Genomic DNA, 144179 nt, shown 5'->3' on the forward strand with positions numbered 1-144179 from the left:
AAAAAAAAAAAAAAAAAAAAAAAATACACACAAGTCCTAATCCCCAGAACCCAAAAATAGGGTCTTTGGGTCTTTGCAGATGTGATTAATCAAGGACCTGGGAACGGGGGTTATGCTGGATTATCTGGGTGGGCCTCGTGGGATCACCTGGGCCTTAAAAGCAAGAACTTTTCCATTGAGATGTGAGCTGTGACTACAGAAGAAGGGCACGGAGCTGCAGAGCTGCTGGCTTTGACCTTGGAGCCCGGAGGCCATGGAGCCCTGAGGCCATGGAGCCCGGGGCGGGAGGCAGCCTCTACACCCTGCCAGATTCTCCCGTGGGGCCTCACAAAGGAAAGGCAGCCCTGCAGACACCTGGGGTTTGGCTCAGTGAGGTCCAAGTTGGACCTTGGCCTGCAGAACTGCAGCGGGATACACCTGCGTGGACTTGATCCACCGAGTTGCTGAGGTCTCTCTCCACAGCCATAGAGAACCAAGGCCCGGAGGATGGCAGGTTGAAATCCGAGCCTCTTCTCTTCCCATGTCCCGTCAGACTCCACGCCCTGGTGATCCTACCACAGAATCCATACCTGTGACACCAGCCACTACCCTCTGAGGACTGGCTTCCTGCCAGGCACCTGCTAGACACTGGACAGGATCTCTACACTGCTTGCCAGGTGGGCACTATGTCCTTTTTATTGGAGGAAATTGGGACTCAGTGGTGAAGTGACCAGATAGAAATGAGAGCCAGGGCCAAGCCTCTGGTCCTCTCTGGGGGCAGCTCTGGGAAGAACGGCGCTGACCTTCTGAACTCTGGCTTTCCCACCCCATTCCCACAGCCATGGCCCGTGTAGGGTCCTGGGTCCCTCCTGTGTCCTCCATGTCCACTGCTTCCTAAGGTGTCCTCCGCCCAGCTCTCGTCCCCAACCACCCATCACACACAGGAGCCCAGCACCTCTCCCGCCCATGACGCTTCTCTGCACAAACTCTCAGGGTCCCTGTTCTAGGTGGCACGAAGCCTGTGGTTCCCAGTGTGGCAGCCAGAGCCTTCCTAACGTCCTGAGTTCCCTCCTCCAAGCTCTCCACGCTGTAGCTTTGCTCCAGCAGGTGCCTGGACTTGCCATCACCATGCGGATGAACCTCCCCCCCAGGACACGAGGAAGCTGTGGGTCAGCAGTGTGCACAGGACACACACGGCTTTTTAGGAGTAATCAACATTAGATCCCAACTCATCCATCAACCTCCCTGGAGCCTTAGAGATGTGATCTCTGATCCCTCCATTTCCCTCCTCTGGGGACAGCACTGAGTGAAAACAGCCATCTCCCTCCTGGGACAGTAGCTCCTGTCTGTTCTCTGTACAGAACTGGATTCTCTGTCTCCCCATGGCTGAAAATCCTTAAACAGCTACTCATCACCCTCCAGATAAAGACCCTCATCCCTAGGGGTGTGACCCCTATGGGACTTTCCAGGTCCATCTTGGGTCCTTCTGCCTCCCACTACACCCACTCTCCTTCAGAAGCCTCCTGTGCTTTGCTTCCTCCTGCCTCAGGGCCTTTGCATGTACTACCTTCCACCTCAAGCACTCTTCCTCTGCACCTTTCCTCTTCTTCATCCTCTGTCTACCGTCAGCCATGCTTCCCCAGGATGCCTCCCTGTTCCAGACTGGGATGGAAGCCCTCAGTGAGGTGTTCCTCTGCTTCCAGTGCATGGCCCGATTCAAGCCATCATTAATTATCTGTGTATGTGATTGATTTATGTCTTCTCTCCATCCAACCCAGGGTTGAGGATAATACCTGGAATGAGGAGGGAAGTCAGAAATTACCTGTTGAATGAATGACCCCAAATGTCCCCAGCTGTGAAGTGGGTCTGGTAAGCACCGCTTAGGTGTCTTGTCGGGGAAAGAGCAAGGGAGGTACCAAACAGTTCAACACTGGTGACACAGAGCTGGGTGTCCTGTCCTGTGGCTGGTTGTTGTTTTTGCCAGTATTAATTTTGTTTTATTTTTTTTGGGGGGGGGAGAATTCAAATGTTATAAAAATTATTTACATACATCCATTCTGAAACAAATTTAAGCTGTAGGAAAAACCCGTAAGTTGTCAAATGAATAGATTTAAATGAATCTTATTTAAGAACACAAATAAGGGCTCATGACAACTTGTTGAAAAGTGGGCTCTGTTTTTTTTTTTTTTTTCTCCCTACTGTAATATCTTTAAGGTCAGGCTGCACAGTCAGGCACAGAACATTATCTTATTTTAAGTGTGTTATACATGAGGACAGACCATATGCACAGCTATGTATAGAACACCAGGCAGAGCGGATTCCAAAACCGTCCTTGCTCACCGCTTCTCCTCACACGTTTCTTAGGAGGGCATCTGATCTAAAAGTGTTTCAAATGCTTCTACCTGAAGGGTTCTTAGTATTTTGACATCAAAGGGAAGTTGATGAGCTCTATTTAACTTGGGGTTCCCATCCTTGGCTTGCTTTTATTGTGAGTTTCGATGATGGACATGGTTTTAACTACCTTTCCGAATCCAGCAGAAAGTACAATACCTTACTTCCAAACTCATCCTAAAATAACACTGCTCTTTTCATCAACACCAGAGATGTGTTGCTGTTTCTTAAGTCTCATCCATGAGGCACGATTCTTACTTCTCTTGGATGGCCCGTGATCTCAAAATGAGACAATCTCATGGGAGCTGCAGAATTAAAGGCCCTGCACATCTTATTTCGTCTCCATCCCCACGGCCCAGGGCATAGGAGATACCCAATCAATACCCTGATAGGAACACGTCAACTTATATTTATTTATTAATTAAACTTTGTACATTAAAACCAATACATGTTTATCTTGGCAGTTTTAGGAGAAATGGAAAAACAAGAAGGAAAAGGAAAGATCATACTATTTGAAGATAGTCTCTATTAACACCTTGCCATATTTCTCCAGGCATTTTTTTCTATGTATGCACATATTTTTTTCTTTCTACAACGTGGCTATACATGCTGTTTGCTGACGCATATTTTATTTTATATACAAATGAATTCCAGGCATGTGTCCCACGTGCCACCACGTACTTCTGACCACGTCATTGGCAGCCATGCATCATTGCACAGTAAGCATGAGCCACAGGGCTGTAACTACCTCACATGAAAACATCACAGAGGCAGCACACATTCTGTTTCTCGGCATTTCAAGAAACAGGACACAATGGTTACCAGGGACGAGTTCAGTGAATGAGGCTTGAATCTAAAATTACACAGAACATGCTTTGGTCTTTCTCTGATGGACCAGGAACATTCTAGAATGACTTTCTATGTAGAAGTAAACACACTTGCCTTTACAAGTGTCACCTCTGTGCAAGCCGATCAAAAAAGAAAACGGTGGCCCTGGTGCTCTGGATGTCAAGAGAGGAAACTCAAACCAGTTTCTTCCATGCCACCCAAGATGGCCCTTTATAATAGAAGTCAATGATTGACATGTTGTTTGTATTTGAAGCTAAAAATTCTGTGAGTATTGAGGCAATACATCGCCATTCTGTTCTTTCCTCTTTATCTGAGAAAACCAGTCCCTCGCTTCAACTCCGTGCCTTTGGTAGGGCAGCTTGGACAAACTGCTGTGAAGATCAGAAGTTTACCTTCAACAACAACTGACCTTGACAAGTGCATGGGATCTTGTCCTAAGACTGGTTTTGAAATTAATTTGCACCTGAGACTCATAATGAAGCCTGCACATATGTCGGTCAGGCTAAGTGCTGGACAGTGCCAGGGATGGCCGTTCATATCATGGTCTATGGGGACACAGTACTTGGTGGCTGTGTACTCTGTGTACCTGGTAAATGATAATTCCTGCTGGTAGTGTGGGGCGCCCCCGACACTCACTCACACATGTGCACACACACACACACTCTCACAGAGTTATATTTCACATATCTTACAACAAATTGTAAAATTCCCCTTGGAAATTGTCAAAAAGCATAAATCAAAATGGATTTCTTCAGAATTCACGATGACTATTGAACATGGTCATTGTAATGGAAAAGACCCAGCAACATCTCCGTCTCCAGATGGGAAGGTCAATAATGAAGCATGTTGGATGATTTACGGCAGTTTTCTCCAAGCCCAGTTTCCCAGCCTGAATCGGCGACCGCATTCTGTAAACTGGTTAGGATATATAGGTCAGGGTAAATACCTGTTCACTTGCTAAAATATCTTTGTCTGTTTGCTGCAACATTTCAGTTAAAATACAGTACTTGTAAGAAAATCTCAGACCCAGAGTTCAGTCTCTGAATACAGCTAATGATATAAAGTAAACATTCATTCCGTCAACTGGAGGTCCCTGGGGATTGTCCAGAGGTGAAGGAGTCACTATTCCATGCCAAAAGCATGACTTAGGGCTACAGCCTGAAAGATGGTGGCAAGGGCTGGGGAGGGAGGGGACGTCTCTTTCCCCCTCCTTCAAGACGAGGGGATCTGTCCAGAGACACAGGGACAGTCCTTGGGTCCTTTGACCTCCCTCCTCTCGGTGCTCAGCACAGTGCCTCACCCAGGACTTTCTTAGGTGTTTGCAGATGAGGAGAGGAAAGGATTTACAAAAAGGGGGATCCGGTCCTGCATGACCCCTAGGAGCCTGAGCCCACGACGATCCTCCGGCTGATGGCTCCGGGCAAGGTGTAGATGAAGAGAACCAGGAAGACGATGAGGATGATGAGGATGAAGCCGATGATGATGTACTTCTTGTAGTTCTTCCAGATGAGGTGGTACAGGCACTTGAAGGGGCTCATGAACCAGGAGAAGGAGGTGTCTGGGCGGCTGGGGGAGGAGAGAGAAATCGGGGAAGGGGGTCGTGTGGGCAACACTCGGGACTCTCGGGCCCTCAGGAAATATCTCTGGCTCCAGATTTCTGGGGACCCCATTTCTGAGCCCTGAGAATGGGGGCAGAGACCACACGTTGCCTGAAGCAGGAACAATCTGACACGGGGTGACAAGGGCCCCCTGTCGCAGCCTAAAGGTCGGTCTGGAGTTACAGCCAGAGACCCCACTGCCCTCCGTCTGTCCCACCATGACCAGCTCTTGTCCCACTTTGGCCTGCAGCCTCCTCCGACCACCTCAGTCCATGATGAGCCCCTCACTCTGAATTCCTAACTCACCTATCGCCTGACGTATTTGTCTCCTGCACTCCAAGAGCCATTTTATGAATCTGTTATTTTTCCCTAAGTAAACAGAAATCTGCTGGAAGGTGTGGCTATGTCTTGCATCTCTTCTGAATTCTCCAAAGTGTTCTTTTACTAAATACTTCTAAATAATGGAGCTAATGAATAACTAAGCACCTGGCGTTCCTAGCACTGTGAGAGATGGAAGGTAGGCCCAAAGGCAAGGCCACTCACCTTGAGACACCTGAAATAGGACACATACAATTTCTGTATTTTATATGCAGATTTCATATCTATAGCTATTCATTTTTTATTAATATTTTCTTTTTTAGTTATAGTCGGACACAATACCTTTATTTTATCTATTTACTTTTATGTGGTGCTGAGGGTCGAACCTCGCGCCTGGCACACGCTAGGCCAGTGCTCTACTGCTGAGCCACAACCTCAGCCCCAGCTATTGACTTTTTAATTGATATGTTATTAAGAATTAAATTCAATAAAGCAACCCTTTTTTTTCATAGTAAATCTACTTCTGGGAATTTACTGATTTACAAAAGGAAAATATCTTCATCATATTATAATTATAGAAAAAAGAAGAAAATTGAATATCTGATGAGGAGGTGACCATCAGGTTAATGTGGGCATTAAGTCTGTGATATATTCCACAGACATTAAAAATCCTACTTAGGACAACTACAGCAATATAGGAAAACTTTTCAGTGAAGGATTAAAAAAACCAAGACAATTCTGTATGTTTGATTCAAGGTCAAGTAGAAAAACCTGTGGACTTCCTTGTGAAATTCATATTCACACGAAACACGGGTAGGAAGAGGATGTGAAAGCAATCTAGAAATGCTGTGTCACCACAGCACAAGGACCTCTCCATTTTCCAAAGTCTCCATTGCTGTCAGGATGGTGTTCAATCGTGGAAACACAGGGCTACACAGGTTTGGTGGCACCGACTGACCGCCTCCTGCTCCCTAGGGAAGCTCCCGAGGACCAGGTGTCCCCTGAGACCAGAGGGGCTGCGGTGGCCCTTCCCCACTCCCACTCCCCACAGCTCCACTCACTTGGGCTTGGCCAAGGGCTCCGGCTCTTTCCGGGCTTTTCCCACAGGATTCTTCTCGGCCTCTTCGGCTGTGACCAGGTGGAACTCAGCTTCCACCTTGCCCTGAATAAAGACAAGAGCTTCATTTCTAGTCAAGAAGACCCGCTAGGGCAATGCGAATCCTAGAGGAAGGGCTATGGTGTCAAAGACGGCCAGCAAGGACTGCGACTGTTCGGCTGATTTTGAGAAATACTGCTTTCTTCCCAGTCTTTGGAGAAAGAAACCATTTTACGAATAAGAAAAGCCCCAGAATGATTTTTTTCTTTTTTTTGTGGAAGGAAAAGCTGGGCACACAGCTACACACTTAATCAGTCAGTGCATTATGCTGCAGGTGAGGATTTAATGGGTGAAGAAATCGCGCTCATGATTAAAAGCAATGAGAAAGGGGACCGAGGACTTGAGTGGCAGGTCCTTTTGCATCTGCGACTCTCTTTCTGTCAGTTCTTAAGAGGAAGTTGGTGGGTGTGGCCCCACATCTACCCAGGGGCTCCTCTGTCATCCTTCATTCCTCTTGTGTCTACACTATTTGCTTTAGAATTACCCTCTTATCCTAGCACCCCTTCCCTCCTCCTGCCTGCTCTATAAGAAACAGCCCCTCTGACTTGAATATTGAGAGTAATGGGTTTTTTGAAAAAACTTTTTAAAATTTATACATATATTTTTAGTTGAAGGTGGACACAGTGTCTTTATTTTATATTTATGTGGTGCTGAGGATTGAACCCAGTGCCTCATGCATGCTAGGCAAGCGCTCTACCACTGAGTCCCAATCCCAGCCTGAGAGTAATGTGCTTTCTAAAAGTGCTTTTCCAAAGTTATTGACAGTGATGCATATCTTGAATCATCAAAATTTGAGACCGGATACCTGCAAAAATCAAGTCATTCTTTCTCGTTCATGCATTCACTCATTACTTTGGGGACCCTCTGTATGCCAGGCACTATTGTAGACACTGGAGATGTAATGACTAAGAAGAATAGAATCCCTAGTCTCCTGAAGCATCTGGTCTGGGTGGAGGAGAGAGACTCGTCCTCCTCCTGACTCCTTTGGCTTCGTCTGTTGAGATTTAAGGTGATACTAGGGAGGCAGATACTGGTAGGGGACTACAGTGTCCTAGAAGTATTTGAGGACATAAGACCACTGCTTGAACTCCTCTCTCTGGATCACACGTGGATCAGACATTATGTAATTTCAAGGCATGGTTGACTTCTCAGCCCAGTGAAAAGTTCTAAGAATCAGCTGGGTCAGTGGTCTTGCCTTAACTAACCCATTCACCCTGAAAAGACAAGGACTGCCCATCGAGCAGGATTGGTTGCTTGATGACAATGTAATTGTGGGAGAAATTAGAAAGAACTGGAGTGAGGTTGAGGAGCAAAAGAGGATCAAGTGGCCGGGTATCTGCATATTAAATAAATGCAGTGGGCTTTTGTTGCAGGTGAAGTTGTGAGTTCAAATCTAGATGTTCTTAACCACCCTTTGGATTAGAACATGACCAAACCCAAACTCAAATGTCCTAAATTCCAGAAAAGTTCCTCAGATGCATGAACATATGCAGTCTCATTCCTATTGAGAAATCTTGGCCTTACAGTCAATGGCTTGCACGTAGAAGCACTCAGGACGTATTTGAAAAGGTGAGAAAGAAAGAAAAGAAAGCTTCTGTTGATTATATTCACTCTTCCACACAGCTATTGAGATGGAGTGACTGCGACAGAACTCTAACTGCAAATACCAGACTTTATTGATTGCTCACTTTGTTCTGGTTCATTTATTCTATCATCTCCCTCGCTCTCCACCCCCCGCCCCCCGCCTTTTTCTCTGGTTCAGCAATGAGCAAGGCAAACGCTGAGCTCCTTCTCATGGGTGGAGAAATCAAGACACAGCAGTCAAATTTTCCAAGGTCACACACACAATAAGCCAACCCACTGGAACCGGAGCCCAGGTCGGTGATACCAAAGCTCATGGCTTCCCTTGTAGCCAGCCGCCTCCCGACTTCTTTATCCATTTGCCTGGCTTTCACTTCTAGGGTTTACGAAAGGCAGAATGAAGCCTGAGGAGCTCTTCCAAGCCTTGGTGACTGGAAGAAATCCAAGAAATGAGCCCAAAAAATCATGGCAGAGGCACTTCTATGGGCAAACAGGATGTATCTCCAGGAGTCCTTAAGAGGTGACCTAAGTGCCACCAAGCATTATTTCATACATGACATGCTTCATCCAGTAGCTCCAATTTGAAGGATAGTCAGTTTAAGAGGAGCTAACCAGTTGCTAGGTTCCAGAATTCTTGGAAGAGAGAATATGCGTAAATCAACAGAACATACATTGGGATCAGAGTCAAAGGATCCCAGCAGCCCCTCTGCCCTAGTGCTCCATGATAATAAGCTCAGTCACAGGCCTTTATAACAGTTGGTGCTGTGTGCCTGGGTCATTCCATCTAAACCATTTGACAACCTGGCAAAGCAGACAACGCTTCTGCCCCATTTTGCAGTCCATGAAACAAGGGTGTGGAAAGGTCTGCTAACTTGGATTTAAAACCAGGATTTGTATCCAGGACCTCTGATGCCAAATCACATTTATCTTCTACTTCATTTGTCTACGTGACCTCTTGTTAAGGAAGAAAAGAGCTAGGCTATTTAAATAGTATGGATTTGTGTACCTTTCCTGAGATGTTCAAGAGAAACTCCATAATCCCTACCATCGCTCTGACATTAGTATGTGCATTTGACCCCCATTATGGGCTGGCCCAGGAGAGCCTAGGGAATGTCACAGCCTAGCATAGCAAGCAGTTGAGTGCACAGGAGTTAGACAGGTCTGCACTGAAGACAGGTTTGCTGTGCAAACCTGAGTGAGCTACCGGTCTTCTTTAAGCCTCACTGTCCTAGGGGTATTATTCGTGTGTACCCTATTAGGTTTGAAATATAAGTGAAATAACACATTTACAATGCTTAGCCTGGTGCTTGGCAAATAGAAACATTTTAAAAAATGAAAGCTGCTACCTTCGGCACTGTTTCATCAACAGACATGTCTAATGGAAAATATCTCTGCTCATACAGAAAATGCCCAGAGAAGACCCACAGACCTGCTTCTTACAGGAAAACGTAAAGTAAAAGAAGGCAGACAGTATTCAATTAATTTTGCCTTTGGCACAGAAATCATCTGTGGTTATTCTGGAGAGCCCTGCTACAGCCTCTCTGCCCTGCCTGGGTGGTTGCAAAGAATTTACTGAGCATCAGGAAGGCAGAGAGGAGGGTATAACTGCCACATTCTGATAGATACCACGCCTGGCTGCAATCTCTCCACACAGAGCATTCTGTGTCCCGTGCCAATCATCAGTATTCAGCCTAGCAGCAAGTAGAGATCTAAAGCTAATAATAGCCTCCAAATGTAATTTAAAACCAGGGCTAGAAAAACGTGGGCAGTTTGAGATACTAGCCATTAACCTAAGGACATCTGCGGATGGACGAAAATGATAAGGCAAAATCATGGGTTTATTTTGTCACATTTGTTATCAATGAGCTTCAGACTTCACCGTGACTAGATAGTGGACACCCAGGGAAGCTGAGAGTGAGCTCTCTGATTGGAAACCCTTTCCTCAGCAGCAATTATCAAAATGTAGCCATCACTGGTATTACATGGGGTGTCCTCCAGCATCAATGGTGGGATGTGTGTGGTTCAAATTCCTTTAGGAAAAGGAATACGTGTGTGTGTGTGTGGTGTGTGTGTGTTTGTGTGTGTGTTTGTGTGTGTGTACACGTCTATACACACATCCATGCACATATAGATATGTGCATACATACATACACATATGCATGTATGTATGTGTGTATTGTATAGTCATACCCTGAACTTGGAATTCCATTCTGGATAGCTGAATTAAAGAAATGACTCAAAACTCAGAATAAAGCTTTGTGTACAAAGCACAGTCACTCTTGGGGACGTTCAAATTGTCTTATTTGCCCTAAATGAGGTGTCTCAGACTCCTCTTGGATTTATCTGCCCTGGTTCTGAAGTCAGGCCCTTTTCCAATGATCCCAGGCTTCCTTTAGTAGGAGCTAGTAATTAGAATCCAGGATCCATGGGCTGGGGGTGTGGCTCAAGCGGTAGCGCGCTCGCCTGGCATGCGTGTGGCCCAGGTTCGATCCTCAGCACCACATACAAACAAAGATATTGTGTTCGCCAAAAACTAAAAAATAAATACTAAAAAATTCTCTCTCTCTCTCTCTTAAAAAAAAATAAAATAAAAAATAAAAAAAGAAACCAGGATCCAGAGGTTTTAGGAGGTTTCTTGGTATTGGGTGATTTTGGTTCTAAGTTCTTTCAGTGGACAGAGCTGGACAATATATTTAAAAAAAAAAAATCAAAAAATCCATAGTGATAGAATAAAAAAGCAGGAGACAAAAATCCCATTTTCTATTATTGGAGGTGACTCTTATACCAACTCTATTTTTTTTTAGTTAGTGCATTATAATTTTACATAATATTGGGGTTCCTTTTGATGTAATTATACAAATATAAATGTAATTTGCTCCCATTCAGTCCCTAGTACTTCCCCGTTCCCTTCCCTCCTCCCTCCCCATTCCCTTTCCTTTGCTCTACTGGTCTTCCTTCTATTTATAGTTTTGTAAAAGTTAGTTCTTTATAGATATACATAAAAATAACATTCACTGTGGCGTATTTACACAATGGAGTTTTACTCAGCCATAAAGCAGAATGAAATTACTGCATTTCCTGGTAAAAATGGATAGAAGTAGAGAACATCATGCCAAGTGAAATAAGCCAGACCCAGAAAGTCAAGGATTGAATGTTTCTCTCAAATGTGGGAAGTTGCACCATGTCTTGATTCTAAAATTTGGGAATTAAGAGATATAATTAAACATTTTATCTTTTATGACTGTAGGGAAACTCTTTATAATAGATGATTGCCAACTAATTAATGGAGAAAGAATAATAGAATTAGATGATAGATATAGATGAATGGACAGATGAATGGAAGGAAAGAAGGAAGGACAAAAGTTAGGAAGACTTAGGGAAATCATTTTAGCTCACCAGTGGTTACTAAAACACTGGGTGAGAGGTGACAGCACAACAGGAATTCCCCACCATGCCAAAATGTTACCCGATCATTTACTTGCTTCATGCCAAGGGGAAATGCTTTACAACGAAGAGATCTGTGCTTACCATCACCACCAAGCAAGCACATAGCATCACATCAGTGAGACCACTGGAGGGTGTGTGACTCTGACCTGGTTCAACAGGAAGTGAACATATCACCTATTATGTGTTCTGGCCAAAGGTGTTTAACTGCAACCTGAAAAAGCTGTTGTATCTAACCTCCAGTTCACAGGAGATGTAGGGATAGGGAATAAGATAAGCAACAGCATAAGAAAACAGCCAGATAAACCAGGCCTAGCTCACCACAAAGTCAATGTCATAAAAAAAAAGTCAGAGGACTATTCTAAAATAAAATAGACCAAAGAAATATAATAACCAGAAGCAACATGTGAACTAGGAGTGAATCTTGTGTGGAAAGAGAAACAGCTATAAGAGACATTTAGGGGGCAACAGGATATTCTCCTTATAGCGGGAGAAGTGAACATGATGTGGATATATAATTGTATTAGGCAGTCATCACTAACTCTCAGATGTGATGGTGGCCCTGCAGGAGGTGGTCAGTCATGATCTACGTGGCTGATGGCTATGTCGGAGAATGTCTGTGCTACTAGGAGATGCCTGTGAGAGTATTTAGGGGTGAAGTAACATAATATCTACAACTTACTCTTACGTAGTTCACCAAAACAAACAAAAAACCCAAAAAACCCATACATAAACACATCCAAATATTCAAACCTACATAAAAATAAATAAATCAACATATTAGCAAGGGTTGAATCTTGGTGGTGGATCTATGGCTGCATATTGGCCTCCTATTCGTTCAACTTCTCTGTATAGTTCAATTATTTTAATTAAAAAAATCTCAGGGGGAAACCCAGTGATTCAATGAAGACATTTCTATCTTGAGAATATAAAGAGTTAATAATAATATAGATGGTATAACGACAGGGAGCGCTCATGAAAACACTGAATGAAACAAAATAACAAAGATACAATTTTTGAAAGTGGAATAATGATGCCTATCTAAAGGCAACCAAAATCTCAATGCAACCAAAATCTCAAAGTATGGAAATAGCCTAATCATGAGCCATGGTTTTCTTCAGATGGTGTGCAGATGAGTGCTTTACTTCCTTCCTCCCTTTTTGTGCTTTTAAAATTTCCTATCAATGCATAATACACAATCTTAAAAATCGTGTTCCTGTAAATCCCTCCCTCTCTGCCCCTGCGGAATCTGAGGTTGCCTCCTATTATTTGCCCATCTGCCTGTCACCAGCCTCCTCAGCTAAGCTGTGAATGTCTAGATGCCAGGAAGGAATTCGCCCCAGTCACTCTCCAACCCTGGTGCCAGCGTCTGCGCCTGGAGCCCCAGGAGATGCTGACAACTGGTTCCCACACAAACCAGAGGCACAGAAATCTCCTTTTCACTTTAGTTATTGATGTTCCTGTTGGTTTGTGAGATTCGCCTGTTCAAAACTATTAGTAAATAGCAGACTTAGTATGTTCTTGCCACACAGAATCTGCCATTTAAGTGTCACAACTGCTCTGTGAGATGCAGACTTTCATTTTGTGTTTGTACAGGTAAGGAGGCTCAGGGAGGTGCATTGCCTGTGGCCAGACAGCTGGTCAATGGAGCCAGGCTTTGCCCCTGATTGGCCTTGAACCTGCAGCCCACTCCCCTGGGGTCAGTGAGCAGTCACTCCCCTTCCCTTTCTCCCCGACTCTGGCAACCACTAAGGTATTTTCTATGGATTTCCCATTCTGGACATCACAGATGGAATCAGACATCACTTAGCCCTTGGTGACTGCTTTCACTGGGCAATGTTTTCAAAGTGTCAGCATTTCCTTCTTTGTTGTGGCTGAATGCTACTCTGTTGTATGGATAGACCTTTATTTATTTATCCATTCATCAGCTGATGGACATTTGGGTGTTGCGCTTTTAGTGGGTGTGAATGCTGCCGCTATGAATGTTGACAACGCTGGTTCTTTAAAAACTCTATACTGCTAAATCCACCAGGCACATCTCCGTTGCTTCTTACGTAACCACTCAGGAGCACTTGGCACAGTGACCCAGCTGCCCTTCTCAGAGACTGGCCTCGGCTCATTTTCTTCCCCTTCCTCCTCCATCTCTGCTTAGTCCTCTGCCTCTTTTCTCAGTTTTGACCCCTCCCGCCCACTGCCCACACAGCATTCCAAGGTTCTCATGTGAGCCTCTCCCCTCACCTTCCTGCTGGACACCACTCAACGGCTTCCCTTTAGGATGAAGTCCACACTCTCCACGTGGCCTGAGAGGCCGGCTCTGGTGTCCTTGCTGCACTCTGGTGGTAGGAGATTCTAGTCTGTTTGAAGTTTAGTTTTTCCCAAGCAACAAACTTTGCGTCTCCTGCCCGTCCGCCCGTTCCTTCTCAATGGCTCCCTTTCCATTCTTCAGGTCTCAGCCTGGTTCACAGTCACACAGAGTCCAACCCCCCATCCCCTCACCCCCGGCCGCCATATTGGATGAAGTCCCACCCTGGATAAGCTCCCATTCAGCACTTGGGGCCTGCCCAGCTTGTTTCTGTTTTCTCCTTGGTGTGGGTGGCTTTGCTTGTGTGTGTCATCGGCTTTAGACTATAAGCTTCATGACAGAAGAGACCTTGTCTGAATTCCTGTATTTTATTCCCAGGGCCTATCCTTTAATAGTTGCTCAGTAGATATTTTTGGATGAGTTAAAGAAACAAAGGCCTGGGAGATGAAGTCAGATGGAAGAGCAGAAGAGTCTGCGTATGTTAGACGAGCTCTAAAGGGTTAAGAAATGCCATGATGACGGCAGTTAAATAAGCATTCACATAGAATTGCTGCTTATTATTGTGCAGAAACCAGAATTATGTCAACAGGTCAGAATTTGGATTTCCGGACGTGGTGACCCCATTTTCCCACCTGGTTCGGTGTTCTGCCGATCCTGGCCCATGGGTGGCCAGCTTTCCAGATGGGCTACACGTGACCTCCTGGTCACGCTGGGCTCATCACTGTTCCTGCACCTGAAGTGCACGTCACTCTGTTTCATCTAGAAGGACCTATCATTGTCCTCTGTTCTTGAAAAAATCATGCTCAACTCGGCACGACCCCCCAGAGATAATCAGATCCCTCTCTCCTCTCCGTTCCTCCTTGGCATTTTGTACCCAGATCATTTCGAGTACAACTGCGTTGTGGACACATTTGTCCCTCTCATGGGACTCAGAGCTGTTTGAGAATGGAGCTCGAGACTAATTCATTTCTGAGTTTCTTCATTCATCTGACAAATACTGACTGCGCATCTATCAATGTGCTAAGCCCTGAAGCCCAGAACCAGCTCAGAGGCTCAGCCTGGTGGGCAGTAAACCCTCATGGAGTACTGGAGGATCCAGGAGGGTTGCACCTGGCTGGAGTCGCAGTCTCTTCACCCCTATCATCAGTCAGAGGGGATTAGATTGAGAGTGGAGGAAAGAGAAAAAAGTCCCAGAAAACATAGTACAACTAGACACCATAGACCTGGAGTTGCCACCACCCAGTGAGGTACAAAGAGAACCCTGTTTCCCAACTACTGACCCTGCAGCAGGGAGATCAGCTGGCAGCAGAGCCAAGAGCCCAACCTCCTGGTCACATGAGTCATCCCTCCATGGAGCAATGAGGGGGTTGGGGAAAAGGCAAGAAAGACGTCCTTCCTGATATTGGTGAAGGGTCCGGACCCCCTACAGTGCCTGCAGGACGGACCAAGTTGGCAATTCAGGGAAAGGATAAATGCCCTTCTGCTTACCCTCCTGGGGAGGTTTTAAAAGGATGGATCAATTTTTAAATCAAGTCTAGTGAGGGCTAAAAAGACAAGGTAGTTACACTGAAATGCTACATTACTCAGGACTTCATGCATAATTTTGAAAGATGTTGAACAAAAATTAATGCCAGCGCAGAAGTTCAGGCCCAAATGATAGAAAACCACCAACGCAGACAGGCATCCAGTCAAGCAGGCTGAGATGTGAAGGCTTAATGCAGCCAGAAAGCTCTAAGAGTTCTGCTTCTCAGCGGAGGTTGTGCTTAAGGGGCTCCACGTCAATTCAAAGCGCTTAACTTTTGAAGTTCACCAAATGACTCAATAAAAGCGTGATGTCCCCTGACTGCCCCCCACCCCACCTCCTACCGTCGTCACTTACCGTGAGCTCTTTGCTTTTAGCAAAAGGCCACCAGCCCCGCACACGCTTCTGCTGGAATATAGAGATCTTGTTCTCCTCCTTGGCGTTTTCAAACTTGGAGAGATCGCAGGCTTTGGCCGATTTGGCAGCTCGAGGGAAACTGTTGAGGTTCATTTCTAGGGAGCCTGTGAAGAGAGGCCCAGGACGGTTGTGGAAAACTGAAAAGTTCCGGAAGGACTTTTCTTTTCCTGTTTTTTTTTTTTTTTTTTTTTTTTGGTTCTGGGGTTGAACCCAGGGGCACTCTATAACCAAATATACCCCTAATCCTACTTATTTTATTTGAGATGGAGTCTCTGTAAATTGCTCAGGCTAGCCTTGAACTTGTGATCCTCCTGCCTCAGCCTCCCAATTAGCTGGGATTACAGGCGTGTGCCACTGTGCGCATCTGGAATGACTATTCAGTCACCATCTGCACTCGCCAGTTCACTCACCAGTCATGTGATGGGTATAATGAGGGAGGTCATAGGTGCCAGGTATCGGGAGAATAAACATGACCATGTCGGGTGCCATCGAGGAATCAATGACATGCTTGCAGATAGAAGACGAGGCAGAACTACAGTATGTGGCTTTCAAGCCTCAGCTTGGGTGTCTTGGCTACTGGGCACCTTCCCTGCTCTGCCAGTGGACGCCCTGGGGCTGGACGACATGCCTTAGCTTCCTCCTCTTCAGCACTGATGCCCTGAGAGAGGTCCCCCACCCACTGCCTCCCCTTCCTCTTGGAGCCCACTCCTCCTCCAGCTCAAGGCCAAGTTCTCTGCCTTTGTGTCTGCTCCCAGGACAGACACCAGACCTTAGTGGGGTCTCTATAATATTTCTTCAGAGTAAAATGAAGAGAATCCTAGATGTTGCTTTAACAATTTTTTTTCCTATTAGAAAGTAATATTTGTAAATTATGGAAATTTTAAAGCATGCAAAAATTTGAGAACAGAAAATGTTTCCATAGTTCCATTCCCCCAAATTGGCTACAGCTTTCTGTATGGTCAGTTATTACTACTAGCTCCCTCTCCCTCCTCTCCCTATGAATTTCTCTTTCATATATATATATATATGATAATAGAACATATTTTACAGAAATCGGATTTTTTTCACACTGTTACTTAATGCATCCTGTACAATTTTCCAACATATTAAATATTCCAGTATTTTTTAATGGTTGCAATGTTATTGAGTGCTTACTATATTCAAGCCACTGTGGTTTGTTCTTTTATTTATTTATTTTTTGGTAGTGCTGGGGAATGAACCCAGGGCCTTGTGTACTCGAGGCAAGCACTCTACCAACTGAGCTATACCCCCAGCCCGAGGTTTGTTCTTTAATTACATTGTCACATTACAGCTTCACCACCCTCTGACATATACAATAGTTCTATTCCCATTTTGTAAAGGAGGAAGATAGGCACAGAGTGGACCTAAGAATTCCAAGTTTAACCACCTTTTAGTGATAGAATAAAAATCAGCTTATGTCTATTTGAAGGTGTAGTGGTCCATCATACAGTTGCCCCACAATTTATTTAGCCAATTGTATCATCATAGCTGTTTAGGCTGTTTCCAATTTCTTCCTATCATAAATAGCACAGAAATTATTATCCTTGTAACTGAATTAGACACAGATCTCCAAAAACTGGAACAGAACCCTGAACATTAATATGTGCTTGATGAAGCCACTGGCTTACCCAGGAAGTCATCTGAGGACAGCCTTTCAAAATCCCAAACCTGCAGCACCAACACAGCTGGAGTCTTACACTCCATCTTCTCTAAGGAAAAGATATTCTCCCTCTTGGTAATGACCATTTGCTTCTCAGCTGGGAGATACTGAAACGGAAACAGGAAGCGCCAGTTGAAGTTCCCTTCTCCTGTGAGGGAGTTGTAGTGCACGTCTGTCTCCTGCTTGTCATCCTCCAAACCCTTTATCCACCTGAATGAAGAGTAAAGCAAAGTTCAAACACTCGGAGACATGATTCAGGCATCAGTATGATCAAGAGGTTCAATATGGCCACAGCTTTAAAATTATCTTGTGATTAGGCCAAATGGAAGTTTCCACTGAAATTTAAAAGAGGAAAAGAGGTATCAAAGGGCTTGGAACAGACCTAAGACTCACTTCACCCTCAGGCAGGGTGGGGAGTGTCTTCCATTTTTTGGGCACACCTGAAACCCCATGTGATCAAGATGGAAAATTCAGGAAATAGGAAGTGAAAGTATAGTCTGAACCCATTGCCCTGGGGACCCTCTTTGTAAGGGTCTCATCTCTGTACCAGAGTGTTAGAACAAGATTGCACACTACTCTGAGCCCTCTAGAATTGGGCTGGATGAGACCTGAGCTCAGGCCTGTTTTATCCCCCTCCTCTCTGGCCCTGGGAGTCCAGCGGCCCTGGATCCGTGTGGCATGGAGCATATGGGTGCTACCTGTGGCCACCTGGGTTCCAATCCTGGCTCTGCTGCCTACTAACTGTGCAGCCATGGATAAGTTTTCTAACTTCTCTGTGTTGTTTCATCTATAAAATGGAAGCAGTTACAGTATCTGGTTCACAGGGCTGTGAGCTAATATCTGTAATGCGCTCTGGGGTACTCCAAATTCTCTATCTTGTTCTTTCTTAGTATTATCTGGTTTCCTCCTCCATGCCCAGCGTTATATAAGCTCTGACTAACAAATGTTTCCCTAGGACTTTATCCGTGGTGAATTAGTTAATTCAGAAAAGTAAGTACTTTTTGCTCATGCTAAATGGCAATCCAAACCACTTGCTTTCAGAAAGCAGAGGACTCTCCTACCCAGGGTAGGGAAGGGGAGGCAAGACCCTTCCTTTCATAGAGCAGTGATACCACTTGGGTTATGGACCCAATTATTTAGCTAAATAAAGAAAAAAATGGCAGAAAGATACAGCAGCGTGAGACAGGAGGGTCTGGGACAATATCTTGCACTACTGAGCTACTAGTGGGAAAATATGCTTTTAAATCACTGAGAAGTGAACAGCAGGGTAGAAGGAAGACCAGAAGAGGGTGTTGCTACAAAGGCTAGGCTAAAAAAAACCAGTGTGTTTCAAAAGGATGTGGTCAGTTATGTCAAGTGCTCCATAGAGGACAATAAGGTAAAGGCATTAAACCCAAACGGGACCATTAGGGTCAGAAAAGTGGGGAGCCCGGCCCTTTAGTGAGGGCTGCTTTGGAGGAGTGTTGGGGAGGAAGCCAGACTGGCGTTGGGTGAGAAGCTGGTGGAGGCCAGGAAAGGAAGAGAACAGGTATAAACATCTGTTTCTGTTCACATTAGTGGGCCAGGGTTCTGGAAGCCTCAATCTGAACTCCCCCAGAACTGTCCATGTTGTGGGCCATGATAAAATACCTTTTTACAGGACCCTTGAGTCTTTCCTGAACTGGCGATCAGAAAGCAATTTCAGAGAATCCCAATTCTGCCTTTTAAACTATTGTTTGAGTCATGCTACTTCTATTGCTCCTTCTTGGTTAATATTCAACTCACTCTTGTATCCTTGTCCTGAAAAAATGAGAATTTTGAACCACTGATCATGTTTTGACTGCCGAATGCTTGGATAATACGCATTCTGAAGACGGGACATTCCCTACTTGGGAAAGGCCAGAGGATTAGCATGAGGCTAGGATGGGTTTACTACTTCCGAGATGAGTTTTATTAAAGTACAAATTTAAATTATTTTTAAAAAATTCTCTACCACCTCATCCCCTTCTCTGACTAGGGCTAAAAGGAAGCAGGGTAAAGATGTAAAAAAAGACCATCAGATGCTTCATTCCCTGGGTCAATAGGTTGGTATCTCATTTATCAGTAGCACTAGCAAATGGGCAGGTCTAGGTTTAATTTTTAATTTAATTTTACAATCTGCTAGACCGATTCATCTTTCAATGATCGCAGCTCAGATCTCTGCTGTTTTCTGTTTAAAGGTCCATAGACCTTGAATGTCACTTAAAAGGTTTAAGTATCCAACATCCAATCGAAACATGTTTATGTAATGAAATTGACTAAAATATTTTTGTAAGATAATAATTCTTAACAAAGTGACAAAATAAGACAAATGCTGCTGCCATGAGATGTGGGTGTAGCATCTTCCACAAGGTAGAGCCTTTGCTAGGGATTAAAGGGGTGAGGAGAGGGAGGAAGGAAGAACGGGGTTTGCTGAAACACTTACCCTTTAACATAAATATCACTGGATTTTTGGCCTGTGAAGATATTTTCATCCTCCAAAATGACGTCTTCAGTGTTCCAGATAGTCACCCTCAACTCGTACCTGGGGTGGGGGGAAGGCAGCATCAGGTAGATGACCTTGAAAACTGACTCAACTGGTGTCTGTGATTCTAGTGCCGCCTTTGGTCCCTGGGCATCTTTATATCTGCTAACTTCAGAAATATCAGACTCAAGGTCTCGGTTCCATCAGAACTGCGTATCCTGGCTGGAGAGCTCAGACTTGCCAAGGGCATGAATTGCTCTGAGCAGACCCTCCTTCTCTTAAGAGGCAATTTTCACATGAGGAACTGGAAGATCAGAAGCCGTCATTTCAACCACCATCACCTACTCCCTGCTGTAAAGGGGCAGGTGGAAATTGAGGTATGGGTGTAGGTAACCTATCAGACACCAGATCAAAGGCCACCACTGTTCAGTCTGCCACCTCGGCCTCTTCTCCTAAAGCTGGGGTGCCGCACGCTGGCTTACCCTTTGGGTTTCCTTGGTGAAATGTCAACGGGGGGTCCCGGCTGAGGCATATCCTTGGGAAACATGTCCACCCACATCTGCAGGCGGCCCTTGTTAGGAAAAGAAAATCATTAACTTTGGGAGAGGGTGGGGTCATAGCTAATTGACCACGAGCACTTTTAACAGATCCCTTTATTAGAAAACGAGTATTGGGCTTAGTGTGGTACCTTTGTACATGTGTAGCATATGTGTTAATAAAGACAGAACTGAAGTTTTTATTAGGAATTAGATCATATTTTAACAGGAGAAGGGTGGGCAGATCCTTACTGAGCAGGTTCTATGTAGTAGACACAGTGTTATGTGCTAATATACAGTGAGTTCTTGCAATACCCCAGAGAGCGCACCACTACTCCCACTTGGCGGATGAGAAGACTTCATGCCCACACTCACTCATGGCCAAGTAGTGGAGTCCTGATCCAGCCCTGTCTGTGACCTTAGAAACCCTGCTCTTTCCACACATTCCCAAAGATCAAGAAGGGGACAATACTATCTCCCAGAAAGACCATGCTTCATGTTTCCAATGTACCTCCGCATCCTTTATCTCTGTTAACATCCACCCCAGGCACGCTTCCACTTCACAGACAGAGGCTTAGAGAAGTCAATGGAACGAGCTGAAGTTCTATGGCTAATTAGGGTCAGTTTAGGGCCTTCTGTCCATTGCCTGGAACTCTCCCCTGTGGCCAGAGACTTCAGAGTACCTCAGGAGAAGCTCCGTGCCTTCCATGCTCAGCTCTTGTGTGTATTATATACACTCATCAGCTCAGGCAAGAGGACGAGAGTGTGACAAGGGCTGGGGACAACCAGGGGAAGTTTTATAAGGAGATGGAAATCCACTGGTGTGTGAAGGATGTGAAGGATTTGGGTAAGAGGGAGGATTTGGCTAGGAGAGAAAAAAAGCTTTCAGAAGATGAACAATGTAAGCAAAGGTTTCGCATTTGGGAAGAACACTCAATGGAGTCCTAAGGAAAATTGGTACAATTTCTTGTGTAAAGGTGCGTTAACTTTCAACCTAAATCAAAAAGCCACATCTGACAGGAAAAAAAAAAAAAGGATCCGTTACCAACACATCTCAAACATCTGGAGTTGAATTTCAAAAAGACAATCAGCTTCTACAGCTGATAATGGTTCACTCTTTCAAATGGACCAGCCCCCCATCCCCACTGTCCCTGGACACTGCTGGCCCTTTACCCTGGAGCTCACGTGCCTGGCCTGTTACACAGTGAGTGAATCCCAAGCTGGGACAGGAGCCACCTGGGCTGTGAACAGAGCACAGGGGAGGGACTCACATGGCCTGTGTGACATCCCAACTCTACACTTGCCAGCCAGGAATCATGGAGCAAGTTACAGCCTCTCTCAGTTTCAATCTCCTAATCTTAAAAGTGGGGATCACTTTATAGGAGCCCATATGGGGCTGAATTAAGTACAAAGTCAGGTGAACCACCAATCCTTGTTTGTTTAGGAAAATCCTGATGTGTGTCCCTTGTAGCAGTTTATTTACTAACGGTGCCCTCAGTCATTCAAGATAGCCCTAGTTTGGATAAACAACTCTATGGTCATCCCTGAACGGGCGAGAGGATTTGTATTAAAGATCCTGCTCATGGAAGGCTCTTCACCAAGTTGGTCTTGTCTTTCTTCTCACTCCTAACCTTGCTGTGTGGTTTGGTTTTTTCCACACAGTTTCTTCTTGCCAATTCTTCAAGATAAGCCATCCTCTGTTGCTTCTCCAGGAAAACTTCGTGTGTGTGTGTGTGTGTGTGTGTGTGTGTGTGTGTGTGTGTCCCTGTTCACATGCCCAGGGGAGAACCTAAATCAGATATTAGACAAGGTCTGAGGTGTGTCTGATGAGTTTCAAAGTGTCAAGATTTATCACAGAGTTTGAGAACTCAAATCATAAAATGGAAAAGTACTAACAAAGCCAACACTGGCTCCAACTTCTGCATAACCGGCATTTGGGGCTAGATGTTCTTTGTTTTTGCGGGGGTGGGCGGGGGCATCCTGTGCATGGTGGGATGTTTGATTTAGCAGCATCCCTGCCCTTCCACCCACGAGAGGCCAAACATTTTTGGTTGTTGGAGGTGGGTGCGAGCTTCTGGCATCTATCTTTAGATTCCCCCTACACACATTACTCTAGGACACTGGAGACTAGTTTTTAGGGACAACACCACACCCCTTGGGGACAAGCACTCCTACGGGGGCCAGGCCCGTCTTGCCAGTACCTGCTCCATTCCTGGCTTATCCTTGTGGTAGAGCGGCCGAGTTTCTATGTGCTCGGGAACCAGCCTGCACCCCACCTCTGGGATATCCTCCCAGGAGTGGAGAACCTTGAGGGCCAAGTGCTCATAGGACTCCACCATCTCCTCTGCAGGGAAGGACACAGAGAAAGAGACTCGTCAGATGGTGTTCCCAAAAGGAGGCAGCAAGGGACGTCCATGCCCCCTTAACGCTTCCTTTAAGGATCATTTATAAAAATACAGAGAAAAGACAGCAAAGAGAAAAGGAAAGGGGAAATGGAGAAAAAGAGGGGGAGGAGAAAGAGGAGAGAAATGGGAGGGTTGACAAGGAACTCAGAGAGCCACAGGGGTCCTGGCACAGGGGCTCCATCCACCCACTAAGGCAGAGTCCTCCAGGATGCATGGATCACAGCGTGGCTTCAGGCGACGGGAGAGGACGTGCCTTGGGAATGTGAAACTGTTGGTAACTCCACAGTGACAGGGCCTCCGGTCAGCGCAGCCCTAAGCAAAGTGGTGACCATATGTGCTCCTAGAGGTGTCTTGTTCTCATTACTGTTGGGCGCGCCCTCACACCAACACCCACTGTTATGGTTTAGATATCAGGTGTTCCCCAAAAGCTCACGTGTGAGACAATGCAAGAAGGTTTAGAGGAGAAACGATTGGGCTATGAGGGTCTTAATCCAATCAGTGAATTAATCCCTGGTGGGATTAACTGAGCGGTAACTGGAGGCAGGTGGGGTGTGGCTATGGGCCATATATTTTGTATTTGGTAAGTGAAGTCTTTCTCTGTGCTTCCTGATCATCATGGGAGCTGCTTCCCTCCACCACACTCTCACCTCCATGATGTTCTGCCTCACCTCAAGTCCCGAGGAATGGAGCTGGCTGACTATGGATGGAGACCTCTGAACCTTTGAGCCATAAATAAACTTTTCCTCCTCTCAATTTTAATTGAGAGGGTCTTTTAATCACCAAAAAAAAAAAAAAAAAAACTGACTAAAACGTTCATCACTGGAAAGGGTCTCTGATTGTCATTCTACCAAAGGAGGTAACTTACTTATGATAAAAATAGCAGCAGGAAGAATACTCACAATATAAGACAAAAATAGAGAAAATAAAATCTTTACAAAGCTTAGGAAGGACCACAGTTGATTAAGAAAAATTGAATTTGGCTTTTTAAAAGGAGCCATAAAATAAATCTCCCAATGGCAGGCAGTAAGTACAATCAATAAAAAGTTGACAGGCACAAACAAAATTAATGGATGAAATCTTTGTCATAAAATTTAATCAGTCAGGAACTGACCCCCCAAACATAAATCTAGCCAGGTGCAGTGGTGCACATCTGTAATTCCAGCAGCTCAGGAGACCGAGACAGGAGAATGGCAAATTCAAAGCCAGCCTCAGCAATGGCAAGATGCTAAGCAATTCAGTGAGACCCTGTCTCTAGATAAATGGGCTGGGGATGTGGTTCATTCACGGAGTGCCCCTGAGTTCAATCCCCAGTAACCCCCCTCAAAAAAACCCCATGATTTTAGATTTATAGTGGGCAAAAAGATCATTATTTAATAATAAAATATAGAATACTGCCCAAGAATTAACTTGACTTTAGAATATATTGTGAAATGTATTGTTTTCAACAGAAATCCATCCATATGTTATTAATACACAGTTTCAATATCAATAACTTTGCATGTAAGAACCTAGGATTTGGGGAGACTAAAGTACGAAGCAAAAAGAAACGTTAGTACCAAAATTATGGGGCTCAATAGGAACCAACATACCCTGTATTGTGTCCTTAATTGAGCCCTTTGCACCAAAAGTACTGAACTGTTCTAGAGTGGCAGTAATGTGCAGATGTGACAGTAAAAAGTTGTTCCCTATCATTAAAGCAAAGGTGGATTTTTTTTTTTTTTCATTCTGAATACATGGAGTTTCTCTAGGAACTTTCTGGCATGTCCTATGATGCTTGTGTAGAAATCCTACTTGTTGATATTGAAATAAGATAGTTATGGGTACAGCATTTATGGGGTAATCAATTGTATCCAATTATTTATATAATATTAATTTTAAGGTTACTGTCTCTATTCTGACCTGATCCTACCTTATGATCTATATTCTAGAAATACAAAAAATGTGCAAAAACATGGCTAAGGAACTTGTAATTAATGCTACAATTAGTTAATGGTCACTACAAAAATGAGCAGGATGTAGCTAAAAATAGCCTAATCATGAAATGCAATATTATCAAAATAAACCAAATATTGATAATAATTGTTCAATAATGGAGTATTATCAAAGAACAAAGCAGAATCATCATAATCCATTGGAAATAAAGAAAAAGCAGCGTAAAAGGTGAAAAATTCATGTGATCTGAAGAGAAACCAGAGTATGAGGCTCAGTGGCAGAGCACTCATCTAGCAAGTGTGAGGTACTGGGTTCAATCCTTAGCACCACATAAGAATAAACAAAATAAAGGAATGCTGTCCATCTACAACTACAAAAAAATTTTTTTAAAAGCAGGGTACAAAACTACGGCATGTTTCCAGTCCTTTAAACATGTAACGTATTATACACAGACAAACCCACACAGAATGTAGCACAGCTAGCTGTCTGAGTTTGGGGATCCTGAGTGGTTTCCATTCTCCTACTTGCTTTTCCACATTTCTGCCGCGGGCATGCATTTCTTTCTGATTAGAGGATGCACTGTGCCCTGGAACACCATGGAGAAGAGCTACAGCGGAGGACTCTGAGGGGGGTTACCAGTGTCCTCGTCGGTGAAGACTGTTTTTCCAGAAAAGACCTTGCTTCCGATCTGTATTTTCCCAGGGCGAAAGTAGGGTCCATCCAGCTTGTTGTCTTTGCAGAGCTTGGTGAGGATCTCCGTGGGTTTGGATGTGTCCCTCCAGGCATTGTACCCTTCTCTGAAAAGTGGAGCAAGTTACAGAAGGGTGAGGCCTGGCTTCCCCTGGAGGACACACTGAGGTGCCCCCTAGTCAGGCCACCCGAGGGTGACCTGGGCAGGTTCCTGAGATTCGCTTGCCATTCTCTACACCTGGGACTGGTGTTTTTGTCCTGTTTATCTCCTTTCTGGTCAAACACCTTTGCGTATGTCCAGCTTGCAGGTAAGACAGGACTTGTGAGTGGAAGAAGTGGCCTTGGCATAACAATGTTAACCATGTTAAAGTTCATCGATTCGGTGGCATTTCCTATGTTCACAATGATGTGCCACCACTACCTCCAACTAGTTTCAAAAAGTTTTCGTCACCCAAAAAGAAAGCCCTGGATCCCAAAGAGCAGTCACTCCTCTTGCAGCTCCCTAGAACCTGTGATAGCCACCTATCTGCTTTCGTTTCCTGGCAGGTAATTTTTGTCCAGTTTGGTTTCTTGCTCTGTGGCTGCTGCTTATTCTAAGAGGAAAGCCTCACTCATCCTTCCCATCTCTCTGCTCCGTTCTTCCCTTCTCTTCCTCCACAAGAACCATACATGGACTCAAGTCACAGGCAGACAGTCTGCAAGTGTTGTTCCTTTAATCAGTGATCTGAAGTTCCTAAATCTCCCCAACCTTTCCTTCCCTTAAAAAAAAAAAAGTAGCTGTTTGTTAAAAATTATTAATTTGCAAGGAAGTTCTAAGAACTATGACCAAGATAGCTTGGATGTCTCTGCACTTCAGGACACAAAAGTTCAACAAAATTTAACCCACTTAAAAATTTGAATGAATCAAAAAGGACCACACAGTAGTTTCCCACATGGTATCTGTGATGTGAAGATCCTGGGAAGTTCATCCACCCCAGCCTGAAGCCACACAGGGGTCGCCCTCTAAATGTGTGCTCTCATCTTATATAAAAGTGTTCAAGTGAACAAAAGTGGCATCTTCCCTGAAGAAACTGCTCTCTGGCAAGTCCACCATCAGGAACAGTAATAATTATAAAGAATACTGATGAGGGCTGGGGCTGTGGCTCAGAGACAGAGAGTGCTCGCCTGGCATGCGTGAGGCACTGGGTTCGATCCTCAGCACCACATAAAATAAAATAAAAAAGTTATTGTCTCCACTTATAATTAAAAAATAAATATTAAAAAAAGAATAATGATGACATTATAAAATCTTAGGCTATAAGGGTTAGTACAACCACAGTTTACAAAACTTCCTGGGTAGTGTGAATTCAACATTGGGAAAAAATAAAATAGAAAAATATTAAAAGAAAGTATGCAAAAATGTTTCTATACATTATTTGTGGGTAGAATAATTATAGTATTAATTTGTATTTATAATATTTCCTAAATTTTCTACAATGAATGTGTATTACTTTATATGCAGGAAAATATTTTTACCATGGAACACTAATGAATGTTCTTATGTTTTCCCAGATGAAATCTATAAAAGTTTTTTTTTAAGATATCATTCACAACATGTTTTTTTTAAAAAATATTAAGTTGGTAGTCTGCATATTTAAATAAAGTATAATTCACAATCTTTGAAAAGAGATTAGTATTCCTTAATTTGTAAAATGATGCTAATATCTCAATGGGCTCTTGAGAAAACTGAAAGAGATTCTCTGTGTAAAGCTCTAGGACAGTGCTTGGTGTAAGCGTTCGAGAGCATTTGTAATGGAAGCTAAGATATTGGCGTTTGCATTATATTAATCCTTCTTCTAGAATCATTCCCCACCAAGGACCACTGGGTACATCTAATGGAACAAGTGTATCATGATTCAGCCCTTGACTCTCGAAGAATCTGCCCTGGGTTCTAAATAAGAGCTACATTCCCAGGCCTGGTGACCCTCAAGGGCACAGAACAGTGTCCCCAAACAAGCACAGCTGATAGGAATCACTTTTGAGATGTGAAAGCTGTGGGTCTGGCCTTCTTAGCAATAGACAATGGGGCACAGAGTCCAGAGCCCTGACCCGTCATGGCCTCTGACGGTGTCTCCATGGGAGAAGGAGCTTACATTTCATACTGGCTCTGCAAGCCACAGATGGCTCGGTGTTTGCTGTAGAAGCGGTTCTCCAGGTCGATCTTGGTCTCGCCAATGAGGTCATCTGTCCCAATCATGTCATGGTCATAGATCAGCACGGAGAGCAGGGACTCCTTTGGGAATGTGGCCTGGATCTCGAATGACCTGCAGTCCAAGCAGAGGCTTCAGGATTAATAATGTTTGGCAACAGGGGGAATTTTTCCCAGCTTGGCTTTTAGCTAGCCTGCTATTCATATCCATTAACTGCTCAACAATTCCATTAATCCTGAGCAGATATTTGTTTAGCTTATTTTCAGATTAAAGTATAATCCACTTTAAATTCCTGTCCATTTCCAATAGCCAATAATTTCCCCTTTGATGGACCACGTCTTTGAGTTGTCAACTAGTGATTTGGGTCTCAAATGGGACTGATTTTCAGTCTTGGTTTGGAATCAACAACTTCCTAGTTTTACAACCAGGGAAAGTTAATCAATCTCTGCATAAATGGGGGTAAGATGGTCTTCTTAATACAGCATGAGGCTAAAGGCAATGCTGTGTATAAATCACTCAACTCAAGACCAGTAAATTCCCTTTCCCTCTGTTGTAAAACCAGAAAATTGTTGATTCCAAACCAAGACTGGAAATCAGTCCCATTTGAGACCAAAATCATTAGTTGATGACTCAGAGACAGTGGTCCATCAAAGGGGAAATTATTGGCTGTTGGAAATAGACAGGAATTTAAAGTTGATTATCCCTCCATCCAAAATTAAACTAAACAAATATCTGTTCAGGATTAATGGAATTGTTGGGCATTTAGGGAAATGTTGCTTGATCAAGGATTACCAGCTGGGTTTATTTGAAAAGAAAACTCTATTGAGAATGGAAAATCACCATAAAAACAAAAAATTCCCAACAAGCTGTCTCTACAAAACTCTGAGTCCCTTGAGAATAAGGACCTGTTCTTTTGGTCTCTGCATCACCAGAGTTTAAACTTGACCTGCTCAAAGGATACTTAATGAATGTTTCTTTGAACTTCAAGGGATCTCAGAAATCGCCATATCCCATACCTTCATGTTACAGATAAAAACCCTAAAACCTAGAGACCTCAAGAGACTTGCTCAGGATCATGAATCAGTCCCGTCTGGGACAAGTGCCAGTTTTCTAAGTCCTTAGTTACCACACGAGTGCGAGATATGGAGAGAAACAGCAATGCCGTCAGATTTCTGGTGACAATGGGTCATCCATACTACTGAGTTTGTACATTAGAGCAGATGCTCGAGAATTCAACTTTGAATGCAATGCAGCGTTTTAGGGAAATGTCTTTCTAAAAATAAAGTCACAGGCGCACCCATGTTTCTCGAGCTATTGCAGACTCTGGTTCCTCTGGGACAGGGTGGGCTGGGATGGGACCAAGGGACAGACAGGAGATGGAGAGGGGTGGGGTTTTTATTTCCTGTATATCCACAGGCCTGTCTGATCTGTCTGTCTGTCCCCCTAGTAAGATCCACTTAGCCTGGACTCTCACTCTCCAGGTTGGCAGCGACTGTAATCACAACACAGCTACAAGCCAATGAAATCTCTCCAGGGACAAAAAAAGCAGCTCTGGTGAGGCTCCAGGAAGACAGGAATATGGCTGCCCAGGGAAGAAATCCCTGTGTGTTCCATCTGAAGGCACAGCGTTGCCCACCTGGGCTTCCAGATTTGAATTCCAGGCTTTAATTGATATTCAGGAGGTCACAAGGAGAAGCTGCCAGCGGTCACCAGGGCTGCCACTGAAGGATTTAATAAGTGCTTTACTGTCCCTGGTAACCATGACAGAGGACTCGATGACTCTCCTCCATCTCCTCAGGCTGCGCTCACAGATTAACCTCACCTTAATTTCAACTGGAGATGTCATTTAGAGCTCCTCCAAACAGCCCATCCTGGTTTGACTCCCAATTACCCAAGGGAATACTAGGCTTAAGCCAGCTGTGAGCTGGTGACATGCTATCATTAGCTGCAGTCAATGCTGGGTGGAGGAAAGATAATGCATCACGAAATGAGCAACTAAGGAGACAGTGAGAGCATGCAGAGCCCTGAGCAACAGAGCAAACATCCCTAGGCTCCTCTGTTCATTCCCCCATTCATTCTTTATCAATGCATGCATTCATTAGTGTGGTATATTTCAGACACCCAGATGTCTGAGATGGCCAGAGCTCAGAGGGAGACACAGACAAGGTGTTACAGATAAACCTGTCTGGACGAGGGGAATAGAGAAACAAAAAGACGTCTCTTCAGGGGGAATGTGAGTGTAGACAGAATGCTCCCAGCTCCAGAGCTGAGGAATTTCTGATCTTAGCATCTGACCCACGCAGGTCAAATTTCACTCATTATCTAGTCTCAGAAGCCCCTGCGTCTCTGCATTATATTTCACAGAAGAAACTCTATATTTGTCTGAGTTGGGGGTTAATGCAGGCCTCTCCAGGAGTGTGCAGCTTCCTTGAAAATGGGGTCATAGCCCCTTTGCACTTCTCCAACAGCTGACACACCATCTGCCACCCAGGGACTGTCTGGGTTGAAGGGAACAAATGTTTGTAAACCACTCACAGTGGGCTGGTCAGTGTCATGTGTGAACTTGGTGAGACTGTGGTTCCTGGCTACGCAGACACTAATCAAGGTGCAGCTGTGAGGTATTTTGTCAGTGGGACTTACATCTAAACTAGGTGACTTCACATAAGAAAGATAGTCCTTGATAATCTGGGTAGACCTCATCCCACCAGATAAAAGGCTTTAAGAGCAAAGCAATGATATCCTAATCATGACAAGAACAATATACAGTGCATGCTTATGTGTCCCCCTAAACTAATACCCTGAAATCCTAACTGCCGTGCCTCAGAATGTGGCCTTATTTGGAAATGCTGCCTTTAGAAGTAATCAAGTTGAAATGAGGTGGTTGGGGTAGACTCCAATCCAAGACCAGTGTCCTTATAAGAAGGGGCAATGGTGCAGAGACAGACAGAGACATACAGAGACAGAGAACGACGTGAAGAGATGTAGCAAGAGGCCATGGGAAGATCAAGGCTGGGACTGTAAGGACACTTCTCCAAACCAAGAGACACCAAGGACGGTCAGCAAAGCCTCAGCAGCTGGGAGACAGGCATGGAGCAGGAGTCTCCCCTACAACTCGGAAAGAAGCCCCCCCGCTGACATCTTGCTTCCAGACCCCCACCCCTGGAAGTGTGAGGCACAGCCTTAGGAAACCAATATGCACACTCATGTGGCCACGTGGTCTCTTCTGTGGTAGAACCTGGATGAGGGTCCGGTCCAGTTCCTGCCACACCCTGCCCTTTCCCTGGGCTGCTTTCTGGAGCACCCATCCCTCACCCCAACACCCCCAAGGTGGTCAGGTGCCCTCCCAGGGCTTTCATGGGACATGCCACACTTTCTCAGAATCATGGGTTGACCTATTTTTCTCCCAGTATTCATAGGAAGCTGGGAGGCCCTAGAGCCTGACGGACAGCAGATTCCCAACATCTATGGGGAAAGAAGGGAGCTCTGCTGGTGGACCAGGAAAGCAAGGTGCGACTTGACCAGTCCAGCCAGGACAAAGGCCTGCACATGTGAATGAGCAAGGGGAGCTGAGGCCCACAGATCTGCTCCTGGGGCTCGTTGTCTTTATTTGTGGCTGACGATCAAGGCAAAGGAGATCCCAGGGAGCATTCTGGGAAACTGAGGGCCACCCATGAGGAACTGCCCCGTGGGTAGGCAACCTCAGGTTGACGCACAGTGACGGGTCGCCTGGGATTCCACGACTGTGCAGAAGTTGAGTGTGCGCACACAATCACGCCTTCATTCCAGGCCCTCGTAGTACTTTCTGTGTTCCAGGCCCTGACCTAGGTTCAGGACTGTGGCGTGGACCAAGGGCTGCTACAGGAGCTCTTCCATCACAGAAGACCCCAGGTCAGGCACGGGAGCCTGGCGCTCTCCCGGCTGGAACACTGTGGGGTAGATCTGGCAACTCTTGTCCCTGAGTAACAGTTACATACATGCCCCACGAGAAAGGCACACCTGGAGAGCTTCTGGAAGAAGCCCTGCAGAGCCAGAGGCAGGTCGGAATCTCCCATCATCCCCCTCTCTGTTTGCCACGGCCACATAACAGGGTAGTAAAAGCAGCCGGATTCATGGCACTGTGGTGAAAGCGGGTAATAAACAGAGGCTTCCAAGCACTTGGCAGGATGACGTGCTGGTGACATCGATGCAGACAATGACAAATCTCTGGATCAGGGAAGCAAGGGTGAGTTTCAACCACCCATTAATCTGGACAGACAAGATGGTTGTTGCCTCATTGTCTCAGGAGCAATAAAATCTAAGAGACTGACGCTGGTCAAATGTCAGAGGGTCTAATGATTACAAACGCATAAATGAATTCAAATGAGACTGGTGGAGATTTCATTCCACACTCCTAGTTACCAAGGAAAAAAAGAGGAGAAATTAAATAAACTTCAAGTACCTCCATTGTTAAAATTACTAAGCAGGAAAGGAAGGGAGCCATATTTTGAGTATTTGACTGTGTGCTAGATGCTTCATATATTCTTTCAGAGGAGTCTGAAGAGTCAGGTGCTATACTATTCCTTTACAGATGAAGAAAATTAGGATCAGAGAGGTTAAGTCATCTGCAAAGGTGGCACAGTTTGTATATAACAGAGTTAAACCCAGGTTCTTTGATTCCAAAGTCAGTGGCTGACAGTTGTATGGACTCAAGCAGGGAACACCAATGTGTGACACACCAATGAGGGTTGGTGACGGTACCATGAGGTGGAGAATTCCTAGGTGACTAGCCCACCTACACATGTACAAACTTTGAATAAAACCAAAACAAAACTGGGGGACTCAATTCAACTTTTTAATCTCAGGGGTCACCTTAAATTAGCAGCAAAATGATGTGAGAGAAAAACCTGTCTAGTTGGGGACAAAAGATCAAACATCGGCCCCTTCTCCTCTAATTATGAACTGTGTAGACTTAGATACATTTCTTAACTTTTCAGGACTTTTCCTTGTTGGGTAAAAAGGAAATCTCTCTGTTCAGAAGCAAGAGGTGGAAGCTGATAACCCTTCAAGGTGCCCCTTAAATTTAAGATTGAGGAAATGGCTATTGGAACACTATGCATTGTATGACAATCACCCCAAATTCCTGAAGGATCCACGGAAAAGTCTACCCATCCCCTGAACAGACTTGACTAGCCATTATCAAGAGCAGAAGTCACCATTTAACCTTCTACCACGACTTGACCCAAGACCCCCTTGCACACGAACCCAGGCACATACACACACCACCCCTGCAAGAAACACAGCAGGAGAAGACCCAGGAAGGACAATGACAGCTGGAGGGCCACCCACCTTCCGAACACCGGGTTCAGCTGTTTGGGGATGTATTTGTCGCGCTCTTTGATTTCTGTTTTGCCAAGTCTGAGCACGATGTAGGGGTCTGATTTGCCATCCGGATCAGCTGGGCTAAGATTGAACGCCTGGGGAGAAGAAAAGAAAGTGGCCTTGCCCCAGTGGGTTCAGAACTGGCTGCATCCAGGGGTCCTAAATGCTTTCCCAGTGGATCCCCAAGTCCTGTCTCCAGACACTTGGATTTTATGGGACCTGGGCTTTGGGGGTTTCAGAGCTCCCTAGGTGATTCTAGTGCACAGCCAGGGTGAAGAACCACGGCTGAGCGTCTCCATCTTGCTGTCAAAGGGAAATTTATTGGCTTTGCTCAAGTTCAGCTTTCTCTGTGATGTCTCCCCAGTGGAAAGCAGTTCTTGCACAGAATAATGAGGACCCTGCTGGACCAGGAGGCAGGAAGCCCGAGTGAAGTTCCAGTCCTAGTTCTGCCGACTGTGATCATGGGAAAGTCGTGTTGTTTCTGAGATCTAAGCGTGAAGTCAGGGGGTGGACCTGAAGGACCCTCCCAGCATGGGTCTCTGACCCGGGACCCCGTCTGTCCCACATTCACAGTGGCCTGCTGGGTGTTGAGCTGTGTCTGATGGTGAAGTCTGACTCCAGACTCGCTGGCCCTTCAACTATCAAAATTGAATACTGTGCAGGGAGGGGCCCAGGGAGGGGCCGTGAGACAGAACATCCAACAGACGGGGCAGCTCCCCGCTGCGGTGCAAGAGGAGCGAGATCCCCACGCTTAGGACTGGATCCCACTGATGACAGGCAGAAGGCCATCAAGTTCTATGTCAAAGAAAGTCCCCTGGAGCAACGGCTTCATAGGTGAAAATTGTGACCAACCTTTACGCCAATTACCTGGGGAGAAGTACAATCCAAAATGGCAACCCCTTCTTTTCTTCTCCTCACATCACACAACTTTAATTCTCTACATAACAGTCACCTCTAACACTAACCCTGTTTATTTAGCTGTTCCTTTGTTTATTTTCCTGTCTTCCCAGGACCCAAGCGCACTGTCTTCTGCCTTATTAATTACTTCACTTTCAGGACATAAAATAGGGTCTTTTAATATTTACTGAATGAATGAATGAATGAAAGGATAATACATCCATTTAAGAAAACACTATGCAGTTACTATAAAGAATGAAAACCTGTATTTACTGATCTTAAAAAAAAAAAATCCAAGATATCTTATTGGGTGAGCTCACCAACCCTCCCCCCAAAAATAGAGGTCAGGAAAAATTTTTTCTTTATGCAATTTAAAGTAGTGCATTAAAACATCATTTAGTGTTTCATCAAATTAAAATATTTTAAAATTAATTTATTACTTAATTAATTACATATTAGGATAAGAGAGGAAACCACACATGGTCACCACTACGGGAAAGGTCAGTGAAAACCCTAACTGCAGTGAATTTCCCCCTCCCTGCAACCCAGGGCCACCACCCTCTGACCCTCTGTTCACTGAAGTCCTCCTGTCCTCAAGTTCCAGCCCAAGCCTGCCCTTCTTCATCCCGTCTCCTGGACGGGAATCTGACCTGCACTCCTGCCCTTGGTCCAGAGGGTACTGGACACAGAAACAGACTGCAAGAGATATTGCAGAATGACTAAATGAAGAAGAGGGCAAATGCTTCTCCAATCTGTGTGTCTACTGAAATTTCTCCCTCTCTTTCCTACGATCATACTCTCATAATTCTGGACTCCCCAAATAGCATCCCCCAAAACCTTAGTTCTCTAGGCTTTTCTGTAGAAGAAAAAAAAATGTGTGGAGCTAATGATGTCCAAGATTCATCAGTTAAGTAAATCTCTTTGCTTCTGGAATTCTCAGCGCCTTGAAAGTGCCAATGAGCTTTGTGAATCTCAGGAACTGGAGAAGGGAAACAAATCACTGGATGTACTGTTGCTCAGATTTACTTGAACACACTGTCTGTTTCTCGAAGGATGCATATTAATTATCTCCCAGAATAGGAATAACTTCCTGAATGCAATTTTGAGAAGGCTGGTCTAGAACCCTCCTGTGGGTGGGTGTTAAACAGAGACTATAGGGCACTGTCAGTGTAAGTACTTCTAATCTCTCCAGGTAGCTGGGACTATCTTAAAGGAGGTGACCTTATTCTCTTCCTAACAACTCCCTGGCACACAGTGGATGTTTGGATGATAACAGAAACCTGAGAACCCCATAGAGAACAGCTGGTTCTCCCTCAAATTAAAGAATAGCCCATTTTTATTTTATGCTTCATTTATGCGTCTTTAAAAGGAGATAGATCAGGTAAGCAAAGTTGACATAAAATAGGACTACTGCAATCAAATACAATTATGAAAATCAAGTTCAAGGTCAGAAGACAAGAACAATCCATGAACTGTAAGGGTCCATACAATTACTTTGATGGTGCAAAGCAAGTGTGTGCTATTTGGCTCCCAAAGTCCTGCCAATCAGGCCAAAAAAAATCATAATTGAAGTTTTGTGCTATTAATATCAGAAAAGGGGAGACCCAGCAGAGACAATGGTTTTCTTGGAAATGTACTCAAAAGGAAATTTCTGGCTGCTGGTGTAGAAGCCATTGGAAGAGTTCCACAGTACAGCCCATAAGCTCCCTGCTTCAGCCAGGAGAAGTCCATTATACTGATCCAACTTCACACCCTGTTAGAGACTGACTTCTGTGGCCCCTAAAGGTATATGTTGAAGCCCCTAGGCCCAGTATGACTGTTTGGAGACAGGGCTTTTGGCAGGTAATTAATGTCAAATGGGGTCAAAAAGCCTCATCTGATAAGGTTTGTGGCCCTATAATAAGGGGAGGAGATTCCAGAGCTCTCTGTCCCCACATATCAGCAACAGAGGCCCCACAGAAACCAACCCTGGGAGCACCTTGACCCTGGACTTGTGGCCTCCAGAACTATGAAACAGATTTCTATAGTCAAAGCCACCCCCGCTGTGGTTTTTGTCATGGTACCTCGTGCAGACTACTACTCCCCCACCCAGAGCAAACACATGGCTCACCGCGACAATGTACACCCTGATCAGGACTTGCACAGGGTGGTTGAGTAGGATCCCTTGCTGGATTCTTAGCTGCCCATTGTCCTCAGAGCCAGAATCCTCAGGGCATTTGTAGATGCAGAAGGAGCCCTGGAGTCACAAAACACAAGGAAACACAAGGAATTGAAACAAGAGGGTCAGTGTCACCACCAAAAGTCACAAAGCCTAGTGCTAGCTGGATGGGAACCCCTGGAAATCAGGAAGACCTGGGTTAGTGCTGCCCTTGCCAGGGGATGTCCTCAGGCCATTTCTGTGAGCTTCTGGCATCTGAGCATCTTCATGGGACACTGGTGGGTTGGGGTTGGTACATTAACACCCTCATCACAGGAGCACTATGTAAGGAACACAGCAAATGAGACCCTGGGTGTCTTTCACCTGCTCATTCTTCCTGATCTCATTGCATCCCGTTGCAGTACTCCTGTTTCCAGATGAGGCCTCTGAGGCTCAGGAATGGGCACACCTTGCTCCAGGCCACACCACTTATTAGTATTATAACTAGGATTAAAATTGAGACTGGCAAAGTGCAACACCCATACTATCCCAGCATAGCACCCTGCATATCAAAGGCCCTGCGTCCAGTAGGTATATAGCAAATGCTAGCTGCAACTTTGTACTGCAGATATCATAAGCTTACTAGATGGGCATGTATGGTTTGATTAGTTTAGTTGTCCAGCTGGCAGGCTTGTATAAATCATATACATAGTGTGTTGGTGATGGCCAAGTGAAGTCCAGTGGTCTATCAGGTAACGACTATCTCCTCAAAGTCCTCAGACTAAGCTCCACCCTACCGTTCCAAACTAAAATATCTCCAAAGACTGGAGCTGAGTCTTGTGGCATTCTAGAGAAGTTCTTGAGTAGAGATTAAGGATTGGCCTTGAACACATCACCCACCACAATCCCGTTACCAGAGTTGAGTCACAGATGACATTTATGGGCAGGGTCAGCCTAATAATGGGGTGAACAGGGGAACCTGCCTTAAACTTCCCTATGACTCTGTCTCCATCCAGACCATGGTCATCTTCAGTAGATTTGCCTCTGAAGAGCTCAAAGGTTTTCACCCAGTCTTCAAAATTGTTGAATTCACTCTCGAGATCACCCTCGTATATCTTTAGGGAAAAAGGAGAAGATTAGACTAAGCAGAAAGGAGCCGCAGGATTGACTTAATGAGAAAAGCTCAGATTCTCTGAAATACATGCTCCTTGGGAAAATGTAAGATGCCACGGTTAAATTATCTTTCTTTCTGTTTGCTGGTTTGTTTGTGGTCCCAGGAATTGAACACGTGCTAGCAAAGCACTCTACCTGAGCTATGTCCCCAGCTATCCCCCACCAACTTTTAAAAAATTTTTGAGACAGCATCTCACTAAGTTGCCCAGGCAAGCCAAGACTTGTGATCCTCCTGCCTCAGCCTCCCCAGTAGCTGGGACTAAGGTGTGTGCCACCACACAGGGCTTATCTTAGATAAGATAACAAACTTGGTTTAGTTTAGCATTCCAAGAATTACTATTCTGAACTTTAGAAAACCTTTCTGGTAAACTTTTAAGTCCAAAAGAAGTATAGCTAAACCAAACAAAATTTTAAAATATAGAGGTATAAACATGACAAACCATAGTTAATTGATGTCATTTGTTGCTAGATACAAACTTTAGAACTTCTAAGGAAATTCAAATCAATGCTGTTCATTAGTTCTTAACACACATAGAGTGATGGAATATTTTAAAATGCATATAGACATGACTTTTCCAAGTGGTAAGTGACATATGTACTTTAGAAATGCAAACTAGAATTGAGCTTTAGGTTTGGTAATGAAATTATTTATTCAAATTTCCTAAAAAAATATGTACCCAAATTGGTAGTCTATATACAGAACTTTCATACTCCAAATTTTCATATCCATAAATATGGCTCTAATAGTTTCTGAAGGATGTCAAGATCGGCCTGCTGGACTTTACTGGAGTTAAAACTCCTGCTTTTCTAAGTGTGTACACATCTGCATGGTGATATCAAGTCCACGAGGTGAGCCAAGGGCTCACACACTGTAAACTACTTTACCAGGTCCAAGGTGAATAATGTAAATCATGCCTCCCTGTCAATATATAGGGAAGTAGAAAAAAATAAAATGAATGAGCTCCATTGTCTTGGCTTACATACTTAAGGTTTATTTCTTTGCACCAGTGGTTTCAATGAACACCAAGTAAATTAGTTCAAGCAAAGGCATTACTAGGGTTTACCAAAACACCTCACCCTGCTGAGCACCTCACCCCACCCAAGTAGAGAGGCTTGTGTGCCCTTCAAGACATACCTTCAAGACAGCCAGGTTAGGGATTGTGTCATCTTTGGGTTTCTTCTTGAGCAGCTTGTCTTTCTTCTTCTTTGGGCTATCTTCTATATCAACCACTACTTCATCTGGTTTTGCTCCTGTGGATATTCAGGAGAGACTGTTGGATTTCTCATGGAAGTTGAGATGAGAAGGAAAACAGACAAGTTCCTTCTTTCCCTTTGCTCCGGCACCTGTCATAGGTTTTAACTCTTCTTTTAAAAAACATAGCAACGTTGGGGGGCTGGGGTTATGGCTCAGAGGTAGAGCTCTCACCTTGCACATGCAAGGCCCTGAGTTTGATCCTCAGCACCACATAAAAATAAATAAATAAGTAAATAAAATAAAATTATTTAAAAAAACACATAGCAACGTTTTGCTGCAGGATTGCTATATGCAGCCCTGCAGCCTGTGTACCATGTGAATGGCAGGGGATGCCACTCACATAGAAATGGAATGTCCTCTGATCCCCAGAGGCCAGGCAATGTATTGACCTGTCCAAATATGTGTAGTAACTCATTAAATTAGGCACAAAGACGTCAGATTATTTGCCCATCACCCAATGAGCAAAGAACAGAGACAGGATTTAGATCAACTTAAAACCTTTTAGTTACACTTTCTCTTTTTTTAATATTTATTTTTTAGTTGTAGTTGTACAAATACCTTTATTTTACTTATTTATTTTTATGTGGTGCCGATGATCGAACCCAAGGCCTCACACGTGGGGGATGAGCGCTCTACCACTGAGCCACAACCCCGGCCCAACTTCCTCTTGAATGTCTTTAGGGACTTTTTTTTTAGTTGTTGTTTTCTTTTTTTGCTCATCATTCTTTTGTTTGTTTGTTTGTTTTAATTAGTTAAACATGATAGTACAATGGTCTTGACATATCATACATTTGAATCAAATGGGGTATAATTTCTCATTTTTCTGAGTGTACAGGTTGCAGAATCACATTGGTCATACAGTCATGTATCTACATACAGCAATACTAGTGTCTATTTTATTCTGCTGTCCTTCCTATCCCTCCTTCCCCTCCCCTCCCATCCCATCACTTCTCTCCACCCAGCTTAAGGTGACACACTTCTTTCCTCCACCCCCCTCACATCATCATGGATTCATTCAGCTCAACGGGACTCAAATATATTAAGTGTCTTACACAATATGATGTTAGTGGAATTACTCAATTAACTTTTTAGCAATAGATCCAGAAAAAAACTGCGAGGGATGGACTTCTAGATCTGCTATTTTCTAGCTGTATAATCTTGGACAATTCCTTGACCTCTTTGTACCTCTGTTTCGTCATCTGCAAGATGAAGATGTTATTGTCTATGCACAGGGTTGGCCAGGGAATCACATGTGCTAATTAGTACTGTTCTGAGGATCTGAGTGACTCTGGGCCTCCTTCATCTGTCAGTGTCACCTGAAAAGCCTTGGCTACTTGCTATTACTGTTACATTTAGGCTGTGACCTGCCGTGGGCTTCAGCTGAGTTAGTGGTCATTTCTAATCCCAGGCTTCTTTCATTCAGGTTTCTGCCAAACCAGATCTATCCAATCCTTATAAACTGAGTTTTGGAAATGAGCATTCTGGTGCCGAACAAAATTCAGAGACCTGGGAGCTGTTTCTAGCTTGAATACCTATAAGACCTTTATAAAGCATAGTCATCCTCCTGATATTGCTTTCTCACTTGGGGATGCGGCTGAGTTCTAATATACTCTCAATGACCCTTGTCGATGTCCAAGAATCCCCAGAACAACCTCTTACCTGTGTTGCCTTTTGTCTCCTTGGGATTGCTCTCCTTTGCCTTAGAAAAAGAGAGAGACAAGACAATTGACGCTGTTGTGCCTAATTTACCAGTCCTGACTGCTAACAGCTCTAATCCAATTATCCCAACTCTCTGCAACTCAGAGATGCCATTTTAAAAGAGAATTCAAACAGTCCCCCAGATGTCCCTGGAGTGAAGCTTCACTGGATCGACATGAGATTCAAATGCAGTGGAATATTCTGCCCAAGAGAAGAATGTCCACACACCCAACAAACATGCATCCAAGCTGTATGCCTCCTTGTCCTCCTGGGCAGCCTCCTCTCGGCCGCAGGGTAGACGCTCTCCCCACTATTCTTACATTCCCCTGGCGCATCTCACCAGTCTGTGCTGAGAGTTTTACTGGCTGGCATGTGGGGTCCTTGGTCCCACATGGACTGGGGAGGGGACCAGGGAAAAGGGAAGGGGCTGAGCACACTCAGGAAGTGGTCGCTTCCATCAGAGAAGGAGGGAGGTTTAGAGGCAGAGACTGGTGTTTGGTTTGTTAATTTACTACATATCAATATGTGTGAATTGTCCTAGATGAAACTATAGACTTTAAACTAAAGAATCAGAAGAGTCTCTATTCAACTAAATATAGCTGTAACATCTGACTAGCCTTTCATTTCCTTCTTTTTTTCTTCCAGAAGTCTTACTAAATTCCGTCAGTGAGCCTTTGCCTAACTCTCCAGACACTCCCCCCCACCCCGCCCAGTGATCCTCCAGCTTTATGGCTTGTTCCTTGTTCAGTTCCAGGTACACGAGGCTCTGCTCTTGCTCTGGCAGTACCCTGGTTCTTGCCTTTTGCTAAGGCCCAGACCCACCTTTACTTTGATAATTTCCCATATAAACAGAGATTCCTGCTGAAGACCTGAGGCCATCTGGCCTGGGTATCTCCTGGTGCACACAAAGCCTCTGTCACTGATGCCCACCAAGCAAGACTCCACTTCTCCTTGCTGGACCCCCTGATCTCACTGGGAGGAAGCTCCTCCAGGTGCCAGGCTGGCCTGGACGTCCTTCCAGCAATGAAACAGAGCTGTGTCTGCGCCAGCTCCACCCTCAGGGTGGAGGTTTATCATTCTAGATCCTTGGCCCTTCTAGAATTTTTTTCTAACCTTTTGCAGTTAACAAAACCACACCTGAGTAGGATCTACACCTAGTGAGATTTAGGAAGAGAGCTGTGGGATTTGAAGTGGGAGAAGGTGGGCTCTCTTCGGGCCCTGGAATGTCACAGGCAGGGGGACAATACCTTCTGTGCTTTCTTCAGGGAAGCATAGTACTTGGACCACCAGTCAATGACATTTTCAGCAGATTCATCTGCGATGGTCCTCTTTTTCCTTTTGGTGGATCTCCGGGTAGGCTTCTTGGCATCCTGCCAAGGAATAAGGGTCGGGTCATTAGTTGGGCCTTGTCTTGTGGCATCCTAGTGGCCAAAAGCTTAACTGAGGAAGAGAACAGATGTACCTGTGGGGTTTATGCTACCGCAGCTCTCTATCATGCTAATAAATGAAAATCTAATAAACTATTGATAATAAATAATGGATCAATAATAAACTATTGATCCATCCATTCATTCATTCATTCAGCAAACATTTATTAGGAATAGTTGAGATACTGTACTTGATACTGGGGATATATGGGGACCGAACTCAGTCTGACATTTGGGAAGCTTAGAGTTCAGTGGAGGAGAGAGGCAAGTGTCAAATCAGCAGACCACAGGACACAGAATGGCACAGAGGAAAGGGCACTAACTTCAGAGAGACCTGGGTTGCGATTCATTAAGCAGCTAATACCAGTGCTGTGATTCTCAGATTCCTCAATGATAGGCAGAGACCAGGGACCACAATACCTGCCTACTTCACTGTTGTGAGGATTAGGTGATATCACCTAGGCAATTCTCTATTAGCTTCATTTCTTTCAACAGGTGTAAATAAATGACATCTGTCACATAAGTGATGGGGTGGGGGGGTGCAGTGATATACACATGGCAGAAAGAGGCATTTGGGGGAGAAGAGAATCGTGGCACTGGAGGCGGCCTATGCAAGACTATCACACATCTGGCATGCCTGCACTCTCCCCAATAATTCTCTCTTTTTTTAAACAAATGTAACACCACTTTTCATTTTTCTGATTGTACATGATATAGAGTCACACCATTCATGCAATCATACCCATGCATAGAGGTTATAATGTCCATCTCATTCTCCCATCCACCCCACACAAACACCTTCCCCTCCCCTCCCCTCCCTCTCCTCTGCTCAATCCAAAGTTCCTCCATTCTTCATCCCCACTACCACCCTCCATGGATGAACATCTCTTGAGCACCATTTGTTTGCCAGACACTCTCTTAAGGGATGGGATAAAAGAAATGTGATGTTACAAAATCATCTCTTTCTGGATTTAGAGTTTTATGGTGTCAACAAACACTGGGACCAAGCACACCAACCCAAACTAATGGGTGCCATTTGAGGGTGAGGCAGAGAACCCAGTGAGGGGTCATAAATGGTATCTGAGGATGGACGAGATAGATGGGCACAGCCTGAGCAATGAGCCACGTACTATTCTTTTTATTTCAGCCTTTATTATTCATGGGGCAGGCCGTTTCTTAGGACTTTCTTAAAATGGTCTTGGACTTTGTACTCAAATTTATAACTTAGAAAGATCAACTCTGTCCTTGGCTGTGGTTCTTTGTGTACTTTTCCATCTTCCCTTCCTGAATCTCATTTAAGTGAGGATGAGAAGTCTTACTCCTCTGTAGAATCAAAAGATCCATTTTTTGGTTCCCATATGACCATGTACAAAGTAGGCTCTGAATACTTGTGTACTAGTCCTGGATAAAGAATCCATGGTCTTTTCAAGCTAATAAATTTAGAGGAGTTTGTTTTCAATTAATTATTGCTGCCACATAATTGCATATACATTGACTTTCTGATTCTACAAGAATGCTCTTGTAGAATGGGTATCAATATTAGTGGGAAACTAATACTCAGAAAAAGCAGTTGCTGGCTCAAGGCTGTATTGCTAGTTGTCAGAAAGATCAGTACATAGATCCTCCAATGCAAATTCCAGTGGGCCCTGTAAACATGAGGAAGGAACGCTCCCTGACCTTAACGTTTCCATCTTTTGGTGCCTCCTGGGCTGCCGGTGTGGGTTCAGGCCCCAGCATAGGGGAGGAGTCAGGTATGTCCACCAAGACAGCTGGCTGAACCTGGGCAGAGTCCGGAACCACTGTGGGAGGCGGATCAACATCCACATAGATGTGATCTGTTGGAGGGTCTTGGGAGGACTCATGGAGTCCAGGAGATTCCGTCACCACCAGTGAATCTGAAATTGCTGGGGCAAAAGCACACTCAGTCAGAGAACAGGACTGCAACAGAGGTGGTCATGTCAGACATCTGATATTAGGAATCACACATCTAACTACTCAAATATGACAAGTGTTACATTTCTGAACCACTTTTCCTTACTTAAAAAATGACAATAAAAATACTCATTTCACTGGGGGATAAAATGGATGTCCTGATGTAAGGCATCTGGTGCATAATAGGTAGTCAAGAAGTGGTTGCATTTGTTGTTGATCCCTTGTGGATATGTCAATCAGTCATGGCCACTGGAATATAAAAATCAAGGCTTAGGGCACATGTGCTCAGTGTTGGCCGTGTCTCCCCAGTGTATTAACACAGGAAGCTTTTGGAAGGTCCACAGCTCAGCTTACTCCTCAATACAGGCAGAACTCTGAGCACTTGAATGCCCTTGCTTGGCAGGGAGCAGAGGTAGGTCCTTGGACCTTATGAGATTCTTCACTGGCCCTTGATACCATTAAAGAATCATAATGGGGTCATTTGTTCCTAAATAGCCCCTTCTCTGCATTTTTGCTTAGAATTCCATGCTTAGGGGCAGTTCTCAGTTGGAGCCTCCATGGCTGTCAAGGCCTCCAGAGGGTCTCCTTCCTCCAGTTGCTGAATTTTCAGCAGCAAATTTAATCCAATGAATCTTACAGGTATCTATTCTGCTGGACACAGAGACAGAAATCAGCAGGACAGACTAGAAAACTGAGAATGAGATGGGCAACTTGGTTTATGAGAGAGAAGTAAAACCAACGGGGAAAGGACTGACTGGTCAGCAGGCCTTGGGGTGGGGATGGTCACTCTAGGGAGAAAGACTAGCTGCATCCCTCCTAAAATCAGGTACCAATGCAGATTGACAATGTAAGTGCTAAGACCACAAAGCCCACCGCAGAAAATTTAAGATATTTGGAACCAAGGGGAGAACAAGAGTTTTTAAAACCAGATTCTGAAGTACAAATCGTATAATTTAAAACATGGTTGGATCTAACTACATCAAAATTAAGGATTTCTGCTCAAAGATGAGGACTGTAGGCACATTTAATCATTATCTTTCTAGGAAAAGATATGAGCAATAGCTACTGGCATCAAGAACAGACAAAGAACCTATGAATCAAAAAGAAAATTAAAGGAAGCACATCAGACACAAACAAAGGACAAAGGCAGACAAATCACAAAAGAGGGATTGAGACAGCAGGAAGGATATTAGAGGTGCACAGTAGTAATCAGATAAACCCACGCTGAAATAACAAGAAGACACTATTTTATATCCACAGTATAGCAAAAACAAAATCCAAACCACGTCAAAATAAAACCTCAAAAAGGTGAATCACAGGAGGTATGCTGAGGAGGGGGAAGTAAGGCTGCAGGGGAGAGATGGTAGAAGCATAGACTGGTTATTTAGTTCAGCACCATCCTCCAAAGCGCCCCCTGTCTGTACTTAGTGAAATGACACGTGCATGTTCCCCGTGACCCAGCAACTCACTCCTGGGCATACATTCCGGAGAAATTCCCATATAGCACCTTCCGTCACCAACACAAGGATTCATCAAGATGCAGTTTGTGAAAGTGGGAAGTGGCAGGCAGCTAAGGGTTCAACACAAAGGGACAGGAAGAGCAAACTACGATAGAGGAAACAGGTGGTAGTAATGAACTACTGCACACACAGCACCATGGGTAGACCCTAAAACATGGTGTCGAGTTAAAAGAATAGGAAATCAAAAGACGATTATAGTACCATATAATTTATGTAGGTTAAATATGTTTTAATTTTATAAGAATGTCATTGTGGGACATACGGTGGGGAGGGAATAGGAAACAGAGACAGAAATAGGAATCAGAACAGGGATTAAGACAGCCTTCAGCCAGCCATGCAGTTTGCTAAACTCATACTGGAGCACTGTCTTCCAAAGCCAGGGAATAAGTACCAAAAAATATGAGCATGTCTTGCTCACATGGAAGATAAAGACAGAGAAGCCCTAAAGGGATCAACAATAACAATAAGGCATGGAGTTGAGAAGGGCAAGATTCTCAACTTGGAGCACCTGAGATCCAAAATGGAACAAACCAAAATGATGTCAAGCACAAAGCCAAAAGAAGTGCCAACAGAGTGGAGAAAGAAGGAGCTTGTCATACTCAAAGATGCCTTCTGAGAGGAGTCACCCTGATGTGAGTTTCACAGCTGAAAGAGGCAGAGGAGACTGCAGGAGCAAGTTTGTCAGAAAGATCCACCCAGCCATCTGACTGTGAGCCAGGTCCCCAGCAGCCAGCCTGCAGGTACATGGCTCTAGAGTCGCAGATCCAGAGTGCAGGAGGAGCCTCCTACCTTGCCCACCTTGGGCTCCATCCACCTGTGAGATCAGGGCAGGAGGCTCTCTGGATTTACACAAAAACTGCTTCAAGCAGTTGATGGTGTAGGTGCCCACAAGGGTGCTCCTCCCGAAGGCTCTCCAGTCCACCACGCAGATGCTCAGTGGCGGGTGCAGAAGTTCATTCTCAGGCAGCTCCTGCAGGAGAAATGGGTGAAGCAGGCGACTGCCTTGGCCAGGCCTGGATGCTCACCTTGCTAACCTGTCTGCAGGCAGGCCCAGGACCAGCTCGCTGTCCACCCTGTCCCTTGCCCCTGCCTTGCTCTTCTGTCCTTCAGATAGCCATGCAGTTTGCCAAAACACTGGAGCACTATTTCCCAAAGCCAGGGAATAAGTACCAAAAAATATGAGCATGTCTTTCTCACAGTTCATCCCAGGTTTAAACTGTAAACACCTCCGCTTCTGTTTTCTCTAGAGCAGCGTTTTCAATGCTCTTACGTTGCCATTATTGGCCAGTGGAAGTCTCACCTCAAATGACAGACTACCCAGCCCCAATATGTCAGATGAGAGTCAAGCCATTTAAGGAGGAATGAGGGTGTGGGGACAGTGTCCTGTACAGTTGTTTCCCTTGGTGGCCCGTGAGGCTTAGTGAAGGCCACGTGAAAGGTTTGCAAACAATGTGCATGTTCCTCAACTGTAGTCTTCCCTAAGTTATCATCATGTGTCCCATGGTGCTGATGGGGTGGGACACAGCAAACTCGCTCCTTTTAGTTAGTTCCAAATCAGAACACAAAAGTATATTGAAATAAATAAAAGTGCAGGTCTCCACGCACATCACTTTAGAAGCATAAGTGTACACGCAAACTATCGACATTCTAAGAACAAATAATGTTTGTTTTTTTTTAATTGAGCCATTAAAATAAGTTTTGATAGACTGGTGGTTCTAAGACTGTCCTGTGTGTTGGGTCCACTTTGGAGGGCTTGTTTAACCAGAGAAGCTGGGCCCCACCCTCACCAGCTTCCAGTTCAGGTACTGGGAGAGGGTCTGAGAATGTGCTGGAACTGCGCATTCCCAGGTGATGTTGCTGGGCATGAACTGGGGCCAAACTTCAGAAACCACTATTCTCAGCAAAAGTGTTTCAGCCTGTTTTGATTTACTGTGTGATCTACACCCGAAAACGTCAAAAACAACAATCGCAAACATCTACTTCCTTATTCTGAAATTCTGGCTTTTTGCAATTAGACTGGGTCCTTCTTTTAGGCAATGGACACCCGCAACCGCGAGATTTCTTCCCTAGACAAGCAGAGGAAGGGGTGGGGCGCAGCGGCTCAGGTGTGGCGTCGGCGGGGCCATGGGTGGGGCAGCAGAAGGGACTAACCACTTCGAAAGCATCTGCCTGGACACTGAAGTTGGGGTTGTTCTTGTAGCTCTGGATCACGCAGGACTTCACTCCCCGTCCCCCACACTCGATGAGGACCTGCGGCCGGTCCACGGACAGAAGCTGCACCTTCTTCATTTCACGGACTCCCCAGAAGAGCACCTGAGGAGAGGACCCCAGAGCCGTCACCCACAGTCCCAGGGACCCACGTGAATACCTGGAGATGGTGGGAGTGTGCCTTGACCCCCAGAACCACAGCGTCCTTGTGCTTCCAGGCCTGAACTCTGACTGGTGCAAGCCGGATGGGGGCTGCCCGGGGTCAACCATCCACCCACACGGCCCCTCTCACAGTGTAGGCAGGACCACTGCCAAGTCCCGGTCCCGAGTCCTACCTCCACACGGTATTTACTCAGCACTGGCCGAATGTTGGCAGGAACTGGGTAGATCTGGGAGAAGTCTGGTGGGTCGACGGGAGGAAGCCCTTGCAGCCCAGTGGGGGGGACCTGCCACACAAAATGGGGGCCATTGAGAGAGCTGGAGAGGAGCGAGGCAGATGGACAGAGCCATGTGGTCCCTGCCTCTGTAAGACATGACAGTTTTGTCAACTTGAAATGCAACAAGGACCATGCAGTTTACCAACTTTATCTATTCATTGACAAATGCGTTAACTTCCAAGGTGGCACTCAGTGTGTGTGGCAGGTAGATAAGATGTTGCCTTCAGGAAGCCCCATGGCACAGAGGGAGAAAAGCAAGACAAACAGGAAGACTCTCACACTTGATGAAATTCCCCAGGAACTACAGCCGTGAAATGGAGAAAGAAATTCGTTTCGATTCTGAAACTTTGAGTCCTGCCTACTACCCCGACTCTAGATTGTCAAGACCTCAGAAAAGGGGTAATGCACCACTACAAAGAGATTCAGATCTGATGAAACAGCAACTACTTCTTAATCAGTGAGCTGAACACGATGTTTTTTGAAGGCAGAACTCGGGAGGAAGACGTGTCACTTCTTCTGCCCTTGGGGTTACACAGGAAGACAACTGTACTTTGTTGACATCTCCCACAAAAAGACTGGAGAATGTCACTAAGGACAGGGTCTTTCTCCTGAGTGAGCCACCCCACACTGCCTTCAAGACCTGCTTACCACACACATCTTTCAACATTTCCTGACTTGTTCCCAGCTCCTGTGGTCATTCTCCTGCCCTTGCTTTCTTTGAGTGCAGAGTATCCTCCATATAGGTCTAGTGTAGAAATTAGAGGACTAAGTCTGGAAACCAGACTCTCCTGTGTGACCTTGCACAAGTTACTTTTTTCTCTTTGAGCCTCAGATGATCCATTACCCCCTCAGGAATCAGATGTTCCATTAAATTGTGCCTTGGAGCCAGTGTTTCACCTCACTGGGATGCTTTGCCTGAACGACCTACAGGATTTGGCCAAGAAATCTTGTTTACTTCTTCTCATTCTTGAAGCTCCTCAAGTGGTGCTCCATATACAGTACGTTCTTGATAAATGTTTATTGGCCAACTGACACATCAGCTCCGTATGCTTGAAAGAGCCTGATTGCTCATCAAAACCTGCGAAGCACAAACACAGCCCCGTTCCTTTTTCAGACATATTCTAGTTGGCAATGGCAGATGTGGTTAAGCTAATTAGAAGAAAGCTCAGAAAAAGAAAAGCAAATTCTGCAAAAAAAGCCAAAGAGGTCCAAGATGACGAGGCTGCAGAAGGATCCAGATAAAGGTGCTGGCACGAGGAGGATGAATTACTCAGCACTGCCTGGCACACCGGAGTGGGCAGCGTGGCGGGCAACGTGGCTGCAGAAACCACCTCACTGGGGAAGCTAATTGCTTCTGGCTCCAACCATAAAAACCACAAAATAGTCAAGATGGTGACGAGGGAGAAGCTGCCTCTGGGTAAGCATTTTATTAGATTTTCATTTTAATTGACACATAAAAATTGCACATATTTATGGAGTACAGTGTGACATTTTGATACGTATATACAAAGGGTAAATGATCAGATCAAGGTAATTGGCACATCTACCACCTGAGATGAATATGTGGGAACATTCAAAATCCTGTCTCCTAGCTATTTTGAAATAACTCACCATTGTCAGTCTTGGTTGTTGCACTGGGCTGTGGGGCACTAGAAGTTCTTCCTCCTCTCCAGCTGCACCCTTGTCCCATTAACCATCCTGTCTCCGTCCCTCCCTCCACACCTGCACCCTTCCCAGGCTCTGCTGGTGCTGCTAATGTGCCTCCTAAAGACCTCATGCTTCCTCATCCTGGGAGTGCTGACGTGGCAGCGTGGGCAGTGCCCTAAAGAAGCTTCAGCCCAGCCCTCGAGGGACCTACAGCATGGTGGGGACCGAATGAATTTGCCAACAGCTAAGATCAAGCTTCAGTGAAATGGGCCTGTGGCTGGCTGGCCTACAAAGCCACATGCTCTGCAGCTACTCAGCACGCAGCACCAGGGAAAATGAAGGACATCCAGGAAAGTGAAATACTAACAGTTGGGGTGACCAGGATGGGGTGACCAGACTGCTCCAATGTCCCAATGGAGATAAAATCTGGGGACTTCAAAGGAGGTCCAGCTACAGGGTGGACAAGGGGGCGGCAGGTGAGATATCAGATGCAACATTTAAGGAGGAGCCCACTAACAGAGCCAGGTTTGACCCCAGCCCCAGCCCTGCCCTGCCCATCTGAAACTGGTACTCAGAAGACTTTCTCCTCTCTGTCTCCCTCAGCCCATCATCTGTCCTTCCATTTCATCCACGTTGAGGGCAGTGGTGAGGGACCAAGGGTTGGGCTCCCTCACTTGTTCACTGGGTGAACTTGAACACGTCACTGAGTATCTCTAACTCCCAGTTTTATCATTCATAATATGAAGGTAGCAATGTCGACCTCACAGAGTTGCTGAGAAGAACTGCTGAGACAGCATGCAAGGTACTTAGCACACTTTCTGGCACACAGAAGTTCTCTTGGAGTAAGGATAAACTGGAAATCCACTGATTTTTGCAAATATTGAAGCTCAGCTTCAAATCATCTTAATTACAGATGATCTAAGATTGCTAGTGGTTTCAAAATACTTCAGTGAGAGCCCAAATTTTCCCTGAATATTGATATATGCAATATCTAGCATGTGATAAAATTTAGCTGCTGGCGCTACTAATGTGCAATATTTAGTATATAGTATATGCACTATATATATAGTTTATAGTAACTACAGTATTTTTCTTACAGTGATTAAAATCCAAGAGAAACAGCAACCAAAGAAACAGACCTTAGAGGATTTAGATAATGTGGTAATCACACATGAACTCTAAAATAACAATGCTTAATCTGCTCAACAGGAGGTTAAGAACTTTTTTCTCGTCTTTTTTTCATAGCAGGGCCTACAACCCAAGGTTCACTCATGCTAGGCAAGCACTCTACCATTGAGCTACAGCCCCAGCCCAGGAATTTCAAGAGGAGACTAAAATCTATAGTAAAAAGGAAGAAAAAGGAAATTTTATGATAAAAATACGCTGACTGGAAAAAAGAAATTAATGAATGGGTTTTAAAAAAAAAAGATCAAATGCAGAGAAAATGAACTGGAAGACAGATCATTATGGTGGCTAGAATAAAGCTCAGACATAAAAGGATAAATAACACATAAAAGAATGAGAGGCGTAGAGCATAAATTATGAGCATAAATTAAAAGTTCCGGGGTACCCGTAATTGGAATCAGAGGGGAGGGGACAGAGGAGAGGCAAGGACGCGAGGGGGGAGGATGGAGCAGAAGCAGTATTTGAAGAAATAATGACTGAAAACTTTCCAAAACTAATTAGAAACATCGAACCACAGTTTCAGAAGCTCTAAAAAACCAGGGTGGAGACAAAGAAATTTCCACTTTAACGCCACACAGTAAAACTGCTGAAAACCAAACATACAGGAAAATACCTTAAAAACAATCAGAGAAGAGAAAAAAAAAAAAAACCCTGCTTTTTAAGGAGCAACAATAAGAGCAATACCCAACTTTTCAACAGAGAAAGAGAAGCCCAAGAAGTGGAAAGACACCTTCGGAAGGCAGCAAAAAATAAATAAATAAAGACTCCAGAGGAAATTTTCCCGACCCAAGTTCAAATAACAAGTTTGTGGCAAAGCCAGAAACAGCCTACACATCTACACTGAGGTCACGCAGAAGCAGGTGATGCAGCCCGGGCAAGAGGGCAACCCTTGCTATCCTGCTGACCTGCTGGCCACAGAAGAGGCCCTGTGGGGCCCTGATCAAGTTGATGGCTTGAGACCTCTTCAGGGCCTGAGTGGGGCCTCTGCCGGCAGGTCTTATAAAGTATGAGGATCACGCACGAGTGGTGTCTGTAAAGCCAAGATTGGTCAATCATTCATTCATTAATAACTGCACCTTTAAAACAGGAAGGTCACACAGAAGAGTGAGAGTTTGTGTTGTGAGATCAGGACTCAAGAGGGTTGTGGGGTCAAGAGGTGTGGTGTCAAGAGGCCACGTGGTGTGTACAGTAAGAAATGTGGAATTGATGGATTTAATCTGGTACATAGAAGAAGCAAGCTATTAAACTCTTCCGTGTCAGGGAAGTGCTCCAGCAGTGGAGATGGAGAAGCTCAAGGAAGCCATCCACAGAAGAAACTGAGCGTGGCTGGTGACAGACGAAGGAATTTCCAGTCCCCATCCTCTCTGCATGTATGAGATCTGCATGTTAAGACAGCACTGATGATCAAATTACTTACTGAACAAGGGATGAAATGAGAATTTCTAATGAAGCCCTAATGAATTGTATCTCTTAAGCTTCTTACCTCGGAGGATGCTTCCTCTGTGAAGCCAGCTGTCAGGGAGCAGCAGGAGCTCTCAACAGTGCTCAGCACTGAGGGAGAAGGGGAGGCGGGACCATGGGACAGAGGGCTGAGCCTCAGAAGGCCTTGGTGATCAACTTGCCCAGCCCCTCGTTGACAGACAAGGGGACTCAAGCCCAGAGCACTCACAAAGGCAGCTTCGTGCTTCTGAGACAGTTGCCTGACTCCAAGTCTGCTAACCTTGAGCCTTAGCTTTGTCTCCTGCAAGGTGGGAGTGTTGGACTAGACCTAGTGTTCCTGAGTCAGCCATTCCTCCAACTTCTTTACCACCTGCGCCATTATCCAGATACCATTTTTTTTTTATTGGACACATCTTTGTTTTTAAAAAGGAAACACCATGTTGCTCAGTAAAAACTAGTGCCCCTTGCCCTACATGGAAAGTCGCCTTAAAAGAAAAGCAATGAAAAAGGAAAACCCCGTTGTTGGAATAGGGAATGTTGAAGCAATTCTTAAACATTTTTTCATGTTATTTGGAGGGCCTGGTGTTCCAAGAAGCAGACTTTGAGAAATGTTCCATAGGTAGCATTGATCCTTTGTGGAGGTACAAAGTGTATAGACTGTGCTGTCTCTTAAAAAGGGAAGCAGGAAGATGAGAGATTACACTGAGGAATCAGGGACAGATGGGTTAGGGTGTTGTAGACAGATGAACATTAAACTGGATTTTTCTTCTAGAAGAACTAGGAAGATCAACAAGGGCAAACTCCTTGTGTGTGGATTTAGCCATATTTGGTCCCCTCCCTAGTTGTGACCTAAAATCACTCATTCACAGTCAAAAATCACCCAGACTGGACCAGCTGGTTTCAAAAGTTGCCTCGGGTTCTGACCGTCCACACCTCTGTGCTTCATCTGGTTCTGACCGTCCACACTTCTGTCTGGCTTCATCTGGTTCGACTGGAATCACTTGTCTTATCAGCCTGGAATCCCAGAACCTGCTATTTGTAGACTGTAGAATTTTCTAGTCTTATTCTCCTGCCTTCCCAGATGTAACCACACAGAACTGGAGCTAATGCTTGGGTTCTCTCTACTCCATCCTCCCAGAATGCTCCTGGACTCAGTTTCCCTGACAGCACACTGTTTCTCCAAAACAGCCATTCTGTCCCTAAAAGGTTTTTAACCAGATGATGGTCAAAGTCTCTTAAAGCAGCCCAAAAGGACTAAGGCAGGATTGGTCTGACCCAAAGGTGAAATGCCACCTGCCCTCCGTGTATGGCAGTAAGTGAGAGGCCAATGAGAGAAATCTCTGCTGCAGTCCACCTGCTCACCTATTTGTCCTCTGCATCCTATCTGGTTCTCTACTGGACAGCAACGTGTAGGGGCTCAGCTTCCCTTCCCAATCTCCTGCCTCTGCTTTCTGAAAGTCTTCCTCCACACATTCAAAATCCTCCTAGGTCTCAGTGAGAAGGACTAGGAGCCCTTTGTCCTTGGGAAACTGAGGCAGTGGAAGAAGCAAAAGGCTTTACAGTCTAAGTTCAGCTCTCAGCTCAACCTCCAACTAGCCATGATGAACTAGTCAGCCAACCGCTGAATCCTCAGTTCACTCCCTGTAAATGAGAACATGATACCCATCTCGGCAGGCTTCAGGGACATCTAGTGAGATGAAGGCAAACACAACCCTGGGTGTGTGGTAAGTGCCCCAGATGTTCCCTGCCTTCCCCTTTTGTGTCCACTCATGATCCACATGGGGTTCAGGGACTCACACATGGGGCTACCCAAGCATCAATGACCAAATCCATAAGGACTTTTCATCCTAGGACTCTGACCAGTGGTACAGGGGTTCTAAGAACAGCCCAGGTCACCTGAGGCCTTAAGTTCTACCTCCAGAAGGAGATAGCTCCAGCCATGGGGTAGCAGGGAGGAAGCAGGTACAGCTTCACTGAAGTGACACTTCTAGGGGAGCCACTTCTGTGGCCAGGTAGACCTGACAGACATCTAGAGCAGACGCCACACTTGGGTGCCTTACCTGCAGCAGTTCAAACACAGCAAGAAGGTCCCCTCCAGAGATGCTCCCACAAAAGATGGGGTGATAGCACAGCCTGGGGGGCTCATAGTCCTGGCCAGCCAGCTTCACAACTGGAGCAGCCACCGTGGCACCCAAGTACTCTGGCTTTCCCTAGGGCAGGAAAAGAAATGAATTTTTCACTGTTTCCTGCTGGGTTCTGACCCCCATGGATGCAGCTTTGCGAACAATCTTCCCAGGCCGTCAGCATCAGTGTCTCCCTCTCGCCGGCTGCCTCAGTCTCTTCTTCTGCCAGCTCTTCTTGCCCAGTTCCTCAGGTGTGAGGAGAAGTGGGATCCACTCAGGCTCCCAGGGGACACTTTAAGAGGATCATCATGGAGGCTTCCTAGCCCAATGATCTTAGGGGCCGTCTCTCTTGTTGTACATTGAACTCAGTTAAAATAATGATCCAGGGTAGACTGGAGGGGGGAGGAAAAGTTAGGTGGCAGCAAACATTCCAAAGGACCCCCAGGAAGGGCACCATGGTGGTCGGGAGCGTGAGCTTTGGAGTCAGGCAAACTTGAGTTTGCCTTCTTAATTCTACCTCATCCTAACAAGTGGTTGAAAATTATACCTGTTCACAGGGTGAAGAATAATGATGACTGTGCTTGGCATACTGATTGACATGTAAGTAAGTCGTAAGATGATGGTAACAATTATCGTTAAGTGATGGCATGGTTCTGCTGCATTTTTCTTGGAAACCAAAGAGGAAACTAAAATTCTTTGTATGCATGTGTATGGGTCTTTTGTTTCTTTCAGAATGATTCCATGGTGCCACTTCCTGCTTCTTCCCCAGGCCTGCTCCCAGGAGTCCAGGTCCACACTCCTCCAGCAGCAGCATGTGGCTGAAGCAATTGCTCTGCTTTGCTATATTTGTCAGGAACCATAAGTATGTAAGCTCCCTGGGGTAGGGCCACCTGCTTGCTGTATTCACTGTTGCCTCCTCTGGCCCGAGGCAGGTGTTCCATGCCTGAGTGAAAGCTGTTGGATAAATGGCCTTTGCAGTCCAAGGGCGGTGCCCTCTCTTAGCATAGGTCAGGTTTGACAGCCACGTGGCTTCGTTGCCCTCGGATTCGTGAACCAGCATTTGCCCTGAGGTCTGTGGAAGGACACTCAATGCAGGTGGAAATGGGGCCTTGACTAAACAAAGCTGCCTGTTGATATCCACTGCTGGGCTCAGAGCTGTCCTGGGCACAGGCAGAGTTAGAACAGCTGGATAATAAACAAGTGATCAACCTAATAACTAATTTGTTTATTAATCCTTCTAGGAATGGTTAACTCAAATTCCTCCTGGAAATGAAAAAAGAGTAAACCTGGACCCAAGAAACCAATTTGCAAAATATAAACTCATTTCTTACAGAACTAACAGACTCTTATGAGAGCACATGCAACTAGAAAGTGAGAGAAAGTCCTAGGCTGGAAACATGGGTCCAGCAGAGTCCTGTTGTAATCATCTGATCATGGCCATGGTTTGGGTTTCACTCAGCTGCAGTCCCCAGGTGTGAATGCAGTGCTGTGCATGTTTACACATATTTTTCCAGGGGGGACGTGTGAACTTTCATATTTTCTCTCTCCCCATGTTTCTTTTTCCTTTCAGATTCTAGAATGTAAGCTTGAGTTTTCTGGAAAGGGTTTGGCTCAGGGCAAAACTGAGAAAGACTGTGCCTGGGTGCAGATCTAGAAGGGCAGTGGAAAACTACCAAGTGGTGATGGGAAAACAGCCAGCCAGCCAGCCAGCGCTGGAGGAGCAGGCCTTTCAAAGATGCTTGATTGCTTTTCAAAGAGGAAACAAGCACTTAGGACTGCAAATGTGTTACTGGGAACAAAATTGAAAGGGTTTTTATTTTGTGACCCTTCCTACAGCCTGAACAGGAGAAGAAACCTTTCACAAATATGTACATCTAGCCCCAATTTTCAGAGGAGGGATGGGACCCAGAGGGATGCAGTGACATGAAGAACCTATGGGGAGACTGCAGAAAAAAAATGAGCATAGCAGACCCAAGTTCGAGTCCTGGCTTTGTTCTCCAGTGACCTTAAGGAGGGCATTTGACCTTTCTGTCTTCTCTTCGGAAAACCAGGAGGGGGCTCCATGCTCTCTGAGGCCTCTGCTCCCCTTCTGTCATTCTCAGGCCCTGGTTCTCTCCTGACCTTGGCCCAGGGCCAGGCTGTCAGTGTTGCTCTGAGAGTGAGGAAGCTTTGGAAAGGCTTCTTGGAACAATGGCTAAACTTTGTAGATTTGAGCTTCTGCAACCCTCTGAGGAGGCAGAGACATCAAATAAAAGAAATAAAGCTTTGCCTTTCATTTTAGACTTCTTAATTTAAAAAATAGGATTTGTCTTTGTTAAAAAAAAAAAAAAAATCCTCCCGTAAGCTTTTCAATCTACCCCAAATTTCAGAACACAAACATCTTTGGAGAGGAGATAGCAGAGAAGGGGTCATGATGAACATTTATTGTGGGGCCTGGAAGCTTCAGCCATGCAAAAGAGAGACCAAGACAGGGAATCTTTGCTGGGTGAGAGCAGTAACAACCTCCTATTTTCAAAAGGTGTGGCCATTACGGCAATAACATGGGCAAGCTGGGGTTGCTTTATACAAGTATCATTTTCCAACACAAGTGTGTGTTGACTAAAGTTTTCTAACTGGGCCCAATTTTAATTGCAATTTAAAGAGAAACCTAAGGGGGAAAAAAACACTTAAAAGTAAATTGGTTGTCACCAATTGTCCAGGCTCTGCAAACCCTTGTTTTCAGAAATCAAGTTTGCTGCAAGGCACATCTAGGGCCGTGACTACTCACAATGCCAGGACTTCATTTGCTTTAAAGTAAGTAGTGCAGCGTGGGCTAGCGCTGGCCCTGTGGACACTCACCACCGCGTCGCTGTCATAGAGCTCCACCACCACGAGGGGCGGGGACGCCATTATCTCCCTCTCCTCTCCGTGCAGCACCAGCTCATTGAACAGCAGCATCTGGTTCCAGGTGGGGGAGAGAGTCTGGGAAATGATCTGGAGGGAGAGACCAAAAGAGTCGTTCAGTTGGGTTGCAGGGGTCTCCAAGGGTCATTCAACAGACACATATGGAGGGCAAAGAGAGCCCATGGCCACCATCCAGCGCAGCCATTCAGCATTCAAGTGTCATGTAAACTGAGCTGCTACTATACACTCAATGCCAGGGGAATGCAAAGATCCCCTGCCCTGAAGGAGCCTAGATTCTTAATGAGTTTCATCAGCAGAGCAATGTTTAAATTGCATAAATCATCTCAACTCATTCCTCACAGTTGTGCAGCGATGATAACACTAGCAGACCTTTATTGAGCACTTACTGTGTGCGTCCTACTGCACTGTGCAAGCACTGTCTCACTCAAACCTCACTGCAGTTCTGGGAATAGGTATTTATACATATTTTACAGATGAGGAAACTGAGGCTCACTGTCCAGAGTCAGCAGGTGCTGGAACTGGGACGGGATCATCTGGCACCAAAGCTCAGGCTGCCAGTCTTATCCACCCTCACCAAAGACACACCCTATTAACTCCATGTCATGGAAGGGACACTGAAGATGATGGATCTAGTGGCTCTTCACTTTTGAGCAAAAAAAAAAAAAAAATGTTGTTATCAAATATCCTGAAGTTGAGTTTAAATCTAATGTTCCTACCATGGAATTCTGGATTGGGGATATTTATTGACTACTTGAATGGCTTGGGGTCTTCAGAAGAAGCCTCCCCAGTTTACACAGCATCCCTCTACCATGAGGTTTGCTATGGGAGCAAACTGTGAAGTGGGCAGCTGGCTGCACCCATGATAGGAGGGAGAAACCAGAGGTCAGAGGACAACAGCTTGCACAATTGGTGCAGAGTCATGAGTGAGTCACCTGTGAGAGGCTCTCAGCCCCCCACCAGGCCACTCAGAGGTACCTTCAGAAGGGAGGGCATATTTGGACTTGAGTTCTCTTCTCTATTTAGCTGAATGTTGGGAAATATTCCGTTTCACAGAGCTCAAGGCTGGTGGTGTCTGCAGGATGGGAGAGCCCTGCTAAATTAGGTGAGGACAGTCCTGGGGAGAGTCAGCCACCTCTCTCTCTTTCAGGCTGCACAGTCAGATGGGTGGTCTGACAGGAGCAGGGAGCACAGCAGCCACTGGGGCTGAGGAAATTTCCACAGCACCTCAGATCTGAGCCTGTACTGCTATCCATCTCTCCAGGAGATCTGGGACTAAGACCTGGACTCACTTCTCAGACTCCAGAGGCCACATGAAACTGTTATCTCAGACTTTTCCACGGAATTGCCTTCAGTTACGGCATCAAATCATTTCCACTGTGGCCATGAAAGGATATTTTTATTGATCTTTAGGTGAGTCATAAAAATCTCGTGTGTTTCAGCAGTTTCCTTCCTTTCTTGCTGTTTTGACAGAGTATTTTATGACTCATTGAGCTTTTAAACATTGCAGAGAAGATCTAACTTTTCTGACAGGATAAAAAGGGCTTCAACCAAACGATGATCAGGAGCTATGGAGTAACAATGCAAAGTTACTCAGTGCCGGGGACTGTCAGCACAAAGAACCTCATGTTTGAATATTGCTTTTGAAAATAGACATGTGATCCCTCTTGTAGCATGCACCTAAGGGTGTGATACAGAAACAACATATCATCTTCACAGCATCTTTCCAACAGAAATATTTTGATGTCTTCCTTAGCACCAGTCTGTAAATGCCAGCTGGAAGGATTTCAGAGGCCACTATTCACTGATTCATTCATTCATCATGTATTTATTCAAGACCTACAGTGTGCCAGGGCCAGGGTTAGGCACTAACACAGCATCCTGTGCAAGGCAGGTGCTTCATAGCTATTTGTGAGGTATCCAGTGGATACCTACCTGTCCTTGGAGTTGCTTCTGCATGTAAAAGAGCACATAGTCACCTTCAAGAGGTACTCAAAGGCTCATCCAAATAAAAATACATTCTCCCTCTTCTCTGCCAAGGTATTCATGATTATTTTTTATTTCTTAAGGGCTTCCTTAAAGCTCATTCATTTTACTGGGTTGAACCATTATTTGGGGGTCATGATAATGCTTAGCTCACACTTTGAAGAGAGGATCAAATACCCTGGAAAGAATAGAGCTTTAGAATCAGGTAACTCTGAATGGAATCCTAGTTTTCTTACCTAGCCTATGTCCAACTTGAGAAGGTGATTTAACTCCAAGACCTGAGTTTTCCTCATTTATAGAGGGTTAGCACCTAACTTGAAGAGTTATTATGACATTTGTCTGAAATAAAAAGTATTAACAGCCAGGCACACAGCAGGTGCTCAATGAATGCTTTTGACCCCTCCCCACTCCATCCTAGTCTGTACTCATTTATAAGTGAATCAACATTTAGGGCTGGGGATGTATCTAAGTGTTAGAGTAGTTGTCTAGCAGGCACAATGTCCTGGGTTCAATCCCTAGCACCAAAATCTTTTTAAAGACCCATTGCCTACCACAAGCCAGCTGTGGTACATGGGGGTCTTGCCTGAGCCTCACCTGCCTGATCTGCAGAATCCAGACAACACCAGCATCTCCATTTCGACTGCAGTGACATATGCACAAAAAATGCTTAGCCTCATGCCTGGCACATGGGGAGCTTTGGATAAATAACTATTACTACTAGCAAAAATGAAGTACTAGATTCAAAATTATGGAGGCAAACCCAGGGCTCATTAGAACCTAGTTTCTCTTTCAAATGATTATTTGATAAACAAAATCCATCTCTTGCTTTGAGATATGGATGGAAATCAAATGAAGATGCTGTCAGAGATGCAAAACAGAAGGATGACTGTCTGACAGCCAGGAGCTCACTCAACTATCTATTCCCAGGGTCACCTCTGAGCACCTGGCGCCCCACAGCTATTTCAGGTAAAGAAGGGACCCAAGTCCGTGGTTTGAGAATTCCCTTGCTTTGGTTCAGAAGCCTCAATGGCAACAAGTAATCACATAGCAGCTGTTACAAGCCACGCATGATTGGGGGTGATTTGCACTCTGGAGGTGGATAATGAACACTACTGTCCTCCTATTCACAGAGGAAGAATCTGAAGGGGGTTTTGTTTAACATAACACAACTAACAAGTGGGAGAGTTTGCAGCTGGGACCTGGGTGGCAGGGTTCCTCAGTGTCCACTCAATTCCTGGGCTTTGAAACCCAGGAGGGAGAAAACGGTCTGCTGCCCTAGTGTGTTTCCATTCTCAGGTGCTGAATGAGGTTGGAGTCACCTTCCTTGAGGCCGTCCTGACTGCCTTCCCAGACAGAATGAACCCTTCTCCTTCTCTTGTAGGACTCTGTATAGCTCTGCACTGGGGGGCTTAGCATGGTGGAGTGGGCCCATCTGTCTGGAGGACTGTGATGTGCCTGGGTAGCACACTGGCAGGAGCAGGGTCTGGCCCGGTGTCTTCTGGAACCCACACAGAGCTGGCACTCGATGGGAACTGGGTAAATGGATGTGATGTTAGTTCACACCATGGTCTCGGTGTGTGCATTGTAAATCAGAATGCAACCTAATCCATCAAACAGGTCGTAGGCTTGGAGAAAAAAGTTAGTCCAGTCAACATCAGCCCATACAATGGCCACCCTCCATCAGTCATTTTATACATTTGACTTCTTCACAGCAGCCCTACTTTAAGGCGACAAACCTGAGGTTACCTGAGTTGTGCTATCTGCCCAAAGACATGCAGCTATAGAGCAGACGAGCTGGAAGGTAACCTCTGGGCTCTTTGTGTCTTACCCACCTGAGATGGAGTGTTCTTTACAGAGCTTAACCCACTCCCAACAGCGAATCAGAGAACGACCCAATGAGAAAACATCCTACGGGACTTCTCACCAGGAGCCCTTTTTACACCTTAGCACTGCACATAGGCGGGAGTGCAGAGGAACAGATGTCCCTTCAAAGCCCTTTAATACAGCACCCACTGAGTAGTCTTTTCCAGAGGGGAGCGGGGGCAGGGGGATTTCTGAAGCACAATGGTGTTCAAAGTGTGCAGAGCCTCCCAGAGGGTGAATGCAAACTCTGGAACTCCCTGACAGCGAAACTAGAACTTTCTTCCCCAGTCGTGACAGATCTGAGCCTCGTGGGGGTCGTCTGCGGTGCCTTCTCATTTGCTCAATCCCCACCTGGCTCCCTGCGCCTGGCACTCCTGCAGGCGCCTCAGGGTGCCAGGTTCCACCTCCCCATTCTTCTTTTGCTCTCACCTTCCCTTGGCCTCACCACTTGCTCCCTCTGCCCCAGGACATTGGCTTGCAGGGAAACAACAGACCCTCCCATGGCCGTCCTTCCTGGCCCACATTTATTTCTGAGTCAGAAACACCCCACGCCCTTGATGCTGGTGTGCCCAACCTGCTCCTGATTTTTCTTTCCTGGGCTCTGTTGCTGGTTCCCTGGTTACCTTTGTGGTCTGGCAGTGGGACAGGAATGTGACTTTGGCAAAAGGGTCTGAAAGTCCATTGCTGTCAGCTGCGATGAGGCCCCGGGCTTGGTACATGTGAGCTCTCAGCTGGAAGGTATGCTGGGCTGTGGACAAACGGGGGAAAGGGCGGACATTAGTGGGCTTGCTAGGAGCCACATAGCAAGTGTCCACCACCTTCCTCTGTGATGGCATGGGGAGCCGGAAGAGGTGCCGTTTATGGAGCACTTGGGAACCGCCTTCTCCTTGGTGCTCCTGCATGCTGGGTGCCTTCCTCTTCACAATGACCTTGTGGAATAGATATAATTATCCCCCTTTTATAGATGAGGAAAATGGTCCAAAAATGACTAAAATACTTTCCCAAGTTTGCAGAGCCTGGATTTTTACTTCTTATTCCAAAATTACTTCTTTTTCTAAAATATTATATTTTATTCTCTATAATTCTCCTGTTTTCAATTGTGTGTGTGCATGTGTGCACATGTGTGTGTGCATATGTGTGTGTAAGGGGCTGCTTCACAAGTAGCTTTTCCTTCTATAAACTCAGATGTCTAATTCACCTATGTGTCCACTCTGCCAGCCAATGCTATGCTGAGTACCTGCTGTGTACAGTCTTGCTCTTGGTCTCCAAAGCACAGTCCTGGTCTCTAAGGATCCTGATGTAACTAAGATAGTCCTTGCCCTTGGGGAGCTCCCAGGAGAAGACAGAAGAAAACACAAACATACAAGTCACCATGACCGGAGGCTAGGGCTGAGTGTCCTGTGACCGATATTGGCAAGGAACATGGCCGGTAAAAGGCAGGAGTGAGCCCACCTGTTTGACAGGATAAGCAGAGAGAAGGATGCAGGCTGGTGGTAGGTCAGGGTTCAACAGGGAAACCCTGAGGAGAGTCGAGTTGATCCTTCTCTTTGGTTCATGAGATTTCATGACCACTGGCTCTTCCAAGAACCTCATTTTTTTTTAAGTTATTTATTTCATTTTACCTCCTTACCCATGCCCTCTCTTTCCTATCTTTCCCAAAGGTACTGTGCTCAGTGTATATCTATATCTTTGAATTGACATGGGGACTGGTATATAGGAACCCATGCACACCAATTTACATAGCTCTCCTTACTTAAATGAAGGGTGTGAATACCCTGTGAGCATTCTCCCGACCCCCACCATGCACACCCAACACTACTCCTAGGCATATAGCCAACAGGTCTATAAAAGAACTTGTATGTGGTTACTAACCTCCACTGTGCCTTTATTTCCTTATCTGTGAAATGGGGTAATAATAGTTCCCCATAGAGTATTATAGGGTGAGGATGACGTCTGGCACATGGAGAGAACTTTAAAAGTGGTGTGAAGATGCTGGTGTGCTGTTACTGTAGGTCACTGCAGTGTGACCAGTGGGCTGGAAGCAGCCTGTGGGGTGAACCATGGGGGTGAACAGGAAGCACCGTTAAACAATGAGAGGCATCAGGTTTAAAGTCCACATAGCAAGAGAGATGGACTCGAAAATCTAGTACCTAGTGAAAAAAAGCAAAGCAGCATGAGAAATGTAACCATGCTGTTCATGTGAAATAAGAAGGCATGCACACAGAAGAGCATTTGCATTCACCAAACCACAGTCAAATACAAAAGGGCAGACTCCAGGGGAGGTGGCACCGCCCTTTGAGCAGAGTCCTGAAGGGTGGTAACATTTGATTGGCCGAGATGGATGTCTCAAGCATTTGTCACAGGGTGATTGAAAGCCAAGCACAGAAACTAACTCCAGGCCATGGACGGGCAAGAATGTGGTCTAGTGTGACCACAGTATACAGCCCTGTAGAGTGGCAGTCATATGGACAAGGGCCGTGGAGCCTGAGTGAGACACCGGAACTGAGTTTAGCAGGCTATAGGGAGTACTTGATGGAATTTGCCCAGGAGCTGAGGGCCTCAGAGCAAAGCATCAGGAAGATGACTGAGTCAAACTTGCAATGGGCAGAAGAGATGTTAGGAGGAGAGGAAGGAGACAACACCGCCCCCTCTAGGCGGGAAGGTGGAATGGCAGATAGCACACAGGGGGCTGGGAGAGACATCACAGCAGCGGGTGCCATCAGATCCTGACTGGAGGGCAAGGAGGGGACAGCAGGGCACCTCATGATTGTTATGAGACGTGCTCCCAATCTGTCCCTCTACTCCATGCCCCTGTCTGGCTACATGGACCAGCATGGTGTCTGGGAATGTAGCAACCTTATCAATCTCCATTCTGCTCCTATAGAACATGTGGACCCTTGAGCTCTGCACTGTCCCCGGTGAAGCCCAGGTACTCACAGTGCAGGTGCTCTAAGCTCTGATCAACTCAGGGGAAGGACAGAAGTGATTCCTTTGAACTCAGGGCTAAAAGCCTCTCCCTGTACAGACACCAGCGAACTCAAATGTGTATGGGCCGCACCCTGATGACAAGAGTCCCTTCCTACAGCAGCATTCAACAACAGAATGCTCAGGAGATAACACAGGATTTCCTGACAAGAGCCTGATCCTTGGGATACTACACAGCTGGCAGATTTCGCAGCTGGGAATGAACTTGGAAATGTCTGTTACCTGACAGTGTCTACCCGCTGCCCCTGAAATAACCAGCCTTGAAATTTTAGCAAAGTCCCCAACTGCAGCCACAGAAGCACAACTCCAGGGGGTGCCACTTACTTAGACTGAGCCTGTGGTGTTTTGAAACCCAGAGCCTTACCAGTTCTGCTCCTTTGACTAGTCTAGCTGCCTCCTCACACACTGATGGTCCATCTCCCATGCCAGGGTTCACTTTCCCTTTGTGGCTTTTAGAGACAAAGTTGATTGCCCCAACTTGAGGGTCACCATCACCTCATTCATCTCTACTCCCAACACCAGTTTTTCCACCATGCCTTCCAAATATGGGTTCAAGCTAATTAATTGCTGAATGGATATTCTCTGGACCATAAAATTCTCCAGTAGGTGTGGAAGGCAGCCAACACTGTCAATGTCAGTGCATAGCACAAAAAGTTAATTAGGTCACTCCAGGAAAGCAGCATGCTGCAGAGGGTCAGAAAGTATTGGGGAAAGTCTTTCCTCCCCTCTGAATTGTTAGTCGCTGGAAGAGCAAACATGTCTTGGTCCTTGGGTCTCTAGAGATAGTGTCTACAGAAATAGGAAGATAACTTCATGAGGGTGTTATTTGACCAAAGATTAAAAACTCTCTAAAGGTAGGATGGAAAACAGTAGAAAGAAATCAGAGTTTGGAGATGGGTTGCTTCACCATTTACTATCTGTGTGATCTTGGGTAATTTCTAAACATCTCTGGGTATAAACCTCTCCTCTCCATCTTAAAATGAGAAAACCTCCCAGGGTTGGTGTGAGAAATAAAAGAAACCTTGTATATCCAGTACAGGATACAATGCTTGACACATAGTAAGTATCTTACATTTTCTAAAACACAATGTTCCTAGGTATTGGTTTTAGGCACAGTTACCACAAGCTGAACCACTTCCAGAACCTTGATTTCTCAACAACTGAGCCACTTAGATGCCCCTGGAAGTCAAGACCAACCAACATCAGAGAAGCCTGGTTGTGCATAGAGTTCTGCAGCGTTCCCAACATTGCCTCAAGTCCAAACGCAACTTCAGTGGAGGCAAACTAAAACTGCAACCTGCTTTACCTGAATCCAGCAACAAAAAGTCAGGCAGAGTAAAGCAATTTGGAAAGAGAAAGCAAAATGAAACCATAAAGCATTAATATTTATAATAAAATTCAAAATAGTATGAAAATATAAACACAATGACACCCATAAAACACAACCACATGGAAGAAAAGGGTCCCATAAAGTAAGCTGACTTTCCAGAAGCAGCCCAGGCAAGAACTGAGCTAGAGAAACATGAGTGACTCCAATGCCAGTCTTCCCTGGGTAACTCCTGGGACATGTAAGGGTCAAAATTTTAATGCCATATGAAAAGGAAAATCTGCCTTAATTCCACAGGTCACGTCAGCACAAGGACATACTGATGCTACTTTAAAAGACACGTTTTACTTAAAATGCAAACTCCACCTATATAGTCCACCTATGAAGAAGCTCAAACTGCTTTTCCTTCATTCACAGGGAAGCATAGATGTTTATTCCAGATGTGTTAAATGACTTCAGTTTATCCTTTTAAATCAACACTGAAAGGTGGAAAGAATAGAAACTGTATTACCGAGGGCAAAGAAGTTGATTCTAGAACAATGGGCAAATGGCTCACTCACATTGCCTCCTCACTGTTTCCACAGAAGCCCACCAGAGACAGGGAACGCCCCTCTTTGCCCCGTGCGTGCCATACCTTGGTAGAGCAGGTTGCATGGAGGGTGGTTGGTGCCAGCCACTTTGGGGGGCATTTCTGCTTCATAGCCTGCTGGCAGGTTGTCCAAAATGGCACCAGAGTATTGGATGGAGCCCAGCCACAGGTACACATCGACTTTTGCTTGCACTGACCATCCAGGTGGCCGTTTCCCAGGAAGCTGGGGAGAGGGTACAAGGGAGACTGCTCCATTAGCAGGAGACAAGAATGAGTCTCACTCTGAGGAAAGAGATCCTTCCAGGAAACATGCCTGGAGGTGCGTTCAGAATCATTCTCGAAGGCTCTGCTTAGATTAAAATGGGGTTGCCATGATTCCCAGCCCCAGAGGAGCATCCAGGTTTTGAGGGGCCTGAGGCTTACACATGCAGTATGCTAAGCACTTCCAAGCCCTTGATCGCTTAAACCTAAGAGGTACATATATTATTGCTCCAGTTTTATAGATGAGGAAACTCAGGCTCAGAGAAATTAAATAAGCTGTATGAGGTCTGTTTGTAAGTGGCAGAGCCAAGATTCAAGCCAAAGAGATGACTCCAAGTCTAGACTCTCATCTCCGACCCCCAAAGCCTGCTTCTTCATCACTGAGCTGGGGGTTTCTTCCTGAACTTCCCCAGGTCTTCCCCAAGGAGCCTCCCTGGCCTGCAGGGCCTGCCCGCCTGCCCGCCTGGACACCTGTGCTTCATTCCTTCCTCCTGCAGGGTGGTTTTACTGCTTCCTCTGCCAGGAATGGGCTCAGGCTTGTGTGTGTGTGTGATGTTCTGTGTCTATGTTTGCATCAGTGTGTGTGCTGTGAGTGTGGACTGGGAGTGTGTGTCTACACAATACATGTGTCTGCGTGTGCGTATGTATGTCTTGGGGCTGTGCTTATTCTCAGAACCTAAGGACACAACTAAATATACATAGAGTGTCCCCATGTTGTGGTCACCAGGCTTGGGGACTCCCTGCCCCATCTACAGAGTCCCAGGCCCTGCCTTGGCTGTGTTCAGGATAGCTGGTGGGGCCCTCACTCAAGAGCAGCAGATGGCACTTAAGACAGGATTTTGTCGGGATTTTGTTGACTCTTCTGAGAGCCTCTTCAGAGTGTGGCTGAGGATTTCCTCTCAGAGGCTTCTCCCTTCTTCTACAGCATTTCCTGACCGTGGAGAATCACAGAATCCAATGATAACAGGCCAGAACTTGCTCAGACAATTTCCAAGGCTCCTGGAGAGGCTCTAGGAGTTACATCCAGACCAAGAGGCCGACCTGATCTGCATTCCTTACTCAAATGGAGAGAGAAATACTAAAGGAGCAGAGAAGGGGCAGTGGGCACTGCCACCCTTTCTTTGAGATTCAAACGCAGCCGTCCCCCTTCTCCAAGGTTCTGGTTCTGCTTTCTATGGTTTCCGTTATCTGGGGTCTAAAAATATTAAATGGGAAATTTCAGAGATTAAGAATTCATGTTTTATTACGGTATATTGTTATAATTATTCTATTTTATTTAGTTATTATGGTTAATCTCTGTGCCTAATTTATAAATTAAGCTTTCTCACAGGTATGCATGAAGAGGAAAACCACAGATATGCAGGGTTTGGTACTTGTGCTATGTCAAGCATCCACTGAGTGCCTTAGGGCCTATCGCACGTGGATGGGAGGTGAGCGGGCACTGCATTTAGCTGAGCTGTAATGAGCACCTTGGAGCTGGACCAGTCCAGAGAGCGTCCCAGGAAGAGGAAAGGGCGTGATGGAAAACCCAGCCAAGTAGGGTGCCAAGAGTTTTCAGAAAAGAACTCATACCAGTGAGCCTGATAGCTGGACAGAGGACAAGAGAGGCTGGGGAGCCTGCTCCGTGTGTGCAGGAGTTGGGGCTGTATTCTTTAGGAGAAGGAGAGTGCTATTTATTCAGGAAGGAAGGAAGGAAAGAAAGAAAGAAAGAAAGAAAGAAAGAAAGAAAGAAAGAAAGAAAGAAAGAAAGAAAGAAAGAAAGAAAGGAAGGAAGGAAGGAAGGAAGGAAGGAAGGAAGGAAGGAAGGGGATCATTTTGTAGTTAATAAAGGCAACTACTCTCTAGTCTGTGGTTTTAAAAATTATAAGAAGATCTAATTCTAAGTTCATACTTCTCTAGTAATAGCAGCTAAAATGAATAAAATAAATATTTACTGTGAGGACTGGGATTTTGCTCAGTGGTAGAGCAATTGCTCACATGCACAAGGCCCTGATTTTTGCCCAGCACTGCAGAGAGAGAGAGAGAGAGAGAGAGAGAGAGAGAGAGAGAGAGAGAGAGAGAACTGAAAGTTTCTTTTTCCTAATAAAAGCCATGACTCTGCCACTTGCAGACGTCATTAGGGCCCCATCCATAAAGGCAGGAATCTTGTCTGTTGCTTCAAGAATCTTGTCTGTTGCTTCCCCAGGGCCTAGAAGAGCGTCCAGGAAGAGTGTGGTGATTATCTGTTGAATGAGTAATATTTTATTTGGTTTTCTAGTACTAATCATATTTGACAAATGCCAAGCACCTGCATTGTTCTAGGCCCTGGTCTAATGTGTCTTCCTTCACACAGAATGTTCTGTTATCTGCATACTGTTAACAAGTCACTGTTTATCATTCGGCCTCCCAATAACTCTATGAAGGAGATATACTTCTATTAAGAATATTTTAAAGATAAATAAATAGAAATCCAGAGGTTAAGACACTGTCCAAGGTCACAGAGCAAGGCAGGATTAGAGCCAACCCTGAAACCCAGCCCTACCTGGCTCTAGAGATCTTCATGCACGGCTATGGGTGTCAGTGCATGAGAACTGCCTGGGCATCGAGAGAAGAAGTCAACTGCATTTCTTCCTGTTGATGTTGACGCTGGTCTACCAACCTCAATATCAGAATAGTAAGGCTCACAACACACCAGGCTACTCCTACCCCACCCCTATGCAGGAACAGGTCCAAAATGTTTTTGCTTCTTAATGCAAAATGAGAACCACAAGAGAAAACAGCTTTCCTTTCTACTGATCCTAAACAAAGTGTCTGGGTATGAACTCACAGTTAGAACCACAGTGTTCCACCAGGACTACTGCTGCTGTACTCTTAGAGATTGCAACTTGTACATAAAACAATAAGCAAATTGACATCGCTGGTGACACCATGCCGAGGCTTAAGCATGTGAGCTGGCTCCATGCAGCATTACTGAGCACTCCTGGCGGTGCGTGCAGAAGCAGCATCCCATTTTTAATTTGCTGTTCGATTCCAGCCTGGTGTCCCTGCCTTCCGCCTCTGCCCCACTCTCCTTCCTCCCTCAGTGACCCTGAAGCCTGACCAATCACTACAAGGTCTTGCCCTTTGAGAACAGGACAGAAAGAGAGGAAAAAAAGAAAAGATGGAAAATTAATTTAAAATGCAAAAGTGCTTAAAAACAATTCTGAGTGCCCCTGAAGCCTGACCAATCACTACAAGGTCTTATCCTTTGAGAATAGGACAGAAAGGTAGGAAAAAGGAAAAGACGGAAAGAAAAATAATTAAAAATGCAAAGGTGCTTAAAAACAATTCCGATCACTGACATACAAATATTGCACTAGGTGGAATGCTGAAGTCTCAGCCTCTCTCTCCCCCATCCACCTCCTGCCAGGGTCCTGGTGCATGCCAGCTGGCTTAGAAGACAGCAGAAGACTTGGAAAATCAGAGAAAGGAGAGAGAGGTGGCAAGCCATGCGGATGGTGCTGGAGCTGGTCAATCAGTGTGCATGAGTGAGAGGTTCTTGGTCATGGAGGGGTTTCACTCTGGCAAGACCTAGAAAGGACCTTTCAGCCACAATTATTTTTAATCCTGGGGAAAGCTGGAGGCCAGAGAAGAAGAGAAGAATGTGAGGTGTGGAGCAGAAGCTCCACAGGCTGGAGGCAGGGTGAGAAGGGGGAGGCTCAGCACAAGAGGGGCCTGACCCTCTGGGCTCTGAGTGCATCCAGCTCCTTCCCCAAGAAGGGTTTCCTTTGGCACTGAATTTCCTCTTCCATATTTCTAGTCATCAGGGTCACAGTGGAAATGGGACTAAAAAGAGAGAGCCGATTTCTTTGAATAATGGATTGGGGGGAGGTCTGCAAATTCTGTTCCACCACTTTTAGCAACATCATGAACACATGTAAATGAGAGGGGAGGCAAGATCATGGAGCCTGGGACCATGAAACCCTGGTACGTTACAGATCAACCCGAGCTCAGCTGTGCCAATCCAGATGACACACCTTTGTTTCTCCTTCATTCCCAGTCCCCAAACTGGGCCCCAAAGAACCAGAAGTTTCCTAAAACTTATAGATAGCTCTTCTGGGGGAGAAAGCTTGGCAAACATGAGGGTAGACAGTTGAAGATGCTTCCCGACTGCGGGACTTCTCATAGGCTTCCGTGTGTGGATGGTGCACTGTGGTACACTGTGGAACCCCAGGGGTTTCCCATGTCACAACCGCAGCTCCTAACAGTCTTTCAACACAGGATGTTTTATGGAGCCACTCAAAGGAAAACGGTGTGCTCGAATCAACTTTGAGGGATCTAATTTCCTAATTCCCCAACAAGAAACCAGACTGAGTGGCAGGTGGGGGCAGACTTGGTCTCCCTGCAGCAGCCCTTGGGGTTTTTCAGATTTCCTAATCCAGTGAGGGAAAGGAGCACAGAGGGAGGCAGTGGGTGAAAGGGAGTTAAAATCAGGGTGATAATCAAAACAGGAATGAAAATAGTTTTGTTGAATCATCGTATCAAGATGTGTCATCACATAGGTATAATTGAATTTTACAAGGTTTAGAAAGCTGTGACGCAAAGCAATCCCAGGGGCAAAAGGAAAATACAGATAAAGAAAGGAGCCAAGGTCTGTAGACATGTTGATAAAGATAAATGCACAGGATGAATGGCACAGGGCAAAAGTTCTCTGTTCTCTGTCATGTCTACTGTCTGGCTTTATTTGACAGCTGTTCTTTGTTCTAATTTTAAATAGTGCCAGGATGCATCAAAATATTTAGGAGAGAGTAACTTTATACCATTTTCTAGTATTTTTAGCACAGGGGCCTTTTGAAATGATTTGCTATTTTTAAGACAAATGTTTCCTGTCTCCCTAACATTCTCTGAATGGAGAAAGTTAAAGAAAATCTCTGATCTTTGTGGTAAATGACTTGGGTGAAAATTTTTGTTTTCAGTTGACACTTTTCTAGGAGTGGGTTTAAAATTTATTTTACATATGTGACAGAAAATAACATGTGGAGCCACAAAAAAACTGATAGTTCATGAAGGGGACATGGCACCATAATTAGGTTCTCAGATATGCTGGTGTTCCATCATCTGAGCATTTATCCAATGATTACTGTGCCTGAGCAAAACTGTGTTCCTTGCCCAGATTTCTTCACTGTATTCTCACAACCATTCCATAACTGGGTAGAAAATGGGATGAACCATTTTTAAGCAGATAAAGAATAATAAACAACTTTCCCAAGGTCATATAGCCAAGAAATATTGGCCATGGAATTATAGATTGAATTAGGTTCCCCCAAAATTCATATGTTGAAGTCCTAATCCTCAGTACTCAGGGTGTTACTTATTTGGAAATAGGGTCATTGCACATGTAGTTAAGTTAAAATGATATTGTATTGGAGTAGGGTGGACCCCAAATCCAATATGACCGATGTCCTTATAAAAAGAAAGCCATGTGAAAAGACAGGTACACACAGGAAAAGAAGGCCATTCAAATATTGGTGTTATGCAGGCACGAGCCACAGAACTAACCAGAAGCTAGGAGAGGGGGCTGGAACTGTTCTCTCCCTGACATCTTTACAGGGAACATGGCCCTGTCAACATCTTGATTTGGGACTTCTGCTCTTCAGACTTATGAGAGGTGATAGTTCCTGTTGTTTAGGGTAGTTCTTGTGTGATACTTTGTTATACTAGATCTAGCCAACTAGCAGGAATGCCCACCTAGATTCACCCGATGTCAAAGTGCATGCTCTAAATCATGATCCCACACAGGGTCACATGCTCAATCACATGGGCCCTTAATCTACAGCGTCCAACAAGCAGAGTGACATTACATCTCAGAGCTGGATGGCACTCAAAGCTACTAATTCAGCTGCCCACTGCCATATTTATATCAATGTTTGCCCAGCATCTATGGACACCTGGAAAAGTGAGGAACACATCGTGGACTCCCATTTAGGGACTTTTTCCCTGTAGGGTCTACTGTGGGCCTGGTTTTATCCTCTGGAATCTGGTTCTCATCTCTCCTCTCCTCCTAATTTGAATCACAAGGGACAGGGTGTTCCAGTTGTCTTCATACCTTTGAAAGCACCGGGGAAGAGTCAGACACACACACACACACACACACACACACACACACACACACACACAACTCTGAGCCATCCAGAAAAAAAACAGAAGTTTCCCCTTTTTTGATCAAAAATAGTGCAGACTTACTTTGAGGAAGTGAGTTTGGATCCTCCCGCAGTGCTTGCCCATCTGCTGCCTGACGGGGGAGTAGAGCAGGTCTTTGGCGGCAACGCGGGCATACGCCACTCTCTTGTTATTGCTGAGCATCCAGATGAAGACATCAGGGATGGTGTGCTGTGGCTGCACGACAGAAGGAATGGGGTCCTCAGGTCGGTGCTTAGCAAATGTACTTCCAGAGTTCTCCCAGCCAGAAAGAGGCCCTCTTCCATGAAACTAATGCTGTGACCTAAGCCATCTGGGGACTTATGCAACCAAGCCAAGTGCAGCTTCCTTGAGAAGAGGAAGCCTTGGGACATGAATTAGAAGTACAAATAAATACCAGATGCCAAATTTCTCACTGAGCTTTGAGGACCTGTGAGTTGGACCCATGATTTGGTGTTGGTGGCCTGCTTTTCTCCATCTGTAGAGCAAACATTTTTCTATAATTTCCCATGAATTTCTTTTCCAATGCAGTAATAATGACCTAGCTTCTTAGTATTAGACCTTCTCAGAGCCAGATAACATTTACAGAATATTCAAATGAAAAGATAAAGCCAAAAGCAGATCTATAAGAAACTTTATAGCTAAAAACATAATTGCCAAATACATAAGTGGTTAATTTAGAAGAATTAAATTAGACTAAAATGCACATTAGGCTTTAAGGGGAAGCTAATCAGATAGAGACTGCAGACTTCCACACCAGTGGCTCATTATGTTGGAAGTGTCTGAAATGCTCATTTGTAAGCCAACATAATTACACAAATAAAAAGGAGCTATGCTGTTATAAAGTAGGCTTTGACACCTGGGATAGAAGCAGATGTCCTGTCTTGCTCACCCTTGATAGTCAGGTATAATTGGTACCCAAAGGGGGCATCCATCTCTTCTCTCTGATATGGGAACAGTGACAGGATGGTTTTCCTGGTCACAGAGCTTAAGGCTCAATGCCTGATTTGAACATTCTGGGTTCTCATTAAAATTCCGTGTCTGCTGACTGCCTGGCTCACTGTTTCATATACCTCCAGGGAGCAATTGGTTTGAGATGAGAATTAAAACTTTCTAGAACAACAGGAGCAGTAAATCTTTTCCCCGCCCCCCCCCATAAACTCTGGCTCCAAAAGTTTCTATACATTTTCAGTCTTCAAGAAAGAAGTATCTGACAGAAGCAAATATGATTACTTTTTAAAGATCACTTTAGAAATCACCAGGATACCACTTATAACTGACTTTGAAATGGGATGCTGGTCAGGTATGGTGGTGCACACCTGTAATCCCTGGAACTCAGGAGGCTGAGACAGGAGGATTTCAAGTTCAAGGTCAGCCTCAGCAATTTAGCAGGACCCTAAGCAACTTAGTGAAATCCTGTCTCAGAATAAAAAGATAAGAAGAGCTCAGGATGCAGCTCAGGGATAAAGCTCTCCTTGATTCAATCCTCAGTATCATCAAAAACAGAGAGAGAAAGAGAGACTGTGGATCTTTACTAGATCTGAGTTTAAATCCTCTTACAGTTGAAAACCAATCAAAGTTCCCACCATCAAAGGGCTTGATTCGAAATTTCTTGAGTCTGTTTGGGAGCATTCTTTTAAGATGCTGAATACTCAGGATTTGTAGAAAACTCAATAAAGCCATACGTGTCTAGATTAGTTTAAAAATCTCTTTTCTCATCACTAAACTAATAGTGCCTGCGCAGGTCTGCTCAGCAGGACCCTTTCCCAACACCCAGCCCTTGTGAAGAAGACATCTATTCAAGCCTTGCAGATGAGGTTTGCCTGGAGAGGCGCTTACCTCGTCAACCAGAAAGCGGATTTTTTCCACAAAGTTTTGGGCTTCGTGGATCATTTCATCAAGAGAGAACCTCTTCTTGCGCTGCTCCAGGATGCCCTTGGCCTCCGTGGCCATCGCCTCCTAAAACAGAACAAGAGTCAGTGTAGATCTTTCTGGAAATCCGGGCAACGAGCGCTGTTCTGATGCTGGAGAGCCCTGAGTGTGCTTCTAGCTCCACACTGAGCCCCAGCTGACTTGGGGCCGGCCACTGCTCATAGCCCATTTGATAGTCACTTTAAGGGGACACAGAGACAGTGAACACAGTTCTCCTTCCTTAGACGGACGGGAAGCTGAGACCCACAAAGGACAGAAGCCTGCCCAGGGAGCATAGCTCTGTGAGCTAGGGCCTGAATCTAGGCTTTCTGAAATACTCAATAACTACAATCATGGCAGGTTCTTTTCCTGAGTTCTTTCTCCAAGCCAGCCCTATTCATGCCACTGTGTTGATGCTCCATTACTCCTCTCAAGACAGAGAGCAGAGTGATACAGCTGGAGTTGATGTCCAACCAAGGCCAGAGTGCCTGTCCTTAGCCACTGTGCTCAGCTCCTGGTCCTGGAGGTCTGACAAGGCGCCCGGCCCAAGGGGACAGCCTCTGAGGAATGTCACCTAGAGCGCCTTGCAGTGGCTGGAACATCTTTGTTTATTTATGTAAATTTTATATTTTTAAATTTTTATCAGAACATCCTGTTTATACACAGTAACTGGGTTCCTTTTGACAAAATCACATATGCAGGGAATTTGGTTTCAAGGCCCATCCACCTCACTTTTCCTCTCCTCCTCCCTCCCCCTATTCTTCCTCGGCTACTGTATTAAACTTCCTTTCTTTTACGTACACCTAGAAGTGAAATTCTCTTTGACATGTTTATATATGAATACGACATGATTTTGTTAAACTCATTACATACACCTTCCCCTTTCCCTCCTTCCTCCCTCTCATTCTCCTATATCTACTCCACTGACTTCTCTGTATCTTTATGATACCTGATCCCCGCCCCCACTGCCTTCTCTATTTTGCTCTAGCTTCCACATATGAGAGAAAACATTTGATTGAGTCTGGCTCAGAAAATTTCACTTAGCATGACTTTCTCCATTTCCATCCACTTATTGGCAAATGCCCTTACTTCATTCTTCCTTGTGGCTCAGTAAAACTCTATTGTGTCTATAGACCATATTTCCTTAATCCCTTCATCTACCGATGGGCATCTGGGTTGATTCCATATTTTGACTGTTGTGAATTGTGCTGCTATAAACATTGAGCTGGCTGTATTGCTGTAGGCTGCTGATATTAGATCTTTTGGATAAATACCGAGGAAAGAAATGGCTGGGTCATACGGTGGTTCTATTCCTAATTTTCTGAGGAATCTCCACATTGCTTTACAGAGTGATTGTACTCATTTGCAGTCCCACCAACAATGCAAGAGCGTACCTTTTCCCCACATCCTCACCAGCATTTGTTACTATTCGTGTTCCTGATCACTGCCATGCTGACCATAGTGACAGGAAATCTGAGTGTAGTTTTCATTTGCATCTCCCAAATTGCTAAAGACACTGAAATTTTCAGAAATTTGGGTGAAACTGTTAGGGTCATTTTTTTCAGCCCACATTTATGAGTTTAGAGGAAAGAAAAGCAAAAACAAAAGCCAAACTCTTGACAGTGCCTTCTAGGGCAAGGGGTCCCTTGCATGCCCAGCCTGCTCCATCCTAAGGCCTGAGTCCTTGGTGCTTCCTCTGCCCAGATGTTCCCCAGACTCCACATGGCTTCAGTTTCAGTGTCACCTTTGTATGACCTTCTCCCACCTTTTCCTGATCACCGTGGCTTTAAGCAGAGTCCTTCATCATCATAACCTGCGACCATTTTTCTGCTTTGGCTGTGTACCTGCCTTTCTGTCTTCTTTATTAAAGTGAAAATTTTGTGTAGACGGGGACCTCTTCTGTCCAGTCCTTACTTTGTGTTGCCTGACAGAAACACTGTCACATAACCGTGGCACACGGCACATTCCTAGCTGAGCAGGTGTTAATGCTATGGAATGAATGAACCACCATCAGTCTATAAATTCCTGGAGGTTGAGCACCGTGTGTTTTGGGTGTGTGCTCCCAGCAACCAGCACAGCACCCGGCATGCAGAAATCCTCTGTTCATATTGGCTGAAGGAACGGAATCCTGCTAGAAACCAGGACTAGGCTAGGAGTCAAAGCCTGGGACAGGGGTGGGACATGCTGCTTCCTTTCCCTGAGATGTTCACAATTTGATGAAGTGAAAGCAAAACATGCAAATGATGATCAGGGTACTCCATAGGGGCAAAGCCAGGCTTCATGAAGATGTGACATTTAAGCTGTCTTTAAAGGTGAAATGAATTCGTCAGGTGTCTAAGAAGACAAAGGACAGCCCAGGGAGGGAGAACAACCACATGTGGAGATAAATAATCAGCAAGAGCCTTAAAGTGTTGGGGTACAGATGTAAGGGAAAGGAATGATGGAGGATAAGAGTGGGATGCTATGGTAAACGGCCCCGCGTCCCAGGGAAAAGGAATTTGGACTTCAGCCTCTGAAGGATTGAGAGACTCCAGGGATTTCTTTAAGCACTAGTGGTCTCAGATTTGTTTTAGAAAGATCTTTCTAGTTGTGGTATAGAAGATGGATTGGAGGAAGATTACTGCAATATGCTTAGGCCAGAAAGTGGAGTAAGTCCCAGGGGCAGAATCAATAGGACCTGGTTATCTCAAACTGTTAAATCACTAGTCAAACTGTCTAAGGTGAAAGATAAAGAGTCAGAATTGACATTTAGGCTTCTTGTTAGACCAAGAGCTGTAGCTGGTGGTGCCCATATAGGAGGAAAAGCACCCTCAGACAAGGCCTTGGGCTCAGTAGGACATGTTGAGTCCTGGGTGCTATGAGCCAAGTACCCAAGTACTATACAGATGATGTTGAAAGTAGGGATTGTTCAGGCCAAGAACTGTGGGATGGTGAGAAGACAGAGCTCGACAGAGCACACGCAGTGGAGGGTGTTGCAGAGACAGTCCCTCAGCCAGAGATGCGGAAGAACCAGGGCAGCAAGATCTTGTAGGAGGACAGATCCAGCCTCCCTCAGCTGTGCTGGAGGACAGAAGAGAAATGTTCTGGACAGAGGATGAAAGAGGAATTAAGACAATTCATTTTAATCTCTGGACTTCAATTGACTATCCATTAGCTATGACCTTTAAAACATCATATAATAATTCTGGCCTCCACTGTTGTCTTTAAAATGTCCTTAAGAAGTTAAACACTGAATAATCACTGAATAATTTTTTTTTCAGAACTGTTATGGCCTCACACAAAATGTCCCTTGCTGCCATTGCTGGAACTGGTTTGAAGGTGAGATAAGCAGGGCTTGTTCTGGCTTTTCTCAGTCAACACTCAGCAAGGGTCAAGCAGCTCTGAGGCACCTAGAAGCATCTCTGAGCAGAGCACAGGTCTCCAGGACACGGAGGGGTAGCAATGATGGCCTGTTCTCAAGATGTGCTGACAATTTTTAACATAATCCTAACAGGAGGAAGGAACTTGAGGAAGGGCAGAAAAGGGCAGAAAAGGTTTTTGGTTTTTTTTCTTTTTCTTTTTTTGGTCTCTTGATTTGTAAGGCAGACAGCCTCGAGAAAGAGTCAATAGCCTTTAAGAAAATACAAGTGTCAAGAAAATGCAGAAGGGGGACTTGGTCAGAACAGGAGTAGAGTGGAGGGCCTCTCGCTCATCCTGGTCAATCTTCAACTCACATTTCCAATGCAACACAATCTCCCTTCTCGCTCATGCCTCTACACCCCACAAACGTGCGACCTTTAACCCTTATCCTCATCTGGCCTGTGACCTCTGCTTCATCCATGAGGTTTATTTTTAAAGCACATGTTTTAACTCTGTTAAAAGTATAAATAGCTTTTCACATACCAGCTCCTGCCAACAGAGCGTCAGTCGTTTCTTATCTAAAGTGGTTTGGTTCAACATCTTGGGCTTTTTTTCTGCTTCAGAGATAAAGGCGCTGCAAGAGAAGAATCACAATTTTGAAGGCCGCTTAGTGAAAATCCGTTTATAATTCCAGAGATAGGCAAATGTGCTTTCTACAATTCAGTGGAAAGCTGATGGAGACCCAGAACCAAGATTTTTCATTTAGGATTAGCAGGGATTCATAAACTTTTCTAAGAGACCTAAGGGAATTAGAAATGATGCCCTGACCCCGCATTGGTTTGTGGGAATGAATGTTTTTCCACTTTCTTTCATCAAATATCCATTGTGATTGTTACCAAAATTCATAGCAAAAAAAAAGCCTCACAAAATAATGCAGTTTTCCTTCATCTTGCAAATTTAAAACACAGCAAAAAATTCCTGAAGAACTATATGCAAAACAAATATTTCAGACTTAATGCTGAGACATATCCCCACCTTACTGAGTAGTAACATTTTTTGGAAATAAATTTAAAAATGTGTTCAGTAGTATATTACTAAAGACGGTGTGTACAATTCAAGAAGAAATGACAATAGAAAAAAACTTTAGGAAGTAAGATTTTGTCCTCCTTCGTGATAACTTAAATGCAAACTAAAAGCAACACAATTTTGAATAACATTCAGAATGAATAGTATTCAAGGTTTATAAAAGTGTGGGATAGAGAGGAGAGTGTGTGCTGTTGTAAAAGAGTGGAAAAATGCCTTAATGTTTTAGAGACTATTTAACAGCACCTACCAACATTTAAATGTACATTATATGACTCAAAAATTATACTAGAAATCTTATCCTTTAAAAATAACTGAACGGTCTTGCAAAAGTATGTTTATACAATAGCACCACAATAAATGGAGACAGGTTAAATATCATTAGGAACTCGTTTAGTGTGTTTGGACACATCCATCACTGAATATTGAAAACACCTCTTACAGGCTCCTGTAGAAAGATGTGTGTGATTTATCACTGAGTGAAAACACAACCTGCTGAGCACAATGTGTGATGTCATTTGGGAAGAAATAGAGTGTTTTTATAAGTGTGAGTTTATGCAGAAAATGAGTATGTGTTTGCAAATTCAGAAAAAAAAAAAGTCCAGGAGGACAAATCAATCTCTTCTCTCTGAAGAGCGGAATTGGAGTAAGAATTGAAAAGAAAACATCTACTTTATGATTTTTTGAAACAATGAACATGTAGTCCTTCCGCGTTGAAAACAAGAGCCACTTATAAGGGGAGTCTTGGATGCCATGCCTCCCAATAAGAGCCCCAAACCAGAGCTCTGCCCAGAGGCAGTTGGAGGCCTTGCCGGAAATCCACTTTGGGTATATTACTTAAGTTGCACTTTTTCTTATTTTTTTAAAAATAATAATGATTATATTTTGAAGGGGGAGTTTGTCAACCCTTTCCTGCTTTTTCCAGAGGCTCAAAGACTTGCATTCCACTCTCCAAGATGAAGCAGACATGGTGGATGCTGAAGGTCTCCTTCCCCACAGGGAAAGAAAGAATGTATTTCTTCATCAAAATTGGGAAAGCCAGGCGCCGTGGCGCATGCTTGTAATCCCAGCAGCTCTGGAGGCTGAGGCAGGAGGATTGAGAATTCAAAGCCAATGGTGAGGCGCTAAGCAACTCAGTAAGACCCTGTCTCTAAATAAAATATAAAATAGGGCTGGGGATGTGACTCAGTGTCCGAGTGCCCCCGAGTTCAATCCCTGGTACCCAAAATACAAACAAAAAAAAATGGGGGAAAGTGATAAGGCACATGCTTCCATCCATCTTTCAGATCAACCTGTCTCTGGCTGTGGGCAGCCTTGTTACCCCTGGGTGGCAAGTGGCTTGGCCTTGTTGCAAGGAGACTGTGAAGTCCCACTGCTCAGCCATAAAAAGGTGGGGAGGGACAGGGAGCCAAACTTGTCCTCAAGTCCAAGCCGCTTTCTCAAATCCAGGCTTAATAAATTTAAGATTAACATTTTGATCTCCGACCCTCACAAATATGTTTTCAGTTAATTGGAAATTTGAAGAGAAAGGGGAAAAATTAATTATCATCCTAAAATAATCTCCTAAGATAAAAACGTTGTTCTTAAGCTATTAATTTGTTCACAAACGCTTTATAAAGATGATCAAAGGGGACCTTTCCCTTAGCTCACAGCCTGCGTGGCACTAATATATACTGCTGATATAATAAAAATAGGAAAAATGATTATTTATTTCTTTGCTTTCTTTTTTTTATAAAGTGGAAACGGTTGGGTGATTGAGAGATTAGGAAAGACATAACTTAAAAAAACAGAACATCAGGGTTCGCTACTGCCTGCTTTCTGGTTTTATCTTTCATCGAATCCATCAGAGTCCTTTTCTATTAATTCCATTACAGTCAATTCTCATTTTGACTCAAGCCTGGACCTAATTCATTTCAAGAGTTGATCCAAGTTGTTTCCATATGGGGTAGTAAGCAGCCTCTAACATGGCCCTCAGGGAGTCCCACCTCCTAAAATTCATGCCACTCTGCAGTCCCCTCCTTCTGAACATGGGCTGCACCTAGTGACTTGCCTCTAATGGAATACGTCAAGAGAGATGAGATGGCACTTCCAGGTTAGGTCATGGTAGACGGTGACTTCCATCCCACTGGTATGTTCTGTCTGACTCTTCCTGCTTGCTGACTAAATCAAGCTGCCATGTTAAGAGTGGCAGCTTAGAGTGGCCTGCACAGCAAGGAAAGGAGGGGTCTCAACCCAATTAACAGGGAACAGAATTCTCCACCTGGCAGCCCACAAAGAACTAAGTCTGCCAACCATCATGGGAGTGATCTTGGAAGTGGATCTTTCCTAGTTGAACCTACAGGTGACTTCGTCCCCAGACAACGCTTTGATTTTGTACCCAGGGGTGGTCCTGAGCCAGAGGACCCATTTGAGCCACCCTGAGATTCCTGGCACACACAGTCATAGGTGCCATCGTAAATTTTGTGTTAAGTCACTGAATTTTGGGGTAATTTGCTACTCAGTCATAGGTAATGATATACCCTCTATTTTATTTTTTTATTATATCGTCTACCATGGAATAGGAGTCATTAATTAGCAAACATTAATGTGCCCTATGAAACATGTAATTGCCATATTTGATATAATTTATCCACTTAGTTGTCTAAATAGCTTGCTGAGTATCTACCAAATGGCAAAACACCACACTGGGCTTAACTCTGTGAACATTTTTTTTGTTCCATAAAGATTCTCTGCAGCAGTTCTGTCTTTCTTTTTATCTCTCCCCGTTGGTTTCTGGCTTAGTTATTTAAGTGTCAGGAAGCAGACTTTGGTCCACAGGTTCCAGCTAAATTACTGAAGAAAATGAAGACAGATATAATACTCGGAGTGTCCATCAGACACATGTGAAATGGACTATTAAAAGCCAACCCCATGCATGCTCAGCTCCCCTGTGCCAGCTACCTGCTTTGATTGATGAAATCACTGAGCACCATCTTCATTTTCTCTTCAGGAGCCTCCTCTGAAATCTTGATCAGCTCTCTCACTTCCTCTATACTCTCTTCCTGCAAACAAATGGCAGGGATGGAGGGGTGAGACTTGTAGTGGGGAGATTGATGGACACAACCTAAACATGCCATTCAGCTCTTCTTTGTTTCTTTTAGAAATGGAGGAAGAATGCTTCCTTTCTCTTGTGCTTGAACTGGAAATGCTGCTGCATTCTGACTTTGAACCTTATTTTTCTTAAGAGAACTGGTCTGGAGGCAAGGCTTCGCATTGCTCCAAGTCATTGCTTCTACCCCAGATCCATTCCCTAACCACGTACCACTCCCTCAGAGTCCACTATGGGGAAAATCTCATGTCATGAGAAATAGCTAACAACACAGAAGAAATTAGATATAATAACCAAAACTCCAAAAGCATGTTCCAATTAATTTCTCAAATAGTCATAGAATTTTATTGAAAAATCTCTGGTTATGAGATTTCAGCCAGGGGGTTGGGTAGACTACACATGGAAATGGCTGTATATTTGTATACTTAGTAATTGCATGTTTCCTTTTGGTCTAAATTCCAGGATTCCATTCAGTAGCTTGGAGATAAATGGCACCCAAGGGCAATTATGTGCTGCCACTCCTTTGCTAGAATATACGAAAACTGTATTCTCTGTCATATGCCAAAGTCTGGTGCATGGGACATGTGCTCCTCTCTCTCCACCTTCACTATAAGAAGAGGCAACATCGTGGAGTGGTTAAGGATGTGGGCTCTGGGGTCAGACTACTGAGTTCAAAGGCAGGCTTACTGCTGGCAAGTGAACCAACCCTTTCATACCCAGTTTGCTTCTCTATGAAACAGGATAATAATAGTTTCCACCTATTAAAGTGTGAACTTTAATCCTGTTAGCCATGATTGAAGGGATCCTGACACTAATAACAAAATTAGGAATGGGTATTAAGGGTTACTATGGCTTCCTGGAAAACTTCTGATTTGTTTTGTCAGGACTCTTAGAGATAAGCTATTCTCTCTGAGGGAAAAGCAAGACCAGCCTTCCGAAGAGAGTCTGCACGTCCACATGATGTCACAGCATGACCCCAGACCAGGCCTCTCTGACCACTTTCTGTGTTCAGCTCTACAATCCCATGGCCAGAGCCAACACTTTTTATATACAATTAAGATTATAAAGCAAATGGGAAGGAGAATTTTGTTCTTTCCTTATTGTAGTTTTTAATGGAATACAAGAGATAAGACAAGGGCCATCTGGTGAGGTGTGAGGACTGCAAGTAGAGGCACTGCCCATGGAGGTGTGGGGTGGGAGGGAAAGTGTAGGAGTGGGGACAAGGGTTAGTTGAAGCCAGAACCTATCAATTCTGTGACAATATTTTTAAGCTCCCGCCTTTTGGAGATTAAAGAATCAATGTATTGTTAGGTCCAGTAACAGTAAGAAGCAGAGAAGGGACATGAATTCGGACAGTTTGATTTAAAGTATAGGGATTTTGCAAAATGTCTTCTCATTTCTCTGGATTCACATGGTAGGAGCCACATGAACCCAAAATGCAGTATCTGGACTGAGACTAAGACCCTCTACTGGAGGGATTTTTAAAAATCCTTCTTGCCTCCAATTTCCTTATGTACAAATCCAACACCTACCAAAGTCACTTACCAGGAGATCTGCCATTTTCTCCAGCATGTTGGACCAGTGCAGCCTAAAGGTCTGATCTCCCCAAGAACTGATGAAGGAGACACAAGGCTTCTTGGCCTCAAACGGCAAATAGTTGTAATTCCTGCGAAAGCACAAGGGGTCTGAAAGTCAGTTGGCATCAGTATTCCAGGCAGTGCCAGCCCCATGTTCGTGTTTTATATGTGCTGGTGGGATGCAGTAAGAGTGGGGACAGAACTATCACACTGGTAATACCATCCTTGGCCCATGACTGGAGACCCAGGGATAATAAAGGGTGAAGAGTTAATGGCTACATTGAAAGGTATTAATAGCTACCAGTAGATCCAGGGTGAGGGTTAGAAATGGTCAGCAGAGGGCAGGATTTATTGGACAAGACTTTCTTTGTGGAAGTTAAATTGAGAGAGGAAAATTGACTTCATTTTTTATTGTCTATATTCTAGACACACCGCAAGGATTGATTGAGATAACAGATGTGAATGTATTCTGTAAACTAAAATTGCTAAGGATGGTGGAATGTGATGGACATCATTATAAAAAGTACATGTACAAAGACTTGAATTGGGTGTCAACATACTTTATATACAAACAGAGATATGAAAAATTGTAGTATATATGTGTGTTAAGAATTGTAATGCAAAAAACCAAAGTATATATATATAAAGGCATAAATTGGTATGAACATACTTTACATAGAGATATGAAAAATTGTGCTCTATATGTGTAATAAGAATTGTAATGCATTCCACTGTTGTCATGTATTTAAAGATAATAATAATAAAAAATTGCTAGAGAAATATAAGGTACTAACATTTTTAATGAGAGTGAAGGTGTGTCCCAAATGAAATTTCAGTATTTTATGGCTTGGCATCCATCCATCTATCCATCCATCCATCCATCCACCATCCATCCACCATTCATCCATCCTTCTGTCCACCCATCAATACTTACTGTTGTCAAGCATTGGTGCTAATAATGCAGGTGAATTGCTTGGCAAAGAAGGGACAAGAGGGATAGTAAAGTTGCTAAAAGGGGAAGAGGTAGAGCCACAGGGAGTGTTTGAGGATGACATTGGGTAGTGAGCCAAGAGCAATGGAGGGCAGAAAACAAGGAATTAATTTGCAGACTCAGTTCCCAAGGAGGAAGGGGACAGGTGCTGAGGCAGGTAAGGTGGGAGGGTCGTGGCAAAAATTTAGAAGTTCCTACCTAATGACAGCTATTTTCTCAACTTGGTTTCCCTCAGACCCCTACTGATTTTCTCAGACACCTGGGACTGTGGAAGGCAGGCCAAAGCAAGCCCCCAGAACAGGTGTGGTGGGGCAAGTGGCCCTGGTAATGTGGACAGTGTCTGGAGCAACACATCTACAGAGGGTGAGGCAGGGAAACAGAGAAATAGGGAGGAAACAAACTTTGTTTGTATTCCTTAGAAACTAAAATGAATTTCTGCCTGATAAACTGAATTCTGACCTGAATTTCTCCTGAAGTAGACAATAAAATTAGCACAGAGGCCCCCTGGCCCGTTCTGCAGAAAATAAACCAGCAGGTGTCCATTCAGAAAAGAAGCCAGATAAGTTCTTGGCAGAAATTGAGGTTGTTGTTACAGCAGGAGATGACAACAGCAAAATAGGTTAGAAATGAAGCCACTCTGCTTGTTTTCTCTGTTTTTAAGTCACTGTGTTGAGAATCCTGCAATTAAATACATTCCCACCCTGTATGGTCCCAAGCTCTTTGGTTTGGGTCATTCTGTGCTTATTATGTTCTGGGCCTTTGACTCTAAATCTCAGGTCCTCCTGGCCAAACTGGGACGACACGGATCAGGAGGCTGTGGCTTCTGAGGCAAGCTGCAGTGAAGATGGAAGGGCACCTCGTGCCAGTGGAGATAGAAGACTGCCAGCTTGAATGGCTGCCCTGACTCAGGACCAGCCTTGTGACTTAGGGCAAGGGTAGGTCTGGAATCCTGAATTAAATAACGGCCCACTGTTGGATGTCTTCTGCCTCAATCTCATTCCTGACCTCTGACCCAGAACATAGATAGTATGCAAATGCACATGCTTTGTAAAATTAGAAAGCCCAGAACATGTATACTGTTGTATTTTATTGAAATAAGTTGTGTGTGTTCATACATGAGTGTGCATGTGTGTTTGTGTGCACGTGTGTGTGCATGTGTATAGCAGTTTAGTGCAGACAGACTCTTCCAATCCAGCTGCTGCCTCTCTGGTTTGCCACTATGTGGAGAAAGCCCCAATACAGTGACTGAGAGGTAAAAAGAAAGGCCAACTCTACCAAAAACCACCACCATGACTTATTTTTGATCTTCTGGTAGCACTCAGATATGCTCTATCCAAGGATGTCTTGAGACCTCTCACCTCCTCCTAAGCCCTTCCCATACTCCACCCTGAAATCCCACCAATAGTCAATAATGGGCTAGTCCAGCAAGGTGAGGAGGGTGATTGGAGGCAGAGTCCCTCTGAGTAGCCTCAGAAAGTCTCTCCAAGCTGCAGATCCAGTTGTAGGATTCACTGATGTCTCAGCTTTGAGAATGGAGTTCAAGGACAGGGAAGTTTGGGATTCTTTCATCCAAAAAGAAAAAACAACCATGTATGGATGCCAAGGAGCCAAAGAGACCCCAAAGAAGGGGATCCAGGGAGAGGGGATGTGCTCCATGAGAGGGAGGGTTTAGAAAATGTAGAGAATGCTCAAAAATAAGAGGAACAGCAGCTAAGTTAACTGCTTTAACTTCCTCCACCTACTTTGACCAACACTCCTTCCACCTCTACGCCTTTCTCATCTTTCAGAGTATCTCCTTTTCTATGACCTATCCCAACTCTGCCTCCTCCCCAGCAGGCTTAGTCACCTACCCCTTCTCTAATCCTAGGGTACCCTGTGCCAAGCCGGTAACTCCTTGATTCATCCAAAAATACGTATCCACCTCTGTGCCAGGCACAGGGCAGAGCAGATAAACAGGTGATGGCACAATGCCTGCCTTCAAAATGCTCACTGTCCCAGAGGGAAGACAGGTGAGTACAGACATCTTAAGCCAGTGTGATCTGTGCTTGCCGAAGGTGTACGGAAGTCCATACCAGGCTTGGGGTCCAGGGGAAGGAGGCTGGGCTTAGGGCAAGGGTAGGTCTTGAAGGGTGCAAGGAGCTGGCAGCTCAAGAGGAGCGTGCTGCCAGAGAAGCATGTCCAAAGACCCAGAAGCAGCAATCAGCAGGACAAGTTGAGGATTGCACAGCTGGAGGAAGTGGGGTGGGATGGGGGATTGGTGGTGACTCCAGATGATGCTGGAGAGTAGATGGGGATTAAAGCCATAAGCTCCAACCCCTGGAATTAATTCTAAAAGCACAGGGAGTCAATGAGGGATGTGAATCGGGGGAATAATTGGTTCAGCGAGTTCAGTGAGTATCTTGAAGAAAATCCAAGCCAGGTAGGAGATTTTTTTAAGATAATTCAGGCCAAAGATGCTAATGGCCAGAATTAAAGAAATAGCATTAGATAGAAAGAACTAGAATTGATCAGACTTCATCCCTGATTGAATGTGGGCATGAAGGGAAAAAAAAAAAAGAGCAACTGACAACCTTCCAGCGGTGGGTTGGAGGACTCAGAGAATGGCGGAATGAATCCATAAAATAGGAAAGATAGGACAAGGAGAAAAGTTATCTGTGAAAATGTTGAGCCTGGTAAATGATCTGTGAGATGCCCAAGTGGAGGTGTTTGGATCTGATGTTCAGGGAAGAGAGCTGTCAGGGGGATTCAGGAATCCTTGTTATCCTAACAGTGGTCAGGAACCCTTGGGTCAGTTCCCAGAAATAGTGTCAAGGTCAAGAAGTGCAGAGATTAAAGAGATGGCAATATGGCCTTGTAGTGGCCTGTTGAGAGCCATCTGTGGGCTGTGTGTGGACTACTTCACACACATCGCAGCCTAATGAATAGGAGAATCTGGTGTCTGGGGACTTCCAGTGGACATTTCCTCTGGCTAAGACTGCCCAGACACATTGTGAGCCCTATTAAGCTCTTTCTTCCATGGAGATGGGATGACCTGCTGCAGCCATACAGCCCCTCTGAGATGGGCTTGAACTGCCAACATGCCAATTAACCTGCTGACTGCAAGACATCAGGAAGCAAGACTGCACCTCTGAAACCTTATCCCTGCCTTTAATGTACCCCTCAAATAAACCACAGGAGCCATTTTCTAATTGTCTAGCCCAGCTCCTGTGTGGACTGGACCTATCAGGGCTTCCACCTTTTGAAAATATATCTTTCTGACTTTGTCTTTTGTTCATCACTAACTATTCTAGACTTTAATGTCTTAGGTGGCTTACAGGAAGAAGAACAGGAAGAAGAACCTCCTAATGAGGTGCTGGATACCTCCCCATAGTGGCCAATGTAACATGGCTGGATTCTTATCTCTCACGTGTGAAATGAGGAAAGCCATCCAATGACATCAGAGATTTTTCACTCATAACACAAGACTCAACAATAGAACATTCTTACTACATTTGCTTTTTTAATTTTCATAAATCATTTGATTGGTGCTTGACACTATTTTCTTTAAAAAGAATGCTATCATTTTACATCTCCTTATAGGTTGAAAATTTGCATACATTAAAGGAGATCTGTGGGGGATGCATGTAGGTGCCCCATTGGAAATGGTCTTTTCTGGTGGTTGACAAATATTATTTGAGTTCTTTGGTTTGCAAATAACTGTGGCAAAAATAAGAAATATGTATTCAATAATCCCACCAAATCAAGTTAACATAGTGACACAGATGTGGATAATAACTGTTAATAGGGTTTAGTGTGAAATGTTAAGTTCAGACCTTTGGACTCTATTGGGCTTCAAAGTTATAGAGAAAGAGGGTTTCGGACATGATCATCACCATCATCCCTGTTCTGCCCTTAAATAAATAACGTGTGGAGTGCTACTTACCATGTCTCCCCTCTTTGTACCTTGCCCCATGACCGAGATAAAAAAAAAAAATAATGTTTCTGAATTTCAGGAAGAACTAAATGAAAGAGCCCCAGAAACTGAGCCAAATCCTACCATCAGGAACGTTGGCTGCTCTCACCTGCTGTGCTCCTACCTGTTCCCCTCGGTCACCAGAGGCTTCTCCGGATGCGTGGTGGAAGACACGGGGATGGCCACATCGTGGGCTGCTTCCGCTTCTCCTTCCTGCAGCAGGGGAACGGCGTCTTCTTCTGTTAATTCAGAGGACTTCTTCTTACTGCCATGATGGAACCCTCCGTCAATCAGGTTCCCAAAATTACCTGCAGCAGCCGGGGGAGAGGGGCCGGATGTCAGCAAGTAGAACCAGTCGACTTGGCATGAGGGACCCAAGGTCTCATCCTCCCATGGAAATAAGATCTCAGGGTGAAGGTGGAAAGAACAGTGGCAGGAAGAGAATAAGACTGACAACGACAATGAGCCACCCTCTCCATCCCCTTACTTGCTCTTTTATAAAAAACACACAACTTAGAAAGAGGACAACATAGGCAAGTAAAAAACAAGAGTCACTAGAAATTATAAAATTCAGTTGTAGCCATTTTTAATATCTTAGTGTGTATCCTTCCAAAAGTTGGTAAAGGATCATTGAAGATGTGTCATTTTGTAAACCAATTGTTTTCACTAAAAAAAAAAAAAAAAAAAAAAAAATCCCGTAAACCTTTCCCAACTGCTTCTCCTCTAAGAGAAAATTCCTTGTCTAAGTCCCCAAAGTCAACACCATGTCTTAAAAAGAAACAGGAGATGGAGAAAGGAGGAAGAAGGAAAGAAGGGAGGGAAAACATTACACGGGGGCTTCTGTAGGACAAATGTCTCTGCGAAAGAATAGATAGCCCCTGCAGGATTATTGGTGTCCTTGATCTTTCTATTTCACAATCCGATTTCAAATGCTTAACAAAAGACTAAGATGAATATGGCCAGTCCCAGAGCTGGCCATATGATAGACCTGGTCAAGTTTGTTTAAATGAAGAAAACTCTGGGATCACAAGCTTGTGATTCTGGAACCTCCTAATTTGGGAAGTCTCCCTAAGTCCTCCCCTGCTGGCCTCCCTCCCTGGCCTCTTCTCCTCCTCTCCACACAGGCTGCCTGTCACTCCTTTCTATTTCTGTAGTAGATGCTGTTAGTGCTTCATCCAGATACTTTACCAGCTACCAAGATGGCCAGCAGCTCACAGTGGCCCCCTTCCCAAAAACCAGTTTCTACTCATGGAGACAGTACCCCATTTCCAATTTTCTGTCCTGCTGCAAGACAACTGCCTGAATCAAGATCTTCTCTGATGGGATGCTATTCCTTGGAATGGCTTACCCAGCTGCTCCATAGCCCAGGAAGATTGCTAGGACTCATACGGAAGCATCTACTGCGCATGTGCTACTTTGCAGGTATGAGCTTATTTATCCCTCAAACTCTGAATCTAAACCTATTCTGTTAACCACTTTTTAAAAGTATGAAAAAAAAATCTGTCCCTTATACATTGACCCTAGGGACTGCTCCCTTCTTTCCGAGATGCCGGCCTCCACTAGGGTGCTGTCACTTCACATAGGACACTAATTAACTTATTCAAGAAACAGATCTGTGTCAAGCACTGTGCTTGTCTTCACTTACCAATAGAAACTTCGAAGCTGATAGGTTTATCGCCAATCTTCCGATCAATCATGGTAGCTTCAAAAAATGCCCCAAAGAGTAAAAATTCCTCATATTTTTCTGGCGTGATCTACAGAAAGAAAAAAGAATATTAGACAAACTGATTATCTTCTTTCACCAGGAAGCCGGGTCAATGAGGTTGGCCTGCTTCAACAACATTTATAGGCACTTGACTCTGTTTCAGCCTGAAATGCTGCATCTCCCCACTGATCAGACAAGCAGGAATCATGGCCAATAAATTGCAAATCCAAATGCAATCACTTACCTAGAATGATCAGACTGATCATTTTAATGATTGGCTACCTTAAAATGCAGAGAACCTCCTTTCACATCAGAGGGTCAGCTTGGTGTCTATGTCTTTCTAAGACTCTGGGTGAAACGCCAACCTGGGATGACCTTCAGCTGATCAGGCTTTCAGAAACCCAAAACCAAAGACGAAATCCTGGGTCACAGCAACCCTTGCTTTTGAGCTTCACTTCATGGCTTCTACAGGATGCTCACATACATTATGTTATTTGTTCCCCCCACCCCAACAACAACTTTGAGAGGGCAAAATCTGGACTATTCCATTTTTCAGACAAGAAAACTAAAGCTTGAGGTTGTACAGTAGCTTTCCCATGTGTTGTGACCACAGACCCAGTTCTCACACATCTCTAATATGTGTTATCCCAATCCCCTGGTGCTGACCCAAAGTCAAAGTTACTTCCTGAAATAATGAGCAAACTCAGCTCAAAGGGTGGAGGGTTAGATGTGCCCAGGAGTGTCAACCAATCCTGTGAATCCAGGGTGCTAGAGGCACGATGGCTGCTGCTGGGAGGGATCCACCCAGCCCGAGGCACAAGTGCTTCTATGTTGTAAAGGGCCAGAGTGTTTATTCCAGCTTCCACCCTTTACCTGAATAAACTAAAGTTCAGAGAGTAGGAGGCTTCCCAAGGTCAAGTCAAAGCAAGTACAAGCCAGACCTGAGAGCTGTCTCCACCAAGGCTGCTTTGAAAAATGAGCCTCTATTCTGGAAGCCTGGGACTGTGGCAGGTCACAAGACAGGGGCCATCCCAAGGTAATACACAATTATTTTCAAATGACTCTTATTGACATGGAACAGGCTATGATTTAGGGAGCAGATGTCAATGGAGTACAGCGACCCGGCATGACATTCTGGGTGAGCGAACGTCGTACAATCTTTGCTTCCTGGTTTGTTTGTTTTTGTTTGGCTTTTGGTTGGACTTATTGAAATCTGCAGAAAACCAGTAAGATTAATCTAAGGAAACAAAGCATTTGTAGCCCCTGGGGGTTAAAGTCACATTGGGTCAAAAGCATCCCTCAGACAGCCAATCATTAGGTGAAAGGTGACCCCTTCCTTCACTTGGATGCCTCCTGTGGTGTTGGCAGTCCCAGGAAATGTCTCTGTTGACCAGAAGCATGGAACAGGGTGGGGGCTTGTGCTGGGTCTTTTAAATTATTTTTAGATATATATTCACATTGGGATACATTTGGACATAATCACAAGAGCATGGAATATAATCTGCTAATTCAATCCCCAGCACTTTCCCCTCCCCTCCTCCCTCCCTTGTTCCCCTCCCTCTACTCTACTGGTATTTCTGGAATTTATTTATATACATATATATTTTCAATTAGTGTCTTGTGGATTATACTTGATGTTTGAATCCACTGTGGTATATTCATGTATGTACGTATGAAAGTTTGGTCAGATTCATTCCACTGTTCTTCCCCTATCCTGTCCCTCCGTCCTCCCCCTCAATCACCTTATTCTACTAATTTTTCCTCTATTTTTTTTAATTCTCCCTTCCCCTTATTTTTTTTCCTTTCTCTCTTTCTTCCTGCCCTCCATTTTGGATTAGCTTCCACATATCAGAGAAAACATTCAAGGGCCTTTATGGCTGAGTAATAATCCATTGTGTATATTACCACATTTTCTTTACCCATTCATCTGTTGAAGGTACCTAGGTTGGCTCCATAGCTTAGCTATTGTGAACTGAGCTGCTATAAACATTGATGTGGCTGCATCACTGAAGTATGCTGATTTTAAATCCTTTAAATACCGAGAAGTGGGATGGTTGCGCTAATTTTTAGTCCCACCAACAATGAATGAGGGTACCTTTTCCGCCACTTCCTTGCCAACATTTATTAGTATTTGTATTCTTGATCATTGCCATACTGACTGCAGTGAGATGAAATCTCGGTGTAGTTTGATTTGCATTTCCCTCATGGCTAGAGATGCTGGACAGTGTTTCATGGATCTTAGTCACAGTCTACCCACTGCAATAACCATTTCTTATCTCACCTTCCCAGGCTGAGTTCACTCTCTAGGAGGAGGAGCCTGGGAGAGGGATTGCCAGGACCACAGCCAGAGAGACTTCTTCAAATCTCAGCTCTGCTATTTCCTAGCTTTGGGCAAGTCATGCTCACTCTATGACTGTCACTCTCCTTATCTGTGACATAAGCATCATAATAGGGCCCACCGGGGGAAATGGAAATGAAAAGAAACTGCCTATGAAGTAGGTTATCACAGGAAGTAGGCACAAGGAGGGTAAGTCACCTTCCCAAAGAGTCAAATGGAGGTAAGGCCAGGCAGTAATCCCGCACCACTCTGCCACAACCTAAAGCCATTTGCTTTGACGACCTATATCTGAACCTCCCAATGCACAAACATTGGTTTGCATGTCTTCCTTCCCCTTCTATCCCATAAACTAGGCTCTATTTTTACTCTTACCAAGCTGAAAATGGTATTTAAACAAGAAACTACTGAAAATGGTATTTAAACAAGAAACTACTCAACAAGCGTCCATTCAAAATGGACACGTTTTAGGTTGACTCTACTCCAGGGGAGTTCGGCACAGGGGAGCGGGGCAAGCTTTGATGGTGTGACAGGGGTGGTTGGGGAGGCCAGCCTTATGGGGTCTCTCGACTGCCCATATGTGCAGTGAGGGCATGACTTCAACTGGAAACACGGGAGCTCGAGGACCCTGGGCAGCTAAAACAGATGTGGTACGAAGGGTTGTTGGGGGCAAGCTCCAAACTGCTCAGGCTGCAGGGAGGGTAGAAGGTCAGAGCTGTGGTTTAAAAATACAACCACAAATTCTCAGCCAATCCTCCCCTAAAAAAAAAAATGAAGCCAAAGTCTCCTCCCTTTGCAGATGGGCTGGACTAATAAGTTGTTTCTAGTAGAACACAGCAGAAACATCAGTGGGTGACTTCCATGGCCAGGTCAGGAAAGAGTCTCTGCCTTACTTCCGTTTAGATCACCTGCTCTTGGGGAGCCAGATGCCATGTCATGAGGACACTCAAGCAGCCTGAGAGAGGGTCCACATAGTGAGCAACTGAGGCCTCCCACCAGCAGCCGACAGGGATCAACCACCTGCTCAAGTGAGGTAGGGCCTTCAGAAGGCTTCTGTCCCTGCCAAGACCTTGGCTGAAACTTCATGAGAAATCCTGAGCCAGAACACGAGCTAAGCTATTCCCAAATTCCTCCCCCACAGAAAATAAGCATTTGTTGTTTTCAGCTAAGCTTTGGGGTAAGCTGTTGGGCAGCAGTAGGTAACCATTAAACCCAACAAGGAACTGGCCACAAACAAAAGTCCAGGTGAAGGAGGAAGCTGGGGACAAGACTGTGAATGATGCCTGAATTTCCTGCTCTCTGTCACCTTCTACACAATAGCCAAGATGTCCCCTGGCTTTGTAGACAAGTAAGTTCCCAAGACTCCCTTGCTCCTGGATAGAGTTTATTTCTTCAGGGATCTTCAGCAAAATATCTTAAGGATATTGACTTCCATTAAGAAAATCTTCTAGCTTCTTTCTAGATGGCAATCCTAGCTCATAAAGGAATGTCCAGCCTCAGCCTTCAGTAAGAAAGAGTACCAGAAGGACAGACACAGGGGGTATCGGCTCAGGTGGCCATTAAGCGACTCACAATTTCTTGGCAAGTCCAAAGTTAAGTTTTCAACATTGGCATCTATTCTGAAAGCACACCGAATCCCTGATTCTAACCACAGCCTACTGGCAGCACACATTTCCAGAGACTGTTTCCCAATATGTGAGTACAGAGGCCGAGCTGGGGAAGTCCCTGAAATACCAAGTCACAAACCACAGGTGGAAAGCTTTGGAGAGCTGCCCCCTAGTGGCAGGAGCAAACCACAGTTCCATTGAGAACAGTAACAAACGCATGGCAAGCTGACTGCGCATGTGTCAAAAACTCTGCTGACCCGTTTACACGCATTCTCTCCTTAACCCCCAGCAGATGCCCACGACAGAGCAGCTGTTGGACCTCATTTTGCTGATGAGTAAATGGAGACACAGTGGTGTTAGCATCCCAGCCACCACGAGGACCAACCCCAAGGCTGCCAGCCCTGTGATACCACTTGTCCCCGATAGTTTCCTCAGGTTTATAAGATCCTTGTGGTAAAAGTAAGTGGCTCTGCCAAGGCCAGAGAGACCCTCACACTTCAATCCTGTGCTGCCTAGGAATGGACAGCTTTGGGAGCTCAGCCATCGACTCCTGTCCAGTTGACCTGAAAACACTCACTCCAGAGGCAGAGTTAGTCAAGCTGAGACGCTACCCACCTCAGCCGCTGACAAAATGTGAAACTCAGTTGCTTAACTACAAATTGCTGTTGCAGAGCTAAGTGGTGAGAGACACCAATGTTCACCCTGGAGCCCCAGACCTCCTGCTGGTAATACTGGAAAGGGCTGGCAAGACGCTGCTGTGCTTTATGGAGAGCAACAGCAGGAGATCCCTGGGGCTGTGCTTTCTTCCCAGCTTCAGGCAGGGAATAGGTTTCTCAAGTTCTCACACCCAGCTTGCGGCCTCCTCCCCTCCTCTCCCACCCTCCTCCTACCCAAGCTCCCAGAAGCCTGCACTGGATCCAGCTGAGCCAGTCCCCCCGCCAGCCACTCCCATCAGCACCCCAGAGCACGTCCATGTCTCTTCCCCTGGGTTCCCACGGAATCTGTGTTTAGTGGGGGACTCCGAAGGAATCTGCCCTAACAGATGGCTGTGCAGAGGCAGAGGATCCACCCCAGAACACAGGGCTGGGCCAACAATTTTGCAGGAAGAATGACACAGCTGCAAGCAAAGACCTTCAGGGAGCCTGGGACAGGTGCTGTGTGTGTCCTGGGCTCCCCTCAGGTGGGGTCTCAGGAGCAGAGCTCAGACCTACCTCCGGGGGGATGTCGAAGGGCTCCACCTCCACCTCGGTGGAGTGAGCTCTGTCAGACGGCTGCTGGGGCTTCCCATCATCGCCTCTGTCCGCCTTGTCCTTACTGGAGCCTTTGGAAGACTTGGAGTCTTTGTCCTTGGAAGACAACTTCAGCTCCTTTAGTGCCTTGGAAAACTTGGACTCCTGTGCCCCTCCTGAGAGGATTTCCACAGCAATTTCTACCAAGATTCTGCCCCTGAATGACACCCCTTCCCCAAAGCCTTCGTTCAGTTCCTGGTAGTCGTCCATCAGACTGTGGTTCCTGGGGGAACCGTACAGGTTGATCCAGGCAGGTCCAAAGGTAGGGAGGAAGCCTAGGAGGACCCGAGCTTTAGTCATCTGGCAGGTTTTCAAGTTTACCATGCATTCTCTTTATCAGAGCCATTCACAGTCTTTTAAAAACATTCAATACACAGAAAAGATGAAAGAGGGTATCTGCAGGATACAGTATCACCGAAAGACATTGAACTGATTTTTCTTTTCATCTTTTTTTCTGTGTGTGTCCCATTTGTAACATTTGTAATACTGTTATGAAAGCCAGCATGCCTCCCTTTGCCTCCCTTCATTCATCAAATGTTTATTGACTCCTAACCAAGCCAGCCACCATGCCAGAGACCAACCAAAGAGCTCAGCGGAGGACAAGCAGACACAAACACTGAACAAATAAATATTTACATTATAAACACCACAAAGGAGATCTACAAACAGCAGCTGATACAGCATGGAGAGGAGTTAGGCGGGCAGAGAGAGAAGGGAGGGAGGGAGAGCAAGAATGCATGTGTGTGCATGTATGTGCACGTGTGTGTGTGTGTGTGTGTGTGTGTGTGTGTGTGTGTGTGTGTTCTGGGCCTGGGGAGCAGCCTATACCAGTTGGAGAGGAGCAGGGAGCTAAAGACTGAGCTGTATGTGGAGCCAGTGGGAGGTGGTGTCTTAGAGGTCTTGCTAAGGATTTTGGTCTTTATCTTAAATTTCATGGGGATACATGAGAGGAATTTAAGCAAAGATGTGGTACTGTCACATCTCTTTTAAGATCACTGTGCTGCTCTGTGGAGGGGAATGAAAACAGATGTGGGCAAACTGGCCCACTGACCATTTCATCATCAAAACCGAAGACATCAGAGATTGGAACAGGGTAAGGTAGCTGAGATGAAGAGAAATGAGTGCTTCTAGATATGTTCTAAACATAGAACTGAAAAGACTTGGTAATTTTAACTTGTTCCTGGCATAAGTGTTTTCCCTTCTTAAAATATAGTGTTGGAGAAAATGCACAGTATCTTTGGGAACATCTCTTTGGCAACATTAATATTCCTTTTTTTTGGCTCACAGTTCAGCCTCGTGGTCCTGAAGTTTGAATCTCAGCTCTGGTACTTTCAAACTACGTGACTTTGCACAAATTTTTTCACTTCCTTTTTTTTAACTTCTCTATGCCTCAGTTTCCTCATCTAGAGGAATTGTTAATAGTGCCTATCTCACCCACCAAAATTAAGAGAAATTGCTGAGGTGATATTGGCCCAATTATATTGTTGTATTGTGTGTGAGTACAAATGTGTAACAACAAATCCCATCAATATGTACAGCTAAATGCACCAATAAAAATGTGGAAAATTTTCAAAAAGTAATAATGTCTAAGAAGTGTTTCACACAGATCCTTGGGGAATGTTTAAGAATATTACTATTGTGAATAAATAAATGTATCTTAATTTGCCTACCAATTTCCCCATGGTGGACAATTAGATGTTTCTATACATGTTTCTGTTAATAGTCGTTTTGTGCCTAAATGTTCTCTATCCAGCCCTGACTTCAATGGAGTAGATTCTCGCCCTCCCTTATGTAGACTTGGAGCAGGGAAATTGTATTAAAGGAAATAGAGAGATTTTATGGTCCCTGATGTCTACTTGTTAAGCACTGATATCCATCTTCCTGAACACATCAAAGTGCTTCTGAAAGTTGTGAATAAAACATGCTTTCATCGAGTGGGAAAATGGTGTAGATGGGGGACTGTGCTTTTCTGTGTCAAGTGGTAAATGCTTCCATAATGTGAAGAAAGAGACAATGGAAATCCATTGAGGCCTTTCTATGCTGTTGCCCATGAGGGGCATAAAATTATGTAATTCCTGTTCTGTAAGGCTTCAATCTGATAGAAGGAAAAGATACCAAAACAATACTAATTTCATATATGATATATTTATGATGTTCTTTCTGTATGCACTTGTGTGTTTGGGTTTGTACATACATGTGTGTGATCTGTGTGTGTGCATGCCTCCGTGATTGACCATTACCATAAACTAGCAGTACAGAGAAAGGTTGCCTGGGGATTTAAAGAGGAGGGGTATGTTGAGCTATTTGGAGAATTGTCACCCACTAACTTAGGTTTTCCAAACAAAAAGCCATACACTAAAGTCAGGTGCGGCGGCATACACCTGTAATCCCAGTGGCTCAGGAGGCTGAGGCACAAGGATCATGAGTTCAAAGCCAGCCTCATCAACAGCAGGGTACTAAGCACCTGAGTGAGACCCTGTCTCTAAATAAAATATAAAAAAGGATGGGGATGTGGCTCAGTGGTCGAGTATACCCTGAGTTCAATCCCCAGTACTTCCCCCTCCAAAAAAAGGTATTTACTGAGTGGGAGCTCTTTCCCTGACCCCTTCCTGCTGACTTGGGGGTTAGCTGGGACTCTCTATTCCCTTCCTGGATCACTCTGCCGGCCACAGCTCCCCACCAACCTCATAATTTCATGCTCCCATCAGTGGTTGGGGACGTAATTGTGGCGGGGGGATCTGAAATGTAAAAACCATTTTGCTTGTGAGTCATTCCAAATTCTTTAAAAATCTAGCGAGTCAGATCAGGTGGATAAACCTTAGTTTAGCAACCTCAGATCTAATCAATTAGAGTCTATCAAGGACACAGAGGGGTGCTCATGGGAGACCTGGGACCAGGGCCAAACCTGCCCCCCTGAGCCAGCTCCACCCACCACCCTGAGCCAAGCCAAGCTGCAGACCGACAGAAGCCTGGCCAGGCCTAACACCTGCCGCCTGGACCCTCCTGGTGTGAAGGCGAGGGCCCGGATGCCGTCATTTTGAGACCCGTTTCCAAGGCAGACACGGGAGGCTTCACCTTTATCTCCATCCTGCTCGTTGGAGATCTGCTTCAGGTCGATGAAGTGGGTGGCCAGCGCCACGTCATTCATGCTGCCTTCGTCCCACACCTGGATCTTCACCCTCCGACACAAGGGAGGGAACATTTCCTTGAAGACCACCTGCTCGTGCCACACGGGGTTGGCACAGTTCTTTTGCACTGTGGTTCGCCCCTAAAGACAGACAGAAGGATGTGAGCTGTGAAAGGAAGCGACTCTCGGCGGAAAACTCCTCAAGCCAGCTGGAGATGGGAAGCAAGCAGCCCAAAGTAACGAAGCTGCTTCCCCCTGGCGCTCGGGAACAGCAGCTGCACCCAGCCCACGGCGGGAGGACCCACTCGGTGCTGGCCGCTGTGCCAGGCACCTGGGACAATGCGAGTCAGTGCCCTTGGGAAGTGCTAACGGGCACGTCAGAGCTGGGCTGCAACTACCACCTGCGCTGTGAACAGGGCTGCTCTGCGCTTCTCCAGGAAGGCCCTGGACAGAGCTCACCCCGAATAAGTGGGGTGAAAGCACTACTGGGGGCAAAGCACTACTCTTGTCTGGACCTCGTTGTGTTGTGGTTATAAAGTGGAGATGATTTCCTGTATGACCTCCAAGAACTTGAGCCAAAAAATACTACCACGTTCACCCCTGCCAAAGGAGGGGTCAGGGTGAGTTTATATTTTGGTAGCAGTGACATCTGTGTCAGCTGAAGCTTCAAAGTCCCGTCCACCAGGATGGAGCTCTACCATGTACCCAGGCCCTGGTCCTTCCTGTGGCCTTGGGCAGGGAACAGGTTTCCAGGCTTAGGTAGGACGAGGACTCTGGGATCCTTTGTGAAACAGATCAGAAAGTGGTGGTGATTTTACAGGGGTTGGGGACTAGGTGGTGGCTCAGAGGCATAACCAGTGGTGAGCAAGGCTGCCTGTCATCCTGGGTCCTAAATCATAATCCACCCGGAGTCCTTCCCTTATTCTCATGAGGAGTAAGTGGGCAACATCCCCAAACCCCACCCACCACCTGACCCAGTGCCTTCTGTGGCAGGTCTTGTCTTTCAAGGCACTGCCCAATTTTTATTTTAACTTAATTTTGTTTGATTAAAATGCCCGGGATACAGGGCAGGGTCCTGGCCCAGGTCTGCTAGAACTGGTGACAATGGTTCCTCACCGTCTGCCCAGCAAAGGTGACCTCCACAAAGGGATCCACGAGGTCCTTACTGTCACCCACAAATGCTTTGGTGACGTTGGCCATGATGCTGGAGTTCATTTTGGGCAATCCTTCTGCCTTGTACAGTCTTACATAGAATCTGGCCCAGGGTCTCTCTGATGGAAACCCCTGGGGTAGCAAAAGGTTCCTTAGAAGGGGAAATAAATAAATCAATAAATCAATCAATCAATACATACATTCATACATAAGCACATAAATAAATAGGAATCCCTCTCATTTGAAAGAATAGAAAAGACAGAAGCAATTTGGAAGCAGAAAAAAGACTTTGGGTATATAAGAAGACTAGGATTTGCCCCTAAAATGAGTTTTCTTTCTAGTGTAAATCACAGTGAAGGGTCAGAATAGAGCCCATGCAAACTCCTCTAGGTTCTGGAATCACAGAACAGACACTGTCTCCCACTCTGCACCTTAACAGAGGAGCATTTAAGTCTCCCCAGGTCACAAATCAGGAGTCAAAATTATCATTCCTTCAAAGAAAACTCAGCTACATTTGGATGAATCAGGTAAGCTCAGCATATCCATAACAGGTATCAAGGGAAGACACCCATTCTTGTCCTCACAGCGGACCTCCTGAGGGAAAGCCATGCCTTTGAGAGGACACATCATGGTGCTTCTGACGGAGCAAAGTCCGTGTACTTAACAGTTCTCATGCAGCAACAAAGGGGTGGAAAGGGGTGGAGGAAGGAAAAAGGTATAAAATTGGGGCACATCATTTCTCTTCAATAGTGAATCTGACTCACTTTTCTATTTGCTCCTCAGCATCAGAGATTTTGGGGTTGGTCTTTAAGATGTCGCCTTTCCCAGTCACGCTGATGTCGCACTTCAGGTATCCCTTGGTACCAGTCCTGATGTCACTGGGGTCTGTGAGCAGCGCCCACTTGTCACTGAACTGATGACCTATAAAAGCACCTTGACAGCTCAGCTCCCCACGATAGGACCCCCGGCTCTACCCCGTCCCCTCCCACACCCTCCCCAACCCACCATGGTGACTCCTGCAGCAGGCTCTGCCATGCCCCAGCCTCGTGCCTTCCTCCTTCCTTTCCCTCCCCCTCCTTTTGCTTCCCACCTGTTTCTCTGCCTTTCTTTCCAATCACCACACTATTTGGGAAACTCTCAACCTAGGAATGACCTGGGCAGGATTCCAGCTTTGACCAGCGAGGGGGACATTAATGGAGGGTAGGAGTCAATCACTTTCCCACAGGTCATCAATGTGGCTCATAGATCTTTCTGTTGGCCTACGCTGTGAGTCAGAACATCAAGATCACTTACAAAAGCTAGACGTCTGGCTTATCTTTAAAAATAAATATTGGGGCTGGGGATATAGCTTGGTTGGTAGAGTGCTTGCCTCGCATGCACAAAGCCCTGGGTTTTATCTCCAGCACCACACACAAAAAAAAATACTGGCAACACTAGATTCATATTTCCATATGATGGTCAATGCTAAAGGAGTCCAGTAGCTGCTGCTGTTCTACCATGGTTCAGGAGCCTCCCGTTCCCTGAAGACTCTGTCACTCCCTAAGATGTGGTACCCATCTGCTCTCAGCCATGGTCACTCTGTGGCCCCCTGAGATCATAAGACTTGAAATCACTTGAGAAGAGAAAGGGCCTTTCATGAGAAGTTCTATGTTAGTTGCTGGCTCCATTATTTATTAGCTCTTGACCTTGGACAAATTACCTAACTTGTCTGCATTTCACTTTCTTATAACAGAGATAATAATTATTATTATGGTGCAGTCTGATGTGAAATGCCAGTCTCATTATGTGCTAGGCTCTCTATAAGCACATATGTACTTGTTAACTTCATACTCCAAAAACCGATGGAGGAGGCATCAATTTATCCTCATTTCTACAGATGAGGAAACCGAGGCACAGAGAAGTTAAATCCTTCATTCAGAGTTGCACATCTTGGAAATAGCAGAGTGAAATTTGGATTCAGGCCAGATTCTTAGCTTCTACTGTCTATTAGCACTCCTAGTTATGTGTCACAGTGCTAAATTTGTCAGAATTTGTGTGAAAAATAAATAAAAATTATTTAGAGTGGACATGGAAGATAATCTTATCATTTGATGGCAAGATCCATGTGTCATGTAACTTTGCATAATTGGTGCTAATTTTTATTGAATGAATGGTCAACTGGAGAGTGAATGAATACGAAGTCTTTGGGTGCTATAAACCAGAGTCAGAAACAGAGATGGGGAGGTGATGCTTCCTTACCAGGTTGGTTGTACACAGTCCCCAGATCTACTTTGAAAGAGCCAATCAGTATGCTTCCAATCAGCTTGTGGTGAAGGACCTGGGGAGAGATGGAGCAGTGAGTCCATCACATTTATCTTTGAGAAGGACTCTTGAAATGGGCTCTTTATACCTCAAAGACGCTTCTAGGCTTTGACCCTTCCCAGGCTTTGACCTTCATCTGGAGCACAATAGCATTTAGTCACCAAACCACAGAGTCACAAAGGGCCTTCAGAAATATCTCCCCTGGACTTCTACCTCCAGCAGGTGGTCCCCCGATTCTCTATTGATGGACACCTGAAACTCGCACCACCTGAAAGTTTTCTTTAACCAAAATGAACCCTAGTGCAGCCTGCTTGTCAATGCCCGCCTCTGTCTGCTGAAACTCTACCCAGAGCAACTGTCAGCAGCCCTCCCTCAGCCTCAGCCCTACCCCTGGCTGAAACTCTTCCCCCCAAACTGCCAGCTGCTTTGCTCAGCACCTTCCCAGGGAACTCATCAAGCACTGCCTTAAGCCATTTGCAACAGAAGGAAGGCCATCATCCTCAAGCTGACCAGAAGCCCGCAGAGTGCCCTGTAACATCTCGGAATGAAGAAGAACTTGAGGAAGGTGGCAGAGTGGGTTCCCATCCCCAAATGCCCATTCACTGTCCAAAAAGCTGCTGAAGAATCAGGATTAGTTTAATCCTGAAGCAAAAAAAATAAAAAACAAAACAAAACAGGGCAGTGAGGGGCCGAGCAGAGAAAGGGCAAAAGAACTCCAGTGACTCAGATCTGGGAAATGCTGCCATCCAGAAAGGGGGACCAGATCCCCTGAGTGTGCTCAAGTAACAGGATGAGAGACTTCAGCTCCCTAGAGGAAAAATTTCATGAAAGTCGGAACTTCTCAGCATTAGTAGAATTTCTTGGAGACAGCGACCTCACCATCACTGGAAATGATCATCATGTCCCAAGAAACCTGTGTCAGGCAGGAGGCGGAGGGGGATCCCAGCAGCACCTGGAACTGAGGCTCGATGGCCCTGAGCTTCCTCCTAACTCTAAATGGACCTATGAGCTGCTTGAGTCAAGGTCGGTTCCCCCACAGTCTCCCACCCACCCCACAGTCTTGCTCATGATAGATGTTCCATAGACATTTGGTGAATGAATAATCGAATGGTGGATGAAGGAGAGACTTTTGTGGCTTCTGAATAGCCCCTTTGGCAGAAGCAGTGAGAAACAATAAATGCAGCTGACCTCACGAAATGATAGCCCTTCCTGCTTCTCTTTCCACTCTCTCTCGCTTGCCCAAATCTTCCCACCGTGTTAGAGAACTAGGGGGAAGTCAGGACAGCCTGGCTTGAGTAGAGGAGCTATTTAAGGCCACACAGAAAGCTCACTCTACAACCCACCACACTTGCAGGAGCGGCCAAAGTGAAGACCAGACACCTGTGGCTTCCCGAAGGCCTGAGGAAGACCAGACACCTGTCTCAGGTTCTCCTTGCAGGGTGAGGGGCGGCAAGCAGGATGAGCCCCAAACAAATCATCCAATAACACAGGAGACTTCAAGTCGTTCACTAAGGGGTGAAGTGCTGGGCAATACTGGTGTGGCAGATCATGCAGTGCCAGGACCCTGGAGACGTCTAACACACAGAGTGCAGGGGCCCTGCATACCTTGGGCCACTGTCACTGAAGATGGTCTTGGGTGTGCAGCAGCCTGGCTGTTCCAATAGCACCTGCTCACAGCCCTCTCCTGACTCTTCTCCTACGTTGAATTTTTCCTGAGCACATTGACTTTCAGTTCGTGAACTTGCAGAAAAATCATATCCAATGTTTCCTTCTCAAGGGGAGTTCTTGAAAATATCCCCCCACCCCTGTCTTTTGGAATCGTTTAAGGATGCCAAAAACATTCTCATCTTCCAAGTTAGGGGAACAGAGATGTGAACTTTGACCCTCTGTCTGAAAAATCTTTGTGTCTCACAAACAGTCACTACCCTTGTCTATGATCTGATGTTAAAGCCTGGTGATGACCTGCTCATCTGAGACTAAGGAGTCCCTTAGGAGCAACTGTAAAGCCACTCCACAAACAGGAGCGATGGAGCAAAGTCCTGGGCAGCATCCCAGGTCCCAAAATACCTTCTGTGCCACTTGTCATCTGCCTGAAATTCAAACACTAAGAATGTTGGCTCTTGGTGACTTCATACCTCAAGAGTCACATTGTTCAAATGCCCCCAAGAAGGACAATACCACAGCACCACCAGGACCCAGGCCTTAATGCAGGACTTCATTGACATTCAGCTGTGGTTGAAGGGAACCGGTCATGGATGTGTTTATTAAGTTAAGTGGGTGATGGGCGAGGGGTGGATGAAGGCAGACGGGAGAGAGGACAGGCCAGGAAAGTTCCAAGACAGGTTTTGTCATCCCCACAGTCTGATTTGACTTGGAATGACTGTTGAGGATGTCAACCCTTATTCTCCACACTTCCAGGGACATACAAAGTGGGTGTTCTGTTCGTTCAGAATCCAGCCCCTACCCACTGCCACGCACACACAACCTCACACCCCCTCTGTGAGAGAAGCAGCCATTTCTTAGACTGGTGAGAACCATGTTGCCTGCCACCCACAGTCTCTGTCCCTTGGCTGGATAGTGTGAAGTTGGGCATGATCCCACTCAGCCTCCCTTCACTCATTTGGGCCAGTATGTCCTCAACACCGGTACTTTCCTTCCCATTCCTGTCTTCCATATGGAATGCAAACCTGGAAGGCCCGTGCCTGGACCAGGAAGCCCTGTGTCTACTCTTCACACCTGGTCTCTGGGAGCAGTGACTCCCCTGGTGGGGCTGAGGAAGGGTCTCCCACGGGCAGGACTTGGAGGCAATCTTTGAGAATCTCAATGGCTACCACAAGCTCCAAATCACATTCTCTGATCCAGTGTCACCATGGATGAGAGTGACATATGTGGTGCCTTCCTGATTCTTGTTCCTATTTCTCTATTAATCACCAACTAGAAAGGGAAAGTGCTGTGGCTAATGATCATTAGTGCAGATATCATCCTGAGAGAGAACACCAACCTAGGCTTGATAAAAAAAGAAAAAAAAACACTAAAAATGACACTCCATTAAGATGTCACTTGAAGCATGCCCACATTTGATTAGTAACAGGTTTCCCGTAGCTTACAACTTGCTTCCAAGAAACATGGCTCCTTTTAAGAATCTCTCAAATTCCTCTGTACTGATGATTTCAGTTCTAGTCTGTTGGTTTACAATTCACCAACCTACACTCACCCTCCTGGATTCCCCATCCCTGTGCATGCTTAGCTGTCAGAGTCCCCAGTGCCTGGAATCTCCCCCACCTCCTACCACCACCATCACCACCAAGGGTATACTCACTGAGATTTTGATGATCTTGTCAAAAAGATGCACTTGGGGCCCAATGAAGTCGAAGACAAAGTACTGAAAAACACGAAGTGCATTGTGGCAGTGACTCTAGTCTCACATGTAAGAACCCTGTTCTGGAGTGATTTTAGATCTGCCTCACTCTAACTGCTGCATGGTCCCCCGTGGCAGGAATATATCACCAGATGATTGGCTATCCCCTACTGAAGGTCATTTAGACTATCAAAAGTTTTTAATACAAAAAAAGAAGAATGGCACCAAACCACATGCTTGCATGGGATATGTGTACGTATTCTTCTAAAATAGAAGAAGTAGAAGAGTTGGGTCGTGGATTATGTACATGTAAATTTTTAATAGATAATATTAAAATTTTCTTCTAAAGGACCTACCCCACAAGGAGCTATGAAAATAGCCATTTCCCCACACTTTTGCCAGTCCTTGATATTGTTAGTGTTTCTTTTCTTTTTGCTTATAGTGAGAGTTCAAATGGAACCTGAGTGGTGTTGTTGTTTTTTTTTTTAATTTGGAATAACTTTGATTAAATCTTATTTTTTTCAGGATTTTCATATGAAATTGTCAATTCTTCAAGATTGACTAAGAAGAGAGAGAATTTTTAAAATTATGAACATGGGAGATTTTTTTATATTAATAAAGCAATTAAAATTCAGAGTCTAGAAATTATCTGGACTGCTCCCCATATTATACATATAAGACTGAAGAGTAAAGAACATAAAAGATGTGGCTTACATTCATATCACTTGTTTTTTCTGGACCAAACCTTACTTCTCTGAAGCAATCACACAAGAAAATAGACAAGAACCAGCCAATTGGAGCCATGTTCCTCCCAAACAGAGGCTTATGGTTCTAGGAGGTGGGACAATGAGTGGCGTCAGGGTCTGCTTGGTTGTGCCTGGGGACTGGTGGGGATCAGTGAGGCAGAACTGGGAGGCCACTGACCCCTGAATTCTTTCTTTTGAGCTGCAGGATCCAGAAATGACACATGAGGGATGGATATAGAAAGTAGAAAAGGGGAAACTGACCACTAACAGCTTTCCTTCCAAGGGCAAAATAGAAAAACCAAAATACAGTGTCGTGCACTATAACCAGAGTTCTTCAAATGGTGGTCCTTAGGTAGCAATGAAAGGTGTCATGACATTCAGTGTCTTCTGCTTAATATGAAAATATATGTGGCATTTCAGGAAATTTTTACATACAGAATATGTTCAACTTTTAAAGAGTTTTTGTGTCCAAAATTGACATGAAAAATTCACTTATGAACTTCCTCATTCTCTGATAAGGCTGAACATATGAGATGTGGTGGGTTCTTCTGGGCTGATAAATCAATTCCAATGTTTGCTGCCTTCTGCTCAGTTTCAAACAACAGCCCCAGGCAGGTTCCCTAGACCCCTGGACCACACACATTTTTCTAGATGGAAAATACTCCCCAGCCCCTACTAACCAGTTCCTTCAACATCTGATGACCTTTGGGCTTGAAAATTCGAGTCAAAAGCTATGACAAATGTCCTGCGTTCACCCTCTATGTTTTTGCTTGATTTCCTACTGATTACACTTGGGTCCAATTTAATGTCATTTAGATCCAGGACTTTTATGCAGAATTATAACAATTAACAAATCTATAAGGCTTTGAAGTTTCAAAGCATTTTCATTCACATGATCTCATCTCATACCCTTGCCAAAAGATGTCTTGGGGGCCAGACATGGAGCAGGAAGGGGATAAATACTGACATTTTAAAGGTCTGAGGAATACAAAGAGGAAAGGAACTAACAGCTCAAATGGGATTTGGGCATTTTTTGTTAATGTCATTATCCATGCTCTCCTTGTCTTCCTTTTTAATTAAAACTCCCATTAGAATAATAATTAAGAGTTTGCTGCATTTTTTGATAATTCCTAGTGTCAAAACACCTACTGGAAAAGAATCCTTCCTGTGCAGTTGGTTAGAGAATAAACTGTTACCTCTTCGAAGGGAATTTGGTGATATCAAAATTTTAAACACACATACCCCATGCCCCAATTATACCATATAAATATTATTATAAGTAGTGGCAAAATGCTGAAAAAGTTAATATCCATGAATGAGAGACTGACTGGTTGAGTAAGTGATGGTACATCAAGGCATGAGGGAGAAGTAAGATTGAACTGCATGTTCAGTGATGGACTAATCTCCAAGGTATGGGGTTTCCTGAAAAGACCAAGACCTAGGCGCAGTGTGGAATGCTACCATATTTACTTGTATTCCTGAACATGCTTGGGCTATCTCTGAATGACAGCCAAATGCCTGGTGAGGATGGATGGCTTCAGGGAAAAGATCTAGGAGATTGGGGACCAAAGATCAGAAGGAAACAACATTTTTTACTGAACATCATATTGTCTGTCATTCAATACTTTCATTTTGTAAAGAGAATTTAGTATGTTTAATATTTAGAAGTTCTCTCTTTGAAGTTTTCCTTCACAATCACTACATAGCTTAAAAAATACTACTGTTTTGCTTTCCAATATGGTATGCCTATTTCAAAATCAGTAATTAAATTTGTGATTTCTCTGCCATGGAAAAGAATGTGTATCTTCTCTCTGACCAACCTTAAATGTTTATTAAGTGAAATCTAGAGTTTATCATGGATGGCAAGGAGCTTGTAAGAAATCTAATGGCCCTATTAAAAACACAGTGATAGCTTTAACCTCAGGAAGAATTCCTTGCCTCTCCTTTCCACTAACTTTTTATTAAAAACCCTTGATACAGTGTTTGTAAGGTGACTCAGAGCTTGCCATGAATTTGGACAAGGGACGGTCTGAATGAGGAATTCTGCTGGATGGTTATGGAGGCAACACTGGGGCTGGCAATGCTGGTGATTGCCACAACTCACCTCATTGTAAAACGGGCTGTTGGTTCCTTCCTTCACGGTGCTCTGCTTCTTCTCATCCCCAATCTCAATGGTCACAACAGGGTCAATGTTCTCGCCCACCAGCTGTCGGGCCTCAGTGATGTTTATGGCAATCTACAATACAAAGCAGAGTGTCCGCCATGCTGGATACTGCCCATTGTTCACATGGGAGAACTGGGGTGGGAGAAGGCTGGGCAGGAAGAGGCAATCACTCACTTGATAATTTTGGGATTTGATCTCTCCATCATGGATCTTAGTCAGCAGTTTTGACCTGTAAGTAGAAAATTCAATATACTTGTTTTATCAAGTAAGTACATACTTTGGAGCCATAAGCCATGATAATATTTTCCAAAGTAGTTTATAAGGGTTTCATTTATATTGTATCACATATTCTCTCCACATCCCTGGGGAGATAAGTATAGTAGACAAGTGGCTTAACTTCTGTGACTCAGTTTCCCCATCCTAAAAATGGAGTTATTAATAGTACTTACCACACAAAGTGGAAGCTAGAATTCAATGCAAGCAAAACTTAAACCCAGTGCCTGGCAAGAATAAGTGTTAGTGGCACTTTTTATAAGATCACCCCTATTATTTATATGATTTTGTTAGTTAATTTATACAACTAGAAACTGAGAGTCTCAGAAAGTCAGTGGCAGAGCTGCGTCAAAATAAGGATCTGCCAATCTCCTGCCTGATCCTAGATACAGGACCACTTTGCCATTTCCAGTAGATATAATAATTCTGTTATGATTACTTTTGAAAGGATTGGTAAAGGAGAAAATTGGAAAGGATGACCAAGATGCCATCTCCCTGAGATTTCACATCCCAGGCCTTTCATTTATCTGGGCCATCACAGGTCATTGAACAGATGTGCACTAGAGACTGGAAAGAGATGAAAGATCCTTGTTGTCACAGAAGCAGCATCAGGTAGGAAGTGAACTGAGCTTGAGTTCCTATTGAATCACATTCTCTTGGCTCCTGACAATACCATCTTTCATGTGATTTCATTCAATTTTCACGGAATATAATTGCGCCTAGTGGAGAATAGAGTAAGCTAGTGAAAATCTCAAGGCTTTGGAATCAGATTGATGGGGATTAGAATATTTGTTCTTCCTAGTTTGGGACTTTACCTTTAAATTCCTTATCTGAAAGTGGAAATAATAATTCCTACCACCTAATTTTCACTCTGAGGGCTAAGGGAGATAATGCCTATAAGCAAAGATAGATATCATTTATTACATTTATCAATAAAATGGCAAGTTCATCCTGATTTTTCATTATGTGAAAGCCCAGTGCTAGGCTCAGTTAAGAGAAAAACAAGACCAGCCGCCATCTTGGCCCTAGAGCTAATGATCTATCGGGGGAAAGAGGAACAAGGCGCACAAGTAAAGAACTATTATATATAAGTGTAAAATAGACCAAAGGAGGGACATGCAATAGAAGAGATGGAGAGACAAAATTCCTGAAAGCAATTCACCGAAGAGACTGGATTTGAATTGAGCATTGGTGGTGGATAGAATTTCAATTGCTGGAGAATGCTCTGACCAAGGAGAAAGAAGAGACAACTACTCCTCACTTTCCTTTCTCTTGCTTCTCTCCATTCAGAGCTATTATTTGGTAAGACAGATGACAAGAGATGCTTTGAAAGATATGAAATAGTTGAAGTCCCTAATCAGAGGCCAAGGGAAAGGGTGATAGGGTACAGAGTAGGGGGAAGGAGAAGTGACGTGAGGTTGTACACACAAGTTTATGTCTTATTTTAATTGTCACCTCTGAGCCATCAGATTCTCATTTCTACCTGCACCCTTTTGCCCCTCCCCCACATACACTGCCATCCTGTCACAGTTCAGAAACAACAGCTCAGGGTCTGCCATGAAGGGTAGCACTAATTAGCTTTAGTAACAGTAACAACTGAGTGGAGAAAGAAAAAAAAGAGCATGATGAATTTTTGTGAGTAAGAAATTAAATTAACATGAACAAATATGGTAGATGGAAAGCACTGCTAAGCCCATCATTGGCTTCTCTGTGCCCAAGCTTATAGCGGGTACCTTGTGGTCTCCTTCCACTCTAACACAGGCTGACCTTGTAACTTGCATTGGCCAACAGAGTGCAGCAGAAATAACTTTTGCCAGTTCCAAGCCTAGGCCTCAAAAGACCTTGGGTACTCTGTTGGAATCCTGCAGTGTCGCCATTGGAACAAACTCAGACTAACTTTCTTTTTTTTTATTGATTGTTCAAAACATTACATAGCTCTTGACATCCCATATTTCATACTTTAGATTCCAGACTAACTTTCTGGAAGGTTTGATGCCAGAGTTTGGGAGCCCAGTGGTCACAGCTGAAGCAGTACCAGGCCAGCCTACCATCACGCAACCCCAAAACTAAACTCAGTAGAACTGCCAAATGACCACATATGCAAATGATGATGCATCAGCAAACTCTCAGAGGTCATAAAACTACCCCCCTGATCTATCAGCTCAGAGCAAAAATCAATACCTATGATATTAAGCCACTGATTTGGGAGTTATCTTTTATACACCAATTGTTCATTGATATAGCAGGAGAAAGCCAGTTTGTTTTGGACTTTTCTTGGTAGTATAGGAACCACCTTTTCATTTGGGACAAACACGAAGCTAAGACAATTACTATCTTAATGAATTAAAGAGCAGGTAAGGACAGCTCCTGGAATCTGTCTTCATCCCTCGCTGTCATTCCTGAACTATGAGGGGCGTGAGCTTGTGTGTGTGTGTGTATGTGTGTGTGTGTGTGGCACTGGGAACTGAACCCCGGGCTTCACACATGCCGGGCAAATGCCCTACCACTGAGCTACATCCCCAGGCCCAGGAATAGCATCTTAACTCAGGAGAGACAGGACCCAAATCTGGCAGAGCCAGGATTCTGGCCTGCTGAAGTCTGACCAGCATCAAGAGGCCAGGACTCAGAGAAAAGTGAACAAGCACAGAAGTCCATCTTCCTGCCCTGTAGACAGTGACCAGGTCTTCTCTTCTGATCTGCAAGAGCCTTCAGGGGTACCTGGCACATAGGATGCACCCAGAAAATATGTCAATGATCTGCGTCAACTCTATACCTTCTATTCAGAGGAGCTGAGGAGGCAGGAGTGATGGGAGCATCGTCATGAATCAAATCTCCTACTGGTCCTTCCTGGTGAGAAGGTCCATCCTGTGGCAGTTCAGCATCACTCTGACCATCTAGAGGAGCAAACAAAGGAAGAGGATCCCGTTGAATTGAGACATAGTGGTGATCAGGCCCTCACTCTGTGCCCAGCACCATGAAAGCGTCACCACAGGTATAGGAAACAAGAGGACAGTCTCTGCCACCATGGAACTTAACAATCCTATTGGCAGAAAAGCCAGGCATATATCTTAATTTTTCTTAAAAAATAATATATATATTATAATATATTATATATATATATATATATATATATATATATATCTTCTGTTTAAAAAAAGAGCAGATATATTTGGATGGTCTTACAGAAAGAAAACTGTGTGATGAATCTAAAGATGTGCCTTTAGGTGTGACCTTGCAGAATGGAACCTGAGAAAAGTCAAGTGTCTCTCTGAGTCTCACAGCAAAGTTTAAAGTACATAAGGATCAGCTGGGAAGCTCTTAAAGCGCAGACTCTGACTCAGTGGGTCTGGGGAGGTCCCAGATTCTGCATTTCTGACAGCAAGATCCAGGATGAGGTCCTTCCTACGTCTGTCGGCCAGTTTTGAGCAGAAGTGCCATGCTCTGAAAAGATGGTGAGTCCTCATCGGGGAGCCTGTAAACATTGCCTTATTTGGAAAAGGTCTCTGTACATGTGGTTATTCAGGATTTTGAGATGAAGAGATTGTCCTGGATCATCTGGCTGGGCCCTAATCACAATCATATGCATCCTGACCAGGAGATTTTGAAACAGAAGAAAAATGCAGCAACCTGGCCCTGGGGGCAGGGATGCCACCAGCAAACCAAGGAAGGCCACAGCCACGGGAAGCTGGAAGAGACAAGAAGGCAGCAGAAACACTTTTTGGGTTTTTTTGTACCGAAGATTGACCCCAGGGGTGCTCAACCACTAAGCCACATCCCCAGACTTTTTTTGTCTGGAGGTATGGGGCCCCTTCATTTTGACACAGTGATACTGATGTCAGGCCTCTGGCCTCGATAACTGTGAAAGAATAAATTTGTCTGGTGTTAAGTTACCAAGGTACTTGCCCTAGGTAGGTTTCTTGAGAAACCCCAGGAAATGGCTATACAAACACTTAGAATATTTCACTGAATGGCTAGCAGTCATTGTTTAGACTGTTTCCCTCCTAATCCCAGATTCTGATTAAGTTCATCTGGAATGTTGCCCAGATGTCAAGATTGTTTGAATTCCCCAGGTAGCTCTGAGGTGCAGCAGAGCGTGAGAACCACTTCTCAACCAGGTTCCTGGCAGGTGGAAGAGTGGCTGGGCCTCCCTACTTCTCCCTGAGACTCTCCACATGATGCAGTTCAAAGACTGACATCCCAGTGGCCTGGATTCCAATATCAGCTCTCCTTCTAGTTTTATGATTTGGGCAAGTTACTAAAGTTTCCTCTGTTCTGTTTTGCTCATGTGTAAAATAAGGCAAATCAGGAAAATCAAACAAAACATATAAAGCCCCAGCACCATGACTGCCAGATTTGTCTGTAGAAAGGGCTGAAGCCTGTGAATTCCAAGTTGGGTGACTTGAGCAAGTCACAGAATTTCTTGCTCTTTCTTTTCCTTTTCTGAAAGAATTGGGTCACAAAAGTGGTCTTCAGATTGTTTAAGGCAACAGAACACTTTTTTTTTGTACCAAAGATTGACCCCAGGGGTGCTCAACCACTAAGCCACATCCCCAGACTTTTTTTGTACTTTATTTAGAGACAGGGTTCACTGAGTTACTTAGGGCCTCACTAAGTTGCTGAGGATAGTTTTGAACTCATGATCCTCCTGTATCAGCCTCCTAAACTCCTTGGATTACAGGTGTGCACCTCCACACCCAGCCTAACAGAATATTTTTGACAGTGTGATTTTATATTGAATCTCTTTATACATATAACATAAGTCCATTTGTACCAAACTGTCCTGTATCATGGGTTGACACGGGGCAGGCCCTCATGACCACCCTGCTCCTATTCCTCCAAAGCCGTTTCTCAGAATCCCAGGGCTCCATGGGCCTCAACTATAAAGACATGGGTTAATAACTTCTAAGACACCTTCCAGTTTCAATGTATTTTGATTCTGGTTTCAGCCAGTCAATCATGTCAAACAGTCCTGAATCAAAGCCAGATGAGATAACACAGCCCATGGCCAAGGAGCTCCCGCACGCAGGCATGGCCCCAGGAGGTGCTCAATGGTTCAGAGAATATCACTGAATGAGTAGAACCTGCTTTGACTGTTCTCTCACCCAGAAAACTAAAGCCACAGCCAGCACTAGAGATGCAGAAGGGCTGTGAGTGCCAGCTGAGTACCCTGAAACCACAAGATTAAATAAACTACCTGACCACAAGGCTTTTCGGGATGAGGATCTACTGTCATACACTCAAGTTTCCAGCGAATTTCCATATGATACGTGCTAGAGACTGTGGTAGGTGAGATGGTTGGTGTGCAGGAATTAACCCTTTCTTCAGGGTCTTATGTTGTGGCTGGTAAGAGACACCTCAGTAGGAAGAGCATCTGCTAAGGCTCCTACCGATTTCATTCATTCATTCATTGAATTCCTGCTATGCTCTCTCCAATCCGCTCACCATGAGACATGCAGACTAATCTTCTAAAAAGTTAACCATATCATGTCACTTATCTCCTTAAAACTCCTCAATGGCTCCCATTGTACTTAGAAAAAGGTCTGATGGGTCCAATGCCCTGCTCCATCTGGCTGTCACCCGCTCCTCCTGGCCACCTGTCCCTCTCTACCTCCTTGCTGCTCTCTAGCCACATAGCAGCTCTCTCCTTTCTTGGTATTATTCTCCCTCTGCCTGAGCTGCTCTCCTCCCTGTCTGTCCCCTTGGGCTCCCTCTTACTCTGAAGTTTCAGTTCAAATGCTACCTTCCTAGAGAACCTCTCTCTTCACCAAAATCTCTATTTTGATGAGTCGGGAATCAATGGACTCCCCAACAACTCCACTTTGGCTACTGTCTGTTTCCTTTCTAGAACTCTTCCCAACTTGTAATGCAGCTCCCTCAGGTAGGGTCCCAAGGGAACAGATGGCACTTCCAGAATAGGATGACTTGAGGGATTTCATGAAGGTGTGGGTGTTGGAAAACCCCAAAAGCTCATGCAGTTATCCGAGGTAGCAGCCAAGCTGTTAGCTCTCCTCGGCTCCCGAGTGAGAAGAGGGAGGCACAGAGAGTCACCAAGCCTTGGAGTCGAGGAAGCTTGAGTCGAGTCAGTTCCCGAAGAGGGGCAGCTTTCTTCTCTCAGTGGAGGGATGCAATCAACTGGACCCTGAGCTCCCTCTCCTCCCTTCCCAACCTCCTTCCGGGGCCCCATTGGCCAGATGCAACCTGAATCCAGAGGCTCAGGGACCTGGGTTATGCATCCACAGAGGTCAGCCTCCTGGGACAAAGAATGGGTGGAGAAGGGTGGAGAACAGAGCTAGAGGGCAAACAGAAGAGTCCAGCACAGGGCTGTCCTCCTGACAGATGACTCAGTGTCACCCTGTACACTCAGAACCCATCCCAGGACCTGACTCTTAGCAGATGTTCCATCCCATTTGTTGAACAAGTGACTGGATGGAGGATCATGGGAGGTGCCCAGTATCTATTTGTTGGGTGACGAGTGAATGGATGGGTAATGGGAATTCTAAGAGCACAGTGCATAAACCACATGTCTGAAGATACATACAAAAGAACCAGAGACTTTTAGAAAAAATTTCCAGCTCTTTCACCCAGAAAAGCCCCAACTCTCTGGGCCAAGCCAAGAAGGAAAACCAGAGTCTGCATTCTGTTATTTGTTTGTCAGTCTCTTGCGTGATGGGCCCCTCCCAGCAGGATGGAGGCCATTTGCTTTCTAGGAGGGGCCTGAGTCCTCTCGGGTCTGTTTGCTTTGTGGGCAGCCAACCATGATTAGATTGAGACCAGAGCCAGCTCCTCTGAAATGCCCAGGTTGACTGCTCTGAGTTCCACCAGCCTGTCCCTAAGGCTCCTAACTGGAGGCCAGCGCTTGGGGTAGGAAAGCGCAGACTGACCTGGGCTCAGGAGCTGGCTTCTCCAGCTGTATAACTTGAGGCAAGCCCTCACCCTGTCTTGAACCTCTGTTGTGAAGCAGGCAATAGAATGTACAGTTCAGGGTTATGAATAATGTATGTCAAGTAACAGGCAGTGGAGAGAGACTTATGAAATGTGCCATAAATATTTTCATGAGGTTGCTGAGAGAAGGAACTATGCCTTATTCACCCTTGGGTCTTCAGGATCCAATCGCATGGATAACAAGAAAGACCCCAAAGCCTTTCTCCTCCACTCCCCCATGTCACCAATTTGATTGAATAGAAAATTACTTCTGTTGGGCCCTAAGTCTTGTCCTCATTGCAAATAAAGTGCTCCTCTCCTCCCATCCAAGGCTCCCCAGTACTTTCCTCTGTAAGTTTTATCTGAGGACAAAGAGTGGAGTTGAGTGGGCACAGGTCACAGGAATCCTGCGGTGGATGGCAGTGAGGCAGCCCTTCCCCTTGAGTAGAAGAGAGGGGTGAATATTAACCGGGCTGTGTGTAGGCTGAGGAGTGGTCCAGAGAGCTGTCCTTGAACTGGCTCTTATCAGAGCCACTCAGCAGAAATCTCCAGCAGGTCCAGCCCCCTAAACCTGTCCCCTTGGGATGCCACTAATCCAATTTGATTCCACCCACTGGCACAGTTCATGCTGTTCCTCAAAACTTCGCTCTTTGGGAGAAGGAAGTAGCCCATTCTAAAGGCAGGAGGTCTGAGAGCCTGGATTTACATCCCAGGGCCATGTGCTTCCTGGCTCGGTAACTCCCGCACTGGGAGCCAGTATGTGGCTCTGTAACCAGACAGGGCCTCACACTCAGAAGGACCCCATTGCTTTGTATAAGCCCCGTTGTCCCCATCTTGTCATTCTTAACAATGGCTTTGCATTTTCATGTTTCCCTGGGTCTTGCAAATCCTGCAGCCAATCTTTTCCACACTGGTGGACTCTGCATCTCTGTAAACTCATTTGTAAAACTGAGGTAACGCTACTACTGCTAAGATGGAGAGAGACGATGTGTAGCAAAGGTCCTCAGGTGATAATCCTCAGGCCATACCTGTGATAGGTGGCACTCGAAGCACCGCAGGCCGCCCATCTTCCCCTCACTCCCATGGACAAGAACCACACTCTCAGCCAAGGGGTCCCTCTGGGAGGCCCCAGCCCCAGGTCAGCTCTGCCCCCTGAGCCTCACCTTGTGCAGCCTTGTTGGCTAGGACTAACCCCTTCTCTCCTTTATTTTTCTTCTTCTTCTTCAGCTTCAGCCCAAACATTCCCTTTCTGAAAAGAAGAATAAAAAATTAAATACAAAGTAATAGAAACTTGAGTCATTCCGACCTGTCGGGAGAACGCAAATACACCAACCCTCGAATGCTCCCGGCTGACCAGCCTCCTCCTCCACCCAGGATGGGTCAGGAGACAATGTCGGGACACCCACCAACTCCCCAGGTATCTCTGCTTTTGCAGCAACAAGTGCGCCAAGAAGAGGCACGCTGGATGCCAACAGCACAGCTGGTTCTCCTCCCTGGCTCCTGGCTCACCTTGCCAGCACTCAAAAGGAGACCCGTCATTGGACTCAGCACAGTGATCATCTTCTGCCCATCTTACAGATGAGGAGCCGTGGCCCAGAGAGGCCAGGGGCTGTTTCTAAGGCCACACAGCATCAGAGATGCTGCTGGAACCTAGGTTTGCCTGATTTCAGAGCACAGGGTCTAACCCGTGGGTGGCTGGAGCCTGCCCATTCCCCTTGGCAGAGTGATCACCCTCTACAGAGCCAGACTCGCAGACTGTTTCTAAAGTGAAGAGGCACTGGGGCTTAATGAGCTCCTCCCACAGGTGCACAGCTCAGCTGTGCCCAAAACATCAGCTACTCTTATACTATTTTATGGTTAACAGAGAGCAGAGAGGTAGATCGGTCCGAAAAGGGCTCCAAACCACTGGATCTAAGAGACAAGAACATTCCTGATGCTCCAGCCCCCAGAGGGAATCCCTGTCTGGAGCTGAGGGACTGAGGAGCATGCAGCTCTGGATGGAGGGATGGATGGCCACAGTGCAGGGGATGGAGGTGGGGAACCAGGGCTATGCCCTTGGAGGACAGCACAGCAGAGCTACTGCCCTACTCTGTGGACACTTTGCTGCCCTGTAGTGGTGTGTGAGCTGCTGGAACAGCAGGGCTCCTCCATTTAGCTCCTATCTAGGACTTGCAAGGTGGTGGTGGGAAAGGGTAAGATTGGGCTCCATATTTGAGACGCCTGGTCTCCAACCCCAACACTGTCTTACAACCTTGCACAGGCCGCTTAGCCTCTGCACCCTGAGGGCACTGGTGTGTGGAGTGGAGTGATAAATGCAAAGAATTTAGCACAGTACCTGGGACATATTTGTTGCTCAATAAACCTTAGCCACTGCTATCTAAGGAAGGTGCTAGGGGAAAGATGTCCACTGGATGCACCCACTTATTTACTCCTGTTCTTATTTGTTTATTTATTCTGCTTGTGTCCTGCTTTGATGAAGAGAAATTAAGGAGCCTCCACATCTGTGCTGTCTGAACTGTGGGATAGATGCTTTTGTGGGGGGAGGTCCCTTCCCTGGGGGTGTGCAAGCAGGGGATTGAGGATAACTGTGAAGGGCGCTGCAGAGAGGACAAGCCTCCAATGGGGGCACTGGCCCAGGGGTCGGTGGGGGGTCCGTTGAGACCCTGCACTACAGGAGCATGGCAAGGGTGGGCTCTGGAGCACTGGGCATAGATGGCGCTCCTCACTCCCTGGGCCATCACGGGGCCTCAGTGAGCCTCAGTTTCCTTGTGTGTGGGATGGAGGTGAGAACAGAGCACCTACTTTACAGGACTCTTGTAAGAATGGCACGGGGTAAAGGAAGCAAAGTACTTAGAACAGCGTCTGGTACACAGAAAGTACAAAATAAGTGCCCTTTTGGGAAGGAGCATTGCCCCCATTGGTTTGCCGTCGTCTTGAGTTTTCCAGGAACCTCTGGAGAACATACCCTGAGGGGACTCCCGATTTCTGAAATTTCTAAGAGAAAATTCCAGTAATAGTTCCTAGTACCATGTTGTCAAAGGGTAGTTACCAAACAGGGGACTCAAGGCTCGGGCCCTCCGAACCCTGAATTGTGGTCCCCAGGGCTGAGTTCATGGAGGCAGAAGCTGATGTTCCCAGGAACCTAGGAACCATGGAACGATGGCTCCGTTGAGGGGGCTCTTACTGTCATCCACAATGGCAAGTTGCTACTAATAACGACAGTATCTGCAAGAGAGGGCACCCCGTTCCTGTGAGGCTGACATCTTCACCAGGGATGGTCTCGGCACTCTGAATTCTCCCGCAGGGAAGCCCCCGGATACAGAGGCATGGCTGAGATGCCATCATGGCCAGGGGAACAGAGAGATGGCCCTCCTCTTGTCCTTCTGAAATCAAGAGAACTTGACCCTGCTGCCCGTTAGTGTTTGCTAAGGAAGTTTTAAAAACACCGGTGTATTGAGGCATCCTTAATTCATCCAGGGCCGAGCAGAGGTCGAGAAGCACTAGTCAAGGCCCCGCTTGGACCCCCTACAGAACAAGCCTAAGGAACCTTCCAGGAATTCCCAAAGGATCGGCAACCAGCGGACCCTCTGGGGTGGGTTGATTGAGCTTCATAAACACTCAAATTGTTTGCCTGAAACTGTGAGTCAGTCGTCAAGGGCACGCCCGCCCGGCATGACGCCCAGCATGGAAAGGCTTCCAGATCAAAACTGATCTCTCTTCCACGGCCCCACGGCCTGCAGAGAGGAGAGGAGGTGTGGCTTGCCAGCTCTGAACCACGGTGCCACCGCAGATCAGGCTGCAGAAAGTGAGTCTATGATGGAAGACAGCCCGGGGCCTGTGAGAATCCAATCCTAGAATCACGGGCTGGGTACTCAGCATGGCTTCCCCCCTTGATGTGAGAATACACTCGTGCGATGCACAGGGTGGCATTAAGGTAGGAAACAACGTACAGTGTAGAGAATCCTACAGATCATTCCCATCTTAGCAACAAGGAAAGGTGAGTTGAACCTTTTTTGCAGCTGTATTGAGATATGTTCCAGGAACTTCACTTTATACACATGACCTAGGATCATAGGCCGTGAGGTAGATGTCATTGTCCTTTCTTACAAATGAGAGGTGGTCAGGGAGGTCCAGCCAATATATTGGGATCAACCACCAAATCAGGAGGACTTCCTTGGTAAGCCCCCAAGGCAGCTGCTCACACCCACCCTCTCCTTTGCTAAGCACCAGCCCAGGAACCCGGAAAGGACAAGGCTTCCTGTCTTAGGTGCATTAAAACTCCTCCCAGGGCCACCCCAAGATAAGCCAAGCAACGAGCAGGAACACCCATACCAACCTGGTCTCCTCGGGTTGAAAGCTACCGTGACTCCGATATCTGTATCCAAGCAACAAGAGCATTGAACAATTAGACGTGCTTCAGTCCGACTGTGGAGGGTGCTCTGTGTAGAGCACAGGGCCTCGCTGCCTGGCAGCCAGCCAGCCTGGCACCTAGGAAGAGGAGCTGGACCACAGGCGTTTGGGTCTCATCTAACCACTCTCTAACTGAGTCAGTGGGCCTGGCCAGGGGACTTTTCTGAGCACTAGGCTCTTCTTGTGCTCTTCTTCTTCAGGAAGTGTTCATAAAGTGTTCTCTGCTTTTCTTCATTAGGATATGATAAAGACAACCTCCCTAAACCCCATGCTAAACTGTTTAAAATCTCTACAAATAGCTGATTTAATGTTATGTCTATGGCTCAGTGGAGCTAAGGTTAAAAACTGCCAGAGCCATGTGGTTCCCCAGTTGAATCATGAGACTCCTTCCCTTCAGGATTCACCTTGTCTACCTTCAATGCAGAACAGAAGCGGCTCAGGCCAGGTGGCCAAGCTCTGAGTTAACTGTGCCAAGAGCGTGACCATACTGGTGCATGCCGACGGGTCCCCATCTAAGAGGGCACAGGACGCGGGTGACCTGCGTACTCCTACATCTCCCCTTCCACGCCTGAAGCCGTGACACCAGTATAGGCAAACAAAAAGAAAACAAAAAATACTTTGGCTGAGTGGTGGATTTATTTATATGAAAACTCTTACAAACGTTTAAAAAATTACACTATATTTAATTACATTTTGTGAAAATTTTCAGTCATTCACTTATGATTAGTATTTTTATTCTGTGTGTATGTCATACTTTAATAAAGCAATTAATTTTTAAATGCATAGTCTTGGGGATCAAAAGGCCTAGCTTCAAGTGTTAGTTCAGCCACTGCTAATTATGTAAATTGAGCACATTGTCTGAACCTAAGCTTCTTCATCAATAAAATAGAGGAGAAGTTATGTCTCTTTTGCAGTCTGCAATGAAGATAAAAAATGTGATAATAGAAGCAGTGAACTGCTTGTAAATAATATGTGCCATGTCCTACCATTAATTAAGCTAGATAACTGGATCATCCTTCTCTGAACATCCTTAGGGCCCCTCTGCCACAGAGCCTCAGCACACCTGCCCAGCGTTGACCCTCAGAGCTGCCCTGGAGCTCCCCTGAACCCACCCACCCTCTTGCATATGAACCCTCCTCCCTCTACTGTTGAGGGTGACTTGTTCCCCGCACCCTCATCTGTCTAGAACCAAATTGTTCTTCTAGGCCCAGCTCAGTGGGCTCCTTTGATGTGACATGTTCTCTGGTTTTGCAAGGAAGAACAAGTCACTCCTTCCCCTTGACTCCATTACTACTTCATCCCTATCTGCATGATCACATTTATCACATGGACATATCAGTGATTTGAAAACACATCATCCTCCCTCATTAGATGCTGAGATTTCAAAGGCAGATGCCAAGCCTAGCTAATGTCTGCACCCTCAGTGTCCACCATGATGCCACACACCCCAGGGCTGGCGCAATGTTGGCTTATAGATAAGTGGATGGTCAGATGGCACATACAGATAGAAAGTGCTATGAAAGTTCAGCAGAAGTTCTTTGGGGCCTATAAAATATATCATACAAGACGGAAAGCAGTTAAAGTCATTCCAAGATGAACAAAAAGGCAGAAGAGAATAAGCTAAAATGTCAGTGGCTGAGCCTTGCCCCCATTCTGACCTTGGAGCTTGGGCAGAAGAGGAAATGATCCACTGGGGGCCTGGCGAAGTATTTCTACCCTGTTAAATGGTGCATCAGCTCTCTCACCAGCACAGACCTCATCTATTACTTAAATCATTCCCTGCTCTAGTCCTTTTTTTTTTCCTTTCCCCTCCTTGTATCTAAATATCTTTTATTGGTTGGCTATTTTTCTTCTTTATAGTCATTCAGTGAAAGTATATGGAGCCTTTTTGTGTTCTAAGTACTGCAGTCAGCCCTGCTTCACAAAGATAAATCCAGCAGGGTTTTTAGCTTAGAGACACTCGCGGTGTAGGTGGCACAGGGGGTGGGGGTGCAGATAGAAGCCCACGATACACACACAATACAAGACGTGCTCTCCTGCGTGGGTACTAAGTGCTTTTGGAGAATGGAGGAAAGCATGACTTCCTCGGGTCTGGAATGGTTGAGGTGTTCAGAGGCAACCCTCTAGTTGTGTCTTAAAAGGAAGAGGATACTGGAAAGCAGAGAGAAGATGGTTGGAAAGGATGGGCATGGATTGAGTACCTACTGTATATCAGATGCCTTTACATGTGATCACTCATTTAATGACCACCACAGCCTTGGCAGCAGGCAACATTAGCCTCAGTCTAAAGAGGAGACACTCTCTTGAAGAGGTCATGCTGCTTGGCCAAGGTCATGGTAAACAGCGAATATAGGCAGGCCTCAGACCCAGCAGCCAGTCAAGCACAACAGTGCACAGAGACAACTCAAAGACTCCCCTGAACACCAGGAGGAGGGCATGGTCAGAAAGTTCCCATCTCTGGCCAGCTCAGAGCCACACCCTGTCTCAGTTCCTTGGCCTGGTCCCTCACTCAGCTCTGCTTGGACTACCATCTCATGCCCATCTCTGATCATGTCCAGTCTGTATACAGAAGTCAGACCAAAGCTTTCTGTTCCATTAACCTGTAGCCCCCAACCTTCCTCTCTACATTCATGATAGAAGACCTTCTTTGGGAACTTTTCCAGAATTAAAATAGACCCACAAACTTCCTATTGAGAGATGCAAAATCAAGTCTGAGAAAATAACCTCTCTGGCTGCAGTTGGCGCCTGGATGCCTGTTCTAGTGGGGTTCTCTTGCACAGCTGTTTCATTTCTGTGAGGTTCTAGAAGGTAACTACATGTGAAAGGTCATGCAGTCTTCTGGAAGTGTGCAGCATCTCAGAGCTGGAAGGGCTCTTAAACATGCCTTTACATGCATCAATCTTGAATATCTCTGCGGAATCCAGTTCCTTCCTAAGCACGTAACTATTTAGGCCACAGTTGTTTCAAAGTATACAGTGGTTCAAGTGTAGCTTTGGTTGGATGCTCTAAGGTTTTACCTGAGGTTGTGAGAGGGAAAGACAGGAAGTCCCTTTTGCAAAAAGTTGAGTGAGGGAGGCAGAGGGACAGGCAGCCTTGGAGCAGCAGCAGCCGGCAGGTCTGAAAGGCACTCGGTGAATCTCAGGTTGGCAGCCACCAAATGGCACCCAGCCCTCTTCCGGAAGGTTTCTGCCCTCCAGCACCAAGTCCGGCAAGAGATCCACTGGGACCTTCAGCAGGTTGTTCTCCTCTCTGCAGGCCCCGGTAACACCCTTCCAGGCCACCCTGAGTGGCATTTCAGAGGATCCCCTCCCTGCTGTCAGAGCTTGAGGAAGAGGGAGCAGCAAGTATGGAGGTCTACAGGCAAAGCCCAGGCCGTGGAAGAGAAGTCCCCCTCTCTGACTGCCTGGAGGGAAGGACAGGAGAGCACCGAGCCCAGAGAGGGCAGGGAGCAGAACACAGAGACAAACCACCCGAGGACTTGGATTTTACCCTAAGAATGATAAGGAGCCCTGACGGCCTTCTGTCGGGTATCATTCTCTCCCTGCTGAGGCCACCTGGTCTTGTCCTCGCTGCTCCCCACACTCCCTGGAGATGTTGACACCTTCCACCACTCCCCTGTCATCACAGCGGGCAGGGCACTCCCCAGGTGAACTTCGGCTAAGTGCCAGCAGGAAGTTGCCTCTGGCTTCTCCACCTAGTGGGGCCTGGCAGGGCCACCGCAGCAGGTCCTCCTCTGGGCCGAGGTCCTTGACCAGTGCCTCTCAGCTCTGCGGCTACGTGGCGAGTGGGCCTTGGGGAAGGGGCTCTTTTGTCGTCTCCACTGAGATTCTGCCTCCAGATGCTCTTGGGAGGACCTCAGAGACCGACTGGGAAGGAAAGGCATGTTTGCATGGGGACGAGTATTTCCTGGAGGAAAGGCAGAGGGACCTTTCGAGGGACCTTCTGAGGTCCACTGTTATCAGAAATATTTCTGATGGGTTGTTTGGCCCTGACTGAAGCTCACCCTCCGAAAAGAAAACATCCCCCACCCCCCAGGTGGTGGTGGGAACAAAGGGGATTCTCCATGAGGACTCTGGATTGGTACCCAGTGCCCAACACCAAGACTAACTGGTCCTGGTCCAGGGTGTGGCTGGGACTGTGAACTTGGACTTGGCACAGTTCACAGTGGACTTGGCACAACAGTGGCTACACCTCCAAGTACAAAACAGCACATTACAGGCTAATGAGGCCCTGGAACCATCCTGTATCAAAGAAGAATTCCTTTTCAAAGGAAGTGCAATTTAAAGACAAAAGCCAAATCTGTAAGTGCTAATGGGTTGATCTTGTCTGTTTGGCTTTTAAAAGCAAATCTGTTCTTTGCACTCCCAGGGAAATTTAAGAAACTAGAAGACATGCCTCCATAAAAATATGCGAAACTTTCTCCTAACTTCCTAAAGCAATTACTTTGAAAGCAAAAGACAGTATCACTTATTTGCATCCTAAACAGGCCAACCTCTCCCATATTGCTGTGTGTCTCCACCCCTCGTTAGCAAGTGTGGAGATACCTGAGTGCTTTGTACATGATAGGTGCTTTGTACATGATAGGTGCTTTGCACATGATGGTGCTTGCTAAGATTTGAATGTGTTTCTCAAGTTCATGTGTTGAAAACTTGATGCCCAAATTCTTATGTTAATGGTATTTGGAGGTGAGGCTTCTGGGAGGTAATTGGGATTAAATGAAGTCATGAGGGTGGGACCCCCGATGTTGGCATTTGTGGTTTATAGGACAAGGAAAAGAGGTCTGAGTTATCGTGTTGCCCTCTCCTGCAACATGATGCCCCCTGCCATGTTATGATGCAGCAAGTAGGCCCTCGCCAGATGTTGACACCTTGGTATTGGACTTTCTGACCTCTAGAACCATGAGTTCTCTGTGAATAAACCTCCATTCATAGAATAAACCTCTATTCTTCAAATCTACCTAGTCTCAGATATTTTGTTGTAGCAACAGAATATTGACTAATTCATGAAGTATTTATTTAGTCAAATACATAAGACTCTCACAACAGCCAACCTGAGTGTCATGGTCTCCAGTGATGAAGAACTCGACTCCTTTCAACATTATGAGCTGATGTCCACAGAGAGCCCCAAAACATTCAACAGGGAGGAAATGAGACTTTTTATTAGTTTCTCCAAGAAAAAAATCAGAATGAATCATAACAATATTTTGCAATTTTGATCAAGAGGAGATGAAATAATAGGGTCATTTCCTCGTTATCTTTTTGCAAAATGACTAGAGAAACGAGAGTGAGCTAAGGTAGAAGTTGAAAATGAAGTTCCAGATATACGACCTGGGAGGAAATGTCTGTCAATCTCAAGTCTAGGTGTGTGCCTGAGTGTGCAGGGGTATAAGGAAGAGAATGCAGCTCAAGAAGGGCATCAGGTAGCCTGATCTGGCCACCACCCCTCCTACCTTCTTCAACCTGAGAGGGCCCATTTTTGTCTATTTTATATGTTGAGGAATTGGAGTAACAACTGAAGAAACTTAAGTCTTTTATGTTTGACCACCAATCAAGACCCGTTTATTCACTGGACAACTGGTGAAACTGAAGCCCAGAGAACAGAAGGAACAAACCCAAGGTCACACATGAGCTTATGGGCGGGGCTGGGACCTCTGCACACCCACTTACCCTGTGTGCACCTGTCAGGATGCAAGCCACAGCCAACCTCTCCAAGCCCAGGCCAGGCTAAGGGCTGACAGGCATCTCACATCCCATTCATTCAAAAACTGCCTTTTTCCTTCCATAGAACTTTACTTCAGAGTTCCTGTGCATTACATAATGTGCCCCCCCCCAAAATTCAAAATGGTAGCCTCATTACTTTTCTCTCTGTTCATAAAAAATATAAAAGGAAATTCTAAACTGTTAAAATCAAAACCCACTAGATTTTGGAAATGAATGCCTATAAGTATTTCAAAGATGACCTGCAAAGGAACCTACCTACTTGGTATGTGTGAGTTCCTTAATAACTTATGCAACCAAGAGGTGGGAAAATCTACTTCAGTCCAGCTGATGAAATCCAAGAGGAGAAAATTTAGTTAGAGCAGTCGAATGAGCCTCTCTAAGTCAGTTAAACCCTGAATTAGGAAGACAAAACCCAGTGCAATTACTCACAAACAGCTTCCAGCCATCCGTACAACAGAAATGATCTCAGAAAGAAAAAAAAATCCCCACTAGAAATGGATCGCTCCCTTTTGCACTGATGTGCTGCACAGAAGGACAGGAAGCTCCCATGCAGGCCAACAGCCCTCGGCAGGCATTTGGGGGAGCCTCGGTAGAACCACACCATCCTGAATGAATTCCTCTGAGGGAAATGTGCAGCAAGGTCCCAGAAACAAATGTTTCTCAGTTGATGAGGCAGAGCTGGGATTTGAGCCTCTTGGATAGGAGGAGGAAGCTCTCACACTCCCATGGACTTCTCCAGGAATAACCACCTTTGAAATGTCAGCCTCAGCTCAGGGTCAAAGTGCACTTCGTCCCAATCATGCAGAGTATCCCAGATCTGTCCCTCCCAGGCTCATCTTGGAAAAACCAAAGAGAAAGGGTCCAAAGTCATGCCTATTGTCGGTCTCGAACCAGGAGACTCAGAAAAGATTTGCTATTTCCAGTGCTGATTGACTCACAAATGTTCAAACAACAGGGAAGACCTAATTGGTTCCCAATCTGTGACAGGAGCCAAATCGGAAGATGATCCCATATGGATCTTATACAGAAATGCAAAGCACCACTCTCCACACCTGCTCGAGATCCCCGTTCACAGAGCAGCATGTGCCATACACAGAGACACGGAGAAGCATGAAGCCATGACTCAGACAGGTAAATAGTGACCTCAGGTCCCGGTCATACAGGGCCTTGCCCTCCTGTGTGCACTTTGCCACGTATGAAACCCTGAGAGAGAAGGGGGGCTGGCAAATATTCCCAGCAGACCGGCTCAGACACAGGCTCGGGTCTAACTTTGGCCTCAAGCACTTATCCTCTGCGTGACCTGGAACAAACTGCATAACCTCTCTGTGCTTCATTTCTTCATCTTAAATTGGATATCAAATAGAACCTGCCTCCTACAGTACTGAGGAATGAGTGTGTATACAGGTAAAGCACTTACCATGTGAAGAAAATAGCTACTGTTATTCTTACTTCAAGACAAGAAAACTAAGGTTCAGAGAGGTTGGGCCACTTACTCAGAGTCACCCAGCTACAAACTGGCCAAGCTGGGTACCTCCTTACTGTTCCATAAATGCTTTGCCTTCTTGCCCACACTGAAATTGAGTTCATATGGTTACCCGTTGTCTAGTGTACACTCGATTGAATATAGTCACCTATTTTACTCTCATTGTCCAGGACGGTTGTGGTAGCTGCCCTTCACTGAGCAGGTACAGGGGGCCGTGCTCTGCGCTCCCAGCTCTGCACACATTGTTTTCACTGGACCCTCCCCATGGCCACCCGAGGGAGGTGCTCAATCTCTCTTTCAGAAGAGGAAATTGAGGTCTGGAAGGTTTGGAGTCGCCTGAGGTCTCACAGCCATACACAACAGAGGTGCAATCAAAGCCTGGCCCTCCAGATCTCCACTCTGGGCTCCCTCCTAAATATCCATCCAGGGCACCAACACCTGCGCTCAGAGAAGTTTAGGAACCAACATTCAGCCACACAGCAGCCTGACACCCAAGCTCAGTCTTTCTGTACTGTTTGCATCCTCATCCTTGGTGGCCCAGCTCTCCAAGGACAAGCAGAGGAGGAGCATGACCAAGGGTTTCCAACAGCTTGGCCTGTGACAGAGCAAGGGCCGAGCTCAGCAATGAGAAGCAGCAACAGACCTCACCTTGACCAGCAGGTCGTGGGTGGGCACAGGACTGCCCACGCTTCCCAGACCAGTGGAGCTGAGCCCAGCAGGAGGAAAGGTATCCAGCACTTGTCTTGGAAGGAGAAAAGATCCCCTCGGGAGCCCAGTGACCTGGGTACCGGGCACCTGGCTGCCCCCACCCACAGGGTGGGTTGCCTCCCAGGAAGTACCCTGCCTGAGTGTGCCTGCCTGGCAGCTCCCTATCTCTGTTTGAAATTGCTCTTGGCTGCCTGAGACCAAGACTCCAATCAGCAAACAGAGGCTCAGAGGAGGGCCTGAGAGGAGGGGCACGGCGTTTCCTCCCAAGTCAGGTAACCACAGGCACATGGAGACTCAAAAGAAGGCTGGGTGCAGCTCAGTGGCAGAGCACTTGCCTAGCACACGTGAGGCCCTGGACCTGGATTGGACCCCAGCACCAAAAAAAAAAAATCTCAATAAGGCCTGGCTCCAGAGGGTGCCCAGGCCCTGGCTGGGTCCAGCCACATCCAACCATCACACTGAGGTTTTGATCCTTTTTAGGACCCGGCTCATCGGTCATAAGTTTCACTGTTCATTTCAGTGCTTCATTCTGGGCCAGCCCAAGCTGCCTTTAGAAGTATTATCCTATCTGAGCCCCACAGCAGCCCTCAAAGGTGGGTACTGTTACTGTGCCCAATGTGCAGATGACCAGACTGAGCCCTGGAGAGGTTGGTAAGTGCTGGGCTTTGCACCGAGATGGCCTGACCCAGGAACCTGTGCTTTCAGGCTCCCCAGCCTGCTGCCTCCCCATCGTGACATTTCTCTGGGACCTGTGTTTTACGTCATTTCAAAGAGGTCAAGTTCATCAGGGAGAAACTTGGATAGAATAAAAAGAAGGCATTTGGGGCAGGTGAAGTGCCTCTCGAATCAGCACTGCAGTGGGTTGAGTGGGGGTCCTCCAAAGAGAGATCCACATTCCAGACCTGTGTTTGCAGATGTAATTAAGGATCTCCCAATGAGATCACCCTGAATTAATTGTCTACTGGGCCCTGAATCTAAAAACAAGTGTCCTTGTAAGAGACATAGAGGGAGAAGCACACAGAGGAGAAGGTCACGTGGACATTCAAGTAGAGACTGGAGTGATGCAGCCACAAGCCGAGGAACACTAGGGCCACCAGATTCTGGAAGAGGCAGGAAGGATTCTCCCCTGGAGCCCTCACAGGATGTGCTGCCAGCAGCTTATACAGTTACCTGTATATTACAGACTTCTCCAGAACTGCAAGAGGACACATTTCTGCCATGTTTGTGGCCATTGGCTCCAGAGCCTAGGGAACCATCACCCCCCACCTTGTCATTCCCCCAGCTCTTCTTGATGTTGCTAAGGAAACAGAGATGTCTCCGGCTGTCCCCACCAGGTGCCTTTTGGGGACTGAAGAGGGCCTCACAGTGGGTCCTGGGGTGGAGGCCTGTGGGTCACCAATGGTAAGTTGTCTGAGGGGCTGAGCACCCAAGAAGAAGGGGGCCCGCAGGGGAGGACCATGCAGGGACGGCCCTTCAGGAGCAGCCTGAGCCGCCCAGGCCACGTGGCTGGTAAAAGGCACCTCAGAGAAAGGGGCTGTGGCTCAGGTTCCAGAGTACGCCTCCTCCCACTTTCCGTCATGGCAGATTTGCTCCCAGTGAGAATCTCAGACAGTGCAGGAGGACTGCACCCACCCTCACAGGTTAGAGATGGGGAAGCGATTACTGACCAGGTGAGGGGTCTGAGCCTCAGCTACCTGGCCCTGCCACAGGTGACCCCTCACCCAGGACCCTCTCGAGAGAACCAAGAAGCCTCCTGCCTCCTGCCCTTGTCTGGTGTGTTCTCAAAATTCACAAAGAAAGATCCGGGGCATCTCCCAAGAGAGCGCAGGGACACCGGGGCCCACAGCAGTCTCCACCTGAAGCACCTCAAATCCTCCTCCTAGAGTTTATTGTTTATTTCTCCTTTTTTTTTATAATAATACCCACACCTCGAGACTCATCTGGCCGCATGGTAGACAGTCAGAAATAAATGATTGTTTGCAGCAGATCTTAGAGAAATTTCAAGCAGAGGATGATGCTCTAGAGTCATCCCTGCTTCATTCTGTGTGGTCCCCACCACGACCACGATGTGGCTCGCTCTGCTTGGGCCACACAACCTTCCTTCAGTGACAGCAGAACACACCCTGGTCCAGGCTCTGCACATGCTCCGCTCTGTGTCTGAAGTTCATGTGCCCCACCGCGTCTCTCTGCCTGGGTACCACCATCCCAGCCTCCAAGGATCACTTAACATCACATGCTCAGAAAGGCCTTCTTGGACAGCCCGTCTCAGCAGGTCCCCAGCTCTAAGCTCTCCAGAGCCCAGTGATTTCTCCTTCTCATCATTCATAGTTTGAGGTTTTATTTTTGTGTGATTTTTTTTCAATAGTGTTCAGTTTCACCATTAGCCATGAATCAGATCCCCCGTGATTCCCAGCACGCATTTTATACAACACACATGTAATTCATCCCTTGGGTCATTCCACAAGCACTTATTGACCAAAACACTGAGCAGATACAAGAAATATACAAATAAGGCAGGAAAAAAAAAAAAGAAACGCCAGTCTTCAGGAATTGGAACCAATAGAAGGGCGACACTCGGCTCCGAGAGAAAACCCAGCTACAGATCACCTTCCCTTCTTTGCTTTCCTTGCACCTTAACTATGTAGCATTGGCTAGAACTCCCCCAAAGGGAGAAGGGATGAGCTGGAAAAACTCAGAGCAGTCAAGAAGGTACACAGCTCTGGGAAATTCCTTTGGTGGGAAGGGCGATGCTATACAATCAGGGTTTGGGAATTATCAACACAATTAGCTTCAGAATTATTTTTTAAAAGCAAAAGAGAACATATTGCAAAGCGAGGTTGTGAGACTCTCCCCCACTTTGGAAAAATTAACGTCCTCGCCACAAAGCTGCTGCTTGGGATCCAGACACAGTGCAGATCACAGTGACAGAAGCCACACAAGGCCCTCCCCCAAGCTCTCTGCCTCCTGCCAGAGGGAACACATCTCAGTGACTCCCATCATGAACCCACACACTGCCTTAGTCACCGCCCGTTTCCTTGGCGAGCTCACAGTTGTTATCATCATTCAACAAACATTTACTGAGTACCTGTTAGAGGCCCGGCACCTTGCATGGCAGGTGGGAAAACCTCAACAATGATGCACAAGACAAGGCCTTGGGGTCCAGGAGCACAAGGGCTTCTAGCAGCCGAAGCGCTTGAAAAGGCTTCAGACACCCATAATGACAATCCTCCATATTCCTAGAAGGCTTTCTAGAGTACAAAGAGTTTTCATTTGTGGTTGCACCAAAATAGCCACACAGGTAGCAAGGACATGTCCCCCTAGTGAATAGAGCAACTGTTGGGACCCAGAAGCATTGAATAACTCAGAAGCATCTGTCTGACAAGAACCGGTGGAGACCAGGAGAATGGGTGCTCAGCTCTCCAGCTCAGGAGGAAGAACTGACTGACAGCCCCAGCTACAGTGTCTCCAGGCCACCCCTGTGTCACACTGAGGTCACACTTCAGTGGGCTACTCCCAGCCAGTGACTAGCCATAGCAAGAAACAATTCGAGCCCCTTCCTGGGAGACACAGGACTCCTCTAATAGGTGACTTGGGACATAAGTCTCTCCATCCACCTACAGGAAGCTACCTGAGAAGATTCCCCCCCCACCCAGGTCCCCTTCCAGCCTTCTGTCCGTCACAGCTGTCAGACCTGCATCATGGTCTGAAGACTTGCCGAGTCCCCCTCCTTGCAGCTGATCCTTCCAATATTTTCCCGAATAAATCTCTGGCACACTAACGCTTGCCTTGGCATCTGCTTTTCTCAGAGGACCCTGCTTGAGAGTATCGAATACAGATCTTGTGATTCACAAATAGAACTTCTACCAATAAAGAGGCTCCATTTTGAAATACATTTGAAAAATGTAGGGACAAACCCAGTCTCACAGGACTCCTTAGATTCAGTTCAATCTGCTAATGTGTAATAAGATTCCTCAAAAGTACAAAAGTACCACAGAATGTAGTGGTCCCCAAACTGGTTTGATAATAAAAAATTTTATTGGGTCCTCTAATTCAGTTGGAGACCAGAGCCTTGGAATGCTACCTTTGCACAGACCATGATATGAGAACCGTTGCTAAGTCTCACTGTGGGACAAACACACACACCTGTCTTCTCCATGGCACTGCTAAAGATTCTTACAACTATGGCTTCCTGTTCTCTTCTCTTGCTAGGTTCAAATGAATGTGCACTACAACTGCTGAAAATGGGCAGAAAAAGTGACCCAGGCAGCCCGTGAGCAAGTCAATCTTCCCTTGAAGAACAGGAAATGAATTCTCCTTTATATTTACACTTGGTTCCTATTTTAGAAAATGAGATACTTTTGAATATTTAAAATAGAAATCATTTTCAAGAGATAGTATACTGAAAAAGCTTTTAAAAATAACTAATTGATTCTAAGTTGTTTATAAATTTTAATACTGAGTATATTAACTGCAGACACTATCAGTGAATTCTTGTTAAAAATGATTGCACTGAATGTCAAAGGTCAGTGACTGATCTCAACTCCTGGTCATGAGTCAACATTCGAATGAAACAATGGGTCTCATGAGGCCAGGCATTCTCTAGCTTTTCCATAAATTCCCTGGAACTGCAAAAGCTCAACCTGAGCCAGATGAGGTGGCTCATACCAGCAATCCCAGTGGCCCAGGAAGCTGAGGCAGAAGGACCGCAAGTTCAAAGCCAGCCTCAGCAACTTATTGAGGCTCTAAGCAACTCAGTAAGACTTTGTCTCTAAATAAAATATAAAAAAGGGCTGGAGATGTGGCTCAGTGGTTAAGCATCCCTGACTTCAACCCCAGATACCAAACCAAAACAAAGCAAAACAATAACAAAAAACTCAACCTGTGTGAAACTCACTGAGAAAATGCATTTCCAGGTGTCCCTGCGTAAAGAGTTAAGTGAGAGTCATTGAAAGAGTAAATGAGGGTCCTCTTAGGGACAAGAGACCTAAAATGAGCCCCTCTGGAATTCAGGCATCCCAAACTCCCTGGATTCCATTTCTCTCTCCTTCAGAAGCCCAACCATAAGAAGGTGTTCTCGGTAAGAAGGAGAACTAACGGCTGTTCACCAACTACCACGTCACAAGCAGACTGTAGTGAGCATTCCACAAACTATGTGTCATTTAGGCTTTGCAATCCCAAAGGTTAGTAGATCTATTATCCCTATTTCTGGTTAAAAGAAGAAACAGAGACCTGGAGCAACAATGTCACTGGGACAAGATCACAGAGATTGCACATGGCACTTCCTGCATGTAATTCTTAAACACTGCAACTTTTTGATGAGGCCTACAAACTTCTTTGATATTAGAAAAATATGTAAGTATATCATAGAAAAAGTGAAGCAACTTTATTATTACTGGGACTGGAAATATAGCTTGGTGGGAAAGCACTTCCCCAGTAAGCATGAGGCCCTGGGTTCAATTCTCAGCACCAACTCACACAAAAAGATTATTACTAAATATTTGTTGAAATGTGTGTGTGTGTGTGTGTGTGTGTGTGTGTGTGTGTATGCAGGTGTGTCTTGTATTACTAACCAATTACCTATACTAAGTCATGCATATACAAAGGAACCATAAATAAGTTCCTCTCCTGAGGTTGCTAATATTCTAGATATGAAAGTGAAAAGCAATTAAGAAAACAATGTGTTGCATAAAAGATCGGAGATGGTACGTGCCTCCTATCTTCTTCCCAGCCTGGCTGTCAAGGGAACTGGGACTATTTGGGGAACTCTGCTCATCCCTGTAACTGCAGGACTGCAACACCAGGCTGAGGGGGGCTGTGATCCCCAGAGCGCTCTTCTCAGGAGTCAGGCTATTCTGCCTCCATGTGACCACATCCATGGGCCCTACAGATTGGTCCATGGGTCCACCAGAGGTCTAGGAGGTGACCTGTCACAAAAGGATGACAATATCTAGCTATATGAATAAAAGGATTCAAATTCAAGTCAGAGACAGCTGAGAAGATGGTAACAGGGGCAGAAGCCCAAAACTCACACAGGTAAAAGCAACCTGCTGGGGCCCCAAAGAGAAATGGCAACAGGGCTACTTCCTGTTATGAGTTATGAGTCAACAAAAGTGAACTGGTATAAAAGAAAGAGAGTACAATTAGTTGGTGGTGGTAGCAGAATTCAAAGCAGAGACAAAATAGCTGAGCTTTCATAATGATCAAAAAATAAAGTGCTAAGGGAAGCCAGATGTCCATTGGGGACCTCTGTTTTTATTCCATGATAACTTTATAAAGTAGCTACTATTTATTATCCCTATTTTACAGAGGAAGAAAGAAACACTCTGAGAAGTTAAATGACTTGCCCAGGATCAACCAGCCTGCAGGAAATGGAGACAAGACTTGACTCTAAAACCTAGCTTCTTGACCTCTGAACTTCTCTCTTTTACTACCCATTGTTCAATGTATCCATAGAACCCACTTCCACTAGTGAGGGTGATGTGTGTAGTATTTTGTTACATGCAATTTAAAAGAAACCAAATCACTGTTAAACACTGCACAACACAGGGAAATCATCACTGAAATTGGCTACAGGAGAAGTCTCTTTCTAGAAAGTAACATCATGTTGTAGTCCTCATTCAACTACTGTTGTACAGCGAAGGTGGACATTTGGATTCCACACGACTACAATATTCTAATCAACAGAGAGTGCCTCCAATGGTCCTAACCCGCACCCTTGATTTCTTCCCAAGCAGACTGAGAGCTATTTTGTTTTTAAATATTTTTTTAGTTGTTGATGGACTTTATTGTCTTTATTTTTATGTGGTGCTGAAGATTGAACCCAGTGCCTTATGCATGCTAGGCGAGCATGCTACCATTGAGCCACAATCCCAGCCTATGAGAGCTCTTTTACAGGATTTTTCTTTCCCTTCTCAACCAGCCAGTGTAGCCATCCAATCAATATTATAGCAGGTGTTTAATTTATTTTTTTTTAAATGAAGATTGTACATTGGAGAAAGCTTAGCAAATCAATCCAACTCCACTCTATAGATAGACTGAGGGCCTGATCAGCCTAAGGCATGCCGCTCAGCTTCAGATCAAACCTGAAGTGAAACTCAGGTGTTCTCCGAGCCTGCTTCTATTTTAGTACATGTTTTTTCTTGATGAATCAAATAGCACTTTTAAAAAATTGTTAATTGGAATAGTATGTTTTCCTGGCCTAATGAATTAGGACAGAGGGGACGTATCTTTGCAAGCTAAGCGTCTTGCATCTGGATCTTCACTGGGCAGATATGAGGAATGGCGTAGGGGTGAGTCTGCACTCTAAGCTAAGTATTAATAAATATTAACTTTTATCAGTTGTCAGTTGCTTTCTGGAGAACTGCTTGGGAAGGGCGTGAAGCTGTGGTAGATTATCAAGGTGTGTTCTGGGCACGACAGAGAGGAGTAATGCTGTGTGTTTGTGACTCAATACTGAATACTACACATCTTTTGTTTTACGGATAATCAACACACTTCTTTTAACACCTGGAGGGCTAGAAAATGTCAGATGGTTGGGTCCAAGAGATCAAGATGTCATGGTACCCTTATTTTGCCTGAAAAACTTTAGTACTATTTATTTTTTTAAATATCAGGCTTTAATCACCTTTTATCTAAAAATGCCAATGCACTTTCCAGACTCAGAGAGTACTGTCTTATTTAACTCGGTAGATAATGCTAAAGGGACTTAAAAAATCTATAATGAAAAATCAGGGTGCCACACTGAGTTGGACCGATCTTCAAATCCTCCCCAGGCCCTGGCCTTCCCAGGCCCTGGCTCCCAAGCACAGTGGACCACCATTTGGGTTTCTGTCTTAAAACAACTGAGACAGTCCAGGGCAATTTTAAAGCACATGGAAAGCTCACATGAGGCTCCCTAATGACATGTATCTTACTATAATAGCAGTTCCCAAGGGACACAGCCAAAGGCCACCTTTGACCCACAGGCTGTCTGTCCTTCCATCCTAGTCCAAGTCCTTCCTAGCGCCCTTCTGTTCTAAAGATGAGAAAACTGGGGAAGCCCAGAGAAGTCAAGCCATTTGCCTGGGGCCATCAGACAGAAAGTGGTAGAAACTCCTCAAACCTGGACAGTCCCTCTGAACATGCAAGATTAGCCACGATGCTCACAGCCCCCAACAGGGGTGTCCATGGTTCTCACTGGGAAGCCCTGCCACTCCTGTTCCCTGTCTTTAAGGCTCAGCTCAAACAAGGGCTCCTTCTCCTGCCTTTCAAATCCAGTATGTGTGTGTGAAAGTAGTGTGTGTGTGTGTGTGTGTGTGTGTGTGTGAGAGAGAGAGAGAGAGAGAGAGAGAGAAGAGAGAGAGAGAGATATCTATCTTGTGGCACTTTATTCATTTACTCATATAACACAAATTATTAAGTATCTTTATAGGTACCAAGAACACATGACTCAAAAAAAAAAAGATACCATAAGAGATGGAAAAAGATGTGTTTGTAAAAAGGGAAAAACCTTTGGGATCCTTATGGTGATGAAACTAGTCTGTTCTCAACTGCGTTAGTACACAATTGAGCACCTATGATAAAATTATGTAGAACTAAATGCGCACACACACACACACACACACACAAATGAGTACCGTCAAACTTGGGAAATTGAATAAGATCAGTACATTTTATCAAGTCAACATCCTGGTTGACTTATAGCTTTGTAAGATGGTGCCATTGGGGAAACCTGGGTAAGAGGTACACAGGATTTCTGTATTATTTATTTTACTGTCATGTTATCTACATTTCTCAATAATCTGCAAACATCTCAATAAAATTTTCAATTATCATACCCACTGCTCTTCACTGGTTGGGATGTTGAGGGAAATGTACACTCACTTATTTTTGGTGGTGCTGCAAATTAGTACAACCACTCTGGAAGATTTCTCAAAAGACTAAGAATAGAACCACCAGAACACCCAGCTATCCCATTTCTTCATATTTATACAAAAGAATTAAACTCACTGTACTATAATGACACATGCATAACAATGTGTATAGCAGCACAATTCACAACAGCCAAGTATGGAACCAGCCCAGATGCCCATCAACAGATCAATGGATAAAGAAAATGTAGCATATATACACGATGGAGTTTTACTCCACCAGGAAGAAGAATGAAATTAAGGCATTTGCTGGTAAATGAGTAGAGACGGAAGACATCATGCTAAGTGAAATAAGCCAGACTCCAAAAGTCCAGAGTTGAACGTTTTCTCTCATATGCAGAAGTCAGAGAGAAATGAGGGGGGGAGGGGGAGGGGGAGGGGCTGGGGTTGTGGCTCAGCAGTAAAGCACTTGCCTCCTGCATGTGGGGCAATGGGTTCGATCCTCCGAACCACATAAAAATAAATAAAGATTTTTTTAAAAAAGGAGGGGGAATCCCATGAAAATAGATGGGAGATTAGAAGCGGAGTTGAGGGAGGGATTGAAGAGATTGAAGAGATTGAGAGGGAGGAGAAATGGGAAAAGGGAGGAACTGCAAAATGAAATTGAGCAAATTATGTTATGTTCATATATGAACACACTACAGTGAATTCCATCTTTACATATATACATGTATATATAGTTCTAATTTTTAAAAATGATAAATAAAGAGAAGGAAGACCAGTAGAGAAGGGGAACAGGGGAGTGGGGAGGAGGGGAGAGGAAGTACTGGTTCCTGAAATGGAGCAAATTATATTCCATGCATGAATCCCACTATCATGTATAGCTAATGCACCAATAGAAACACTTTTTAAAGTATTCAATTACAAAGGAAAATGTAATACAAGAGGCACAGGCCTGAGGACAGGAAGGACTTGGTTGTGCACACACTTCACTTATCAGGCACGTGAACTATGGTACCAGTGAGGGTGCAGACTGTGCACCCTTATGCATGTGAATGGTACTGAGTAGGCACTCAACACATATATGTTGAACACCCAGCTATCCCATTTCTTCGTATTTATACAAAGGAACTAAACTCACTGTACTATAATGAAAAATTTAATCATGGGTGTCTAGTGAGACTGTATTCTCCAATCCAACCAGCTCTTAATCTCTCAAACCAAGAACCTGGACAATTCCAAAGGACCTCTTTATGACTCATATGTTAACTCCAAGACACTCTGCTCCTCAGGTTATTGGAGAATTCTAAACTTATAATTATTCATTGTATCAACAAGTGTCAACTCACCTTCCATTTCCTTTAGAAATATCTTGCCTGGTTGTGTGTTACTCTCCCTAGAAGAACGTTCTCAACAACGAAGCAGTTTAAGTAAATGATGAATCCTGTAAGAGTGACTTGGCAAATCCTCTTGTTCTATTGATATCTTTCAATAACTGAAAAGAGGTATTATGGAAGAATCCTATTTCCTTGTTCATAACCTTCATATTCCAATTGTGCCAAATTAATTTCTTAGTTGCAAAGTACAGAAACTCTCTCTGACTAGATTAAATAGAAAAGGGGTGAGTTAAAGTATCTGTAGCAGTTTGTAAATTTTGAAGGAGTCCCATAGAAATAGACTTGATGACTACGAAGCCTAGTGAGGCACCCATCTCATTGCACGCGACCTCTGGACAGACCCTTATCTATGTGGTAGATAAGCTGCCACACATAAGCCCTTGTGGCAGCTTCTCTATCACACTGGAAATGGAAGGGTACTGCCAGAATCTCTCCCACTTCTCACTCTAAGAAAATAGTCCAACTTTCTCTTCTCACCAGATGGTTCTATGCTGCACTTGCTTATTTGTGTCACTAGCTTTCAAAACCTTAAATGTGAGCATCTGATTGGTTTAGCCTGGGTCACATGCCTCCCTCCTAGCTGCAAGGGAAGCTGGGAAAGCAAGTTGATAGCTTTCACCTTGGTACCAATTTACAAATTGGAAGGGAAGTTCAAAGGTGCAGAACAGCCAAAAAAAATCCACCTTCCATTAGTAAGCATTAATAAATCACCACCAAGCTACAATGGCATTAGTTAATCAAAGTATCATCTTTGTTTCAAAAAACTGAACATAAAAGGACAGTCATCTGTGCTACTTTTGTATGCAAAGGTAAAAATTTATCAAGACTTTTCAGAAAGATGAGAAAACTTTTTTAAAACTTCTTTAAAGTATAATTTACAAATGAAATAATACATGATTCATATGCCCATGTTGAGAGAGAAATATTCCTGTCTATCCTTGATAATTATTTGCAACAATTATATAAATAAAACCAATCATTATTCATGATATGCACATTGCATCATTTTTTAAAAGACAAAAAAACAGCAGAAAGAAATCATCAGACAAGAGCACTGCAGTATATAAAGATGTACAAAGGCATTTGGTAAGAGTGTCCTAAAAAACAAATCCTGTCAAACTAATCTAATTCAGCTCTCAACACAGACAAGTGCAGAACACTGAGAAGGAGTAATGAATGTGATCTATTTTTATTTTGTCAGGGTTTAGGATTCTACCTTGAATAATCTGAGCATCAATAAAGTAAGATAATATCTGCCAGCCCACCCAGCTCTTAACCAGAAGTACGACTTCTGAGAAAAGCATTAAAGAACATTTCTACTGTGACAAATGGTGCTATTCCAAGAGCCAAATATGAAGGTTTTCACAATTTAGTAGTTTTATTACAAAGTGCAATAAGCCAACGATCCAGTTCAACAAAGAAAAACTGTCCCTCAGACATGTCAATAAAGTGTGACTGCTATCAGTGATCCTTACCCCTCCAGAGTCACAAGTCCAAGTAGTTGGGCTTGGAGTGGATATTTCTAAGCAAAAGTACTGTTATTTTCAGAAAGGTTCCTCAAAAGTTCTAGGAAAGACCAAAAAACCTTGTAGGGCAATGGTCTCCAAGGAAGAGGTAATGTAGTGAGTGCACACTCTTCAAGGCCTAGACAAAACCAGCCACCATAGCGTAGGAAGAAAGTGTTAAAATTTCTACTGGTACACATGTTTATCTCATCACTAAGAATCTTCATTTTTGAGTCTTGTTTCCTGTTTTCCCTTTCTTTTCTGTTTCATCATAATAGAATCATTAATTCTTTTTTATTTTTTTAATTTGTTTTAATTAGCTACACATGACAGTACAATGATCTTGACATATTATATGTTTGAATCTGATAGAAACATTCATTCTTAACTGAGCACATAGCCACGAAATTATAAAAATTATCTTTCCCAGAATCCCTTGCAGCCAGGGCTGTAAAGCTGTGTGTGGCCACATAATAACTTTCAGCCAATAGGATGTTGGGGAATAAGTTACTGTAAAGGCAGGGAACAGTCTGCATCCTGCCAAAATTTTCCTCCATCCTGCTACTTGGAATGTGGATAATTCAACAACCATCTTAAGCCACTCAGATCAGGGAACACTATCAAGATGTCTGATCGACAAGGGAGACAGAGGCTGGGTCACCATCTAGTAAAGCCACTGATTTTGGTGTCTGTGACAATTGCCAAATCAACATCCTAACTCATATATTAGTACTTTAATGTTGGCATGTAATTTATAAGCGTTTGGGAGGCAGGAAGATAGGACAGGGTCACCACCAGATTAATTATACACATCAATTACAAAATTCAACCTCAGTTCCACATTTGGGCCCAAATGTGAACCTGAGAATCTAGAAACGAGACCATTTTGCTTGGCAACAAAGTGGAGGGTGGGGGAGGAGTATAGAGGCAGCTGTCTAGTCTGGTTGTGCTCATGGGAGCTCACGGCTCTGCTATGTTTCATTAGCACAGTCAGGGACATTACCTTCCCCAGCTAGTGGTCTCCTCTGAGTCCCTGGCACACACAACCCAGACCCCTCATCATGGGTGGCTAGACCCCTGTACAGACCAGACACAGACAACTCCAGGAGCCTGCGCAGGTCTCTGCCCGGGTTCAAGCCCCAAGGAATAGCACCAGCAGCACTTGCTGCAACTAGAGAGCCTTTCCTTGGTTGGAAGTTCTCCTCTTGTTCCTGCTTCCTCCAGCCAACCTGTCTTCCAGAGACTCAGACATTAACCTTACTTATCTCTCCAGCCACAGTTGTCACCTTCTGTCATGCAGAACAAATGTCCTCTGTCCCCAACTGGCAGCCAGCCCAAGAACCAAGATCCCACAGCTTCCCACACCTGCTGGTGATGTCATATAGGCCACCAGCCATTGTACCCAGGTGGCAATTGCTGGACACAAGGGCCAGTGAGTGCACATGATGGAGCTGGAAGGACAAGGAACTGGCTCGTTGCAGGCTGCCTGTGAGCACAGCTCCATGTGGAGGATCTGGAGGACTCAGTTCTGAGGGGTTTACATTGGAAATAACCCAGCAGAGGTGGCTCATCCTGCCATCGCTGTGCTACATCACAGCAGGTCCCTGGAAGGCGAGGATCTACTCATTGGCTGTACTGGCTATACCAGCAGGAAGCTTTGCAAGTAGCAAGCCTGTCCTTGACAGCAGAGTCCTTTCACAATTGACCTTGATCCTATGCTGTCTAGTCAGTTTTACCTTGCAGAAGAGTAGATACGAGCTGGGCATGATGCTGCACGCCTATAATCCCAGTGACTCGGGAGGCTGGGGCAGGAGGATCATGAGTTCAAAGCTTGTCTCAGCAACTCAGCCAGGCCCTAAGCAACTCCGTGAGACCCTGTCTCTATATATTTAAAAAAGGCTGGGAATGTGGCTCAGTGGGTAATTGCTGCATTCAATCCCTGGTACCAAAAAAAAAAAAAAAGAAGAAGAAGAAGAAGAATAGCTGTCATGCAAGTCCCCATGCAAGGAAACCCAGCCTGGACAGTAAAGGAGATAAGAAAGTCCAGGGGCTAAGAGGCAGTAAGTAGGTCAAGGGGTAGGAAAGAGACTCTAAGAACCAGCCACCCAGACTGGACCACAGTGCCCCACGCACTCTCCCAGCTTGTGGCCTCTGCATTGCTTAGACTTTAGGGAACCCCTCCCCAGATTTTTGAGGATTTCTTTCACAACCCACCCCTGTTCTGATGGGAGACGTTCTCTCTGCCTATCTACCTTGTTCATCCACGCAAAGTCATCTGTGCTATCTGCCCTTTAAGCAGGGACCCACAGGGGCTGTCCACCCTCAGTTACAATTCCTATTGACCACTGTGTATCCCCCACTGGACTCAAAGCCCATTGATGCCAGGCACTGGTGTGCTTGTCTTCATATCCCATGCCTGGCATGGATGGGACACTCTTGCTTCTCTTGCTCCTTAGCCTCTGACTCAAATAGAAATTAAAATGTAAAAGCCTTTGACCTCAGCCTTCTTATTTTTAGTAATTTATCCTCAGAGTGGGATTGTACAACTTTACACCTAACAAAGTTGAATACACAAGTCATTTATAATAGAATTATAACATAAAACAACTCAAATATTTATTGGCTGGGGTGTAATTAAATAAACTAATTATGCACACACAAAGGAATGCCATGCAAATATGTATTTGTTGAATTGAAAAGCAGTCCACCAGTCGAGACCTATGTACAGGCTTTATTCAAGGAGAAAATGTAAGAAGAGGATTTAACACTCACACCATCCTAGGATGCTGTGATGAAAGAAACTGTGGGGATCACAGCCCCTTTTAACATTAAGCATTTCTTTTCAATCATCCAGCCAGCAATAGAACTTTCAGCATATGCTGATAATCTTCAGAAGAAAAGTAGGCTGTAGAACAGCATGAATAATAGGATGCAGTCTATGATTTTCTTTTAAAAAAATGAATATTTGCATAGAAAGATGCCTGAAGGGATTTTTCATCAAATTTACCTATGGAAATGGAACTTGGATTTAATTTTACTTTTATCCTTATCATTTTTTCTGTATTATTTTATACATTTATAAAGGTTGTATATCATTTTCACAGTTGGCAAAGACTATAGAAGCTCTTTATGTTGGGGGGGAGAAAATATCTGAAATAAGAAGGTTCTTATTAAATGCTCATCGATTTCCTAAAGTTGATTTATTTTGGCATTGTGCATGACTTACACAAATAAAATAGATAAGTGACGAGCTGAGGGGCTTCACCGAAGATCACAGGGTACAAAAGTGCCCTCCCTGTTCTCTAAGTAAATGCCATTATTGTGATTACCCCCCCCCAACCTCAGTCCAGTCCTGTCCAGTCTCACCAGGCTGCTTTCTCCATGTCTCGTGGGACCTTCAAGCTAGATTCACACTGAGTTCCCTGAATGTACGTGCAATTAGGGAACGTGTCCAGCACTATTGTTTGTTGGAAGGATAAATGGGTGGGAAGAGAGATGGATGAATGAAGAAAGGAATGAATTAGTATCCATTTGTAACAGACATGAGTATATCAATATGTAAATCAATGGAAGTGTAACTGATGTGATTCTGCAAGCTGTATATGGGGTAAAATGGGAGTTCATAACCCACTTGAATCAAAATGTGAAATATGATATATCAAGAACTATGTAATGTTTTGAACAACCAACAATAAAAAAAAAACAAAACTAAGAAGCAGAGGTGAAGCAACTGGCCTAAGTGATAGTAAGCCCATGGTAAAATCTATGGGTTGGAATCACTGTATAGTCCCCGAATCAACCCTCTTTTATCCAAATCTGTTTTATTTAGGAGGAAATACCTTAATATCACTGACAGACATATAGTTGATAAACAGAGGTGATAGTCCAAATACTGATGGCATGTATATTGACCTAACAATGTGCTACAGCCCTGTCACTGGTGCAAGAATTTGGAGACCTCCTGTGCCAAGAATTAACCCACCAATGGCTAGGTACAAATGGGTCCTAGGTATCAGAGGGGCACTTGTTGGGCTCAATGCAGGAGCTATTCCTTAATTTGACCACTAACACAGACATACGAATGCACACACACTTATTACAATACAACAACAGCAAAAAACAAAAATTCCTCCACAACACTCAAGGTTTGCTACGCACATGTGAAATTCTGCTCTCTCCTCACTCACAGCAGAGCTCTTCTAATGCCACTTAAGAAAAACCGCATCATGATGAATCCAATCTGCATGAAGAAGTAGGATCAAGTACCATCACCCTTTTCTAAAAATTACTTTGAGTCTGGCTGTGGTGGGGAATGGGGGCAGACCCATGGGGAAAACAGGGAGAGAACAGAGTTGATTTCCAAAAAATACCTGAGGTAGCAGCCCAGACCAGCCCTCATCGTGAACCCAGCATTCCCTGGACACACGTACTCTGGAAGGCAGCCCCACTACCCCATTCTCCATGAGATTATGATGCAGGAAGGGTGAGGGAGAGGTGTCCATAAAGGACAGTCACATCAGGTGGAAAGGTATTGAGAAGAACATTCTGGCACCCAGAGGAAGGAGAGTTCCATCACAGGAGATCTGGGAAGGCCACCTGGGAAGGTAGCCCTGACCGGGGTGTTCTTCAGAAGCAGGAGACATGCATACATGGGGGTAAGGAAGAGTGTACCCTCAGACACCAACCCAGACTGACCCTGAAGCAAACATCATCACTCAAGGTGTTAGCAGCAAAATAGGAAAATGGACATGGGACATACACTTCACTGAATTTGTTCTCAAACACATCAGGCTATCTCATTTCCCCACTTTATCCCTGCTGCCTGCATCTTCCTATTCCCTCACCCCCACTTCCACCTCCATGTTCAAGAAGGTTATTCCAAATTTAATTCTTCACTTCTCAACTAACAAGTACCTTCTCGGTCACTCCTTCATTCACTGAAATGGACTAAGTGTCTCCTCCTGCTGAGGGTCCAGCTGTATCCTGAGCATACCCTTCCCACAACACTCGTGATGCACACACTGTAATCACCTGCTTCATTATTGATCAATATCACTAATCTGTGTTCTGAGGGGTCTGGTCTGTCCCACTTCTGTGATCCCAGTGCTGAGTAAAGTACCATGTTCACAATGGATATTCATTAAACATTTAATAAGTGGTTGATTAAATTTCAAAAATGATTCAGCAGCTGAGTTTTAACTAGTCCTCAGA

General features: G+C 45.2%; 1 protein-coding gene across 1 annotated transcript; it reads right to left on the bottom strand.

Annotated features, from left to right (window-relative positions):
- Positions 1–3876: 3876 nt before the first annotated feature.
- Positions 3877–116138, bottom strand: Fer1l6 (fer-1 like family member 6). The gene is made up of 40 exons (XM_005316362.4): positions 116060–116138; positions 110749–110869; positions 107877–107931; positions 107643–107774; positions 104754–104816; positions 101372–101450; positions 99898–100054; positions 99098–99284; positions 97930–98122; positions 94777–95129; positions 89564–89672; positions 88043–88226; positions 82944–83064; positions 81251–81351; positions 77771–77861; positions 73817–73936; positions 72023–72175; positions 65606–65783; positions 61283–61407; positions 56748–56882; positions 53847–53996; positions 47413–47523; positions 47021–47182; positions 45659–45839; positions 43095–43321; positions 41238–41360; positions 39952–39991; positions 38173–38288; positions 36848–36979; positions 35838–35963; positions 32798–32925; positions 27416–27586; positions 25230–25390; positions 22458–22600; positions 20203–20291; positions 19682–19780; positions 17207–17448; positions 15498–15661; positions 6197–6297; positions 3877–4785 (listed from the first exon to the last, which is right to left on the bottom strand). Exons 1-40 carry the CDS (start codon positions 116136–116138, stop codon positions 4596–4598), a joined length of 5592 nt encoding a protein of 1863 aa, XP_005316419.3. The 3' UTR covers positions 3877–4595.
- Between the last annotated feature and the right edge of the window lie 28041 nt (positions 116139–144179).

The sequence above is a fragment of the Ictidomys tridecemlineatus genome, chromosome 7, assembly GCF_052094955.1.
Source record: "Ictidomys tridecemlineatus isolate mIctTri1 chromosome 7, mIctTri1.hap1, whole genome shotgun sequence".
In the NCBI taxonomy this organism is placed as follows: Eukaryota; Metazoa; Chordata; class Mammalia; order Rodentia; family Sciuridae; genus Ictidomys; species Ictidomys tridecemlineatus.

Excerpts from the sequence above, each read along its gene's own strand:
- Fer1l6 (XM_005316362.4), bottom strand. The coding sequence starts at position 116,138 with ATGTTTGGGCTGAAGCTGAAGAAGAAGAAGAAAAATAAAGGAGAGAAG. Across the intron at positions 36,980-38,172 it reads CTAACCTGGCTGTCTTGAAG|ATATACGAGGGTGATCTCGA; the intron begins GTATGTCTTGAA and ends TTTTCCCTAAAG. Across the intron at positions 15,662-17,206 it reads GTCCTCAGATGACTTCCTGG|GCTCCCTAGAAATGAACCTC; the intron begins GTAAGCCAGTGG and ends CTCTCTTCACAG.